The sequence below is a fragment of the Lytechinus pictus genome, chromosome 18 (genome assembly GCF_037042905.1).
Source record: "Lytechinus pictus isolate F3 Inbred chromosome 18, Lp3.0, whole genome shotgun sequence".
NCBI classification, from domain to species: domain Eukaryota; kingdom Metazoa; phylum Echinodermata; class Echinoidea; order Temnopleuroida; family Toxopneustidae; genus Lytechinus; species Lytechinus pictus.
Window position 1 is genome coordinate 5,093,843 of NC_087262.1, and position 144,179 is coordinate 5,238,021.

The 144,179-nt window shown below is 36.7% G+C and overlaps 4 protein-coding genes and 1 non-coding gene across 7 annotated transcripts; 3 read left to right on the plus strand and 2 right to left on the minus strand.

The window, feature by feature from the left end:
• Nucleotides 1-6,128: 6,128 nt before the first annotated feature.
• Nucleotides 6,129-20,690, plus strand: LOC129281639 (blastula protease 10-like). The gene is made up of 6 exons (XM_064113550.1): nt 6,129-6,317; nt 11,090-11,257; nt 14,728-14,998; nt 16,549-16,757; nt 17,487-17,690; nt 19,768-20,690. The coding sequence occupies exons 1-6, from the start codon at nt 6,132-6,134 to the stop codon at nt 19,912-19,914; spliced, it is 1,185 nt and encodes a 394-aa protein (XP_063969620.1). The 5' UTR covers nt 6,129-6,131; the 3' UTR covers nt 19,915-20,690.
• Nucleotides 20,691-31,597: 10,907 nt separating this feature from the next.
• Nucleotides 31,598-40,603, minus strand: LOC129282213 (uncharacterized). 2 transcript variants are annotated; one of them, XM_064112745.1, is made up of 3 exons: nt 40,229-40,603; nt 34,646-35,079; nt 31,598-32,516 (listed from the first exon to the last, which is right to left on the minus strand). In XM_064112745.1, exons 2-3 carry the CDS (start codon nt 35,055-35,057, stop codon nt 31,915-31,917), a joined length of 1,014 nt encoding a protein of 337 aa, XP_063968815.1. In that variant the 5' UTR covers nt 35,058-35,079; nt 40,229-40,603; the 3' UTR covers nt 31,598-31,914. The 2 variants fall into 2 exon arrangements, with proteins under 2 accessions (XP_063968815.1, XP_063968814.1); XM_064112744.1 differs by having other exon boundaries at nt 40,164-40,598.
• A 245-nt stretch (nt 40,604-40,848) lies between these two features.
• Nucleotides 40,849-56,722, plus strand: LOC129282212 (uncharacterized). 2 transcript variants are annotated; one of them, XM_064112747.1, is made up of 10 exons: nt 40,849-41,004; nt 42,520-42,594; nt 43,742-43,874; nt 44,375-44,544; nt 45,176-45,281; nt 46,953-47,123; nt 47,467-47,502; nt 48,366-48,477; nt 50,332-50,418; nt 51,794-56,722. In XM_064112747.1, the coding sequence occupies exons 1-10, from the start codon at nt 40,988-40,990 to the stop codon at nt 51,916-51,918; spliced, it is 1,032 nt and encodes a 343-aa protein (XP_063968817.1). In that variant the 5' UTR covers nt 40,849-40,987; the 3' UTR covers nt 51,919-56,722. The 2 variants fall into 2 exon arrangements, with proteins under 2 accessions (XP_063968817.1, XP_063968818.1); XM_064112748.1 differs by having other exon boundaries at nt 40,873-41,004; nt 43,742-43,842.
• Nucleotides 56,723-59,142: 2,420 nt separating this feature from the next.
• Nucleotides 59,143-102,135, minus strand: LOC129282279 (uncharacterized). The gene is made up of 21 exons (XM_064113316.1): nt 102,055-102,135; nt 96,467-96,768; nt 95,240-95,368; nt 94,221-94,384; nt 93,366-93,665; nt 92,467-92,675; nt 88,399-88,738; nt 79,803-79,949; nt 75,485-75,701; nt 74,088-74,455; nt 73,251-73,491; nt 72,048-72,221; nt 71,086-71,387; nt 70,414-70,588; nt 67,708-68,963; nt 66,762-67,268; nt 65,991-66,147; nt 64,946-65,682; nt 63,235-64,102; nt 61,389-61,613; nt 59,143-60,646 (listed from the first exon to the last, which is right to left on the minus strand). Exons 2-21 carry the CDS (start codon nt 96,738-96,740, stop codon nt 60,510-60,512), a joined length of 6,927 nt encoding a protein of 2,308 aa, XP_063969386.1. The 5' UTR covers nt 96,741-96,768; nt 102,055-102,135; the 3' UTR covers nt 59,143-60,509.
• A 12,349-nt stretch (nt 102,136-114,484) lies between these two features.
• On the plus strand, nt 114,485-114,557 carry TRNAK-UUU (transfer RNA lysine (anticodon UUU)). The gene has a single exon. It is a non-coding gene; the product is annotated as a tRNA-Lys (tRNA).
• The last annotated feature ends 29,622 nt before the right edge of the window (nt 114,558-144,179 follow it).

Genomic DNA, 144,179 nt, shown 5'->3' on the forward strand with positions numbered 1-144,179 from the left:
ATAATTTCGACTATGAATAGTGTCAATTTCATCCAAATGTGAGGTCATTTAAATACCATAATATAAGAGAAAGGACCAAGCAGGAAAGTGACAAGGGAAAAGGGGAATGGGGAGTGCAGAGGGGTGCAGGACGAAGGAAAACATCTTTCGAAAAAAATATGCTAACTTTTCCATTAACATTACGTACGTACAATGTGGTCTCAATTATACATGAACATTTCCTATACATGGGACATAAAATATATTTCAACTTAAGTAATTTAGCAGCTATGCATAACTTTTTGTTTTTCATTTGTAACAAAAACTATTCACCTTATTCGAATCTATGGTGACAAATATAATAAACTTGATATGACTTTACTAGTTATCAATTCACTTCTATTATAAGCAAATATATAAAATAAGCAGGGTATACCCGTTAATATGGCATAAGAAAACATTGGTGTACATGTTTGACTATAATGTACACAATAGCAATAATTAAGTGTCTTAGATTTTTATGATAAACAAAGATAATAATCATGCAAATTCATAGTAAGAAACTGATGATGGTTATTACATTGTGTAAATGTAAGGTTGAAAACAAAGAAAGAATTATCTTTAAAAAAATAAAACGGGGGAAAATGGAAAATGTAGTCAGATCAGCAATAATTCTCCAACTACTGCAAACACCAAGTTACATCTGTGAAAATACATAATGATTGAGTATGACATCACATACGAAGGTAGAATGAGACACTGTAAAATGTTTTCATTGGAAAGCATTCAGATCAAGCGTGGGAAAAGATAATAAGTAATAGTGAAATGCACCGATCATGCCGATCTGTATGAACGTCTAGTCATAAGTTCTTTCTGCTGCACAGAATAATTACATCTGTAAAGTTTTGATGTGAGGTTCATAGAATGTGCATGGTACACTTTTTTCTAACTAGTACACTTATGCAAAAAAAAAAAAAGGTTGAGGTATGAACAAATGCATTGAGAATGTACATACAGCAGTGCATAGTAAAGGTTCATTCCGGGTACACCTTATTACATAATCCACGATAGGTGTGTCTGAATCACATCCGTGTTTGGCCGACCATGGCCATACACAGAGCATAAGAATTTTCTTTAGATCCGGTTCTCTACTTTGATAACAAACCAATGGAGTGTAGGCCTACTTAGAGACGAGAATGCCGCGTGGGTATACTGTACTATACTAAATGTTGTTTGTTCGAAATAAGTGACGTGTACAGCTTCTGCCCAGCGGTACTGTTTGAAATGTATTCAATATTTTTGCGATCACTTACATAAAAAATGTATATATAGCTGAAGAAGACAAATATATAATGTGGCATCGGGAAATGCCAACAGATTACACCGTATACACAACAAAGGTGTTTTTAATGATAAGCTCATATCTGTGAGAGAATGAAATGTTTAATTAATATGTTTTTAGGCAGACTTCATGACGACTGACATTAGCAGAATGTACATAAAACTAAAGATCTGCGATCTTGTCCTTGATAGGTGGTATCCATACTGATTATATAGTGACTACCACTATGGTACAAGAAAAAGTGTCTACCATAGATGTATTAGTCATGCTATTATGGAACCCTAACTGAGACGATCTGATTTACAGGGTATACTTCTTTACTATTTTAAGAGGCTATTTTCATAAATTAAAGATAAGTATTTATAAACATCAGGTAAGTATTCCATCTTACATATATTTATTGTATTTTTTTTATCAATAAAACCAAGGTTTCAAAATTTGTTAATACCCGCCAAAACAAGTCTTCGTTATCAATGTTGGAATATTTAGCGTTAAAATTCGAATGTGCACATTCGAAATGAGGCAGAATAAACTGTTTTGTACAAGTGCTTCTGAAATCAATCGATGTTTTTTTTTTTAAAAGGAAACCTTAATCAGACAAACAAACAAAGCACATATCACATTGAACAGTCTTATACTTTTTCTTATCAGCTATATAAATGCATTTTAGTGACAACGATTCCGACGTCTTTCAAAGTTCAATATGAAAAAAAATCAAGAAAACTAAAGTACATGATACATGTACATATCGTCAAGTGAGATCCTTCAATGAGCGGAATAAGAGAAACATTAATTGAATAGTGACACAGTTTTCGACTGACTTGACATGTAAAGTTGTAGAGCTTGGCATTGTAATATCAAGATCACCAATTTACTGGAGTCGCGATAAAAAGAAGTAGTAGACGGACGTTTAGCACAAAACATTGGTTGTGAATTGAAATATCACTGATGATATAATTGCATTCATCATTGATTGACGTGCTCAAATACAGACTGCCTTTATTGTATCAAAGTTTTACCTTTCTTAAGGAACATAAGTCATTATTTTTCTAGCTATACTTTATTCTTAATACTCTTCTATATATATATTTTTTTTCATGTATGTTTTTTTCAGGTTAAGGGATATGAAAGGTCTAAGGTAATACATAAAGAGTATATAATAATTGAAGATATGACTAGGAAGACCACTTATTTGTAATTAAATGGTGAACAGCAGATCTCGGGAAAATGGACATTTCAAACGAACAATATTACAAAAAGTGAAGACTCAATGAACGGGTATTATGGCATACCGTCATCACTAGCAGAAGTATTATTCAGTTTCAACGTTACAGGCTGACTAATCTTTCCATTTTAAATTTTGTTTCAAGTAATACCATAAAGAGTGACTCAAATTTTTTTTTATACACGTATTGATGCCTTTTCATTTTTGCATGACGTGCAGTTATCATTTTTACTATAGCTGAATTTAGAACTTCTAAGCATTTAGTCTTGAAATTATATTTCAAATGTTTCATTTTCTTTTTGCACGATGTATCACAATACATAAGTTCGCACTGTTTAAGAATGGTGATAATGTATTTGTCATACATGTTTACTGCTAAGCTTATATGAAACACAAAAAATAAATAAAATATTGTCTGTCTTTAACCATTTCATCATCACATCTGACTTTATTCGGTTTGTTACTCACACAAAATTGAAGGGGATGCCACCAGCTTGTCGCCATTTACCAGAGTAGAATCTGAGTTTTGTTCCTTTACTGTACAGTTCTTGAACTTGTTTGATCCATTTCTTTTTCTCTTCCAGATCTGTTGGTGTGAGGTCATCTGTCATGAAATATGTTTCATCTTTCAGGGTCTCGCGGGCACGACGCATGACATCTATTTTCTCTCTGTAGGACAGGAACTTCAAGAGGATGTGTCTTGGACGTCCATCAACCTTCTTACCATCACGATGGGCTCTTTCTAATTTCGTTTTCACCTTAAATTTGGAGTGAAGAATTTCCTCGACCATGGTGACGGGATCTTCGCGTTCCCCTTGAGGTGCTTCTGGGATGCCAATTAATCGAACATTATTTCTCCTAGAGAATCTTTCACTCTTATTTACTGCTACTTTATTGCGCTGGACTTCTAAACGGAGCTCACTTATTTCCTTTTCCATGGTTTCCATTTTGCTCTTCATTCTATTTTGATTTTCCGTCAGGTCATCCACTCGCTTACGCTCAAACTCAAACGATGCTTCCATCTTATCTTCCAATTGCTGCAACTTTCCGACGAAGCTTTCCACTGCATTCTTTATCATCTTCTCGAATCTTGCCGTTGTTTTCGTAAAATAATCATCCAAGGTAGTAGATAATCGAGCGTCGGCATGGGGAGTGTGCAAAGTAGAAGGCTGATCGGTCCCAGAAATGGCGCCACGCGCCATAGTGATGACGTCATCTTCCTGTGATTCTGCGTCACTGTTTTCTGGGGTTGAGGCGGAGGCTGCACCTCTCACCGGGCTTGTAGGCCGTGTGTTAGACATGTTAGAATTTGAAATTGGCGGGCTGTTACGTGTGGAAACGGATTGGCCCTTACGAGTAGATTGTACATACGTTTTTTGCTTTGTAGCAGCTTGTCTTTGAGGCCTTTTACCCTGTGGAGGATCCATATCTGATCTGAAAGTCACGACTGTCACGATGCTGATGAAATGATTTAAACTTGATGGCTGTGAAGTCCCAAAATTTGAAAAATTAGTGACGATTTGAGACCAACATTGAAATAGGTTGTTTCTATTCCATAGCGCCCTCTTATAAATGTTCATGGAGGAAGAAAACTTATTTCACCTTCCAATGAGGAGAAAATTATAATATTTCATATTTCATTTAATAAAATACAAAAGAAATAGTGAGTGAGTGACGTCATAAGTCCCCTCATTTGCATACCGACCAGGATGTGCATATAACTGTTTTGTGAACTTTAGCGAAACTTTAAACTGTCATAACTTTCTTATTTTACATCCGATTTTGATGAAATTTCCAGTGTAATGCTTGTTGGATTTTTCTCTTTTTATTCAAATCAATTTTTGGTTGGGGTGGACTTGTCCTTTAACTTAGTTCCATTGTATTTCTCGTAATCAAAATTTTTCGTAACTATTTGTGCTGCTCTTTTTTGTGTTCTCAACAATTTCTTTTTGTAAACTTCTGGGCAATTACCCCATACAGAACATGCATAATCATAGCATGGTTGAATTGTGGACTTATACAATATGTTCAATAAGTTAGAGTTAACAAATTTACTAAGTTTGGCAAGAATATGGACTTTGTATACGACAGATTTACATAGAATATTAGTGTGAGCATTCCATTTCAACTTATCATCAATCATGAGTCCAAGATATTTCATGTTACTGACTTGCTCAATCTTGTGCTCTTCAATATAAATGTTAAGTTCATTTAATGATTTTGATTTAATAGCATCACCTTAGTTTTATCTGTATTAATTCGAAGTCTGTTATTGGCATACCATTTATTGATTTCAACCATGTTTGCTTGTAATTTTGCATTTTTTGCATCGGTATTATCTTTTCCACTAACATAAACAACCACATCATCGGCGAATATATTACATGAACCATTTGTAACATATTCCGAAATATCATTAATAAAGATAAGGAAAAGGGTGGGGCCAAGGGCACTACCCTGAGGAATACCTACTGTGAGGTTCCTCATCTGTGATCGTTTACCTTGAAGTTGTACAGTTTGCTATACAGACACCACATGGTTTTCCAGTATCATATCAGGGTCTAGCTATGTTATAATACCAGCAAAAAAGTACAAATTACATCTCGCCTGCTGTTGATTCCCAATCACTATGACTGGTAAAAAACATTAGTGATTAAATGATGAAATAAATCAAATAGGTAACGTGCTTGTGGGATAATTTCGGGGGTCATTCTCCTATAGAACTATGTTCATGACTGCGAACATGAAAAATGTAAGGGAACATTGTTAGGGGTGGTTTCTTGTGTCAAAACCGCCAAATTTCGCATAAAATATGTATTTTTATGGAATTGGACTTTTCGTAAGACACGTTTTGTTTTGATCATTCTGCGATCAGGTCATATCCCCCTATCCCAACATTGGTCTTCGGTATTGGGTATATAGCAAGAAGTTTCTTTAAAAGAATAATAATATTTGTCCGTGGGTAATATTTATCAGAAAATCCAGTGAAAATACAAAATGCCAATTAAGCAAAACAATGCAGTCCATGAAATGCTTCTGTCGACATGGTCGAGGCGTCATTATTTGTTCTTATTTTTGTTTCATCACGCACTGAAATGATATTCACATTAACAACAGAGAGAGTGTTATAATTGCAGATCATTTTATACACTCTTAAAAAGGTTGGGAAAGCCCCCCCCCCCCTTTTTTTTTTTTAAACCATCACTGGGCAACATACTGTCCACACAACTATTGGTTAAAATCTGTCTAAATTTGGTAATAAAAACTGATAATTGGGTAATAAATTTGCACAAATTGGATAATAATTGCCCAGAATATATATATTTATTATACATTACCAAACACAGTGGACAGCAGGGTCTATTTTGCCCAACATTTTAAGTGTGCAGGAATACATAGTAGGAACAAAGCACAACAAAAGAAAGAAAGAAAAAACATATGCTTGGCTTGTCTGAATAAAAACAATTATGATTACCAAAAAACGGTGTTCACGAACATTAGCAGCACACCCCCGGGCACCGAGGATATTGCCCTCATTGAGAGGATAAAACCGACTGCATTTCAACATTTTCTTTCACATCGGCTATGTTGTACTCGACTGGCAGAGGGGACAAGACCAACATTATCATGATTATAGCCAAGATGACTCTGAGACGCAGTTTCTTCGGTCTTGCGGTGGTGGTGTTATCCATCGTCATTCCACTGACTCACTCCATCCCTCTCCCCCCTCCGAGTTCCTTCTTCACCAACGAAGCACCGGCTCCAGTGAAGGTACGAACACTTGGGCCCGTATTCTGAACTTGGGTTTAAATTACACCCTGGTTTTAACTATGGAGAGCCAATTGGGGTACAAATCCCTAACAGTAGACATCCAATTTATTAACTCATATGACGCCAAAATTGTCTGGGAATGATAACTGAATTACATGTATGATTATTTTTCTTCAATATGAGAGCAAAAGGAAACATAATAGTAAATACAAGAAAGATACAATATAAGCAGAATTTTCGAGTTTTTTGCTCCCTATAATTTAAGACCAGACTTAGACCATGGTTTAAGTTAAACCTGACTTCAGGGGAGCGTTTCATGAAAGGACTTGTCGGACGTTTTATCCGACAAGTCCTGTTTTATCCGTCAGTTACTATAGTAACAGTGCTTCTCAACCAATCAGAATCCAGGAAAGTTGTCAGATCTGACAACTTGTCGGACGAAAATATTGATGAAACGCCCCCCTGAATACGGGCCTTGAAGTTTATTTGTGGATTTGTAGAATTTAATAGTGAAGGCTTGGTAGCTAAAACGCTGCAGTCAGGAAAGTCGCCGTGTTCTTCCCCGTTTAAGAAATATACAGTGTCCCCACAGTGCATCTCACAGTGTGTTCACGGCTAGTGTGGAAAACCTTTACACTGTAAATTAGACCATTTCAACACCTGATATATCATAGTTTAGCAATTGTACACACTGTTAACACTAACACTCTATAAGTGTCCACACTGTGAAATTATATTTTTCACTGCCAGGTTTGAGTACTTTAATAGTGTGAAACACATATTCACATATTTTTGTAGTATGTGGACACACTGTGAACACTAACCGTAGAGGTATCCACACTGTGAAATTATCTTTTAACTGTTCAGTTTGAACACTTTTAAAGTGTGAAACACATATTTTAATGTGAACACACTGTGAACACTCACCGTAGAGGTGTCCACACTTGTGAATTTGTTTGTTTTTTCAATTTTGAGTTTGAGCACTTGTATATTTTGAAACACATATTCACATAATTTACTATTTGAACACACTATGAACACTCACGTCACCGTAGAGGTATCCACAGTGTGAAATTATCTTCCCTCTGTTAAATTTGAGCATTTGAACAATGTGAAGCACATCAGCACATACGTTACTATGTGAACACTCACCGTAGAGGTGACCACACTGTGGAATTATCTTTTCACTGTCATGATTGAGCGCTTTAATAGTGTGAAACACATATTCGCATAGATTATTATGATTGTGAACACACTGAATGCTCACACTGTATAGGTATCCACAGATTGCAATTATCTTCCCACCGTTAAATTTGACAATTAAAGTGAAGTACATCTGCACATACGTTACTATGTGAATACGCTCACACTTCAGAGTTGTCAACATAATTTTAACTGTTGTGAATCACTGTGTGAATTGTGAAAACTGTTTAACATTACCCCGGCTTTCGGTGCGCTGTCTATAAGTAGGCGCTCAAGTATTCAAGGGATTTCCTTCTACTTCTTCGGGTACCCATTTACTATACCTGGGGGTCGTTTCATAAAGCTTTTCGTAAGTTAATTTTGTCTGAAGGAGAGCAGCAATAGACATTCTACTTTGATCGATGAACAGGTTTACTCCTACAACATCGTTGGAGTAAACTAAACTAAGTTAAGAGTGACTTTAAGAACGACTGGTGATCCTTTCTTGTGGTATAATGATACACACCATTAAATGTTCATTGGTGATTATTTAGCGCGTGAGAAAGATTTACCAGTCGTTCTTAAAGTCGCTCTTTACATACGAACAGATGAAATACCCACCTGGGTGGAGAGTGGCAAATGAAGACAAAGGCCTTGCCAAAGGACGCGAGTGTAGCGGTGGCATATAATATGTAATCACTTCACTCAACACGTTGAACTAATCTATTTGCATCCTTGAAGTTGTATCTGAATGTATACGAGGGAGCAAAGCGAGAGAGGTAATGAGTTCATTTCACTTCTCTCATGCACTTGCCGTATAAAGGCCTAGAAGCGTGGCAAGAGGTTTCACTGATCGCGAAAAAAGAAGCATTTTTAATTTTTTTTATATAAAAATAAAAATAAGAATCAAGGAATGGTCTATTACTTGCAACCAATTATGATAAATATGTTTAATTCCCTAAAGTATCCTATTATCACTATGAATACGATCGAGCACAGTTTACGTACACTCTTAAAAAGGTTGGGCGAAAAAGGCCCAATTTTTAACCATCACTTGGCAACATAGTACTGTCCTCACAATTATTAGTTAAAATCTGTCCAAATTGGGTAATAAAAACTAATAATTGGGTAATAAATTTGCTCACTTGAATAATAATTGCCCAACATGTTGCTCAACGTTTCAAGTGTGTACCCTTTAACGACAAGTATCTTAATAATAATAATAATAATAGCGGTATATTTACCCAGGCAGAGGCGTCGATCCTGGGGGGGGGGGGGGGCAGGGGGGCGATCGCCCCACCAATTAAAATATTGGGGGGGCAAACATATCGTTTTGCCCCCCCAATAATTCTGCATGTGCAAAAATAAAATAATGAGATTATAATGTTACACAGAAATCAGCAAGCGAGATTGAAATACACAACTCGTTCTTTATCTAAAATCGTGCTCAAAATGTCTGCTTTTCAAATTGGAATATAAAATTTTTCAGCTCGCGCTTCGCGCTCGCATAATTTTTGTAGCAAAAACCCATACTTTTCGTTATTAAATAGGTGAAATTGTCCCCTTTTCAGTTTTTAACCTCAAAAGAACTCCTGCTTCGATTTGTAACAATCTTTTGTTGGATATATATCTTGTTCTTTATTAAAAACGTCCATTAACCTGTCATTTTTTTCAGTTAGAAATGTCAAAATTTTCAGCTCGCGCTTCGCGCTCGCATCTATTGTTCATTTAAATACCCATCTTAATTATTGGTACTCAAAACGCTTAGAATATCAAGCTTTCAGGTCAGATTATAAATAAATTTCAGCTCGCTCTCAGCACTCTCATTATCTGTTAGTGAGATACATGTCGTCCTCATGAGTTACTACAAAAAGTCCTAAACAGGTAACTTTTTCCCGTTTCCAGGTCAGTATACTAAAAAATTTCAGCTCGCGCTTCGCGCTCGCATATTAATTTGTCGGTGAGATATGTGTCTCTTTCTCATGAATCATGTACATATATATATGTATATATACATATATATGTAGGCCTATATATATATATATATATATATATAGGCCTATGTGTGTGTGGGGGTGCTTTGTTCATTTTGTGTGATCGAACGCCTTTGGAACGTTGATTTATGATTTTGCCCCCCCAATCTGAAAAATGGATCGACGCCCCTGTACCCAGGGTAGCCGCTTCAGTTCCGAAAACTGTTCTCCCAGCGGGCCCTGCTATTATTACCCCTTCATCTTCATCTGCAGAAAACCTAGCATAATAAATGCGTTTGCTTTCCAAAGCATAGCGTATAGGAATGTATCGAGTGGGAAAAAAACTATTCACTATTATTTCACCTTTCATTCATTCTGCATTCATTTGTTTTTGAAAAAAACTTTACGAAATATACAGCAAAGAGAGCGAGGAAAAATAACATCTCTCCCTTTCCCTGTCTCACCTTCTTCGGTCAAAGGTGCTCTGTTGTAATAGTACAATTTCGTCATCACACGCTCCTAATACGCGAGCCTGCTGCCTAAAAAGACGCGCTTTTTCTAGATCTATCGTGTCTACTGGCAGACCGAATGTGAAAAATATACTGAGTAACTGACTTCCATATAAATCTTGATGGAAAGCATCATACGGGCTGACGTTTAATCAGAAGCGAAATGAAAAGCAATCAATTTGGTTCACGGGTTTTATCCTCTTGATTAATTACCTGTAATTGTATTAGTGAACTTAACAATTTTTAACCTTATACAGTATGTACATGTAGATCTTTATATTCTTTGAAAAATAATACCCGGCATTGCGTGTTTGAGAAAGCATGGATTTAGGAAACCCTAAGAGGCCCTTTCCAACTATTAATTTAAATTCTTGTTGGCGGATTTACCACCGTCTTCACAGAAAAATTTGAAAAAAAATAAAATTGAAGAAAAATATGTCATCCCTTTCTACCTTCTTCTATATTCTCTATTTCCCCTCCCTCTTTATTTTCTTTTTGGACGAATTCGTCGACAGAAATAACATATTTTCAAATCCACTTCGCAGACGCATTCTAGAACGTTGGGAATCTATTGATAGTGTCCATCAAATCACAATGGACAGATTAGAGGTCATTGTCGAAAGCTGGTGGACCGGGGCAGCACATCGTCTTAAGATTCGGACAAGACGAATAAGTGAAAATAATTGTCGTTTGTCCAGAGTCCAGGACGACACTGTTGTTTTGATTCACCGATTTTCGACAAAGGCTGCTTTGTTATGAAGGGCTTTTGACAAAAGATTCTCTGCGTAGTAGAAAGCGTCCGCGAAGTGATTGCTAAAATGCAAAAGTACCCTATAATGGTTAGAGGACGGTGTTTACATGGTCTAAAGAAATATAGCTCGTTGGAGTTGTTGCACCCCATTCACCCCCTCTAGTGACACCCCTGGGGCCCGTTGCAGAAAGAGTTGCAATCAATTGCAACTCTAAAAATCATGCGCAACTTGATTTTCAACCAATCAACAGCGCGCATTTGGGACTTGCGATTGATTTTTTGACTTGCGTTTAAACGCAACTCTTTCTGCAACGGACCCCTGTTCTTGAATTATCATCATCATTCCACTTTTTACAGACGAACATCGGTATTGACTATAACATCAAGAGAGAGAAGGGCAACCATGTTCAAAGTTTCGTCGACAATCACAAAGACGTTTTGCATATGATCGGCGGTGACATGACCATGAAGTCCAAATCGCAGCTCGTCGTCACACCCGGTTCAGACACATACTCTCAAAGAGATGTAAGTATTCTTATTCAAACAACCCTTTTTGTACTCTATATGTAATTAGATCCTCTCCATCAGTAGAAACGTTCAAACTTAGACTGAAAACCTATTTTTTCAACTAATCCCCTTACATTATTTTTTCCCTTTTTCTAAGTTACACTTTTATCTTTTATGTATATATTGTTATTTTATGTGAACAGGACCATGCTGAAAAACAGTCATTCTGAGCTTGTTATCCTGTAAGTAATTCTATATATGTTTTCAGGCATTTCATAAGCTCTAAATTACAGCGCAGTGGAACATATGCACATAGTTTCTGCGCTATACAAATAAGAATATTACTATTATTATTATTACTCTACCGCAGGGTGGGTGGGGTGGGGATGGGCATTAGCGGGGGAGTAGTGTGTCGACAAGGAAAGGAAAGGGACAATGGTCACCCCCACCATACAGTCACTTTTGTCATTGAAATAAAGTGACAGTCTCTTCTCCTTCGAGTCAGCCGTTTTCATGTTTAATGCATTATACCTCTTATGCTTTATCCGAAATTGCATTAACTCTTTAATTGTTTAGCCTTTTAAATGCATTTTACTCCCTTTTTGTTGCGCCAACACAAACTTTTAAACGTAAATTTTCCAGCTCCGCGCTGTTTTTTCATGTGCGATTGTTAAGTTTCATTATCGATAAAGACCATTATTGAAATGAATTGAGGGGGCACGTCCCATCCACCCCAGAATAAAGGGGTACTCCAGGTTAAAAGTAATACACTCTAAATGTTTGCTGGGTAATTGTTTCCCTCAATATTGGGCAAAATACATGTTTGAAGGGTAAATTTCGACGCAACACTACGTAAAATTTACAAAATATTTGGTATCTTTTTACCCAACAAACATGCATGTTCCCATTTTACCCAATATTGGGTAAACCCTTTTTTTTTTTAGAGTGTATGGTTTTAGCAGATGGAGAAAAATCATATAAAAACTTACAAAAAAAAATCTTAAAAATCGGACAAGGAATAACAAAATCATGACATTTTAAATTTTTGCGTTCTGATAATCTGATATTATGTATTTTTGGAAGTGGGGACATGACATTCATCAGCCTATCTAATATTCATGATGGCGTGCATCAACTGTTTTCACGAAATATTATTCAGTTCTAAAATTCAATAACTGTTATTTGTTCTCAGATTTTGGTGAAATATAGAGATACGGAACCTGTTTATGATTACAATATTGGTCTGAATATCAAAATATAATCAGCTGGCACATCGCGCTGTCATTATTTCATATTTTGATTAGTGAGCACTAGCGGATCCAAGAGGGCACAGCCGGCCCGTGGCCCCCTCCCCTTTGAGAAGCAAAATTAAAATTTGTAATGTAAAAATGCCGTTAAAACCGAAGTGTGCCCCCCTTTCGGAAACTTTTTTTTTCTTGAACGAAATATCCTTAATTTTTCGTTAAAAACTCTTTTTTTCTTGTCAAATTTTTCCTCGGAAAAATGTGCCCCCTCCCCCTTTGGAAAATCCTGGATCCGCCCCTGTTAGTGAGGTACACAATCTCTTCATGAATTCATATATAAACTACGTAAAATCCCCCCCCCCTTTCAGGTCAGTACATTTACAAATTTTTTTATATCGATATATTCTTAAAATCTTATATTTTTGTAAAAATAAAACTAACATAACACGAGAAAATAATGGATCCGTCACTGCTTAAAATTTTCCTTTTCCAAGGAGCAGTAGCGTAATGAGTGTAAAATGTTGAGGGGGTTCGATATGACGCATTGTGTAAAAATTAATAAAAAGTTGTGAGCGAGCAAAGTGAGCAAAATTTTTCCACATTTTTATTACAAGAATCCAAGTTTGTTATAAATTTTTACAAAATATTCAGAAAATAATACCACATTTCACCCTCATCCCTTTCCTTTTCCTTCCCTTTCTCATCTTTTTCCTGGTCGTGATTTTTTTTTTTGGGGGGGGGAGGGGGGCAAGAGCCCCCAAGCCCCCCCCCCCCATCTGTACGCCAGTGCCAAGGAGCTTCAAACTTGCCTTTATTGAATATGAATATACACAATTTTCAGGTTGCGCTTCCCACTCGCATGACTTGATTAGCGAGACAATAGTCCCTTAAGGACGTTCCACAGTTAAAGTGAAATCCATGTCATTTTCACCAAACTTTGCACATAGATTCTTTAGAACCTTAATATTCGAAATATGCAAAAATTAACATAGGTCCATGTGCTTGATTTTTTGCTATAGAGCTTCAAAGTTCACCCAAATTGATGTTCTTAAGAATTGCGCATTCAAAAGAATTTTGCATTTTTAGACCTCCCAAGATTACTACAATGAGTTTAAACCTCTATTACTCAGTCAAAATACATGAAAAAGTCATCAGATTTCGCAAGAGAGTTAGTAATTATATCGTTAGAATGGAGAATCTATTTATAGTGCTATTTGTTTGCAATTTTAAGTTTAACAGCACTGTCAGTTCTTTAAAAAGGCGTAAACGATAACAAAATCCCAATCTAAAAAATGTAAAATTTCAGTAACAAACTACAAACGTACAATAAATGCTGCACTTTATTCAAAATCCATGTCATTTTCACAAAAATTTGCAGAGTTGTAGAGGAAGGTATACCTAAGAGGTACAAACATTAAAAAATAGGGGTTCATGTGCTTGTTTTTAAACTATCAGCATTTTTATTAATGCAAATGTGCTTTTTAAAACACCAAAAATGCGCCGAATGCTTTGTATCTATGTGAAGAAAAAATCAAAACCAATCTACCATGTATTCAAACTTGGGGTAATATTCGTGATTCTTGGCAGCAATGCAGAGTAAAGTATTTTGAAATTGTAGAATTTTTGTTTGAATGGTCCATGGAATAATTCAATTTTTTAGCTTCATGAAATGACGCATCGGATCTGCAGTTAAAGTGCAGATGAGAAAAATCAGCTCATACCCGCAGCTAATTAATCTCCTGTTCATTCATTGTGACGTCAGCGCGCACAGTGTAAATTATGCGCAGATCATAATGCGCACAAACATAACTGTGGAACGTCCTTAAACAGCCTTAAGATTTAAGCTCCTTTTTAGATTCAGATATTCATCTCGCATTTCGTGCTCTCATTACTTTGTTTAGTGAGAAGAGTATCCTGGCTATGATTCCGGGATGGACTTAATGACCCGTATTCAGTTCTGCATGAATATCATCAGCTGGTGCTTTGCATGCATCATTACTTCGTCATCACCATCATATTCATCATCATCATCATCATCATTATGATCTTCTTCAAAATGACAATATGAAGGGTACTAATACTGTATGCCCCTACTTTCTTCTCCCCCTCCCTCTTTTACTCTCTCTCTCCCTCCCACCCCCCTCTTCTCTCCCTTCCCCCATCTCTCCCTCTCTTCCCCAATTTCTCTCTCTTCCCCAATTTCTCACCCTCTCTCTTTCCCCCTCTCTCCCATCTCTTTCTCAGAAACACCCCCCTGATGAGAGACCAACCCCAGGCGCGTACCAATCCGATATCATGCTAACAGATGAGCAACGTGAGCTCATTGTGAATTCATTACAAGTCACCCCGGATGCCGTGGAGCCACCCTCGTCCGACAACAATGACAACGACAACAACCATTTCAACGACAACAACTGGCAAGGCAGGAAAAAGAGGAACTTGAGTGCGAAGTCGGCGGCGTTGACGGGCAATTATTGGCCCATGGCAATTGTCCCAGTCACCTTAAACGTAGATTGTAAGAATGAAACGCTATATTATGATAACCTTCATATACCATCTGAAAAATTACTGAAATTCAGGCGCGGATCTAGATTCGGTCTTTTACGGGATACCGGCACCTTACTCCACCCCCCCCCCCCGATCCGCACCTGATGTACGTGGGAACATGGCCGTACGCAGCGGGGGGGGGGGGGGGGGGGGAGTTAACAAAAAAATTGTAAACTTACATTTTTTACTGTAAATTTTCACAAAATTCTCCAAATGAGCACAAAATCCTTCAATTTCACACTGTTAGAAAATGTATCCTTAAAATAAAACAAGTTCCTGCAGCAGAGTCTCGAGAACACCTGTAATCTTACCAGATTGTGTAATCTTACAGGAAATTGGTATATGGAACCTTACAAATTTCCTTTAATAAAACACCCTTTTCCCCTTTTTAAACAGACCTGTTCTGTTAAATTGCAGAAAAATTCCTGTTTTATGAATTTACAAAATGATTCTGTTATTGTTTCCTGCAAAATCTTCTTTTTTTCTGTAAAATCAGGTTTTTTTTTACAGTGCACTTTACAAAATGCAAATGCATCCAAATGTCAAGCCAGGGTGCTTTCGACCTTTTTTTTGAAAAAGTTTACGCGTCCTGCCCCCCCCCCCCCCCGACCAAAAATTTCTGCCTGTATACGGCCATGCGTGGTAAAAACTCTGTTTAAAATTTGTATACAACGGTGTTTACTATTTACTATTATGGACTATACAGGCAATGTTTAAAAGTTTAACCAAGTTGTTCAATTTTTAGTATTAAAGCATGTTTGTTGAAAAAAATTAACAACTTTTGCAAATAGTAACACGCGTTGTATAAATTTTCAAACAGCGTTTTACTATGAAACTATCGTTTTTATTTTAAACATTTACACCCAATTTTCTTTCGCAAACTTTTGTTTTAGTTAAATTATTGTATTGCGTTCATAATTTTCACATTCCTTTGGGTGTGTATGGCCTATTTGGGTTACACGACATTTGCTCCAGTCTTGATATCTCAGAGGGCATAGGGTAATAGGATAAAAATGTAATTTTTGCTTTAGAATAATGTATGAAAAAATAAAGGTTGTGGTTGATTTAGTTTAGGTTAGGTTTTATGATTGGCCAACGTGCGGATTTTCCATTGGAGCAAATGTAATGGAACCGTGATTCGACTTTATCACACCAAATATTACAAAATTATTCACTCAAATGTTTTCTCTTTTTTTGCCTTGTTCGCTTTGCTCACTACCTCACTCGCCAATTAAAAAAATATTGTATTCCAACACCAGCATTAGATTGGAGAAGGGTAATGATAACATATTAAGTTATGCAGGGCCCGCTGGTAGAGCAGTTTCCTAACTGAAGTGGCTACCCTGGGTGAATAAAACGTTATTATTATTATTATTCCTTCCTAATTTTTTGCCTTCTTACGTCATTGATGCCTGATTCTGAATTCAATTGAATGTAATATGACGAAGGATGGGAAAAGCGAATTTACATCTTAACAGAAAATGTTTCTTTTCTCCCTTTCATTGCAATTGATCACAGCGGCTAGAATGGAGAATATCGTAAATGCACTTGTGCACTACAGCGTCAACACTTGCTTATTATTCGTAGAATACAACTGGGACGTGGGAGAATCCTTGGGGCACCACTCCTATCTGGATTTCCGAGACGACCTCCCTGGTTGTTGGTCTTACGTTGGCCGAGTTGCTGGTGAAAATCAGACAGTCTCCATCGCTCCAGAATGTAATCAGGTATGATAACTTTGTGTTTATTGAGAAAAGAGCAAATAATTTATAGTATTAAAAAGATTAAAGATTTAAATTTAACTAGTCTTCATTTGGGTTATCAAACGCCAGGGATTGTTCAGTGTATATCATTTTCGTTCAGGGTGATTTCCTTAAAAAACACCGGTCGATTGTTTTACGAAGAATGAATGACAACAAATTTTTAATTTTCGCCACCCTCTTCAAAGGTATTGGAGAATACAAAAAAATAATGAAACAGAATATTTCCATCGCCGTGAGTAATGATTGATTGCGAATAGCCGAATACACACGTGATTAACTATTGACCAATCCTGAGCAAGATATTTTTAAGTATGTAAAATACAATATGACGTGTATTAATCATTAAAAGCTGTAAACAAGCAGTGACTCGAGTGCATCAAAGAAAGGGAACATGGAATTTGTATCAAAATTATAAGAAGTCAAATTACTCGTTTCTCTGTTACTAATCAGATTGTGTCCGATGTGGAAATCAAAGCAGTTAAAACTCCTCTTGATTTCAAGTAAAGAGGCAAATTAGCATACCCTCGACAAACTGGGTTTAATTGAAATTTGAAATTGATCTCAAATGGAGGATTGTAATGAGTTTATATTGATAACAAAGAAGGGACTGATTTAAATAGTCTTTCTCTCCCATAATTACTCCCCGAATTATTCTGCTCGCCCCCCTCTTACCCCTCCCCTCTCTTCTCATAGTTCGGAACGATTTTACACGAGATCGGGCACGCCATCGGTTTACACCACGAACAGTCTCGGCCAGATCGAGATTTCTACGTCACGGTAGAGTATGACGAAATACCTATGGATATGAGAGGCCAATTTCTGAGATATTCGAAAGAGGTAGTAACGACATTTGGGGCAAACTACGATATGAGTAGCATCATGCATTACGGGGCTTATGTGAGTAAATTCATTGATAGGGAGTTTCACATCGCGAGGCAAAACGCTTTTAAGAAAATAGAAAATGTATTGTCAAATACCCTTCATGACAAAGATCAATCAAGAAGTCTTTGTCGAAAATCGAAATAGCAGTTCCGTGCTCGGACTCTAGACAAACGACGTTTTTGGGGGTATTTTTTTCGCCAGCTCCAAAAGTTAGAACGACACTGTTCTTCCGGTTCACCAATTTTCGACAAAGACCAGCCAGCCAGCTATTCATTGTCATTTGACGGGAACTTTCAATATATTTACTGAGTTCTTAAATTCGTTCTGCTTCGCGGAAGTGAAAACTCCCCAGGGTCCCGTAACACAAAGGTTAATCAATCGTAAAGGTTAATTAATCGTACGCTTGATTTTCACGATTGATTGTACATTGTAGTCGATGGAATCAATAGTAGAAAATTGTTCTACGATCATTGTTAAGGTTTGTGTCAAGGGCCCCTGATCTTCCCTTTGGAGGGCGGGACTGGTCCGCCCACCAAGTGATCTACGCTGTGAGATGGTTAGATGATTCGTTTATTAATGTATCCCCCCCACTTCAGCCGTGGCCGAGTGGTCTAAGGCGCCCGACTATACCATGAAAGTCCGGGGTTCGATTCCCAGTACTGCCCTTGACCAAGGCATTTAAAAAAAATCTACATTGCTCTTTTATATTGCATCAAATAAATTAAAATGCTTTATGCATTGCTGCATTATTGATGTCAAAGTGTGAACGTGTTTAAAGGAAAAACACACACACGCGTAAGAAGAAACAAAAGAAAAGGGTATTTACTCTTAAAGTAAATAAGAGCGACATTTCTATTTATGATCCGTAAAGTACAGTTTTTCACCATTTACAATTTTTTACATTTACCTGTAAGTATATATGAAGATAGATTAACTTCTTATGATTTAAAAGTATGCTATATATTGAAATAATATGTCGTCAGCCCGGGTCGTCAGCAAGTCACTTAGATTTTACCCCAAAAGATCGTTGTCTGTTGACAAGGGGGTAGTTCGGCCATTTTCGAGGGGGCATGCAAATACCTCTTTAGGCAGGCTTGCCCCACCTACGGGGCGAATTCGTCTCCGAGAAGAAGGGTGTCTATAGTGGTGAGAGGGGAGGGAATCGTGGTAGTGCCTTAAAGCAGAAAAAAGTGCATAAAAAAGAAAAAAGAGAAAAGGGGGCATAAGAAAAAGTAGTATATATATATATTTAGACAAGTTTGCGCCCCCTTTGTAAGGTGAATGGATAAAAGAAGTACCTAGAGGCTAGTGGTCAAAATTTTGCAAAACTCGGTCGCTTTGCTTCCTCGCACGATTCCTCTTTGGATAAAAAATTATTGTTTGCCGCTGTCTTAGTTCTGAAAGTATCTTTTTATGGCACGATCGGAGTCTACATTTTGCAGCAATCGTAAAGTGTCGACCTTAATTTGAAAGAAATGTTACAGTAGCGGCAATTTGCAGGGCCTAGAAAACAGAAAAGAAAAAAAAAATAATAAAAGGAGAAAAATCAATAAAAAAATAGGACATTTGTAATACACAAGATAAATGCATCAGCAATCCAGTTTTTGAGGGAATAAAATCCCAATATAATCACCTGGATCTCCCACGCTTCGCTATCTCGCTTGAATATTTTCCAATGGGCTCTGAAAGGCTTAAATCAGTTGTAAAAGTTGAACAACCTGTTACTGCCGCTGATAAAACTATATAGGACTTGACTATTTGTCAATGATTTTGTGACTTACTATCATTCTTTAAAACTGAGAAAACAGAATAAAGAAAAAAAGCGTTCATTAAATTGAATATATTGGACCCTCTCTCCCTTTTGATCTGAGTGTTATTATTTGTGAAAAGATGCGTGCAAAATACTTTTAGCGAAAGTGAATTTTGATTTGAATTTCGACGCTCGGTCGCTTCACCCCTTGCTAATGCCATACTGGAGAGGCGCTCTTGCAGTTTGGGAGGGGAAACGGGTGGTCCTCTATCGGGAAACCAACTGGTGTCCGCTTTCACAACCAAGTGGTTACCATGGTAACGGTGTTTGATTTGATTTCAGGCATTCACTAAAAATGGCGAAGAAACGATCAAGACGCTGGATCCTGCATACCAAGACGTAATCGGCCAACGCGAAGGACTGTCTCAAGGAGATATTGATGGCATAGCGGAAATGTATGACTGCGCGAAGGGCTTCACTTGGTATTGAAGCAAATACGAACCAGTGGAGCGTTTCATGAAAGGTCTTGTCGGACAGTTACCATGGCAACAGTGCGTCTTAGCCAGTTGAAATCAAGTAAAGTTAACAGATTCGACAAGATGAAGATGAAATTTAGGATGAAATAAATCAGAATTGTTTATGTTTAATCATTGATGAATTTATTGGATATCGATTGGTGTATTTACGTTTTAGATTTTATTTTTCTGGAGAAGCTTAATCGTTTAGACTCTTATATCGCTCGTTTAAAAGTTTCTAAGATATTTACTTTGTTCGACTTACTACTGAAAGATATTATTTGTTTAAACTTGAAAGCAGACCCAGTAGATCAAGAGAGATAACGTAGATATATGAATTTATTTTTTCACGAAACTATAGGTTAACACAACTGCATCAACCCCTCAATTTTTATTTTCCGTATATATCATACTTAAATCTAAGCAATTGGGAAGTATTGAATTCAGAAAAGCACATTTTCAAAGTGTCTATATAAGTGGAAATTCCGACTTTGATTCCAGAAAATGCCAATTCAAATATTGTGTTCAGGTTGAATGTGTATCGTTACTCAAAAGGAAATAAAGGATACGTTATGAAGCACCAATGTATTCTTATATTCAACCAATTAAGAAAAATATATTTACATGTAGTTGATTTCGTTATTAATCACGATATATTACTTAGTTTATAGTACACAACGGGTTTTCGCATTGTTTGATTGGTATGTGTTATTGTATTCTTGGTAGACTGGAATAAAACAAATTGACTGAAATTCTCAGCTCTTTACTCTTATCGCAATTTGCAATGCCGAAGTCACGCGAACGAAACCGATTCTAAGCCGAACGTAATAGGTACATTAATTTTAGTTGGTCTGGAGTCTGTTTCGCCGGTGTAAGAGTGGAATAAGAGGAGTGAATTATGTCGTAAATAACGATGGATTTGTGATTTTGAAACTTTGAAATAATGGAAGCGGATACTGTAATATCATTAATAGAAATAGATTCCTTATTTGGCAATTTCCTCTGATTTTCACATTGGGCACCCCCAAAGAGAGAGAGAGAAGAGTAGAAGGCTGAACGTCTCTCACACCAGTTTGCTATTCCCCTTTGATCTTCTGCTTGACACCGCCGTAAAACCATGTACTGCGACGGTAAGATGAATTGAGTGAATGAACTTTCAAGGGTTAGAACGAGGGGCGGTGCCCTTGTCGCAGGGGTGACCACCTCGAGTTGAGGGAGCAGGGTGAGATGAATCTAGAGATGTAAATCTTTTGGGGAAAAAAGGAGTGTGTGAGGGGGAGTGAGGCCGTGTATGTGTGTACGGAAGGTTCCGTGCCGAAATACTTCCCTGGTAGTCTAATAACACTTGAACTTTACCCATTTGATCCAGACTACTCTCAGTTTGGCCTAAATCACATTTGGTCTAATATCCACTAGTCCATTTCTCATTTAGTCTACAATTCCCAGTTGGTCTAATTTCCACTTTATCTCTTTGTTAGCACTCTGTCAAATTGAAATGTGGTTCATGAATATTTCATATAGACTGTATTAGACCAAATGGATATTGCGCAACGGAAACTCGACAAATGAGGTTTGGTTGCAAAAGGGGTTAGGTCCACTTTGGACAATTTCGAGAAAAATCGTGTTTTTAATTCTCACTTATTGCAATATTCTTATGACAAACTATATTGTCATGATGTTCTACCCTATCATGTGAACATAAAATTGGGTATAAAAGACATCTACCCGTCTTCAATTTTTGTCTATATGTAAAAAAATATATATAATTGTGGACCTAACCCCTTTTGCAAGCAAACTGAAATGAATCCAATATATATTGAATACTCTTTTTGAATAAAGAAAAGTGATTTTTCTTTGCCACTTTCATTCACCTTTTGATGTGAATTTCAAATTTTCTTGGTATCGGGTTTTGAGACAGAAAACAAAATTTATTAAAATTTGATCTAACCTCTTATGACACAAGAACTCTTCAGAAGAATTTGGTTGCAAAAGGGGTTAGGTCCATTCCAAGAAAATCATTTTCTTTTAATTCTCCCATATTGCAATATTCTTATGCAATACTAAATTTTCACGATACCCTACCATGTTAAAATTGGGTATAAAAGAAATCTACCTGTCTTCATATTTTTAAAATATTCTTTTCCAAAAAATTCTTTGTGGACCTAACCCCTTTTGAGAAAAAAATGTGATTTTTTTTTGCCATTTTGTTCACCTTTTTAATGGAAAAATTCAACTTTTCTTGAATCACAAAAACCAAATTTGATGAAAAATGGATCTAACCCATTTTGCAACTAAGCTCTTCAAATAGGTAAATGGGCTCAATAGCATTGAGACAAATGCTTAGTGAACGAACGAGAGTCAGATTCTGTGGGATGAAACCAAATGTAAAGTAGACGAAGTCGGTGTAGACCAGTCGGCAATTTAGCCCTTCCATTCCCAACAACAGGATTACGGAGTTATCGCTCCACAACGCACGGCGCGTCACGACGGCTTCAGGAACATAAAAAATGTAGTGTCAAATGCCCTTCATGAAAAACTACGAAGACTTAATTAGTCGAAAAATTATTGATGAATCAGAGTCTAGTCCTAGACTGGACATACGATATAATATTCTGCATTTTTTTCGCCAGATCCGGCCGAACTGAGGACAAACCTGCTGTTCCATTAATTTTCGACAAAGATCTTCCCAGCTGTTCATTGTCATTTGATGGGCTTTTTCAATACATGTTCTACGTTCTTGAAAGCGTTCTGCGTCGCGATGCGAAAACTCTTTATTATTACAGGTCAAGTCCACCCCAGACAAAGAGAAAAATCTAACTAGCATAATGATGAAAATTTCATCAAAATCGGATATAAAATAAGAAAGTGTGACATTTTAAAGTTTCGCTTATTTTTCTCAAAAGTTATATGCACAACTCAGTAATATCCAAATGAGAGAGTCGATGATGTCCATCACTCACCATTTCTTATGTTTTTATTGTTTGAATTATACAATATTTCAAATTTTACAAAATTGACAATAATGTAAAACTTGACTGAATCACATAATGTTAAACAATGTTAATTCCACATGTTAAGAGAGGAATAAAACTCGATTTTACATGACAAGGGGAGAAAATCAGAATATTTCATATTTCATATAGTAGAATACAAAAGAAATAGTGAGTGGGTGACGTCATCGGTCCCCTCATTTGCATACCGACCAGGATGTGCATATAACTGTTTTGTGAAATTTAGCAAAAATTTAAAACGTCATAACTCCAATTTTGATGAAATTTTCAGTGTTATGCTGGTTGGTTTTTTTTTTTTTAAATTCAAATCAACTTTTTCTTGGGGTGGACTTGTCCTTTAACAAGCATATACCACAAGAGGTATGGTGTACTGAATGGACAAATACATTACTTCATTCACACTTTATAATTCATTTTATTTCAATGATTCTTTCTGTTTGCCAATCAAAGCAAGACTCTAATCTGTAACCATTAAATATTCATTCATTTGGAATAAAACAATATAAACTCTTTAGAAAAAAAGTACACATCAAAAATACAGAACGGAATGACGTCGCTTCATAAATATATAAATTGTGGAACTGAGACGAGAATGAAATTAAAAGAAACGTATATCGTCCGTTATCCCCAATGTTACGTTTTGCCCTTTGTATAGAACTGAGCATTGTAACAAATCACTATTATAGTTCTTATCATTTATAATCATCATTAAAATTATTATATAGTATTACTATCCAGGATTGTGAGTGGTCACAAATAAAAAGATCTGAAAAAAGCTGAAGAGTGTTGAAAAAAATCTGAAATAAAAAGAGCTCCAATACTTTTTGTACAGAGGAAAGCCAAAAATAAGCTGAAATTAAGCTGAAAATCAAAACCAAAAAAATCTGATCTCTCACACCCCTGACTATCATTATTATCATTATATTCTTATCATTTTATTATCTGCCTAGAAGACTTTAGAGAGAAACCAAGGAGAATATTGGTTTATTCCATCAACAATGCAAATCTTCATTAGGGGGAATTTCGGATTGGAGATAACAATAGAATTACCCCTTACAATTCATGCATAATTATTTCTTATCACTATCCTTTTATCATCATTGTAATTATCATTATCTATATTATTATTGTTATTGTAATTAAGATAATTATTATCATGATTATAATCATCATTTTCATTGTTTTTACTATCATTACTTTTGATGAAGTTCGACTAAAATTCCGATCCTAAATTACATTTGGAAGAGAATTTTATTCTATATGCAGAAAAAATGTTGTTTATAAGTTAATACAATGCGATTTACTATACAAACCTTAACCATGCTTATTTTATTAAAAAATTAATTTTCTTGTTTAAGATTTAAACAACGTATAAAAATATTATACAGCGTTTTTACTGAGTAAAATTTGGATTTCAATTTTTGCTGATGGAATCAAAATAATTGAAAACCTGATTTGGTAATCAAGAAGAGGTAATCATTCATGCTATTAATTGTACAAATTAATTATGATATTTCATTTACATCACCATATACAATTCAATTATTCCTCTACATTTTGATACTTCATAATGTGACAAACACTTCATGCATTAATGAGCAGGACGAGTTCAAAATTTAATATCAAAATCAGAATGCGCAGAAATATTGGACAAGATTGATTCGTGACACGACAACCGTGCTTATGTGATGATTGACTCATTAACATTTCTTTTGTATTCTTTGTTAAGTTTCTCTTGCTGATCCCTGAAATGAGTGTTTCTGCGCAAATTGTTTCTGACAGGCCTCAATATTTATTGTTTGTTACCTGCAATGCGTGAATAATTTGCTAAGCTTTGGGTCTTAAATAAAAGGTGAGATTAACAAAAGTATCAAATCCATAGTAAAGACATATTTAATAATTGTAAAATCTATCTCTGTGAGACGCACTGTATATTACTGGTATACACACCCCATTGACCCAATACACATTACACACATACACATTTACGATTTCATAATTAAACAGTAATATGTTTTCAACAAAGTGAATAAAATTTCTGACCTAAAACAAATATGTTTTGTAATCACATGAAAAACAAAATTGATTTTCTGCACAAATAATCAAAACATATTAAGTATAAAATTTAAATATTTCAACTAAAATATGAAGGCAAAACCGTTCATTTAGAGATTCATTAGAAATGTATCCAAAGAAAATTGTGCTTTCTAAATAATGGAAGAAGATTAATACTAAAGTACACATTTTGATATTAACAGCTCAATATTCTGAGCTTAAATAGAACATACATGTAAATACAGTTGAGGCCAGACATTTACCCAGGAAATTCAAAGAAAAGTTGACACTTGCCAAACATCATAAAATTTACTGTATCTTAAGAAATATTTATGCTATCATGACGAATCTGATATCGAACAAATGAGTATGTCATGCCCCTTCATCACATTGCTTTTTCATCAGGAGCTGAAAAATATTTAGGTGTCATTTCCCCCAAAAAATCTTCATATTTTAGACAAATTAAAAACAAAAAAATGACAAAAACATTTCATATTTGTGCTAGTTACTTCTCAACAAAAACATTTAAGATCACATTTTTTTTGTTCAATGGTGGCATATGATAGAAAATGTAATATAAATCATAGATTTGACATTGACATATTTCTATAGAACAATGTTTGAAAATATTATAACAATAGAATACATTTGGCATGAATATTACTTTTTTTTTCTTCGAAGAAAATTCCACCTGAAATATACTTTAATCCCAACGGTATCCCAATCATGTGAAAGGGCTTAATACGCTCTTTCATTTGATACCAAATTCGTCATGGAAGTATTTATATTTCTGAAGATATAGTAAATTTTACGATGTTTGGCAAGCAAACAAATTTAACTGTATTACATGGGTGTATGCAAACATTTGGCTTCAACTGTATACTGTTTTAAAAATGTCTGACAAAGCATAAATAATTACTTTACTTAACATATCAGCTTGTAAACTTTTTTTCAGTCTCAGAGTCATCTCTTGAATCATGACTAGAAAGCAAAGGAATATAAACAAATTTATACAATCCACATGTAATCCCATGTAATGATAAAGTGGTAAAGGTAAGTGGCTATTAAGTGAAGCCAATCTCAATTTTTTTTTTTTGTGTGGGGGATGACAATGTCACACTCCTTAGTAAAGAATACATTAAATATTATAACAATGTAGAAAAAGAATGAGTATTTGCATTATCAGCCTTCTAACAAACATTTGTAAAAACCTTACATATATTCACACACATTCATCAGCCTTTAATACAAACCATAACATCATTCAGCATTGGCCTTATGTCACATTTAAAAACTTGAGATTTTTTTAAACTGTGCTGGTCGGTGGAAACCCTGCTCTTCTTGTTTGCAAAGAAATATGACACTGATTATCTTCTACTGAAAAAAATGAATATAAGAATCTCGAAATTTATATTTAAATCATTGTAAAAAAAAAAAAAAAGCAAGTACTGAAATATGGAAGAACATTATAACAAAACAAACAATTATCGCAATAAAACTTTCAATGTCATATAATAATAAATGATAATACATGTAGTTACATGTATATAGCGCTTATTACACTTTGTTTCTAAGCGCTTTACATTGCAATTATTATTACCCGGTTATCGGATCCTGGCATGCCCGCACACAATGTATGCACTTTCTCCACTCCCTGGGGAGCATTCCAACAAGAGTTCCAAGACCGATTGCCAGGCATACTACATGTACATACCCTTTTGCATAAAAACGGGGACCCATTTAACACCTGGGTGGAGAGTGGAAAAGTGTCAAAGGATGCTCGGCCGGTTACACTTCGTAATTCCGAAGGTTTGTAATTCCGATTCACGTAAATTGCCTATACCTCAATGTTCGTTAATCCGAAAACGTAAAAGGGTTCGTTAATCCTATCATTTGTGGCGTTATTCTGAAGGTTCGTTTTTCCGAAGGTTCGATAATCCGAAAATGAAATAAGGTTTGATGTTCCGAAGGTTCGTTAATCCGAAAACGAAATAAGGTTCGTTAATCATTTCTTTTTCGGACTAACGAACCTTCGGAATTACGACCCTCATTTCGTTTTCGGATTGACGAACCTTCGGAATTACGAACCTCATTTCGTTTTCGGACTAACGAACCTTCGGAATTACGAACCTTATTTCGTTTTCGGATTAACGAACCATCGGAATTACGAACCTTCGGAATTACGAACCTTCGGAATAACCGAACCTTCGGAATAACGAAGCTTTGGAATTACGAATGTATGCGGCTAGGCCGTGGTGGGATTCAAACAATATATTCAAATTTCATTAAATGGAGTAGCATCCATCTGAATATTTGAATTTCTATCAAATAAATTATAATTATATTTGTGAAAGAGAAGTATGAAAGTTTTGACCTGATATTGAAATTGAAAAATATGACTTAACCACAGACCGACATAAAAAATGAACAAATTGACCTTGAGAGGGGTGAACAGACTTTTCTTAGAATGAAAGTAGAAAGACTGTTTTGAGAGGTACATGTAGGCCTATGCCAAATCTCTTCCATGTACAAGTATGATGAAAAGTCCCCAGAAACAGGGGAGGGGGGAGGTAGAAGGCACAAAATTTGACGATTTACATGTGCAACAAGTAGAATGCATTAATTGCGCAACCCGTAAACTGAGCGATGACTTTTTGTCAACACTTTCATGGACGAAAATCCACCTATATGTTACTGATGACCCCCCCCCCCCTCCCCCTGTGTGATAACGGAACCGTTTTAACAAGATGGAAGTCATTACTTCTCTAAGGGTGTGTTCAATGTCAATTTTCAAATTCAAACGGCAACATGAAATATGATTGAAAACTCAATTAGAAAACACAGAATACAAGCACGATTAGCATGGAAAATATAGAGATGATTATTTGTCGATTGTCTTTAAATTTCCTGCTTTCGTTAGTGCAGCTTAAGTGCGCAGTTTAACCCATCACAAGAAAGGTCAATTCTGGCACCTGGGGCCCATAACACAAAACTTAGCAATGATTGTTGATTATTTTTCTATGATCGATTCCATTGACTACAATGTGTTACTGGACCCTGCTTGTGTACTGTAGGCTTCTACTGCGAGAGCAAATTTAAAGACGTTTCAAAACTCAGTCGTATTCAATGTCCCATTCGTGATGCTGAAGGTCGTAAAATCTGAGCTGATCGCGATTACAAACGCATCTTTTTCCTCCCAATTGTGATTTGATAGACATTTACTTTTACAACTGGTAATGAAAGACATTGAACACACCCTTTGTTTTCTCATTATATTGCGTTTTGTCATCAAGTTTTCAATCAGGATTCATGTTGCCTTTTAAATTTGGAAACCGACACTGAACACACCCTAAAAAAGGCGACAAATTATCAAGGGTTTGTCATATACAGTGCGTCCCACAAAAAATGAAACCCGTTTTTCCGAGTTTTATGGAGATTTCACAAAATTTTATTAAATATGCTTTTACTATTTGATTCTCATGGGAAGATCGGAATCTCATCTCTAATTTGAAATTAACAGCTTATCAAATCGTTCACGCATGGCAGATAAAAACAATAAATATTGAGACATATCAGTAATGATTTGCGCAGAAACTCATGTGTGAATCTGAATCCACTCTCATTTCAGGGATCAGTGAGAGAATCTTAATAAAGAATACAAAAGAAATGCTAATGAGCCAATCGTCGAATAAGCACTATCGTTGTATCACAAACCAATCTTGTCAAATTTTTCTGCGCAACATGGTATTGAGATTGACATTTCGAACTCGTTTTGCTCATTAATGCGTGAAGTGTTCATCACATCTTAATTAGGTATCAAAATAAAGAATAATTGAATTATATGATTATGTGAATTAGATTTGCCTTTGAAGAAAAAAAGACTTGGGAATCCTGGTTTCCTTTTTTCTGGGACGCACTGTATGATCAAACCAGTGCACTTAATAAAAGAATATATATATAAACATAATTAAATGCTAAGTTCACTGATACAATTACTGGTTCAGAGGATATAATTCATTGGCCTTTAAAGAATAAAGACACGGGAATCCCGGTTTCCTTTTTTCTGGGATGCACTGTATATACGCCTTGTCTAACATATGAGGACTAACCGACTATTCCCCCTGTTACATAATAATTCGGCTTTGAAGCCGGTCCTGGTGTTGGCATTGATAGAAATAAGCAAAATAAAGCATGACATTCCAGCTATCTGTCGGGTCTTTTTCCTAGCAATGAACCATGCCCCACATGTGCTTATCTGTGCTGGCGATCTTCAATGTGATTTTTTTTCAGCTTTAATATATTTTCATGATTTCACAAAGTTCAGTCAATGTACGTGCTGTACTGTACCAAATCTATATCTGGTGACAATCAACATCATTGCTTTCACAGACTTTCTCATGAAATAAGTGTTAACTTCTTTCATCTATCTAAATTAATAAGTAAGTTTTATATTAAATCTTTAACAAAGTAAACAACAAATCAACATCAACACCATTCCTGTTGACATAATAAACAGTTTACAAAATGAATGCACATCTACATACATTTCACATAAAAAAATAAAATCTCGTCATAGTGACCGTTTTCAACCTCAGACAATAAAATATATAAAGGGGAAATTTGCAAATATAGAAGTTTTAAACCTAATTTCATGATATTCGTAGACTTCAGTTTTTCGACCTCTTATACAATAACATGTACAATGCATTGGAAGATAGCAACAATGGAAGCTTAAAACTTCATTTCAAAATATTTAGACCGCAAGAATACAAATATCATACCACAGCAATATTTGAGAAGAAACTGGAAAGCACTAGGATATCAAAGTTATTGCAAACTGTAATAGCAAAGCAAAATATATAAATACAAACATGTATTGTGATTGATGTATATTTGAGATTATAGAATACCTAAGCTGTATTACATGTATTTGAGAATTTCGTTCACGAATTCAAAGATGAGATGGAGCGCGGATCGAGTGCAGAGACCTAATTACAAAGTCATAAGGGTTGCAACGCTACATAGCTGATAAAGGCAACCAATCAATACATGCATAGAAAATACAACTTTGTTTATTGTTTTGCTTAGTGAGATGTTTTGTTAAATACAAGTGTTTATTGTAATTTCGTTGCTAATTTGTTCATGAACAAGTTGCAGAAATCAGTATAAAATTTTAATGAAACCACTGGACTATTCAAATAATGTAGATTATTCTGGTCATCGACCTTTTATGAAATGAAACACATGACATGTGAGCCACATTCGATCCACGTCCAACTCATGAAAGGGGTTATCAGTGACCCAATGGGCATGTCAGCCATTATCTGTATCAAATATTCAAACAATTGAAGAAAAACACAATCAGCAACTAAACCCTTTTAATCTTGAGAAGGAAAATGGCCAATCTAACCCACAACCAGACCTGCCAACCTCTGGGAATGAAAAATTTTATTCTGTGATAAAAAAAACTGTACTTTTCCCCAAAAAAGTGTATTTCATAATAAAATGCGTGGCGCACTCGCTCATCGCAGCGCTCAAGCTGCATGAAAGCTAAAATGCGCACTGCTCTTGCAGATGAAAAAAAAAACAACATTGAAACATGTGTATATCTCACCATGGTTTTAACAAAATGATTGAAAAAAAAAAAGTTACCTGAAATTACATTGATCTAATAACCATATTTGTGTACGCTTTATGAAATAGAGACATATCGAGGTGATTTTTCTCAATAAATTACGATTTTGTAAAAAATAAAATAAAAAATAAAAATATTTTTTTTTACAAAAACATATTTTTTAAAGAAAAAACCTACTGTATTTTGGTTGTAAAAACGTACTAAATTACGCCCAAAACGTACTGGTTGGCAGGTCTGCACAACCATCAGGGATGAAATATTGAGACCGGTACTGGCGAGTCTTTGTACAAGTGACTCGACCCAAGGCTAAGGCCGCCAACTTTTGAAAATGTGGCCTCGAGGATATTACATGTATAGCATACCTCCTATTAATTCTGAATTTCTGTAAAAATTCAAATGTATAATTCAAATTGAAATGTAGAGTAATAATTTATATTTTTATGAAATACTATCCTTTAAATATAGTCACTATTTATGTACACATGCCGGTTTAAGGCAAATAATTCACATTAAAATTTCTTCTCTTGATTTTTTTTAATGAGAGGCAGTTTGATGACTCATGGTGCTCTTTAAACTTTCATAAGAATAATGCTTGCCAAATACACCCTGTTATTAACCTTGATTGCGATTTTTTATTCATACATGATTAGGTCTTTTGTGTAAGGTTCAATGCATGGCTGCATGTAGGTATTAAAGTAGGCATCACAAGTATTGAAGAAAAAAAGGTCCAGTAATGCAAAATGCAAAGAGTGATTTCTAATTCTATTGACCAATTCAGGACAAAATGAACAGATGTTTGGCCTGAATATAATGTACTGTACAAGGCGGATTTGGAATACATGTTGTGAATCCAGGTTGATTTCATAAATAAGTTGAGCCTAATTCAGCGCATTTTTTAAAGAAACTGTACAATAATGATTGCATACATTTACTTCTTTGTTACTCTTTTCCTACAATTAAAGCATTGTGACTTTTATGAGCCGATTGTAATCTGTTAATGAATACTAGCTTAGTACTACAGTGACCTTCCCAAAAGCATGAATTTGGCGTCCTGTAACAGACGGGCGTTTTCATGATTACCATATAGACTTTTACTCAATACATGTATATGTAATGAATGAAGCATAATCAAATTATGAAATTTGTATTATAGATTCAAAACGAGTGACTTGGCCTGATACATGTAACCGTTGATGCCGAGTCACAAATTCTTTTATACTTTGTATGAAAATAAATCTATGTAAAGGCATGAGTTTACGGGAACTGACCGAAGTCATGAAGATGGTGGGTGGCCGTTTGACATCCGATGCATGCGCTTTTGCTCAGTTGCAGTTGTAGGAACCTCGCCCATTTCACTCATAGAGATGGCGGACCCTATTCTCTTGATGTGCTTGATGAGACTCTCCCTGTACTTGGAAAACGTATACCAGAAAGCTCCGATGATATTCATGGATATACCCAGCACCATGTTCGTCGTCAACGTCACTCCCCCGAACGCGAAGATGCCGATGATCGTAGTCACGACACTCTTGACGACACCTACGATGCTGGTCGTCAGCGCGGAGTTCATCGTGGTGCACAGGAATTGAGAGTAATTGAGGACGCAGCCTGCCGTCACGACGAATATGAGGATGAGATAAACTTGAAGGGTTGCCGAGTGAAAGAATAGGATGCACTCCTTGAACTCGGATGTGAGGAGAGAAAAGATGATGAGGAACGGAAGACAGTTGAGACTGTTGATGTAGAGGATGCCGTTGGTCGACATCTCGTCTTTGAGACCGAGTCGTTGGACCAGAGTTAGGTAGATCCCTTGCAGGAATATACTGCAGATCCCAAACAGGTATGCTTTGGGATCAAATGATATATCCCCAAGGCCTGTACATGAAAAATAGTGAAAATAATGATGGTAGTGATGATGATCATAAAAACTTATGTAACATTATTATTTGTTTGGCGTCACCTACATGTACGCCCGGGAGGCGAAAAGCGAACTGAATCATTATGACCCACAGTGACTGATAGGGGGAGTGCAGGTGGACCACTACACCGGGGTTTCCCCCTACTCTTATATGAATAGTGCAGTGGGTTCTTAACGTGCAAAGGTGGTGACTCTCTTTTACACGGGGCCTCCATTTAACGTCCTATCCGAGGGACGGAGTGTTTCCATTGTAACATAGCCTGCATCTATGAAACATGGGAGAGACGTTTACACATAACGCACTGGCTTCAGTCATCAACCAGGGTGGACTCGAACCAACGATCTTTGGTTCGAAGGGCAGACGCGTTACCGACTGAATCAACAACGATAAAAACAGCAACAATGACCATAATCAAACTAATAAACTATCTATGATGATGATGATTATTGAAGAATGATGATAATTGTGATCAATGATGGTGGTATTTCGATATGATAATCAGATGATTATGATAATCATTATCATTATTACTATAATTGTTGTTTTTATCATCATTAATGTCATCATCATTACATGTATCATCATCATCATCATCACCATCATCATAAAACACAAATAAGAAATAACATTAAAATAAAAATTACACTCTGCAAATTTTTCCAGCAATCAAAATGCAGTGCAACTATTAATTGAACTATTATTATGGTATTAAATAAGAAATGATTGAATATCCCTTCTTCAAGATAATTTGCACGGAGCGAAGTCAAGGTTTGAATACTGATTGTGGTAATCTATTTTGTCGTAATCTATTTTGTCAATAGTGAAAGTCTCAATGAAAGTAACGGCACACCAACAAACCTCATGATCACAATCCATTCTTTAAACAGTATGAACAATAGAACAATTGGCAGTTGTTGGCACAGGCAATGCATACACCTTTTTTACAAAGACTCAATATTTAGGTGAAGTTTACGTCCAATGATGAATTATCACTAGGGTCACTGGCGGATCAAGGGGGGGGGGGGCAAAGCTGGCCTGTGCCCCCCCCCCTTTGAGAGGCACAATTACAATTTTTAATGTAAAAATGCTGTTAAAACAGAAGTGTGCCCCCCCCCCCCCGTTGAAAGTGAAGACCTTTTTTTTTCATTCTTCTTTTTTTTTGCTTGTCAAACTTTTCCTCTGGAAAATGTGCCTCCCCCCCCCCCCCCCCCCCGTTGAAAGTGAAGACCTTTTTTTTTCTTCTTTTTTTTTTTTGCTTGTCAAACTTTAACGTGGACGAAATGTCATTTTTGGTTAAAACGGTAACCCCCTTTTTTTTGCTTGTCAAACTTTTCCTCTGGAAAATGTGCCCCCCCTTTGGAAAACCCTGGATCCGCCCCTGATTAGGGTAATTGAACAGACCTCTGAGTGGAACCATGCACATTGTAAAGGTGTCCACTACAATTTAAGAAAAACCTGAATTTTTTTATTTGACAACCCATATTGTCAACTACATAAATTCAAGGTTTACCTAATAAACTAGGGGAACATAAAATTTTCCAACTTCTACTCATTCTAATTATACATTTACTATTTTTTCATAAAGAGAGTGAGAGAGAGAGATTCTCTGTGCAAATCTGTGAAAAATTGATATCTTAAATTTCATATACCTGGTAGTACAATACATCTTTAGAGAATAAAAACAAAATTTAAAGTGCACTTGAAAGCTGACATTATTAGCTCATTCATTGCACATGCATAGAATAATTTCAATATTCATGTTCTAATAGTAGAACTTTTTGGTCTGGAAAACAGATTAAAAAATTGTACACTACAGTCCTGTGAAAAAACCTTGTACTATATATACACACAAAACTCATTTGTGTAGTGCTAGGCTAGTAGTCATATACAAAAGTTTAGTTACGAAGCAATACACGTCAGGAATACTATTGCCTAATAGTTATCATAAGTATATCAAATAATGAAATACATAGAAATTCCATGCCTTTGCTCTTTCTAATCTTATGTCATCGTCTACTCTATATAATTGAATAAAGTTAGACTGAAGTAATCCATAATTCATATTGTGAGGAACATCATACTTACCAGCAACGACACACCCAGCTGATGTCAAACTGACAGCTCCAATGATAGAAGCCGTTGGCCAGCCTTTCTTCAGAATACACACAGCCAAGAAGACGTAAAACAACGGCCCTGTTCTCTTCAAAACATTGTACATCGGAATATTCATCCCGCTGAGTGCACTTAGAGCAAAGGTCGAGTTCAGGACGTAAAAGAGTGAGGGCAAGAAACAAAGACGAGCGTTATCCCGGGTATAGTTCGGTAGATCTGTCTTGCCTAGGAGGTGAATGAGTTTCAAGGCTGCCACGGTAACGCTCATTTGAGCAAGCATGATGATTTCAGGGTAGTTGAACCCATAGGTGTTCATGGCCAATTTGTTGATGAATGACATGGAGCCCGAGCAGAGCCCGTAGAATCCTGCCGCTGCTAAACTCATCTTTGCAGATATTATTCAAGACCTGAAAATAAAGACACAAAAGTGAGCAAAATATTCAAAAGTTTTACCGACTACTGTAAAGGACAAACTTTGATACAGTTAAACTCAAAAGTAGAGTCTTGACTCTACCATCTACATGTCACATTACTTCCATCAGCATCATCAGCATCAGCAATATACGGAAGAGAAGGTAGTCCTGTAAGTCTTCCGGTCGCTTCTTCTTAGGGAAATACAGACGATACAGCTTTGAGGGTACGCTAAAGAGTTGGATCACGTGCTACATAGTGAAGATTGGACCAATGAATGTCCAATGTTCTTTTAAATGTATTTAGACTAGGTGCAGTTACCACTGACTCGGGAAGATTGTTCCAGTCATTGACAACTCTTTGACTGAAAGAGTGCCCTCTGAGGTTGAGTCTGTATTGTTGCTTAAAGATTTTCAACGAGTGACCTCTAGTTTCGCGGGCTTGGTGCATCGTGAAAAACTTATCAACTTGGCAGAAATCAATACCATGAAGAAATTTGTAAACTTGAATCATGTCTCCACGTTTCCTTCTATATACAAGTGAATGTAGTTTCAAATATTTGAGTCTCTCTTCATATGGCTTGTTGGCTAAGATTGGCAGTAATTTAGTGGCACGAAAGTATTTTCCATCTGTTGATTTTATTAAAATGTCAGATTTTGATACCCTCTCTCAACTCGTTTTTTCCATATTCTTAAAAAAAAACATTTGAACAACTATCACCCATATTTTTGATTGGCCACCCAATGCAATTTCAGTAGTTGATGCAAGGCCAAGGAGGAAAAAATTGAACATTTTGATTTTTTTTTTTTTTTTTTTGAATAATATTTTATTTTCTTCCTCTTTCAAATCAATAAGTTTACAATCACAATTCATATAAATAAAGATTCTTTGTATGTATACAATCAATAAACAATCAAACAAATAAATATATCAATATCAATGAGATTACGAATATTTTTAAAATGATTACAAATGAAATTAAACTGCCAAATTTCTCTTCTATAACAATGTGAAAGCAGAGGGGAAAAACCCGTATCAATCGACAAAATAAAAAAAAACGTACTTTGTAAAAAATGACTTTTTCCCTGAATAGAATAGAAATAATCTCTTTTGCACATATTAATTGTACAAGAAATAAAAAAAGGATAAAATATTATTTAAAGGTTGATTAGAGGAAGGTTATCCTAAAACATCCCTACATACTCACCTTACCCCCATACCCCCTCCCCCCTCATCTCTCTCCCCAGACACTCACACAAGCTCACTTCAACTCACCACTACTCACAGCTCCCCCCCCCCCCTCTTCCCTGTCACAAAACTCACACATCCATCTACACACGTACACCCACACACAATGCATCCTGCTCTGGTACAACTATCTGTATTTGAACAAATAAACAAAACAGAAACAAAATGAAGCAACCAATACATCCATAGTATTAAGAAAGGTATGCATTGATTTGTTCCCATTTCCTTAAGTGCACCCCCAGCTTCCCCTTTTTAAACGCTATTTGATATTCCGTATCTCTATACTCTTTAACCAAATGTGTCACTTTCTGTACGGTTGGCAATATTCCCTGTTTTCTTGAACTAAAAATGATATACTTAATTAAGAATATAATACAGTTTATTAAAGCTACTCTTGTAGTATTTCCAGATATCCCCATGAAAATTGTTTTCCAAACGTCACTGCCAAGTTCATTCAGTTGAAATATTTTACTCATCTCTTCCCATAATCGCTTAACTTCAGGACAATAAAAAAATAAATGTTGGTAAGACTCAACTTCTTTTTTACAAAAGGAACAGAAATTATCTGTCTCAAAACCGAATTTAAAAAGTTCCCTTTTTGTGTACACAGCCCCTTGTAATTGTTTGTATTGAAATTCTCTGTGTTTATTGCATAGCATTGCACATTTCAGTCTCAAAAATACTTCTTTCAGTTCCCCCATTCCCAAATCATATTCGGATTGCCCATCTGTAACATGAAATACATAATCAATTTGAAAATTTTCAATGAAGTGGTCATATATTCATCTAGATTTTATATCACATAGTTTCTGAACATGCCCACATATCATCAATTGAATTTCAAAGTTGTCTGTATCCATTTCCATAAAATCATTTTGTATCCACTCTTCTGTTATTACTGAAAATATCTTTTGAATTTTGAGCAAGTTTTCAGATGAAAATTTCAGATTATACCAGTATGAAACTGGTCTTAATTTACCTCCAAATATTATATCCGAGACCTTAACTATACCTTTCTGAAATAATTCAATATCAAAAAAGGTCTTATTATTAAGGCATAGACGCTTGTTATTAAAAATAATGGGATTACTTTTCCCTCCAAAATGTCTACACTTATCCAATTCGTGCCATGCCTTCAGCATATCTATGTAAAATAATGGTATACCTTTTAAATTCATTCTACTCGTATCATAATCACACAGAAATATGATTCGACCACCTAAAGAGCTAAAAAAATATTCGAAGGTTGCTTTCCAACCCGAACTTTTCCCTCCATCTAGCAAACGTTTAATCCACATTATTCGTTGGGTCTTAACAAAGACCTCAAAATTTGGAGCTCTCAGTCCTCCAACAGAATAGTCTTGATATAGAACCTTGCGTTTTATTCTATCTCTTCCTCCCCAAATAAAATTTAAAGAAATTCTTTCTATTTCCTTAAAAACTTCTTTTGGGACTGTCATCAGGGAAGAAACATAATTTAATTTTGAAAATGCATACATTATCAAAAGTTTTATTTTACCAAACATCGTAAGATCTCTCTGCTTCCACCAACCAATAAGTCTTTTAATTTTACTCAAGATTTCCTTATAGTTCAAAGCCTCAATTTAGAAATCTATATAGTCCCTCTACAAATTTGTTTTGACCAGCCCTGACCCCCACATCCCTGGTGTTCTTCTTCTTCTTCCTGTAAAGTACAGACTGCCGTTGGCATATTATCGTACTTGTGCTTGTCAAGTGCCCAGATGAATAGTGCGAGTAAAAATCTCTACAAAACTATGTGCGGCTAAAAACAGAAGAGGCCTTAACGAAGCCTCCTTTGCTGCACCTCCTGCTTGAAAGATGCGAGGGAGGTGCTGTGAACTATCTTTGCTGGGAGTGAGTTCCATATTCTGATAGCATCAGGAAAGAATGTCTTTTGATATATTTGTGTTCTGGCATATGGAATTTGGAACTTATCAGGATTTCCACGTGTACATGGTCCAGTTGATGGAATGAAGTGGTCATCCGGGATGTCAATAAGCTTGTTGATGATGCAGTAGACCATGCTAGCTCGCTGTTGTGCCCTTCTTTCCTGAAGAGTAGCCCACTGGAGTTGCTTTAGCATATCTGATACACTGCTGGTACGTCGAAAGTCTCCTAAAGCAAAGCGGGCGTAACGGCGTTGTACCATTTCCAGTTTTGAGATGTTCCTCTGGGTAAATGGGTCCCACACCACAGCAGCATACTCCAGTACTGGAAGGACAAGTGCTTTGTAGCACAACACTTTCGTCTTGAGAGGACAGTCCCTGATATTTCTCTGCAGGAAGCTGCTGACTGAGTTGGCAGACTTAGTTGTTTTGTCTACATGGTGATTCCACTTAAGGTTTTCCTGGAAGTTTACACCAAGGTATTTTGCTTTATCAGTCTCCACCAGGGGTATTCCATGAATGCAATATGGTGTCGAACTCTTGATAACTACCCTCTTATTGGTAACATGCATAACTTGGCATTTTTGCGGGTGAAATTGCATGAGCCAGTCATCTTCCCATACTTGAAGAGCATCCAGGTCCCTCTGAAGCTGTTTAGTGTCCTCCTCTGTCTTGACCTTTCTGTACAAGATGCAATCATCAGCAAAGAGGCGCACCGTAGACTGTGATGATACATATTCGGGGAGGTCATTAATGAAGAGGAGGAAGAGCAGAGGTCCGACCACGCTACCTTGCGGCACTCCTGAGAGAACGGGGGCTTCATGAGAAGTAACTCCTTCAATAAGAACCCTCTGGGAGCGGTTGCTGAGTAGATGTTCAATCCATGAGTGAATATTTCCTCTGACTCCATAATAGTTGACTTTGTACATCAATCTACCATGGGGAACCTTGTCAAAGGCTTTAGACAAGTCCAGTAGAATCACATCAAGCTGATCGCCATCATCAATACCCTGGGAAAGGTCCTGAACAGCATGTAAGAGCTGAGATGTACAGGAGCGCTTCTTGCGAAAGCCATGCTGGGCGTCACATAAGATGTTATGGCTATCCAAGTGGTCAAGAATGCTACTGCAGACAATGTGTTCCAGGGTCTTGCACACAATAGAGGTCAGCGAGATTGGCCTGTAGTTTTCTGCTCTGTTTCTCTCTCCCTTCTTGAAGACAGGAACTACATTAGCTCTTTTCCAGTCATCCGGAATAATGCCTTGGTCAACAGATGCTTGAAAGAGAATAGTGAGGATAGGCGTGAGTTCTGTCGCAAGTTCCTTCAAAAGTCTTCCTTGCAAGCCGTCTGGACCTGTTGCTTTGTGTATCTGCAGTGTTGATAGCAGCTTGTACACTCCATCAGGACTAATGTTGATTTGTTCCATGTCTGGATACGGGCTTTGTCCCTTGTCTTTGATGGTGGTCATGTTTTCATCCTTGTTGAAGACAGAAGTAAACTGATCATTCAAGATATGAGCCTTCCTCGTGCTGTCTGTAATAGTGTTATTGAGTGTTGCCGTGTTGGTGATTGCTTGTTTTCTTATTCATGAATTAATTCCCCTTGGCCCTTCCCCCTACAAAAGACTGCAAAGAATGTACCGTAAATAAAATGGGAATTCACTGTCATTGGTGACAAATTCATTTCCATAATTAACTTGTTGTTGTTTAACTTTAAGTTTAAGTTGTTTAATTCAGTTTAGAACAAGTCCACTTTTGTTAAAACACTTTTAGTATTTAAATTTTGATGATCATAAAATTAAAAAATAATAATTAATAAAATTACGAATCTAATTCTAAGTCAGACTATGTTCAAACTTCAAATTCAATTGATGCACAACTAGCTACAATTCACATTTATTCTGATAACTGAATCTCCACCATACCAAAGTTTCAGACTCAGTCTCGCCACGTCTCCCAGCTGAAAATGAAATGATCCTCAGTTCCTCACCCTCATTCAATTTCGATATCTCCTCAGCTCACTCAGGTCAAGGCCTTACAGAGAGCGAGCAGAGACGGCGCCGGAGCTGCAGGCGTTGCTGGTGGTGTCGTACGGTACGGTACGTTCCGCTTCACTAGTCGACGACGTGGCAACATGCAGTTTAAAGGCGATTGTATCGAAGGTTCAGAATCTGTGTTTTTGCTCAAAATAGGTCTAGAAGGGTATTAGAATGGTACTATCACACTTGGTTCAGTTATTAAATCTTGACAGCAACAACTAAAGCTTTGAAAAAAAAAATGAAAACGGCTAACGGAGAAGCGTCTACTCTAAGTCTAACGTTACTTGTCCTCGCTCGCGTCGAATACGATCGATCTCGAGTGAAGCAAATTGCAAATGCAAACACACTGCCTTTTCATTCGCATCTTATTATTTATTATATCTAAAAAAAACTCTAAGGAGTTGTATTTGTTCATATAAACTACCGTGGTTGTCATTTTGATAATAAGATTAAAATAAACTTAAGTAATCTTGTTGAAAATCCGAAATTGTGTTGAAAACCTTTTTTTTTACACCAAAACCAAAGAGGTTTTACATTGAAAGTTAAAAAAGCGACTAATCTGGCAAAGGTCACCTGATACAATCCATGGATGATCACATGATTTGAATGCAATATCAACAGAGCTGTGATTGTGAAAGTAGCTAGGCCTAGGCCTAGGGAGTCCGGTAGGGAGTAAGGGACTGGTTATTTCATTTCTTCAATAAAACATCATGTCAAACTTTATTAGGTGAGGATTCCTTGGAATATTTATTTTCATAATGCAGTAGTGCAATCACCAAATCCATGAAAATGGATTCACCAGCTCACTCGGTACAACTACAAGTGAAACAAGTATACCGTATGGCGTAAGGGTACTAGTATTCAACCCGTTTGGAGAGTTTCCTCAAATATATAGAAATATAGAATTTACCTGAATTTCAGACCCGTCTTATTTCCAAGAGCAAATGCTGGTTATTCTTTTTCCGTTATTTTTTTCTTCAACCAGTAGACTGTGTGCGCGGGCGATCGAATTATACGGCGACGGATTTTAGTACTAGTATTCAACCCGTCGGCACTAGTATTCAACCTAGCGATGAAAGATGGCCCTGTCTCTCAATCTGCCCTTGTCCCATCCGACTATGGACTAGACCATTTGAGATGAGACCAAACAGGGAATTAATCAAAGCCAGAGACTTACATAGATCTAGATCTAATTTAGCAATCTAAACCCTTTTGAGATTTGCTATCAATCCTCACTAGGTTGAATACTAGTACCATTCAGTGCAAAAGGCCATCGCCGCATAATTCGATCCTCCGCGCATACAGTCGACAGATTGATAAAGAAAATACCGACAACAGATTACCCTGGACATAACAAAGGTATGAAATTAAGATAAATTCCCTATTTCTAAATATTTTGGGGAATATGTCAAAATCTTTGAATTATGCCGGGTTGAATACTAGTACCCATACGGTACATTGACTTGAGTTATCATTAGTAGTCAGGGCCAGGCAATGGGCACGGGGCGGGCGTACGTTTCATGAAAGTAGTTTCATCAACATTTCTGTCCGACAAATTGTCAGATCTGACAAATTCCCTTGATTTTGATTGGCTGAAAAGCACTGTTGCTATGGTAACTAACGGAAAAAACGTCAGACAATTCCTTTCATGTCAAAATGTTAACTTTTTGTTCATGAAGGCATTTGACAATTCATTCATGGGCAGGAATAACCATCTTTTGGGCAGATTTATTTGAAGATTTTTGATATTTGTCTAAATAGGTAATTGGATTGTTCCTCCTCTTCCTCTTCTGCTTGTTCTTCTGTCTCCCTTTCCTCTTGCTTTTCTCTCTCTCTCCTGTTCTATCTCTTCCCTTTCCTCTTGCTCTTCCTCTTCTGTTTCTTATTCCTCTTCTCTTTTTCTTCTTTTCTCCTTATTCTTCTTCTTTTTCCTCTTCTATCTCTTCCCTTTCCTCTTTCTCTTCTCTCCCCTCCTCTTCTTTCTCTTCTAGTCTTCTAGCTTCTTTAATTTATTCATCTTCTCATAATACATCTTCTCCTCATACTTCTTCCTTTTTTCATCTTAATCATCTTATCTTCTTCATATCCTTCTTCTTCTATCTCTTTCCTCTTGCTCTCCTCTCCCCTCTTCTTTTTCTTCGTAGTCTTCTTCTCATCATACTTCTTTCCCTTTTTGTCATAATCGTCTTACCAAGTGCTGGTAAAATAATTTTTATTGTTATTCAAATTTATTTTCATCCAGACCAGGTAAAATTGCAGGATTTGGGATACCTCTCCTTGATTTCATAGCAGATGTTGATGACAAATTACTTATGAGGTAAGTTTTACTTTTTGTCTTTGATTTTTTTTATTTACGAAATAAACTAATTTGGTTCCAAAAGGAACTGATCAAAATTTAGAGCACTGCACAAATTCTGCTCAAAATGTCAAAATGAACAATATTTTAACACAGGCTAGCTTCAATAATCTTTACTAAAGCACATGTCATTAAAGAGAAATTCCAGTATTTGCAGTAAACACTGATTTCATGAGAAAGTCTGTAAAACAAGGCTTAATTGTCAGTATATCATCGAGGATCTAGATCTGGTACAGTTACATAAACTGAACTTTGTGAAATCTTGAAATCTACGCTGAAAAATGTTCACACTGAAGATCACCAACACAGATAGGCACACGTGGGACAGTGTATTATTATTGCTAAAATAAAGACCCGACGGAAGTGACCGAATCCGCGCTTATTTTGCTTATTTCTCAGCAATCACACAATTTCTTCCAGAATCCTTTGGCACATATTTTTTATTCATACAAACAGACACTTAGGTGTTCATTATATTAGATTCTGTAAAAAGTCATTTTTAGATCGTTACCAAAACTGGAATTTATCTTTAATTAAGAGATTGGTTCAATCGCAGAGAGGCTGTATAGCCACTCGCATCAATTGGTTTCGGAATCCAAAGTCACAAAATTATGAAAAGAAAGACCAATAAAAATGAAATGGGATTAAACAAACTTCCCAGGAGATGCAGTTCCGAATGCTCTAATAATCGCCCAGGTAGGCCTACCTGTGTGTGTTATAGGAGGTTTGTATCATCTTTGTCAAAATTGGTAACTATGGTATAATTGGTAGGCCCTATTTCATATTACCATTAAAGTGCAAATTAATCTATTAAGCTAGTGCCTTTTGATTGAAAACATTTATTTGTAAAATAGCAACCATAGGCACTGTGATGACCGCAGCTGATCCGGGGTGGGCCACCCCCCCCCCCCCCATCCCCCTCAACTGTCCGCAAGAAAAAGGTGAAAATATTAAAACAAACAAATAAAAAAGTGTGTCCAATTTTCTGGCTATGGTTACTCCCCCCCCCCCCCATGCCAAGTAGGAGGGCATGCATTAAGTTTATTGTGATGACATTTTTTTTTGCTTTCAAAAGCAGTGGTGACCATATTTCTTTTTTTTCCCTCAGATATGGACTAGAATGTAACGGTTCTAACCAAGCAACTGAAGATCAGAAAGGAATATATGATGAGTTGTCACATCATCCCGGAGTACAGATCATCCCTGGAGGTGCGGTTCCTAATGCTCTAAGAATCGCCCAGGTAGGCCTAAGTGTCTGTGTTAGAGGAGGTTTGTATGTCATCTCTGTCTGCTTGCAGATGTGCTTATTGTCAGCCCCGAGGGCGGGGGCACTTGCATTGACGAGTGGATACCATGCACGACCAAAAAGACATGTAAAAAGGATGTCTTTTTCAAGATAGGGCACGTTACGTACGTATCTATTTCGCTCATAAGGCTACGTGTTTAGGGTCAAATTTGCGAGGGTATAAAAAAGACTAAAATTGTTTATGATAAAGGATGTACTTTTTGCCCCAACAGTCAACACTACGTGTTTAGAGTCCTATCGACTTGTACGAGGTGTGGGAGGTAGGGCCGTCCTAAACCCAATGATGTAGGTAAAGGTAAAACCGACGACCGAAGTCTGTGACATATAACAAGTAAAACATCGTTCAATCTGTATATAGGCCTAATGTGACCTTACTATAAAACACATGTAGCTGGATTTTTCTGTGACAGAATGTGTAATGATTTCAACACACAGTGGCTTCTGGGCATTCCTAACATTACAATGTCCTTTGGATGTATTGGAAATGATGCTTTTGGTGAGGTGCTGACCAATAAGTCTCGATCAGAGGGAGTTTGTGTGCAGTATCAGGTCCACCCGACACAACCGACAGGAACATGTGCCGTACTGATTACAGGACAGAACAGGTACTGTGTATACACAGGGTCATTAAGAAATCAAATAAAACAAAATCAATCAATCAACCAATCAATCGACCGACCAATCAAATAGCAATCAATGAATCAATAACAAAGAACAATTAGTTAATCAAATAAATAAACCAATATATCAATCAACCAATCAATCAGTCAATAGAAAATAATCAATAAACTAATCTATCAATAAACAAATCGATCAATCAATCAATCAATCAATCAATCAACCAATCAAATCAATAGATCCATCAATTAATTTATCAATCTGTCAACTGATCTATCAATCAACCACAATCAATCAATCAATCATTCAATCAATCAACCAACCAACCAAGTGAGTGTGATAATTTAATATTACCTGAGATTGGTTGCTTGATTTATTGATTGATTAACTGGTTGATTATGTGATTGGGGGTGCATAATTGATTGCTTGATTGGGTGGTGCGTTTGTTAGTTGACTGATTGATTGATGATGAGAAATCATTACATGGATACATGAGCAAGTTCATGTTTGATTTTGGAATGGTAACTGAAGAGAATATTGATGAATTGCTTGGAAAGTGAGCAAGTAGACTTCATGTTCTGTTTATCTTTGCATTTCCCTTTTCCTGTCATATGTTAGATGCCTGGCGGCCAACTTTGCAGCAGCCAGGCACCTGTCGTCAGATTTCATTTTCAAGGATGAGACCTGGAGCAATATCACAAGTGCCTCATACTTCTATCTGGTGGTAAGTTGAACACATTCTTCGAAACCATTTTAATATCATATTGAACAAATTAAAAGAAACCCAAATACTCTTAACTCAGTTCTTTGCATTGTGAAACCCATAGCTGCAGGTTCAAAGGTGGTGTGCCCATGGTGATTTTACTTTGTGAACTTAATGTTTGAAAAGGCAATAAACAAAATATTACAATATTGGAGGGAAAATGTATTCATTGCGATCGATGCACAATTTTTTCATTTAGAGTTTCAACCAGAGTTGACTGAAGCAAGCCAGCATCAGTGACTAGTTGACTGTACGGCGATTTAACCTTAAGAAGAATGTTGGATTTTGCAATTTTTGTCTGGCCCACCCGAGGTGAAGGCGAGACTTAGGGATCCAAATGTCGTCCGTCACAAACATGACACATAAGTTTGTAACCGTAAGTCACTTTTCAACCAAACTTAGATGGTAGATGTACTTAGGGGACCTGCATGTTATGCTGCAGTCAGAGGTCACATGTTACAGTCAAAGGTCATTTTCAGGTCAACGTTAAAGTTTACATGCAAGACTCTCTTATGACACATAACTCTGCATCCATAAGTTGATTTCAAGTCAAACTTGGGTTGTAGCTGTACTTAGGAGACCTGCATGTTATTGTCATTACGTCAAACCCCCGTTTGGAGAAAGACGGCAGTTCAGATTGCAAACTGCGGTTTTATACCCCATTTTACGTTTGGAAATCCCAAAAATCATTTCCAAGCCCTGAACAACCCTGCTTGGCCAGGTAATCCCCGCTGTCTCAATTTCACCTCCACAGGCCAGTATATGAGCATTGAGCCAAGGACGAAATGATAAACAACAGCTGTGCTATTACGTAAGACTTCTCTGCCTGTAGTAGGACCTTCGGAATGAAATTATTGTATTCGATATTTAATCACGTTTTCAAAGGCATATTGCATTCAGAAATCCAACGTTAGTCCATTTTCAATTTCGAACTAAGAAAATCGACCTCGAAATAAGGAAAGTAAGGGAATAAAAATGACGGCATGCTTTGCAGGGACCGCGCTCAGCGCTGCGCATGCATCCCATCGTGTGTGGCCCCCTGCTGTGACTGTATATGCCGGGCTGTTGTGTTATCTTCGGACCGAGGTCAAGAAACAGGTGTTTTGATACTTAAATTGCTTGCTTGGGGGCAGTTAGGGTTTGTCATACTTGGAGAGGAGAATTGATGAAGAGGGAAACAGGGGTATAGTGTTCTCAAATGGAGGTTTTCGTCATGTGTACAGAGGTCACATGGTAAGGTCAAAGGTCATTTGAGGTCAACATTAAAGTTCACATGGCATTGCAAGACACTCTTATGACACATAACTCCGCATCCATAAGTCAATTTCAAATCAAACTTGGGTTGTAGCTGTACTAAGGAGACCTTAAACATTAAAGTTTACATGCAAGCATCTTACGACAAATGTTATTCCATCCCAGTTATTTCACAATGAACTTTTGATACAATTCTGTTGCGTGCCCTTGCAAATTGGATATTCTGGTCATTTTCCCAAGTGGACAAGACACAACATCGCTTATGCCTTGTTTTACATTTGTGTCCTTGCGAAATCTTCGCAAAACATTTGTAAGCCCAGTGAAAACGCCACTTCAGGTTTACAGTATATATTATTCCCTCTTGTTCCTCTATTTCAGGGCTACTTCATCCATACATACCCATCCATTAGCAGAGATATAGCAGACTTCACAAGGAGAGAAAACAAAGTATTAACAGTGAACCTATCCGCTGTCTACGTATGTGAGCAGTCGGCCGATCTCTTAAAGCAGATCATAGAATGTGCTCAGTATGTCTTCGGAAATGAAGCAGTAAGAAACATTTTCTTTCTTCCATTTTATTGCCCAGTTGAAAATCTTGAAAGCAAAAACAGCACTCCGAAACTCCCCCCCCCCCCCCGCCCGTAACACGGCTGCCCTACTCTTTTCTTGACTACCGGTATCCCCCCCCTTAACAATGTATATTGTAGTGCAGTTCGTAAACTTAAAGCTTATAGGGAAAAGAAAATAAGTGAAGGAAATCTAATAAGAAAATTTACTTGTATTTCTTGACTCTTTATATTCTGTTAACCTCGTTTGTTGATCTATTTTTGCAAATGAATTCAACTTTATGAAGAGTTGAAGTCAAAAATATATTTTTTCTCTTTATTCATAGGAACTGCAAGCTTATGCAAAGGCATCGGGTTGGCAGGTGAGAAATATGCTTGTTTGTTTTCTGTTTAATACTGTGCTTTATCTTGCTATATCCTTTTCATGATTAGAACAGATATAATTAAGATTGTTATGAAGGGTGAGAATTTTCAGTACCTCCCACTTTACTGTGAAACAGCCATTATTTTTTGGATAATTTATTTCTACTATACATCTTTGACTTCAAAGGCAAATTAATTATATATTTCATTTACATTATCATACAATTCAATTATTCCTCTACATTTTGATACCTAATATGTGACGAACACTTCACACATAGTGAGCTAGACGAGTTTGAAATTTTAATGTAAAAAATCCTGATACGACGACAGTGCGTATTCGACGATTGGCTCATTAGCATTTCTTTTGTATTCTTTGATAGATTCTCTCACTGATCCCTGAAATGATAAAGAATTCAGATTCACACGTGTCTGCGCAAATCGTTTCTGATATGCCTCAGTATTTATTGTTTGTAATCTGCCATGCGTGAATGATTTGCTTAGCTGTTGGTTTCAAATTAGAGATGAAATTCCACTCTTGACATGAGTATCAAATTTATATTAAAGCATATTTAATAATTGTGAAATCTATCTCTGAAAACAGGTTTCCTTTTTTGTGGGAGGCACTGTATACCAAGAAAATATGAATCAGAAATAAAAATCAGAAGTGAATACCTATGTTCATAATTGTAATGATATGTTCAATATGTTATTTACATGTAGCCGTTTGACTGTGAGTTGCAGATTTTTATATACCATTTCAGACAAAATCGATTAAAAACATTGTAAGCACCATATAAATGTTGCATATTATTATTTTATTATTATAACGATTAATTATGATTCTTTCCATATTTTGTAGGACACCGAGGAATCAGTTATGACGAAGATGAGCAAACTTCCATCAAAATCTTGGACTTCCCCAAGACATGTTATCATCACGCACGGTTCACAGCCAACTCTGTGGTGTCATGGTAAATAAATCAAATGTGTTGAACATTTTGACCCAATTTTTCATAATGGTGCACTAAATAAAGTCATGGTTTAGACCTGAAATTATTGTGAGTCAAATGTGACAATTTTGCATCCAATGTTTATATTTTCCTTCCATGATCTCTTGTTTATTTTTGTACCTGTATTTTTCCATAAAATATGTGCGTCCTACCCCATGTTTGTGGGACCTTCATGAAATTTTCTGTCTCTGATTTCTTGTTCTCTTGACAGTCTGTAATGCTCTCAAATGATCATGACTTCGTCAGTTTTATGAAGTAATTAAAAACTTGAGAAAAATGGGGGTCGGATGTACAAAAAGGTTGATTATTTTACGGAATTGCCCTTTAGTATATTACAGAAAATTTAAATCACCTCTCGACAAGATTTATTTTGAGTTTTAAATTGCAGGCATACATTGGTGTTTTTGTATAATCAAAATAATTATGCAGTCTTCCATAAATGCACTCAACTATAATATAGTGCTTTTTGTGTGACAAGGTTAACTGCACACTCTTCTGCAGTGACAGAGTGACATCACAAAGCTGTTCATTAAGAAATTTTGACTTGATTTATCTGTCAAATGTGAAACACATTCTGCAGTTGATAAAAATACTTAAAGGAGAATGAAACCCTTGAAACCAGCTGAATCCATATCAAAGAGAAAAATCAAACAAACATATTTTGAAAGTTTGAGGAAGATTGAATGAATAATAAGAAAGTTATGAGCATTTGAATATTGAGATCACTAATGCCATGTAGATCCTCTCATTGGCAATGCGACCAAGATCTGTGATGTCACACACGTACAACTCCCTCATTACTTTAGTACTTATTTCACTTATATTCTCACTTTTATACAGTCTATCACCAGGTGAGGTGTTCTCTTTATGAGAGGACAAGTACAGAGGTTTCACAACATTATATCATTGATGAATTGTTTGTCATATGATTAGAATGAGCAAAAAGAGATGTTTTGGGGTATATTTTCAGTGTCCAAAAGGGGAGAGTTGTTCATCTGTGACATCATAGATCTTGGTCGCATTGCCAATGGGAGGATCTCCATAGCATTAGTGATCTCGACATTCAAATGCTCATAACTCTTCTATTGCTAGTCCTATTTTACTCAAACTTTTGTTGATCTTATTCATTGATTTTTTTGCTTTCACAAAAGCTAACTTGCTCCAAGAGTTTCATTCTCCTTTAATTAGTATTTTAGAATTCAATTGAATATGCCCATGGTTTGATGTTTTTGCTGATAAAGGAAATTATTATTCAGGCTATCTCACTTATAATGCCAAACCAATGTCCTGTTTTATAAAGACTTGTTACAAAAATGCTCATCTTACCAAAAATAAGAAAATCAACGAGGGGCACATATAAAGCATATTGCTTTATGTCTCAACATCCAAGTAAGTACATTGTGAGTAAGTAAAGTAAGTAAGTAAACAAGAAAGTGAGTAAGTACATGTAAGTAAGTAATAAATCAAATATGGAAAATTGCCAATGGTTGGCGAATTTAACCTTTTGTAAGCACATACATTTCATCTATTGGCTGCCATATATGTATTTTTGTTTTTGACATGAATAAATCATGAATATAGTAATTGCCTTTCGGATGAAGGTTGAAGTTTGAAGCTGGCTTTGAGATGAAATGGATAATAGATGGGTCCTAATAAATGAATAAATAAAGCTGGATCAATAAAATTGGAGGTATTTCATCTCCTGACAGTTTATAACAATCCCAAAGAACCAAATCTTCTCCACCAGTTGCACAAATCCATTATTGTGAAACACTTCACGATATATTTATTATTAAATTTACAAATACAATGTAGGTAAAACAGTCCAGTCATTTGAAGTTCCAAGGATTTCCGAAGATAAGATTGTTGATACTTGTGGTGCTGGAGATGCATTCGTTGGAGGTAAGTCTTATAGAATCGGTGTGTCCATTTCGAAGGAAATGTCCCAAATTTCGGATCATTTTCAGGTAATTTTCGGGACTACAATTAAATGTAGGAACTTTCAATATTCATGTTATATTCATAATTGTTTGCCTTAAAGTTATATGTAGTTCAAAATTTTCTGCTCGCGCTCTGCGCACGCATTTTGTTATTTTTTTCTTATTTTGAAATTGAAAAAAGTGCATTCAACATAAAAGGTTAAATTCCTTGATTTTAGTCACTTGGACCAAGTTTAGGCTCGCCTTGTTATTATCCAATTTTTGTTTAAAAAAAAAGTCTGAAAATTCCAGGAAATGTCTATGAATTTCAGGAAATTTGTTTTGGATCTGTGAAAGCACTGTTTAGAATTTTATTTCATTTATCATCATTAATAAATTGCACCTCTGTGAAATGTTATATAATTGGTGTTTCCATTGTTACGATTGCCCACATTGAATTTTAGTTCAGGGTAACTTGTGTTCAGTTTGAATGAGACAATTTATTTTTTTTCAGTTAGGTTTTGTGTCAACATCAAAAACCTAAACCAAATATCAAGATTTTGAATTTCAATTTAAACAAAAAGAAGGAAATTTCTGTTTCCATATGAAATGATTTGTTATCTATGAGGAATCAGAAAATATTCATAAATGTTTATATGAATAGAAAATGATAAAATATTAAAGCAACAAAGTCAATGCAGTCAATTCATTGCCAAACATATGCCACAATTGACCAAGAATTGAGATTTACAACCGTGCAGTGCTATTATGATCCGATCATGATCTACCTTTTAAATTGATTTCTTTAACTTACCTACAATGTATACCATGACTGAAACCCAGGTTAATCTAGGTTATGAATTTGATTTTTGACCTAAAGGAGGGGGGGGGGGCCTGGGGGCGGGAGGATGTACCTTGTTTGTGGGGTGACATGACACTTGTTCCTGCGAAAATTGCTCCTAGCTTAATTTCTTCTATTAAAGAGGGAGTGTTAGGGTTAAAAATAGGGACGAGAGACCTGCGGGTCACAGTTCTGTGTGCGCGCCCTTCTAGGCGACCAAGATTGGCTGGCTCCTCCAACGCGCCTTTGAATGTCTTTGACAGACATATGGCGCTATACAAATGCTGTGCATCATCATCATCAGGATTGCATTAGGGTTTTATGTTGGATGTAGGGTTAGGTTAAGGGTAGGGTATAGTGTTAAACCATGGGTTGAAGTTGGTCATTCGATTAATGTGTGGAATTCTGAAAGGAGCAATAGTCGCTGGAGCAAATGTTATGGAATCTGTTTGTGGATTTAATATACGATTTTAGCTATTATGATATATTTTCCCTTTATTTTTTGTTCACTTTGTAGGGTTTCTGTCCCAGCTAGCTCAAGACAAGACGATCGAAGAGGGCATACGATGTGGTCACTATGCGGCTGGACTTTCCATACAACAGAGAGGAATGACCATTAAAGGGTCACCTGACTTTAGATGACCTTTGCATATAATGTGTTTATTGTAAAACAGGGTCATCTAGCTGTCAATGCTCAGAACTCATTTAATGAATATTACATGGTTATTACCATCATGATCCTTGAACTATCAATTTTTTAATTTCTTTTAAGAGTCATAATTTTGCCACTTGAACAACTGCCAGTATTTAAGAGTGTCCTGATTTGTGATACTCACCCTAGGATTAAATAGGTGCACATACAGACTTACATGACCATTACGTCTCATTTAATGACCATGACAAGATTTTAGTGACCATTGACTGTTTTATGAATAACCATCAATATCACATAGGTGATCATTGCTTCTCATTGAATGAATATTACAAGATCACCTATATTTGGGTGACCAGTACTGCTCAATGACTGACCATCAATATCGCCAAGACTCAGATGACCATTAATGCTCCCTATCATATGACCATTACAGGATCACCTATATTTGGGTGACCATTACTGCTCAATGACTGACCATCTATATCGCCAAGACTCAGATGACCATTGATGCTCCCTATCAAATGACCGTTACAGGATCACCTATATTTGGTTGACCATTACTGCTCAATGACTGACGGTGACCATCAATATCGCCAAGACTCAGATGACCATTAATGCTCCTTATCAAATGACCGTTACAGGATCACCTATATTTGGGTGACTATTGCTGCTCAATGACTGACCATCAATATCGCCAAGACTCGGATGACCTTTAATGCTTTCTATCAAATGGCCATTACGGATCACCTATATTTGGGTGACCATTACTGCTCAATGACTGACCATTGGTCTCATCAAGACTCAGATGACCATTAATGCTCCCTATCAAATGACCATTACAGGATCACCTATATTTGGGTGACCATTACTGCTCAATGACTGACCATTGGTCTCATCAAGACTCAGATGACCATTAATGCTCCCTATCAAATGACCGTTACAGGTTCACCTGTATTTGGGTGACCATTACTGCTCACTGACTGACCATCAGTCTCATCAAGACTCAGATGACCATTAATGCTCCCTATCAAATGACCGTTACAGGTTCACCTGTATTTGGGTGACCATTACTGCTCACTGACTGACCATCAGTCTCATCAAGACTCAGATGACCATTAAAGTGATCATTTCACTTTGTTCTGATTTAAAAAATTATCATTTTGGTTCTTGAAAATGGGCTTAACATTAGGCTTATAGTGTAAAAATACCATCCCAAAAGTTTCAAAGTATTATATCCACAGGATCAATTTTAAAACCTTAAAGATGTAAACCAAAGTTTGAAAATAATTGGGAGTTGGTTTCAATGACTATGTGTATACAGTGAACCTGTGCACCACAACACACAAACTCTAGATGAACACAGCATGGCCTACATACAGTGTGTACAAGGTATACACTGAATGTCCAGTGCAGCTAATAGCGTGTGTGTGTAAATAGGAGATACACACAACAGAAGGCAGTCAAAATAGCCAACAGACTTTTTGAATTGGAGTAAACTGGTCATAAGCTTAACCTGTCTACTAGACGGTTCTCATAATCAAGCTAATAAATTGCTACTTGTATCTAAATTAGTTTTTCATTCTATATTGTGGTTTGTTTCAGGGTTTTTGAGGACAAATACATGCACTCATACACATGTTTTGTCTCAGTTTGAGAATTTTTTAAATCAGCTGCTCACAAAGTTAAACGATCCCTTTAATGCTCCCCATCAAATGACCACTACAGGATCACCTATACTTGGGTGACCGTTACTGCTCACTGACTGACCATCAGTATCGAGACTCAGATGACCATTAATGCTCCCTATCAAATGACCGTTACAGGTTCACCTGTATTTGGGTGACCATTACTGCTCAGTGACTGACCATTGGTCTCACCTAGACCTAGTTGACAATTGCTTCTCATCGAATGACCACTACAGAATCACCTAGATTTGGATAACTATTACTGCTCACCGACTGACCATTAATCTCACCTAGGATTAGATGACCATTGCTTCTCATCAAATGACCATTACATCCTCACCTAGACCAGTGGAGTATGCAGGATTTCTGAAAGGGGGGGGGTAGGTTCAAGCTGAAAGAAATGGTGACAACCCAAAAAAAAGGTCTTCAATATATTTTAGTTTTTTTTATTATTAGGGGCAGGGGTTGGGTATCAAAAAAATTTAAGGGGGGGGGGGTGGGTTTGAACACCTATACCCCCCTGTGTATGCCACTGACCTAGACTTAGATGGTCATTACTGCTCCTTGCCTGCAACTGTTGTATCAAAAGCCTTGCCAAGAATTAATAGAAAACTAAAATTGTGCCCATTTGGGATATGAAACGTTCTTTACTGTGACAATAATGTATCTACAGTGTAATTATCTGTTTATTTCATGAGGTGACTCCACGTTGATAAATGACTGTAACTTTTACTATGTACCTCTATGTTTATAATGAATAATAGTAATAAAACATACCATTTCCAAATTATACATTTACTTTATGAGAAGTCTCCATTGAAATGATGACACAGTATATGAAATCCTATTAACATTGTCTATATGGTATGATTTCATTGAAAATTTGGAAATATTTAGCCTTGTGATGTGAGTGCCAGAATGTAGAACACAGTTACCCTACTGAAAATTATTCAGTTAAATTGAACTGGTTTCATATTATGTTTACATTTTGATCTGATTCCATTGACAAAACAATGTAATATTTAGGCGTTTGGAAAACAATATTAATACATACATTGTGTCAGAGATTTATAATATATTAAAAATATTCAATTTTCAAGGTAAATGTTTGTTTTGTGAAGTTATTCCATTTACAATTTAGTTGCATGATTGAATGTAAAATGTAATCAAAATAACCAATTTTCAAATTATGTGTTTATTTTGTGAACTGATTCAATTGACAAATGAATGTACATGTACTTTGTGCCATATGAAACAAACACTGTCAATTATGCGATAAAAATCTCTCATTTTAATCTAAAAAAAAATGTTTATGTAGTGAGGTGACTTCATTGATGACTAAAATCCTTTTCAGAATAAAATTTTACTTTGTGTGATAACACCATTTAGAGAATAACTCTAATTGAGCCATATGGAAAACTGAATTACACAAGCATTAGAATAAACCACATTTACGTCGACTGATTCATTAAAGGTAAATGCTAGTTTTGGTAACGATATCAAAATGAGTTCGTATAGAATCCATTGAAATGACCACCAAAGTGTCTGTTTGTATAAACAAGTGGAATGCCTCTGGCCGTCTCACCTGCATCACGCGATTCAATATAGCAGCAGTGCTGATTTTGAAAACTACTATAACTCGCACAAGATGTTCAGTGATACTTGGTTACTCTTATTTCCACGTTTTATGAACTAGACCAATACACTTATAGAGATATGATGGCAATTCAACAAATACCCCCAACGTGGCCAAAGTTCTTTGACCTTACATGACCTTTGACCTTGATCATGTGACCTGAAACTCGCACAGGATGTTCAGTGATACTTGATTACTATTATGTCCAAGTTTTATGAACTAGACCAACACACTTTCAAATTTATGGCTGTAATTCAACAAATACCCCAATTTGGCCAAAGTTCATTGACCCTAAATGACCTTTGACCTTGATCATGTGACCTGAAACTTGCACAGGATGTTCAGTAATACTTGATTACTATTATGTCCAAGTTTCATGAATCAGATCCATAAACTTTCAAAGTTATGATGGTAATTCAACAGATACCCCCAATTCGGCCAAAGTTCATTGACCCTAAATGACCTTTGACCTTGGTCATGTGATGTGAAACTCATGCAGGATGTTCAGTGATACTTGATTAACCTTATGTATAAGTTTCATGAACTAGGTCCATATACTTTCTAAGTTATGATGACATTTCAAAAACTTAACCTTAGGTTAAGATTTTGATGTTGATTCCCCCAACATGGTCTAAGTTCATTTACCCTAAATGACCTTTGACCTTGGTCATGTGACATGAAACTCAGGCAGGATGTTCAGTAATACTTGATTAACCTTATGGCCAAGTTTCATGAACTAGGTCCATATACTTTCTAAGTTATGCTGTCATTTCAAAAACTTAACCTCAGGCTAAGATTTGGTGTTGACGCCGCCGCCGCCGCCGCCGCCGTCGCCGCCGCCGTCGCCGTCGGAAAAGCGTAGCCTATAGTCTCACTCTGCTATGCAGGTGAGACAATAAAACGCATGTGCCAAAGGATTCTGGAAGAAATTGTGTAATTGTTGAGAAATCAGCAAATAAGCACAGGATTCGGGTAGAGCGTCGGGCCCGACGCTCAAAGCAATAATTATACACTGTCCCACGTGCGCTTATCTGTGTTGGGGAAGTTCAGTCTGAACATTTTTCAGCGTAGATTTCAAGATTTCACAAAGTTCAGTTTATGTAACTGTACCAGATCTAGATCCTCGATGATATACTGACAATTAAGCCTGGTTTTACAGATCGACTTTCTCATGAAATCAGTGTTTACTGCAACTACTGGAATTTCTCTTTAACCAAAATGCAATTTGCAAGTTATCGTAACAGCTTATGTACACATTCCTTATTCTGACTTTTTGAAATACAATGTCTGTGTATTTATGGTTAGATTTTATAAATCAAATTTTATTACTGAGATTTTCGTATATTTTGATAATTTTGTGCAGATTTGTATTTTTGCAAGATAAGGCCAGTTTTGACATTGCAGGAAGTGACTTCCAATCATCTTACCTACCTCAAAATTTCTACAGATTAAAATTCAAAGAATATGAAACATATAGTTTGTACTGCGTTCATATTTTCAAGGTATTCGAAGTATGTTTTTATTGATGATGTGGAAGAGGTTCATCGTGGTGAAGGATTGAGTAGAAGAGATAACCAGTTGTCTCACGATGTATCAAATGTCGCTCTCCAACTACGGTTGATAAATCGTGAGACAACTGGTTAATTTCCTTGTATCTATTATATCCTATCATGGACCTAAGAAGAGATGGACGATTAATGCGAGCCTTTCTTAGATGCAATAATCGTCGCCATCGCCTGATTCTTATGTGCATAGTAATTAGGAAATACAGATGTTTTGACAATTGCGAATGCCATGACTACTACGGCATATCTGATTATTAGCACAAGAACAGTTTTCTTGGTCTTTTTTTTGGGGGGCTGGTGCCCTGATTGAGAATATGCCTTTAATTTAATATGCTTCAGATTTGGAGCAGGAAATTGAGAAGCAGACGATTTTGGTGATATAAAATGAGTTATTATTCAATCTGCAAACTTCCGCATACACATGAGGACCCCAATAAACGTCGAGATTGGGTGATCCTTTTCAGGACCTACACTTGCCCAAGAAAGATACATGGTGTACCATGAAACCTACTACACGACCCCAATAACATTAAGAGGCATGTTCTCTCCATGCTATGTGCCATTAATATCTGGAATATGCTGAGGGAGAAAATTGAAAAATGGATTATAAACACAATATTGCCTCTATCTTAAAATATGCTTCCTTTTTCCCAAATAATACACATGGAACTCAAACTGCACATGGATTTTACAGAATTTAAAGGGGAATCCAGCCTTGGCCATTAAATGTTGTATTGGGAAGGAGAAAAATAAATTAAACAGAATGGTGAAAGTTTGAAAGAAATCGGAGAAGCAATAAGAAAGTTATAGCTGCTTTAAAATTGAGATCACTCATAGTATGTAGATTTCAAATTGGCAACTGGGTAAGTAAATTATGACAAGGGGCAAGGACAACTTTATTATCAGGGATTTGTGGTTTTCTCCTAAGTACCCATTCCCCTGGGGCAGTAATCTAAATATAACCCAGGTAGTAAATTGTTTTATGTCCTCATGAAAGAAAAATATAATTTGATATGAAACTTTTGGGAAAAATGACATTTTAGCCATAATATGTATTGGAGTACATGGAAGAGTAGTCCTTGCCTTACATCACTATGACATCACATATGCGGCCAATTTGAAGTCTCCATGGGTATAGTGATTACCAATTTTTACATCTTTTAAAAATTCATAACTTTCTTGTTGTTTGTCCAATATTGTTCAAACTTTCACCTATCAACTTGTCTGATTTTTCTTTTTCTTATAAAAACAAGTTTTTATTTGGGTAGGATTCCCCTTTAAGTGATTTATTATCTTCTGCGCATACAGTTTTTGAAATATCAACGTCTGATCACTCACTGCTTCAGGCCTTATTCACAGCGACGATCATAGAATCAAAGTAGACAAATATATGAAGAGAATGTTATTCAGATGACAATGGCAGTCACCTGTTAGTGAATTAATTATCTATCGTGTCAATTTTTCATCTGCCAAATGCATGTAAAAGAAACTTCAGTTTTGGGGAAAGTCAATTTTTATTTTTACCCTTCTCAGTCTTTCAATGTATACAGAAAAAATATCATTGTGGGAAAAAAATCTTTGGGAGTAAAGCCACCCAAAGTCTGCAATAGATTAAAAAAGGTACTATTGGACTTGTATAGTACACATATCCACTTTGTTAGGGGCTGAAGGTGCTCCTATATCACAGCGGCTAAGCTAGTCTACTGATTCTGGTGCTCACAGCTTTTTGAGGAATCACTTCCTGCCAGTACCCATTTACCTCAGCCTATGTGGTCTAAGGCACCTGACTATACATATAAAGTCCTGGGTTCGATCCCAGGCCACGGCACCTATGCCCGTGAGCAAGGCATGTTATCAACAATGCTCTTTTATCCTGCATTCAAATAAATGAAAATGCTATATGCATTCTTGGTAACTAGGTGTGCACTTGTTTAAAAAAAAAATTACCTCACCTGGATTGAGTGCAGCACAATGTGGCTAAATTTCTTGCTGAAGGAAAACACGCCATGGCTGGGAATCAAACCCACGTCCCTCAGATCGAGAGACGAGAGTCTTAACCACTAGATCACGACGCCCCCCCCCCCCCCACATATGATTTGGTAAAACTGAAAAGTTTAGCAAAAACCATTCATGGGGGTAGATGTTTGAACATAAGAAAAGTCCCTTCTACTTGTTTCTTTGTGTAGGAAAACGACCTAATGGGCCAAGATAATTCATTAAATTTTATTGCGAATTACAAATTATTTCTTAAGATTATATCAATGTTTAAGACATAAAAACATCTTAGTGAGAGACAATACAGAGAATACATGAAAATACATCATATTTGATAGGATCGACAGGATGTCTTTAATATTTAATTGAGTTGTCCATATAAATGTAAGAAAATTACACCGATTATTTCAACTTAGGCTTAGTACTGTTGAATCTCTACACAAAATATGAAAAATACAATATTTTCTTCTATACTGGCACAGTAATACTAAATGATAATAATAATAATATAAAGATAATGACGATGATGATGATAAAAAATAGACTTCTATTTCAGTAGATAACTATGTAAATCAACACTATTTTCTAACTGGATTAAAAAATATATATATATTACTTCTACATTTATACATAATTTTTATAAACTGAACATTTGAAAAAAAAACACACAAATAACTTCAAATGTGACATCAATAATAGATGTACGACACACATTGTTAAGGCCTATTTCTTCTACCAAAGTCTGGAAATATGAATAACACTTTTCAAATTTCCTGGAATTTCTTAAATTATAAATATTGTAAGGTTGTGGGGGGTAGCTAGCCCACTTCTTTCAATATTCATTTATTTCAACAAAAATATGTTTATGAAGATATACCCTGCTATGAAATATTGTACAGCAGGAATATACTTATAATAAAAACATATATTACAAGATAAAATGACCCTGAATTTCCATGAAGAATGCCCTAGCTCACTTTTTCTGAGTACTATACATTCAGTTACAAAGATCAACGGTTAGAAAATAAGCAATGTTTGTTAAGATGATGGTAAAAACTATCCCTTTTTGGATGGATATATCTTCCCCAGGTTAGCAACATTGAGAGAAGATAGCACATAACATTCATATCACCTCAGAAGAAATTAACTCGTTTGGTGAATTAGGCGAAAAATGATTATTTACTTTACATTCTAAATCTGAAAACAAAGAATGTATATCTGCAAGAAAAAAAGGCTCAATTTCACGTAGCAGAAAACTCTCCTTGCATTTATGAGTAACCCTGTGAATAACATGGAATAATTTTTATAAAAGTGTTTAAGATTGGTAGATCTCAGCTTTAAGCATGAGCATTGGTATATATTGATACATGGAAAAAAATCCATTCTCAAAAAGTATTGAAAAAAACTTGAATAGTAATATATATTTCAGATATTCAGGATAATAGAAATATACATTTTGATCATGTGTCTTTGATGTTGTAATAAAAAAACATCAGAATACATACATTTGAAAAGGAAGGAAGGACGAAAGAAAGAAAGGAAGAAAGAAAGATCAGTTATCAATTGCAAATGTATCTGTTCCCAAAGTCTATCATATCTTTTGCAAATTAATTGGATATATGGGATTGATTACTGATCTCATCTATTGTAAAGTTGCAACATATATCTTGTGAATAATTTCATGCATATCACCCCCCTCAGAGACGAGCGAGGTCCATGGATTTATCCGGAAGAGTGCTTTCGAACGCTGGGTTGTCATGCATGTTATTAACAGGAACCTCGTATTCATTGTCGACGCTGGCCGCAGAGGGGTAATTCTCAATCCCATCAAAATCTGCAAAGAAAGCAACAATATATCGAAATCAATTTTTGGAATATTGAACAGATGTAAGATTTTTTTTTTTTACTCAATTGTAATATTGTTCGCGCGAGTGTTTCATAAAACAAAAGGTCTGTGAGATTTGTTGACGAATTTGCTCTGAGCCAATCAGATGCAAGGATTTCAGTAGCTTAAAACAACAGACAGTGATAATCACTGGCCATTTGTTCCATGAAAAGCTCCCAAGATGAGGCTGTATTATCCTTGTTCAAAGAAACATTTATATCAGTGGCTGCAAAGCACAATCATATATCTTTTTTTTTTCAAATCGTGTAATTTATCGTTCCAAAAGCAGTTTACTGGTTACAAAGATCAATATAACGACAAAACTATAGGCTTCAATATTCATAGAGCGGAATAAACATGAACATGGAATGAACATGGAGTGCCACATATAATGTGAATCAGTATGTACTATAATAGCCCAAACACAATGAACATTTTAAAATAAGCATCAAGAAAAAGCATCATACAAAAAGATGGATTCTGAACTATTTATGCACTGTCGGAAATTATGCCTTTGCTATGGTCATATCTGGCAACTTGTTAATAATCCTGGGGGGTGTTTCACAAAGATCTAAGTATGTAATTGGTTTTGTGCAGAAAATGTGTGCGGTCTCAGGAACATGTTAACAGAGGAAGTGCGGGTGATTGACAGGATTAAAAAATAAAAATAAATAAATAAACAAATGATTACCTCCCGATTGTCTATGATTTCCACCGTACTCGCTGGACGTGACGCTGGCCGATTCCCAGAACTCGTCGTGTTTCCCTGTACACAGGAGCTTGGCTTTGGGAAGGACCAGGATGAATAGGAGAACGAAGGCCTGGACGATGGCGTTGATGCTGGACACCAGAGAGCCGTAGATGGGATCGACCATGACGGCAGCGATGATCCATGCAACCATCACGCACAGGCAAACTTGATCAAGAACAAAAAGCAATTCAGGGTTGATATTGCTGCCTTCTGGATGATAGCAACTTTATCATTATTTTCATTATTTGTTTGGCGTCACCTGTGCCTGGGAGGCGAAAAGCGAACTGAATCACTATGACCCGCAGTGACCCGCAGGTCTCTCCTCCCGATATAACTGGTAGTATTGACCATTAGTGTCATTAAATATACAGAAAAAATTTAACATTTATGATTACTTATATAAAAACAAATGAAAGTACAAAATACAAAATGCCTTGAAAAAGCCTTGAAATTTCAAGGCTCAACATCCTCAAGGCCAAGGCTTGAATATTCAAGGCCAAGGCTTTGAAAAAGTAGGCCTTAAGACCAAGGTCAAGCATCTAGGCACTACTACACTGCTGACCTGCAGGTCTCTCCTCCTGATATAACTGATTAGGGGAGTGCAGGTGGACCACTACACCGGGGTTTCCCCCTACTCTCATACGAATAGTTCAGTGGGTTCTTGACGTGCAAAGGTGGTGACTCTCCTCGACACGGGGCCTCCATTTAACGTCCCATCCGAAGGACGGAGTGTTTTCCATCGTAACATAACCTGCATCTATGAAAACATGGGAGAGACGTTTACACACAACGCACTGGCTTCAGTCATCCGCCCGGGGTGGACTCGAACCCACGATCTTTGCTTCGACGGGAAGACGCGTTACCGACTGAGCCAACAACGCTCTCGCAAATTTTCGCTTGGCGACTTACAAAGGTTGAAGAACAGAGTGAATGCAAATGAGAAAGAACAATTGTAAAAAATTGGTGAGGTGGAACAGCAGTATAATCCTTCTTTCAGAGCTGATGAAAAATTGCAAATGTATCTTTTGTCAAGAATCACAGACTAAACTGCCGCTTTGATTCACCAAATTTCGACAAAGACCTCTTAGATGTTCTTTGTCATGACAATTATTTGACAATACATTTTATACTCTCTTCCTGAATCCTCTGTACATTGCTGAGCAAAAAGTCCCTGCTAATTGTGCTATAGTAATTTCCTTCACATTCTCCTTGACTTTGGAGCAATTTGACTTTAGAAGAGGTACGTACATGTTTTGCATGATCCGGTGGGTGTTTCATAAAGCTGTTCGTAAGATAAGAGCGACTTTAAGAACGACTGGTGATCCTTTCTTTTGGTAAATGGTATAGACCATTGGCGATGGTTTAGTGCGTAAGAAAGGTTCACCAATCGTTCTTAAAGTCGCTCTTAACTTACGAACAGCTTTATGAAACGGCCCCCTGGTCTGTATAGAGCAGAGTACAGTGTAAGAGTTATTAGTGGCAACATTGCCAATTAAGCTATTGTACCACAGTAACAAAATTTGTGGATTAGTCTCATGTTTTAACAGGTTATCCAATTCTCCCTGGGGAGTGGAAGATGTGCATAAATGTGTGCAGGATTGAATCTCATGACAAGGGTAATAATAGATCTGTAAGAGCTTAAGATGCATACAATACGTACGTCTAAGTGCCAAATAAATAACCAGTTTATTATTGTCTTTTTAAAAGTCTACTAATTCTGCTACACAATGCTCAAGATTCCTTAATAGTAACATTTACACAAGACTAGATTGGTACTTATACTCACGTGCAATGGTCGCGATGAAAACAGAAAACTCTTTGGTGAAGATGACCTTGATGGAGCACCAGGCCTGTACAGCGATGACCAGGGATACAACCATCAAGAGATAGATATACAGAAGACTCAGAGCAGTATCCTTTGACGTGTGTCCACAGTAGGCTGCAACGGTCTCTCCACCTGCCATTGTAGAGTAGACGAACTCCATAGGCGGTTGCTGAACCAACCACTGCACCAGGAATACCACCTCGATTGAGATGAAAACAAGGAAAATCATCGCCTGGCTCCCGTTGTTTATGAAAGAGGCCCTATTGCCGGCGATGCGCCGCTCTCGGACGCCGATCCGGTAGAGCCTGACGATCAGCAGGAAGATGGAGACGTGGCAGAAGCCGAAGGCCACACCGGTGATGACCCGCTGGAGGGCGCAGACGGAAGCGGATACGGGGGAGGAGTTGATCGGGACCAAGATGAAGAGGAGGAGGATACCAAGAAGGAGTGTGAGATGAAGGAAGGAGGAGATACCGCAAGCCACAGGGTTGCTCCATCTTGATATCACAACAACGATCATGACAGCAGCAATGAACGCTCCTACGGCTGCAATGGCAACCAGGATATAGAACTGAACACTACCGATCATCGAGAAGGGTATAGCATTGGTGCGGTTGGGTGTTGTCGGGGATTGGGTCGGTCCCGGTCGTATAGGAGGAAGCGGTCCACGTGTGATTGGGGGCGGTGTTGTGGGTGGAACCGAGCAGGTGTCTTCACAAGACAAACCAGGACTACACTCGGATTGTGCGGGACCAGGAGCTGAGTTGGCGTCAAAGAGCTGCACATCATTCGTGTTCATCATCAACCCAACTCGATTCCAGCTACCAACCTGAAAGATGATTTAGAAGAAGAAGTGTTAGTAATTTAAAGAGATCAAAGTATTCATCATAAAAATAATTATCACAAATTAAGAATATAATCAATGTTACTGCTTCTGGTGAACGTTTAAAATGGTTAAAAGGCAAAACCATTTTTGGAATGTTCACGTTCCCTGTATGGAGTAAAACTATACATGTGCTGGAGAACTTAACAGTAACTAGAAAGACTGTATATGATGGCCAAGTTCCCTGTTTCTATTTTATTATTTTAAGCAAATTTATTGCTTACATGTAGTAGATCAAAATGTCAACATATTAATACAGTGAATAAACTTAGGATACCTCCAGTGTTACCAGATAGGTACAAGGTGTACAGAAAACACAGAATATAAAAGGTACAAGATTGATGCATAGAAGAATGATTTCTTAAGGGATTTTTTTAAAAAAAGGTAAGTAATGGAAGAAAGAGGGTAAAACACAGAGATAAAAATCAAGGAAAAATTTAGATGACTGTGATGATCATAAACCCTTTACTTTTAAAGAACACTCAAAGAATTACATACAATCCTGGTACAGGTTTGTAGCAATTATTCAAAAGTACCTTAATTTTCTTGCATATTAGCACAGACAAAACCCTATGAATCAATATTTTTGTCATAATAAAAAATGTTGATTACTAAAAGAAAAAAAAAATGGTCATCAACATGCAACAAAAACGTCAGAGACTAAATCAGAATTAAAATGAAGCTACAGATCATTCTAGACCCCTTTGAATCTAATTTTCTTGTCAAGGAAAACTTATTTGGCAGTACACACCTAAATATAAAAAATGTACAATATAGCAATAAACTGACCTTACTGAAACTGGTAGTTTGACCATTCTGCTGACCGTTCCAGACATCAAACTGACCGGCTCTCACTCCTCCATTCAGAGTGACCAGTTGACCATCGACTCCAGTGAAAGACACATTGGCAATAGCATCCTGCAAGGTGCGAGGGTTTGCAATTGCCTCAAGGAAGCTGACACATAAACCATTGTAGTCATCACCGCAGAACTGCCTCAGGAGATTATGCGTCCCTTGCGCTACTGCCCTGACAGCATCAATGACATCCGATGAAGTACTTCCGTACTCTAAGACATCGTCAGGAGACGCGCTGATGGTTCCAGGGCATGGGTTGATGTAATTCCCATTGTCATCGATATCACACTTGTACTTGTCCTCCAGGTATTCTACAAACCAAGGACTGATGCCCTCATCACTCGCATCAAGGGAGGTGAAGTACTGCTGGAACGCTGCAGGAGGTGACGGTGTAAACAGGGCCAAGGAACCCGCAAAGCTCTCGGTGATATCCTCAGCCGGGTATTCTTGTGGGAACGCCAGGACGAAGGTGAGCCGTCTTCCACCTAGAGTTTTCTTTATGTCAAGAAGAGCTTTAGCTTGAACAGCACTTGCAAAGACCACTATAGCATTGAGGTTTGCGTTAGCTTCAATCTCTTGAAGAATAGACAGTTGGTTGTTAGCAGTCATTGCTGCAGAATGGCCTATGCAGATGTCAGCACCATAAGACACTTCAAGGAATGTATTAAACACTGCAAGAACAAAAACACAAAACAAAAATACACCATGAAGCAGTACTAGTCACACTGACTGATGATAACTATAATATCCAAATCTTCCAGTGTATACCTTTATCTTTATCAGTAACACCATATTTTTCTGTAATAAGCTAGAACACCTCTCTACTTTTCTTAAGGAGTTTGGACGACCTAAAGCTCTACAGTTCCAGTGTTATTATTACAGTATATTTTTTGACAATTTTGCATCTAAGTCTAGACAACATTTAAGAAAAGTGTCTTATTGAAAGACAACAGTACAGCAGCGAGGCCCGACGACTTACGTGCACGCTGTTGCCTGTCCTGGCCGTCAAAGAGGGCACCAACGTAGCTCCATGAGTGGTACGTTAGAAGACTGACAAGAGCATTTGCTTTGTCATTGTAGCTTGGTGTTATACTAATCAGATTGGAAGACGGGGTGTTCACAGAGGAAAATGATATCTGTAAAATGAAGGGGTGGAAAATTTATTGAAGAGATGTTCCAGAAAGTTTTTATTCTTAACATTTCATGTCAGTGGGGTAAATAGGGTGGAAACTTATTTATAACTTATTTCGCACAAGTTCAAGGATCAAGAATTTATCTATGATTGTTTCTCAAATAATGTTAAATCAATATGAAAAGACAAAATAAAGTGAAAATTAACACAAAACATCCTGTTTGTTCCTTTGCACTGGTAGAACATTGATTATTTTGGAGCACAGTTTATTTCATTTGATTTGCATACCAACAATTAATCTGTTGACTACTGAATTCTGTGGTTCCAATCGGCTTGGACATGGACCACTTGATTTCAGTGGGGCAAGGAGTTAATCAAGTGATTATTATGTTGTTCCTGTAATCATCCAGTTATCCATCGTGGACGTAATATTAAAAAATGTTTCACTCAAGGTTGTTATAATGTTAAGAAGATGGTCATAATTTCTCATTCTGAATGAAAAGTATTTTGGCTTATCACATGCAAAATCACATTCAAAGAATGGCCAAAAGTTGTACATTTGGCTCTTGGAAATGTCTATTTTCATTGGCCATTCCTGCTAGCAAAGTTATCTCATACCTGAGTATATTGATATTCCCCTGAGACCATTGCTGTATTGGAAACCAGGTCAGGTCTACCTCCACTCACTACTGCAGCAATCTGGAACCATGGCTGATGAGACTCAGTCAACGCACCACTCAAGAACGAGGAGAGTTCACTAACACTGCGGCTGGCACTTTGGCATGTGTCCAACGTGGTTGTACCGAGGGTGACACCAGGTAGAATACTGTCATCCGAATTAATCTCGTTGATGGCATACAGCATGGCTTCGGCATCGACGACACCGTCGATGCGCAGAGACCCACACTCCGTACTGATATCCTGCGGCTGATTGTGCGCAGCGAACAGAGCTGCGATCTGGAGCTCGCCGCCTCGCTGGATGACCGTCGGTCGAGGAGCTGTGGCTTGGGAGCATTCCGCACAACGACCGGTGCAGTTGCTCTGGACACTGTCAAGTACGGCTGCATCATTGTAGAACTGAACATCCTGCGATATCACAAGGTTACCGGATTCCCACATTCCAACCTGGAATTGAAAAAAGGAAAGTAAACAACATTATTAAGTCTTTCACTCAAATCACTCTTTTTATTGTAGGATTTCATATGTTTTTTCATCCTTTATTAAACTTTACATGACCTTTCGTAGAAACTTCTTAGACATCTTTAATTTGTTGATATTGCTAACAGAAAAAAGGAAGACTAAAGACAATGAGAACAGATTTGGTAAATGCAGAAACATTGGTCTTAATCAGGAGGATTCTCAAGACAGAAAGAAGTAGGAGAAAGTGTCATTTTGGTTCATGAGTCAGGAACCATTCATGAAAGAAAAAAAAAATGCTGACTGAAATAAATGATGATGAAAGTCTAAATCAATTGAACAGATACAGTATGGTGAAGAATGAAAGCAGAGATTGGTCTGAATGAGGACACTCTAGAGAAATACATACAATATGTAGAATTCATACCATATTGAAGCTGAGACTGTCATCAAGATTGATGATATCATAGCGAGGTTGACCATCTCCTTGTTCTGTAAACATGAACTGGCTCCCATCTGCACCTATGAAGCTGGCCCTTCTAATATGATCATGAATGAGCTGAGGATTGCTGAAGATGTCATCGCAAGTTTCATACTCTTCCAAATCAGGACAAAGGTTCTTGATGGCCTCATCCAGTCCGACTGCAAAAGCCAAGACAGCGTTGATGATATATTCCACTTCCGGTGCCTGTGTAAACTTGTCACTGAAATCCAGCTGGACCGGACAGGGGGTATCAAATTGGTATGGTTTCCCGCTGATCTGACATTGGAAGGTTTCCATCACATAGTCCTGCCACCAAGGGTTGCGGTGGTTGCTGTAACTGGAGTGCCGATCAAAGTACGTTTCGAATGCCGGTACTGCAGTATCTTGCAGGTCCACAATAAGCGTTCCTCGAGCAACCCTGTTGGCATTTGCAGTGATATCCTGGCGATTGCCCCAGGTGTCACCACCAATCCACTGCAAGTCAAAGGCTTCCGCAGCTTCTGCAGCTTCCAAAACACCTTTGGTATGGCCAGCTGAAGTCAAAAGGACAACCACCTTCGACTGAGGATTAGACATCAAGGACGAGACGATGCTGGGGTAGTTCACCACCCCCGTTGCAGGAACACCAAGAGCCATGGCAACACAGATTCCCCCACTCCTCGCATGCTCTCTGAATTCCGAATAAATGTCATTCCCATAAGCGTTATCAGAATACACCACGGACACGTAAAACCAGCCAAACCTTGAAATCAGATCCACCAGGGCACTTGCTAGATAGGTGTCGGAAGCTAGCGTGCGTAGGAAATACGGATATTCTTCATCGTTGCTCAATTCCGTGGAGGAGGCTCCGTAGCTTATCTGGTTGACCATCAGACTATTCAGCACCTCTGCAATCGCCAATGACGTATCGCTAGTCTGCCCACCTATTATCCCAGCAACGCTAGCTTTGGTTGGGAAGTATCCATTCCTGTACTCAACGGTTCCACCCACATAGTTGGACACCTCTCTTCGTGCTTTCTCGTCACTTCCACAGGTATCGAATCCAACCGCACCCAGCCGGAAGTTTGGAAGAATGGTGTTATCATCGTTGATCAAATCCACGGTGTACAGGAAAGCCTCTAGAAGTTGCATGTTGTACGTATCAACACGGCCTGTGCAAGTATACTGGTCATCGGCGACCTCAGAAATACCAAAGAAACCTGAAAACAATAATAATAAAAATGGCAGACAATAAATGATAACAAACTTCACTTTCTTCTTATCTTTCATTATGGGGGCTTATCCCCTTCTTAACTCAAGATGCATAATGGCAAAAATAATGTTACAAGTAGTATTTGTACATACATTACATACAAGATATTAATTTAAGAAAAATAATTGCACTATTGAAGCAATATTGTCCACAGAAGTCCGCAGGTTAACCCATTGCCCATTGGAGGTTGGTGATCCTTGTACAAAGCCCTTGGGAAACTAAAAATTCAGTAGTTATCAGGTTAACTACTTGTCCATGGAAGAATTGGGTGACCACATTACAAAGCCTAAAGACATTCAGTATTCAGGTTAACCCATTGCCTGTTGGAACCAGGTGACCACTGTAAAATGCCTATGGGAATCAAGAATTCAGAAGTCATCAGATTAATCCATTGCCTACTGGAACCTGGGCACCTGATTTAATTATCATGTACAAAGCCTATGGAAATCTTGGAATTCAGAAGTTACCGGGTTAAACCCATTGCCTACTGGAACCAGATGGTCCCTGTACAATTTTTTTTTTGTTTTGAATAATACAAATCAAAGCAGATACTAACCAATAGCGCCATCTCGAGTCCTCTACTACTCATACCTGGCCAGTTTCCTGACCCATAATGCTAGTGTAGTCTCGTAATATAGACCCACTTGAACATGCTAATTATACTAAATACATTTATACCGCAATAATTATGTTACCAAGTAGCAAAACAATTACTTTTCCTCTCAACACATTTTAGTGTTTCTACATACAAATGCAATTATAGGTCAATTTATTCTCTGTAGTATTAGTAGATGTCTGAAAACGTATATTTTAAGACTATGTATTCATAACACATAGTCAATGAGAGACCACACACAGTTCCCTCCCCCTTTAAGCCTGCGGGAATTACAGGATACTCGGGTTGACCCATTGTCCAACTGGCCCTCTAGAATCGGGTGATTCAAGTAAAAAGCCATGTACAGTTTTAGCTGTTTTTCAATTATTTTGGACCACTCTTTTAAAACTCATTACCTAATTCTGTTAAATTATCTAAATCTCTTAATCAGTCTAAACGTACATGTCTCCGGGACAAAACACTTCTGAACACGGCTTTCCTTTTATTGTAATGATTTGTTTTCACCCTCTCTCTCTCTTTCTTGGACTTATTTTTAATTATGTTATGATTATGATTGTATTGTTATTGTTCATTCGACATGGATTAATATGATTTATTGTTATCAGTATGGGGCCAAGGCAAGCAGTTGTGCTTTCTTTGACCCCTCCACATGTTAAATATCTTTTAATGTCAAAGATTTGAATATATATGTATTTTAACTGTGGAAATGAATTTGAATTGAATTGATTTGAATGGGAATCAGAGAATCCAGTAGTCAACGTTTAGGTGTGTCTAGTCTTACCTCCTATCCAGATATCTCCTTGTATATAAGCCGTCAGACCTCTATCAATCCTGTTACATTCATCACATACCCCCGTACACTGTGTCGTTGGGTCCGTGATAGGCTGCCCATTCTCATTATACACGATGAAACTCTCTTCTGTACTGGTGAAGGCATAGGAAAGATATGTGGCAATCTGAAAGAAGACGGAAAAACAAGAGAATTGATTTTATGGCATACTCAAGAGCAGTTTTCTCAGACTTTGATCCTTTTCAGAAGTGATGTGAAATAATGACTATTTTACAACAAATTGTCATATGCTTGATTTCTTTCAAGAAGTGATTTGAATTCATTACATATTCAATATCAATTTTCATAGCCTTAATTCCTCCCATAAAGGATTTGAGTTTGATATATTCATGAATTATTTTCATATCATTTTTTTTTTCTAGAAGTGATCTAAGTTTATGATATATTCAGGACAAATTCATTGCTTTATAGAAGTGATTTGAGTTTATGACATATTCAAGACAAATTTTCATATCCTTCTTTGTTAAAGTGGTTAAAGTTTATCACATATCAAGACCAATTTTCATATCCAACTTTTTAAAAAGTGGGTAGAGTTTATGACAGGTTCAAGACCGAATTTCATATGATCTAAAACAGATTCAAGATCAATTTTCATATCCTTACTTGGACAGGATCCAGAGTCGACCCTGACACCTGGTAGTTGTAGATATAGAAGTTGGTCACCACGTCTCCGATGGAATTGAAACGAATAAGCTCTTGGCCGAACGGACTTGTAAACGTCTGCCGGGTGATTTTCCGGAACAGCTCGCTGCCCTCACTGGCGACAAGATCCGCACAGATCTGGTTGGAGGAGGGGCACTTCTCTTGCTGGAGGTCGTGAAGAGATCTCGCCATGGTGTACGTTGCGTCCACCACGTCAGCGACTGTTGCATCGTAGAGGTCCTCAATGGAGAGCGCTTCATTACCTATGATTATGAGAGTGAATTCAAGGGTATATTTTTCACAAAGATTGAAGTTGGACTAGAGTCAGGATTAAAAGCTGTTACTGGATAGGACTCCACTATCTTTGATTTAATACAAAAACAACATCAAGGGGAAGTTTCACAAAGAATTATTAAGTAGGACTAAAGATGCACTAAGTCCTCATGGGATAGGACCTCAATGCCTCTGATTACAATGAGTTAAGTGGACTTTTAAGTCAAATTGGACTTAAAGTGCCACTTTCAGATCTAGCAGCAGCGGCCTTGTCAACATAAATCTTAACAAAGTTTAAGTTTTTGAAATGTAATCAAAACTTTCAATGTAAACAAACCTAATCCATAAAACTTGGACATAATGGTAATCAGCTAACATTGATCATTTGGAATGAGTTTCAGGTCACAGGACCAAAGTCAAAGGTCATTTAGGGTCCCTGAACTTTGACAATGTTTAAATATCAACATTAAAAAATAGAATTTGAATTGTCATATTTTTTTTTTCAAACTCAACTCTGCTGCTAAATTGGTATGTGTAATGCAGGCAAGACTACCAGAGGCATTCCACTTGTTACTAATCATTATCAATAACATGAACAGAGTTCCTGATCGGGAGTTTCCCCAAATTGGAAATCAGCCATGCTCACTGACCTGTACATGGTGTAGGATATGCAGCAGTAGATGATCCGAGTCTACACTGGAAATGCTCCATCCAGAATTCGGCAAACCACGGGTTCCTAGTGTTGGTCTCTGGCCGCAGGCTCATCAGGTAGGTCTCAAAGGCCGGCGGGTAAGTCGGCCTTTTCCTGCCAACTTGGGTAAGGCCTATGGATGTTATGGTATGAATGCAAGCTTTAGTACTCAACTTTATACAAGGAGAATCTACTGATATCATTCCTAACGCTTTATTTTTATTGGTCTAAAAGGAGATGGTCTAACGCCATTGTGTCTAAACTCACTTGATCTACTATCAATTTGGTCCAATTGATATTTGGCCCAATGATCACTTAGACTACATCACTTAGACTGTGTAAATGCTGTTCAGTGTCATTCCCAGATGGTCCTATTTCTATTTCTTCTTCCCCACTCTTTGGCACTTTGTCATATGAAAATTTGGTTCATAAACAGATCTTCTAATCATATGGACTAAATGGTGTGATACCAAGTGGCTATCAAATGAAATGGGCAGAGCCTAACTGAAAACGAAAAAAAAATGGTAAATGGGCTGAACGGAAATTAGACTAAATGAGTAGTAGATGAACTGGTTGTAGAAAAACAATGATTAGATTATGTAGGATAAGAACAATAGAAGGTAGACGAATTGGGTATAGACCAAGAGACAATTTATCTTCTCAATGTCAAAAGATATGATGGAAATCATTCAATGGAGAGATTTAAAAAATCAGGAATTTTTCAGGCTAAAATTTGGTTGCCAGAGAGTCTCCTTGATGAATACACACAAATGCCATTTGTGGTAAGAATCTCAAAATGAGTTTGAACAGAATCCAATAAAAATGACTTCTCAGGGAGTTTGTTTGTACTGTATAGACAGAAAATTACTTGTCAAATGATTCTTATAGAAAATGTATAATTTCTGAGATATGAACAAAATAAGCACTGCATTTCAGCAAGATGAAGGGTCTTCTTCAAAGCAATATGATACACTCTCACATGTACTTATCTGTGTTGATAATCTTCAGCATGATCAACTTAGATTTAATGTTCTTACAAAGTTAGGTGTATCTAAACGTACCAGATCGAGATCCACGGTGATAAGAGGACCTTGATTGTACAGACTCATGAAATCACTGTTTTCTATAACTACACCAGTTTAGAAAAAACTTCACAACTCACCCCTTATTATATTTACATCATTCTGAAGATACTCGTCCAAGGGAAACATGACCTCACCCACCAGGTAATACTGTCCCACGAGGTTCCTGGATGACAGCTCAGATAGGAAGGTCCGGATCAGAGATGGTTCCGCTAAAAGTACAATGAACTTTGCCTCTGATTTAGCTGCTAGTTTATTGAATGTATCTTCCCAATTGGTGCTAGTGCTGATGGATATGGATTGTGCTACACAGAGAGAGTTCTATAGAAAAGAGAAATAAACATTGACAAAGTTTTCTTCAACACGGGGGGGGGGGGGTGAGATAACAAGAGAAGTTAGCTTATGACATCATCTTGCACCACTATGCGTAAAGATTTGTTCCCTGTTCCTCAAATCAATACAAACTGACAATGTTTAAAGTGGCGTATGTTTGAAGCTTAAGTTGATCAAATGTTTTTTAATCAACTTGCTTGTTTCATTTCATTCTATTCACTATTCAAATTCTCTTAAAATGTAAATAGATTTGGCCTTTATTCGTCCTATTCCTTTGAAAGGGAATTTCAAAAACATGCAATTAAATCCAAATTCATATAAATGATTGGTGGTCTGTGTACATTACTTTTTTTGCAAGAATATGTATAAGTTGATAATACTAAGTCGTTCTTCATCGGTTCTAAATTTGCGATTGCATACACTAACTCTCTATCACCAAGTGGGAATCAACCCATGAGATCACAAGAATCAGAACCTCAGCTCAACTGAAAGAGCTTTAAAGCCTGCCTTCTCCTTCTAATGTTTGGTGCCGTGAGAATTTAAAAATCGGCCTGACACCAACACCCCAGATCAAAATCACCTACCTGTCTACCTACGCTGGTGAAGACAGACCTGGCAGAAGAGAAGGCGTTGGTGTAGAGCACCTGGACATACTGGACACCTCTCACACCAAGAGCCCTAGCCAACGGCACGGTGCCCGCGTAGGAGTTGGGGGTCATGCGCGCAAAGTTTGGGAAATTCTGGCCATTGGAGAGCTGACTGCTAAAGGAATTGTACGCTATGAGGGGGAGCCCGTAGAAGGACAGGATGCGATTGACAGTTGCGACTTCCTCGTCGCTCTCCGGACCGATGACGCCGTAGACCAGCTCGTCGTACCCCTCTTGGCTTGTTCTCTTACCCGACCCGCTGGCTCCAAAATCGGCTTCTACGATGAACTGCTGGGCTGCTTCTCCTGTCACAATCAACAAAACACCAACTTGTAGTTTCGCTTTGGTATGGTTGTAATAACAATTTTTACAGAGTGCCTGTTTAACCTGTTTTTTTTCTGCAATTAAGAGTGTGCTAACATATTAAGTTTGCCTCAAGATAAGAAGAACACAATAATATTAGTATTAAGTGCATTTCATTTGAGACTTTGGTGAATTCGATGCTCTGCTTTGAAACATTTGTATCGAACAGTGTAGATATTTCATATTTGGGTGAATCCACCAAAGACCACTAAAGGGAGATAAGAAATACTCTTAATGAACAGGTGGTCTTAATAGAAACACCTGTCTTTCTATGGATGCTACTAATGCAGCTTGTGTTAACATTATCATTATTTTCATAATCATTATTACTGAATCATCTTTTCCATGAACACTATACAAATAGCGATAGGCATGAGTGCGATGGTGCGAGATTTCGCATGAGGTGAAAGAAAGATGCTCTATTCAACGAGGTGTTAGCCGACTTGAATAGAGTGTTTAGTTTTTTCCCCGAGTGCGAAATCTTGCACCATTGCACGAATAAGAATATTCGCTATTTGTGTTGTACAACGCCTCAGAGTTTAGCGAAAATATAAAAAAGGAAAACTTTTTCCCTGCATTTATCTATGAAAAAGGAGCGAAAATATTGAAAGCGAACAGCAAAATCCCTCAAGCATACATGATCTTGGGCAGCATTTGCGCATGCGGCCAGCAAGCTATACGCTTATTTCACTTTCATTTTTTACTGAGCGCAATGGATTGAATCGTATTGTGATGTCACCTCCTAAAGCCGTGCAACGGTACATTTTGGATGGTACGTCGTGTGTGCAGCGGTACGAATGTTTGACATTTAGCCTCCCATTTGCTCGCGTACAACAAGCTAAGTAGGCGTTGTATGATAATAGCTAAAGGTATGTACCATTCTCTAGGGTTGTGGACTAAAATTATTTCTTGTTTAGTCTAGATTTAGTCCTGACTTAACCTATGATGACAGAACCACCCAACGTACGTACCTGCTACTCTGTTATTAGAGCAAGTATCAAAGCCATCCATTCCAAGAGAAATGGCAGGTAGAAGATTTCCGCCAGCATTAATTTGATCCAGAGCGTACAGCATGGCTTCAAGACGAAGGACGCCCTCGCGGCGAACTCTCCCGCACGACCGAGTAGTTTCGTTCCAGGAATGGACAGAGAAGAGTCCGCCTAAGATGATATCGCCTCCCACATACACCTGAGTAATACAAGGGGATATCAAATTAAAAGCCATGTTCAGTTATAACTCGGAAAATGATATACTTATTGTTCCTCATTTCAAAGGGGAAGAAAAATGTCTCTTCGAGAAAGGTGCCACTTCACGTATAAACATGTATCCTCTGTAGAAATTTTGGCCGAGGGGGGGGGGGGCTCCCCATCTTGATTAGCACCTGCATCCGCAGGTTAGTATCCACCTGGGGAACAAAATGTCATGAAGCTTGTTAGAAAACAAATTTTGCAAGTTAAAAGCTACCAATCTGATTGGTCGATGGTAAATTTGCTATAGATATTGTGAATCTGTTATTATAACAAGTCTTCATGAAACGGGACCCTGGTTTGGTCTAATAACTGTTCATTCCAACCACCACTTGTTCTACTTGAAATATGCCCATATGATTTATTCCCACTTTGTCTAATTATCATTTGACATTTTTGATAAATAATGAAAATTTGGTTCATTCATCTCATCATATAGACTATGTGGTGTTCGATCAAGTGGATATTACAAAAGAAAAGAATAGCCTTCCTGGATATTAGAAAAAGTGCATGGGTATAGAGTACCGAAGTGTGACATCATCAATTTTCCCTTTTTGCATGTCAGCGTTTTTGATACCATATTTTGGTAGAGCATATGATGAAATACCTCCACTACCAAAGCATGGTGCGAATCGGTCCATGGGGGCCTGAGATATAACCTCATGAATACATAATTAGCCCCATTGAAGTCAATGTACATGTATTTTTGGCCTGGTTCCTAAATTTTTGTATATCAAGCCTCAATTGACTGATTCGCACCAAATTTTGGTAGCGGAGGTATTTTATCATGCTCTACCAAAATATGGCATTAAAAATTCTGAAATGCAAAAATTGTGACATCATCACTTCGGTACTCGATAGCAATTAGACAAAATGTTTGGTAGACAAACCTGGTGGCAGATGTAGTTGGATTAGACCATGTTGGATGAGACCAAATGGAAAATAGGCAAAATGGCAGTAGACCAAGTGGCAATTAATTTAAATATCATACCCTTGGGCCCAAATTCACAAAGGTGGTTTTGAATAACCATGGTTGAGTCAATGGTTTATGCAGATTTCCTGTATGAATTATGCTTATTTTACCGCGTATATTAAAAAATTCCAATTCTGATGCGCGCTTTTGTCACAGTGCGCCAAATTGACGCCTGCTGCCTTGGTTATCCATGCTTTTTTATTCATGAGTCCACTCTTCAAACAGTGGACTCGTGAATAAAATAGCGCATCTTACCACGGCAACATAGGCATCTATTTGGCAGACTGTGACAAAAGCGCGCATCAGCATTGGAATTTTTATACACGCACCCAATACGCGGTAAAATAAACGTAATTTATACAGGAAATCTGCATAGCCCATGATGGATTCAACCGTGGTTTTCCTTTGTGAATTCGGGCCATAGAGTTCATAAAATTTATTTTCAAAATTCTTTAAAAAAAAAAAATGTCAATTTACCCCGGGGGGGGGGGGGCCACTTACATTGACGAGTGGATACCATGCGCGACCAAAAAAACACGTAAAAAGGATGTCTTTTTCAAGATCGGGCACGTTACGTACGTACGTAACGTGATAAGGGTGTCAAAAACACAAAAATAATGCAAAAAGGGTATCTATTTCGCTAGGAAAGCTACGTGTTTAGGGTCAAATTTGCGGGGATGATAAAACAAAAATTAAAATGTTTTATAAAGGATGTCCTTTTTGCCCCCACACTACGTGTTTAGAGTCTGATTAGCGCGAGGTGTGGAAGCTGGGGCCGTACTAAACCAAATGGTGTGTAAACTAAAGGTAAAACCGACGACCGACGGAACAAACAATAAAATATCGCTGTTTAGGGGTTCATTTCAGGGAATACTTGCCAAGAGTATTGTTTTGTTTCCAATACTTGTTAAGGGTAGGGTTTCAGACGCCAATACTTGTTAAGGGGTGCATTTTCAGAATATGGAAAATACGTGTTTAGGGTGCTTTTCGAGACCACATGGTCGCGCATGGTATACACTTGTCAATGGAAGTGCCCCCCCCCCCCCCCCCCGGGCAATTTACCCACCCAAACACCTTGTCCAATGGCTTGACTTCCAAGATAAGTATATTAAGATGAGTCAGACGAGTTTCCACAAATAAACATAATAGAGGAATTATACTTCCTTCCCTTCAACTTCCTTCCTTTCTTCCTTCCTCTATGTAATCATTTTTCAATCTTGGCAATGCAACATGCAGTTTGCTTGTTTCTATTAAATATAAATATGTCTTTCTAAAGTCTACAGCACTTTGGAAGCAAATGAACTCATTCAGTCTGTACTCTAAAAACTTCTTTTATCCCAATTTAAAAGCATAGAACCTTTACTTCAGGATAGATGATATGGTTCCTTTTATCGGCATCTATATTTAGGTTCAAATTACTTACTAAAAGTGCCCCTTGAATATTGAAAATTTGTTTTTTAGAGAGAAAAAAGGGATAGAGAGTTAGGGAAGGGGAAAGAAAGAAAACGGAAAGATAGATAGATAGATAGATAGATAGATAGATAGATAGATAGATAGATAGATAGATAGATAGATAGATAGATAGATAGATAGATAGATAGATAGATAGATAGATAGGCAGGCAGAGACAGACAGATAGATAGATAGATAGATAGATAGATAGATAGACAGACAGACAGATGATAGATGGATGGATGGATGGATGGATAGATAGATAGATAGACAGACAGACAGACAGACAGACAGATGATAGATGGATGGATGCATGGATGGATAGATAGATAGGTGGATGGATGGATAGATAGATAGAAGGGGACAGATAGAGGGTGTTAAGAGGGAAAGAAGGGGTGGAAATAAGAAAGGGAAGGGATTGACAAACGGAGTGGGGAAATGGAAAGAGAGAGAGGGGGAGGTGAAAGGAATGAAAAGAGAGTCAGACAGAAATAGAGGGGAGGAAGGGGAAGTGGGAGGGTGAGAGAATGCAGTGAAAATCAAACAAAATAGAAGAGAGAGCTAAGAGAGCAAAGGTGGTTTCAAACCGCCTCGATCATAAGAATCCCTGTTAAATTACAAGAACTTTTTAGGCTAAAAAATACCCATCAATTATTCCTGCATTCACACCGCCGCGAAACATACCCTTCGGGATAAATTCCTGAAGTTAGGAGCATGCGCAGTATGGTCTGATAAGCAGGCAAGGCGCAAGATTCAAAACCACTAGCTCAGCAGCCACCCTCGGCGCCCACGCCCAACTACACGCTTGGGCTAAAAGTTCCCGTAAATTGCTTTCACATTGCCAAAATACCTGCGACCTTGGAAAAATCCCCGCGAAAGTTCTCGTAATTTTGCCAAGTACTAATAGTGGGTGTTTTCTTTCGGGGATATTACGCACAATTTGCTTTCACATTGCCAATATTACCTGGTATTTTCTGATCGGGTAAATTTCCCAATCAGAAAATACCTGGAACTGACGAACTTCGAGGCGGTCTGAAACCACCTAATGAGAGAACTATTTGGAGGGGAATAACAGCCGATAATATGGACTGAGGGAATGACCACAATAAATAGGCCTTAAAATTTGTTTGTTAGACATATACAGGAAAAACATTAGGGTCAATTGGTCTGTATTTTGTGAAGGTATGATTATAAAAGAGCTCCTATATCTATGTCATGTGAAGATCTAGTATTGTTAACACACAAGTATTCTATGATTATGATACGGAAGCCATTTGTCAATTTTTATCAACTCTACTTGTTAAACACAAAAGGAAACTGTATGAATATTAGGGTCAGTCAGTTATTTTTATTTTCCATTTTGAAATTTTCATTCAATTTTCATTCATTTATTTTATTTTTTATTTATTTTAATTTGTTTCATTTTATTGATTTATGTATGTTTTTTAACATTTTTTTATTATTATTATTATTTTTTTTTTGGGGGGGGGTCAAATGGCAACAGATTTTCACTATCAGGTTACTGCAAAAAAAATTGTTTCGGGGCGGGGGCAGGTGGGTGCCTGAGCTAGATATTATGTTAAACTAGATAAATCAACATAATTCTAAAATTCTCACCTTCTTTGCTTCTGTGGATACCGAACTGCAGGCTTCATCGAGGCACGGTACCTCACACGCTGACGTCACAGGCGGGTCGGCAACCCCTGACCACAAATCGGAAGAGCCCGGTGCATAGGTCAGTACATCATCCTCCCACGAACCAACCTGCGGTTTAAACAAAAAACGTATATCATCATTTTTATTTACCTACATTGCTTTTCCTAGAACGACCCTGAGCACTAACAACAAGAAAATGAACAGTCTAACCTGCTCTAGCAACCACCAAGGCCCCGTCTTACAAAGAGTTACGATTGATCCAATCAATCCTAACTCTATGGAAATCTATAGAAAATAGAAATGCTTAAAGCCTCTGTTTGAAGAGAGCGTCAGTGATGACCACATAATATTTGGAAGGAGTTATAGTCCTATCTCGAGCCACGGAGCCAGTTTTAGGACCGTGATAGTACCCCACAAGCAGGCCCCGTCTTACAAGGAATTGCGATTGATCCGATCAACCACAACTATTGACGACCAGCAACATCAACATCTAAAACGTATGTTTGTTCAAAATATTTTCTAGATATGACATGTATTCATCATTCTTTTCAAATTCAGTGCAATTCTCTTTGTTTAGTAAGGAGATTGCACACATTTCATGTAGAAAAATTACGGTATGGCTGGAGTTCCATAAAGATGAGATTGATTGGATCACTTAGTAACTCTTTGTAAGACGGGGCCCAGGTTTCACTGTTCTGCAATTTTTTATAAACTAGATGGATACTGGGTTTGTTCCAATAATAAACCGGGGCCCCCATCTTACAAAGAGTTATAGAATTGATCCGATCAACAAAAATTATGGAAAGCCAGCAATTTCAACATCTAAAATGCATGTTTATTCATAATACTTTCTAGATATGTACATAGGCTATTCATACATTCATAATTTTCTTGAAACTCAGTATGCTTCTCTCCGTTTGCAAATGACATAGTGCAAATTTCCTGTAGAAAAATATGACAATGATGGATTTCCATACAGTTGGGATTGATTGGATCAATCGCAACTTTGTAAGCTAAGCTAATGCTAATTAATGAAAAATGATGATGAAAATCCATAATTTATTGTTCGAAATAGACATCAAATGAAATACTCCGAAAATTTGCTTTGCCCAATCGATCGTGGGCCCGGCAGCCGCTGTGCAGCGCCAGATCAACGAGGCTCTATCCCTTTAATCGTTGAAAGGCCAAACTGGGTAGCAGCAACTCCCATCTTTTAACGTCTTTTGGTCTGACGCGGCCGGGGTTTGAACCCCCGACCTCCCGGTTGTGAGACGGACGCTCTACCAACTGAGCCAACACACCGGTATGATGGGACCCTTATGTCACATGCGGATTAACAATACAATATCAAAATCAGAAGAATACAATAATACGGTACCATTTTAAAACAATTAAAATATTACACATATGGACAGTGGTCCATGTGAAAGCCGATATCGTTAAAAAAGTGACCTCAGCAAACTTGTGCATCTGTATTTTATGTTGGTATCTGTGTACAGGTATATGGTGAAAGTTTGATGAACTTTGAGAAAATGTTTTATTCTGATATGATTGAAATTATGAAAAGTGTCTGGTATCAGCATACACCTCCAAAAAATCATAATATTTCAGAGTCTGACCAAATCAGAGCACTCTTGACCTCTAACGTAACTTGAGTGATCTACATCATACTTTTTTACTGCCTTTATTCAATTATTTGGATGTCCCTGACTCCCTGTATCTGAAATCTTCTTTTGTTCGAGCCTGTATTGTATTGATTGTGAGGATAAGGCAGTGCTTCCACTTTTCAAAACGGAACTTCCTGGAATTTACTCTGAAAGCTCTTGGAATTTTACAAAATATCCTGGAATTTTCTCGCAAAAAGTGTTCACCCAGGACCTGGGTGTTGGTATAAATAGGCTACATTGTCAGATAATTTTCGTCACTTGATAAAGATTTGCAGCGGCACTCGAAAGCTCATGAACTTGTAAACTAGTGAACACTTTTTGCGAGAGTGGTCACGAATTTCCTAGAAAGCTAGTGAACACTTTTTGCGAGAGTGATCACGAATTTCCTTGTTGACCATAGTAGATTGCGAGACAAATGAATACCCTCTCGCGATTATTTCAGTCCGCAATAATGAACCTATTTAGTAACACTATTCAACTTTGTAATAATCAGAAAAATAGGCATTTATGTAGCTTTGAAAATCTATTTTTTCTGAGGCACACTATTATCATCATTATTATTATTATTATTATTATTATTGTTATTATTATTATATTCCAGCTTTAGCTTGAACAGTCACTTCCAACACTCAGTGCATATTCAAGGAATTGATCCTGCCAGGTACCCATTCACCTCAACTGGGACCATTGCCCCACCCTATTTTATTTTCAAAGTGATTAATATTGAAGGTGAAAATAAGCAACAACAGAGGACTGAAAAACAAGGGCATAATTTGTTTTCTTTTAAATAAGAATGTAAAGCAATTTATCTTTGATTTATCCCCCTCCCAATCCCCCCATCCCCCCCCCCCCAAAAAAAAAAAAAAAAGGAAAAATTAACACAAATATTTTTTTACCAATAATAATGTTCACAGTTGGTGAACATCACAGGAATATAGTTAGAATCTTACATTTTCTTCATCAATCATCAGAAAATTATTTGTGGGGGTTTTATCAAAAATATTTTTGGACCAATAACATTTTTACAGATAAAGAATAACAAAGGATATTTGAAAGTTTAGGATCTTCTCCATCATTCAAAGAAATGTGTGAAAATAAGTAGGACCTCTGTCATGTTCCAAAATAGATTTCTGTTTTCAAATACCTGTTCTTGAACTCCACAAAAAAAACATAAACCACAAAAATAAACTTTATTGAATATGAACCACACAATACTATCAAACAAATAGACACTGACTGGGTGCAGGACAACAAGACACAACAAAAAATATATATATATTTGTTGTAAGTTTTTACACTTAATCATATTCAGGTCAAATTACTTTGAGTTCAAAATCTTAGAAAGATTCTGATTGGAAAAAAGAAGAACCTTAGTGGGTTTAAAGGTCATAATAGAAGTTATAAGTCACCATATACATCTAATAAAAAGAGACCTCAAAAGAACCTACATGTACATGTAATTGGATGTTAAATGAATTAATATGAAAATTAGAATATCTGACTCAAAATGCTCTTTTTTAAGGTCTCAAGTGTCAAATTTTGAATGATAAATCATTTTAAAGTGCTATTTGATTCTTTCTGGCAATTTTATCTATTTACACCAGGTTTCCACTAAATCTCAGTCTAACCCATCTTTATTATGTTTATATTTAATTCAATTCTTTACAGTGCCATGATGGAAATCGGCACTTTAATATTTAAAAAGTCTTCATAAAATTATTATCAATATCATCACTATTATTCAAATTGTTAACATCATAATTCATATTTTGTTTCTGCAGTTTTTCCCCTTTTTTGTATTTAAAATATTGAATATTTGAAGATTCACAGAGATTAGAGAATGACTACTCTCCAGTTTATACGAATAATGGGTTTGTCCTAAAGATCATTTAAGAAACAAAATTTTATTCTGGAAAGATATTTTAATAAGAAATAATAATACCAAAAAAATTTTGGTATGGATTTCATCAAACAAAACACTAAATTGCAAAATCTTTTTCTTTTCTGAAGTGGAGATATAGAATTTGAGACAATCATTTTTTATGTAACAGGTGCGGGAAGGAGGGGGGGGGAGTGGATGGTACATGTATAATTCCTAAGCTTTAATATGCTATAGTTGTTCTGTTTCTTAGAAACGTAGAATAAAAATTATTGAATACCATTAATTCGACAGAACTGCCATTGTATTGATATTTTGTTTGGTCTGGCTTATGGCAAATATGACCTCCGTGTTCACTGAACTGCTGAATAGCTGTTCTTTATTGGTAAAATGAGGCATACAATTTTTTGAATTCACAACTACATCAAATCATCTACTGCTCATTACCAATATAGTATGGAACCTTGTTAATATAGGGGCCCACTTTCACAGCGAGTTGTGATTGATCCAATTGATATCAACTACAAAGCCTTCAAAACAATAACCTAAAATCATTCAAACAGAATATCTTAAGAGTACTCTTAAAGGAGAATGAAACTCTTGGAGCAAGTTAGCTTTTGTGAAAGCAGAAATATCAAAGAATAAGATCAACAAAAGTTTGAGTGAAATAGGACCAGCAATAGAAGAGTTATGAGCATTTGAATGTCGAGATCACTAATGCTATGGAGATCCTCCCATTGGCAATGCGACCAAGATCTGTGATGTCACAGATGAACAACTCTCCCCTTTTGGACACTGAAAATATACCCCAAAACATCTCTTTTTGCTCAGTCTAATCATATGACAAACGATTCATCAATGATATAATGTTGTGAAACCTCTGTACTTGTCCTCTCATAAAGAGAACACCTCACCTTGTGATAGACTCTATAAAAGTGAGAATATAAGTGAAATAAGTACTAAAGTAATGAGGGAGTTGTACGTGTGTGACATCACAGATCTTGGTCGCACTGCCAATGGGAGGATCTACATGGCATTAGTGATCTCGTCTTTCAAATGCTCATAACTTTCTTATTATTCATTCAATCTTCCTCAAACTTTCAACAATATGTTTCTTTGATTTTTCTCTTTGATATGGATACAGCTGGTTTCTAGGGTTTCATTCTCCTTTAATAATTGAGGAGCAAGATAATGTCTTTGATTTTATTCAAGATGCAAACGATGTTTGTTTTTCTATCTTACTATGCTATAGGGGCATTGTTTTATTTTTTTTGTTTCAGCTTAATAGCTTTGTTTCTGTTTCTGTGAATGCTTCATTTTTTTAGCCATGTTTTACTTCAACAAAGTACTTAAGGGACTCTGCACTTCAAACATATTGGCCCGAATTCACAAAGGTGGTTTTTAAAACCATCGGTTGAACCCATGGTTTATGCAGATTTCCTTAATAAATAACGTTTATTTTATACTGCATATATTAAAAAATGTCCAATGCTGATGCGCGCTTTTGTCACAGTGCGCCAAATTGAGGCCTGTTACCATGGTTAGATATGCTATTTTAATCATGAGTCCAAAGTTTGAAGAGTGGACTCATTAATTAACAAGTGGAACGCCACTGGCAGTCTCGCCTGCATTACGCAATTTAATATAGCAGCAGTGCTAACTTTGAAAACTACTATAAAATAATCATTCACAAAAACATCATTCATATAATTACATAATACCACATTCATTGACCATAAATGACATTTGAACGGAGACTTAAGACTGTCAACTACACCCATGTCCACATTTCATTCACTCTATCCATAAACTTTCAAAGTTATGATGGCACTTCAACAATTACCCCAACATGGCCTAAGTTTATTGACCTTAACTGACCTTTGACTTGGTTTTGTGACCTGAAACTCACAGGGGATGTTCAGTGATGCTTGATTACTCTTATATCCCAAGTTTTATGAACTAGATCCATAAACTTTCAGAGTTAGGATGGTAATTCAACAAATACCCCCAACCTGGCCAAAGTTCATTGACCTTTAATGACCTTTGACCATGGTCATGTGACCTGAAACTCGTACAGGATGTTCAGTGATACTTGATTACTCTTATGTCCAAGTTTTATGAACTAGATCCATAAACTTTCAGAGTTAGGATGGTAATTCAACAAATACCCCCAACCTGGCCAAAGTTCATTGACCTTAAATGCCCATTGACCATGGTCATGTGACCTGAAACTCGCACAGGATATTCAGTGGTACTTGATTAACCTAATGTCCAAGTTTCATAAACTAGATTCATAAATTTTCAAAGTTATGATGGTAATTCAACAAATACCCCCAACTTGGCCAAAGTTCATTGACCCTAATGACCTTTGACCTTGGTCATGTGATCTGAAACTCAAGCAGGATGTTCACTAATACTTGATTAACCTTATGTCCAAGTTTCATGGACTAGATCCATATATTTTCAAAGTTATGATAGTAATTCAACAAATACCCCCAACTTGACCAAAGTTCATTGACCCTAAATGACCTTTAACCTTGGTCACGTGACATGAAACTCGAGCAGGATGTTCACTAATACTTGATTAATCTTATGCCCAAGTTTCATGAACTAGGTCCATATACTTTCTAAGTTATGATGTCATTTCAAAAACTTAACCTTCGGTTAAGATTTTGAAAACAATTTTCCCAACATTGTCTAAGTTCATTGACCCTAAATGACCTTTGACCTTGGTCATGTGACCTGAAACTCAGGCAGGATGTTCAGTAATACTTGATTAACCTTATGTCCAAGTTTCATGAACTAGGTCCATATACTTTCTAAGTTATGATGTCATTTCAAAAACTTAACCTTCGGTTAAGATTTTGAAAACAATTTTCCCAACATTGTCTAAGTTCATTGACCCTAAATGACCTTTGACCTTGGTCATATGACCTGAAACTCAGGCAGGATGTTCAGTAATACTTGATTAACCTTATGTCCAAGTTTCATGAACTAGGTCCATATACTTTCTAAGTTATGATGTCATTTCAAAAACTTAACCTTAGGTTAAGATTTGATGTTGACGCCGCCGCCGCCGCCGTCGGAAAAGCGGCGCCTATAGTCTCGCTCTGCTATGCAGGCGAGACAAAAACACTGGACTCATGAATCAAATAGCGTGGATAACCACGGCAACAGGCGTCAATTTGGCGCACTGTGACAAAAGCGCGCATCAACATAGGACATTTTTTAATATATGCAGTATAAAATAAACGTTATATTTATTAAGGAAATCTGCATAAACGCAGTAAAATAAGCGTAATTTATACAGAAAATCTGCAAAAACCATGAACTCAACCATGGGTTTTCAAAACCACCTTTGTGAATTCGGGCCATTTTGTTTATGCTTCATCCTATAATGTACTACAACTGTAACAACATTTATCGTGTTTAATGTAAATACTGTTTTGCATGGTGAAAAATAAAACAACTAAAATACTCGTGTAACCAACATTTGATACGAATAGGACAATATCTACATTAAATAAAACCTCTGTGTTAAATATAGAACAGAAAAATGTTGGTGCGAGGTCTCTTCTTACAATTAGTTGAGACTGATTTATATCAAGGTCATCAACTACGGAAGGTCAGCGTCGACATCAATAAGTTCACTCACAGTGTTAGCAAGTAATAAAATACATTCTGCATGCATCCTCGTTTCGAATAACCATTATACTTCTTTTTGTTTCCAGACCTCCTTGATGGCAAATTATGACATTGATGGCTGTTCATACTTGTGAAACTATTTGCAGGTCGTAAAGCAATTAAACAACCCAGAATGCAGCTGCAAGTCTATTCATTTTCATAAAGACTTTTTCACTGATGACAAATTGACTAGCACCAATGTCTTCATCCATTCCCAATACAAAGTTTCATTTTTGTTCCTTGTATGTCACTTGGCAAGCACATGGTTCACTGAACATTCTTGAAATACTTCTAGCTTGTACTTTTTAAATGACATATCAAATACCACACCCCTTCATATTTGGTCTATTAAAGTTCACAGAAAGTTTAATCGTACATATGAAAAAAAAGAACAGACCATATCCCCAATCACAATCTTAGATGAGCATAGCATGATTTTCGCCTTTGTCTTATTTTTATTTAGATTTTAATGTTATCCTTTACCTTTCTTGTTCTTTCTCTCCCTATACTCATCCACTTCATTTCATTATTTTCATACTTCTTCATTGTTCTCTCTTTTTCAATATTTGCTCTTTCTATTCTCAACTCTATTTATATTCTATCTCCTTCCCCTTCTCTCTATGCCCATTCTGCTCTTAATTTACTTCTTTAAATTATCCTCTCCTCCCGCCCTCCCTCTCCTCCTCCATTTTTCTCCTCCCCCTCCTCCTCTTTTTCTTCTTCTTCTTCTTCTCCTCCTCTTCTTCTTCTTCTCCTCCTCTTCTTCTTCTTCTCCTTTCTTCTTCTTCTTCTTCTTCTTCTTCTTCTTCTTCTTCTTCTTCTTCTTCTTCTTCTCCAGCTTCTTCTTCTTCTTCTCTGGCGTCTTCTCCGGCCCGTTATCATTCTCCTCATCTGGTGTACATGTAGTCTGCTTCCTTACAGACATTGTTTTTATTTTGTGCCATCTCAAGTCTCTTTTAGTGATTCTTTAAAATCAAGCTTTAGTCAAGAAAGTGAAAAATACTTCCAAAGTGAAAAAGTAGAATTTTCTGTTCACCATGTTCTTCTTCTTCCTCTTCTCCTCATTTTTCTTCTTCTTCTTCCTCTTCTTTCTCTTCTTTTCCTCGCCATTTTCTTCCTCTTTTTCTCAGCTTCTTAACCTCCCTCTCCCCCCCCCCCTCCTTCTTCCGTTTTCTTTTTCTTCTATTCCTCTACCTTTTTGTTCCTATTATTCTCATTCTCTATTTTTTTTTGTCTTTACTCATCCAAAGTCTGATTGACTCACAGATTTTCATCATTCTCCACACGCTAAACATTCTCATGTCATGCCGTAGAGCCCGATACTTACATTTTGCAGCGAGTACCCGGCACCGGACATTTCCATGTGATAGATATTAATCACGGTGTTAGCTGCGCTCCCGTCCTGTCTGAAAACCTGCTCGCCGCCCACGCTGACCAGTCTAAGCGTCTCCAGCCATTCCTGGGGCGTCGCAGCCAATAGCTGTCCGCAGACGCCCATCATTCCCGGGCACTTTGAAGTCTGCATCTGACGAACTGCCGATGTCGCTGTCTCAACGGCTTCTTTGACGCCCTGATAGTAGGGGTTTCTGGTGTAGCTGTCGACAAACTGCTGGGCTTGTGTGGGTCCGCACTGTGGCCTGCCGCCACTTGGTGAACCTATATTACAGCTGGTGAGAAATAAAGACAAATGATATGATTTTTTTCAATCCGTGTGGAGTTAAAGAGAAATGCCAGTAGTTGCAGTAAACACTGATTTTATGAGAAAGTCCGTAAAACCAGGCTTAATTGTCAGTATATCATCGAGGATCTAGATCTGGTACAGTTACATAAACTGACCTTTGTGAAATCTTGAAATCTACGCTGAAAAATGTTCACATTGAAGATCACCAACACAGATAGGCACACGTGGGACAGTGTATTATTATTGCTGAAATAAAGACCCGACGGAAGTGACCGAATCCGCGCTTATTTTGCTTATTTCTCAGCAATTACACAATTTCTTCCAGAATCCTTTGGCACATATTTTTTATTCATACAAACAGACACTTGGGTGGTCATTATATTAGATTCTGTAAAAAGTCATTTTGAGATCGTTACCAAAACTGGAATTTATCTTTAACCCATTGCCTACTGGAACCGAGAAGTCCCTATTCAAAGCACATTGGAGTGACAGAAGTTGGTTGTCAACAGGTTATTTTTATTTGGAGAATGCAATAAAATACTAAAGAAATTGTATTGAACATTCATTCATGCATGACTTGAAAACGAATAAAATCTTAAATAGAAAAAGAAACATACATGTAAATTCATTAAAGAAAACTAGAAATGAAGTGTCTGTCAAGCATAGATGATTTTCAGACTCTGACTCTGATCTTGACCTATAATATATTAAATGTATATCAGTGAGAAGTACCTCTGCAATAAAATCTTGAGAATCTGTCCAACATTATTCAACCAACTGAGGACAAAAGGATGGGGAGGTGCAATGCTTTAAGCACATTTTAAATTATGGTAAATGGCCCAAATGTCTCTAATTTATTCAATTTCTTTATTTAAATGTGTATGCCTTGAAACAGGTATGATGTGGAGGATAAAGAATAAAATATTTTTTTATATTCTTTTTATTGGATAATTTTTGCATTTACCCCCTAAAAATGAATTCATTTTAGTCAGGGACCCTCTGTATTTTTGTCCTTTTTTTTTATTTTATAAAAACCATATAAGTGATATAAGTTTATTCAAACCAATCAAGTGATATAATACAAATATTTAGACAAAGGTTGGCAAAGAGAATATAACATGAAAGGTTTGGGACCCCATAGAAGCAGAGCTTGTGAAAAGGGCCCCTTGATGAAATTAACATAAGAACATAAAGAACAAAGGAAGATATATAAAACATTATAGCAAAATATTGAAGATAAAACAAACATACAAACAAAACAAAAATAATATAAGATAAGATATAAAATAATAAAACATTGTAGCAAAAATATTGATGATAAAAACAAACATACAAAAAAAGAGAATAATACAAATATATTTACAATGATAAACTCGAAAGTAAACAAAATATTAATTTCAGACATTCTGCAATCTCCAAATAAGAATTTTCGACATGCTTTTTTTAATATTTGACTGGATCTTATGCTTTGCGGTAATCTATTCCATATCTCAAGCATGGAATGGGTTGAAAATGTCTGGACTAAACTTTGTATGTAGCTTTGTGATATCGACAGGCCTGCAAACATTTGAAAATGAAAAAAGGAGTCCTAATCACGCGGCACCGGTTTTTCTGCTAGATGTCAGGTGTGTCTCCCTCACTTTTTTTTAATTAACGTGTTTAGCATTCTTATATTTAAACATTGAGAAATCACAAGTGTTGAAAAACTATATTACTCTTATGCCCACCACACAAATACGTATATGGGCTGATAATTCTTTTTCCATACGTAACGCTATTTGATTTTTATGACTGTGTTGATTTTTCTCAACTATTATTTTGAAAGTTATGAATGAGATCCATATTCACATGCTATATATTGTTAAGAAATGTCTATTTTGATACCACTTATCTGTTTATTTTATGTTAGGTGCCTGATTTTGAGACTTATTTGGTCTTCTTTGGCTCCCCCACAATAATGTACATTTCTTAGTATTATTTTTTAATAACTCGGTTCACTTTCCTTTCCTTTTCAATTATGTTTGTTTCCTATTTTGTACATATTTGTAATTTTTTTAAATGATTTGATTTGAATAAGCACATGTGGGACAGAGTAACATTATTGCTTTGGAAAAGACTGGACAATTTTTTGAAATGCTATGCTTTAATATTTTGCTTACTTCTCAGTGATTAGACCAGATCTTCCAGGATATATGTTTTCTTCATACAGACAACTGAGGTGTCTTATTTTATTGGATTCTGTATGAACTCATTTTAAAATCGTTTACACAACTGGCATACATTTTTAAGTAGGTTGGACCTGAATCAATCCTCTTTCATTGGAACTCTCTTAAGATTGTCTAAGGCTATTTCAGATTTGATTACAATCATCTAAAGTTTTTTAAATCAAATTTCCTGATTTTTCCCAGACTGGAAAAAAGAAAAATAATTTCCCCTGATTTCCCTGATGGGCTGGGAACCTTGTAGTAGCATATTTTCAAACTTAGTTGCAGAGCCTATCTAGCATTCACCTGAAAATACTAGGTATTGTTTCATAAAATGTGCACACCAATTAATTCTACAACAAACTTGATTTCATCCAATCACATGTCGATTTTTCAATGGCTTTTAACACAGTAATTAAAACTTGCTATGATTTTTTCAAAAGCAAATTTCATGAAACATGGCAGAGAATCAGGGCAGTGTTTTATGAATCATTTTGCCCCTTGACTTTCCCTGACAAATTTTAATCATAGTTTCAATCGTAATTGACAATATTTTGTCTTCCTCTATGTTCTTCATGTCATTCTCCTCTTCCTCATCACTTTCTCTTTTTCCTTCTTCCTCACTCGAATTTCTCTTTCTATTTTGAAGTCCTATCCCCCTCTCTCCCCCTCCCTCTTACTCTCTCTTCCCCTGTGCTTATCCCTCTCTTCCTCAATCTTCCATTTATGAGATTATTATATCTCTTAAGTATATTTAAGTTTTTGTCCATTTGCCTCGCTATATTGTACTTCATAAATTTGTGTAAATTAACCCTTTCAGCATGTGCTGCTGGTCAATTTTCATGTGTATGATATACAAATAGATAAACATATAAATAAATAAATAAATGAATAAATAAATAAAATAAATAAATAAATGGATGGATAAATGAATAAATAAATAAATAAATTTGGCCTGAGCCAGTCAAATGTGATGATTTCAGTAGCTTATAACAGCTATCATGAAACACTCTCCAAAAGCAAAAGACCAATTCGGTATGAAGGTGCTGCTTTTTACATAATTTCTAACTGGAGGGGGTGTTCAAGTAAGCCTAACAAAATATAGATCATGCACTAACATAGCAACAGACCTGGTCATTGCACTACGCATTGAAAGTCCTTACGTTTGTTTTTAGGTCCAAGTTATGGCTGACGTAATGTAACAGTGCTATGGGTCCCATCTTACAGACAGTTACGATTGATCCGATCAATCTCAACTGTATGGAAATCCATCAATGTCATAATTTTTTGTTCAGAAAATTTGCATGAAGCCCTTTGCAAACAAAGAGCAGCATGCTAAATTTTCAAGAAAACAATGAATGTATGAATATACAGCATATCTAGGAGATATTTTGAACAAACACGCATCTTAGATGTTGACGTTGCTGGCTTTCCATAGATGTGGTTGATCGGATCAATCGCAAATCTTTGTTAGACTGGGCCCTGGTATCATTAAAAAAAACATCCTTACCCTAGAGATTCCTGATAAACTTCAGCAAACCAAGGATCTGCAGTGGCGTTGACAGTGTCTGGCGAGAGAGCCCTGAAGTAATTATCAAAGTTCGAGTTGAAGACGGTCATAGGGGAGTAACTCTCCGGAAGGACACCGAAGGCCCCTCTGGTGACCATCGGGAACTGGTCAAGGCTGGAGGGATCTAGGAGAGCCCTATGTCCAAGAACCTAAAAGGGCATAATAAACAAATATTCTTGTTCAGTAGATAAGAGGGAGAGCTGTTTCTTTGGATATATCTAAATGCTGTGTCAGCTTGAATGTAATGACAGTAGATCCTAATTCTCAAACACATGTGACATTTGTTTGAGCAATGTTTGATTGATTATTAGAAATGGCCGAAATATCGAAACTTGGTTTTGATCTTCTGCCATAGGTATACTAACAATCCCTTCCTCTTTCCTTCATTCTTATTTCCAAATATTGTTCTTATTATATCTTCTTCTCTCTCTCTGATCTCTTCTTCTTTGAGGAGAAATTGTCTTTCCTCTTTTTGTCTTCTTTCTCCCTTGTACGCTTCCCCATTCTTTCACCTTCCTTCTCTCATCCTTCAGTGTCTTGCCCTCTCTCTCTATTCTCTTTTCACTCTGTATACCGCTGCCATTGTCCGTATACTTTTTATCCCTCCGATCTCTTCTTTTTCTTTAGGAAAAATTGTCTTTCCTCTTCTTGTATACTTTCTCTCTTGTACGCTTCCGCCTTCTCTCTCTTCAGCCCTCTCTCCCTTTCCTCTATTTGCATTTGTCTATTTTTCTCCCTTCTCTTATACTTTCTCTGTCTCTTTTCTCTATCCCATCCCCCCTATCTCTTCCTCTCTACAAACCTTGGTTAGACACTTCATCTTTGAGAACGTAACTCACCCACTGAAACTGTGCCGTATTCGCTCCATCAGCAGCAGCATAGAGTCCTTGCGCAAGGTCCGACGATGTGAACAGAACCACAACCTTGACATTAGGTTTGGCCCCTATGTCACTCAAGATCTGACTGAATACGTTCGCATCGGTGGTTCCCTCAGGTATCGTGCTCTGAACAGCCACGCAGATACCATTGGATTCTGCCACGTCCAGAAACGTCTCACCGGCTGACCTCTCTCCTGCATTATCTGACATCACCATGGCAATGTAAGACCAACCCCTTCGCTTTAAAATGTCCACCAATACCTATTGAAAGTTGTGAAAGAAATATATCAAAATCATCATCTTTTCGGATTTATCAATTTGGGGCTTCATGGTGCATCATTTATTTATTCTTTTGTAGGCATTTGATTCAGGACCAACCAAACTCATTGTTTCAGCAAATATGTTCTTGCTGTTATCAGAAAAATGTGGGATTAAGAATGAATAATAAAGCTTTTTAAATTGAAAGAAATCCATTCATTGATAATCAGCAAACAGTAACCTACAGACTATATAATACTGTATGGCTCTCATACATGGAATATATAAATCCTTGGTAAATATTTTCTTGGTTCATCAAATTTTATACCTTTTTTTTGCTAACCATGTCAGAAAGGTGTTAGTTTGGGTGCATGTAGAGCATGTGAGCTATTTATTTTCATTTGTCATGTTCAAGTTAACACCCTTTTGTCAAAAAAAATATTTATCAGGTTAAGGCAATATTGATTCAGTGCCATAATATTTCAACATCAATAAGATATGTATCCGTAGAGCCTAGATATGGTTTTTTAGAAGAAATCTTCAGTAATCTAGTCATACCCTTGCAATATCATCGTCCGAAGGGATGTTCCGAGAGAAGAAGGAATACTCAGGATCAAAGGTCAGTGAAGCTTGAGTAGCAGTGTAACTGATGGAAGGGACCCTAGCATCGGTCAGCAGAGAGCCAACGGCTGGACCTTCGTTGACCAGATGCCCAATTACGACTGAAAATTAAAATATGGACAGATATTAATGGATTGACATATTCTAATTGAGTTTTATTGGTAAAAATCATCCTCCATCAATATATCAATTATCCGTTCACAGCTAATGTATGTTTGACCTTAAATGCAATACTTTCATTATGACATCGTGTGTTTGTCTCTGGTAAGGAGGGGGGGGGGGGGTTCATGCAAATTTTAAATACAGCATCGTTATATTACTGTGTGGTAGTTGCTAGGGGCAATGAATAGAAGAATTATTATTTGTGACAGTTTTCACGGAGAACTATAAAGTTTTTTTACTGAATGTAAATGCTGCATTATCATTCTGCTTTGTGATGATTCTCTGGGGGAACTGGGAAGGGGTAGAGGGTCCTTCTCCAGGTCCTTGGTTTGAATTAAACATCATCACATACCGTAACTGTATCCTTTTTAAAAGTTTTTTTCTTAGTAGATCATGAGTGGGTGGGGGTACGGGAGAAAAAGGCATATCTTAACTCTTTACCCGCTTTGTTCGACTACAGTCACATACAGCAGGCTGCCAAGTTCGACTCAAGTCACATTCTATTCACAATACAGACAATACAGACAGAGTGCATTAAGTCTATTGTTCATACACACATACACACAATAGCGATGCGTGCATCGCATTGTACTGTGTACACACAAAGCTTTTCTCTACAATAAACCAATCTGAGCTGGATTAACGTAGTCCATGCAAAACCCTTCTTAAGGTTGCACCTTGAAATAAATGTGGCAAAGGAGTGATTCTGTCCGTGGCGGGCAAAAAGTTAATTGGGTTACATAGAGAAAATCATTATCGTATTTAATAGTTTCTGAAGAGAAGGGACACCTTACTTGGTTTGAATGCAGCATTATCACATTGTTGCGTGTTTGTTTGTCTGGTAGGTGTTCTATCACCAAGGTATTCCATCGTTCTCTCCACAGCAACCTGTCTAGAATTGCAGGTATCCCAAGCCTCCAAACCTGTCAATGTAATCATCAAATTTTACTCATACAGTACCGGTAATGAAAACTTTCATTAAAAACATTCATTCATCGTAGAAAATTGATGTTGATTCAAATTAAAAAAAGAATAATCAAAATGAAGATGATGAACAAACATAATAAAATAAGAAAATGTCAATGGTGTGAATTACTACATGGTACTAACTTAGCTTAGTTCATTTTTTATTATTATTTTTTTTTATATGTTTTATTAATTTTCAAAGGTTTACAATTATCGAATCAATAGTTCATTTTTTATTTTGAAACCACCAAGTTTTTTTATGAGAGAAAGCCATTTGAGTTACATTTGTAAGTAATGCAGAAATATCATAAGATATGATAACAATAATTTGAAGAGATGAAATAATAAAAACAAAAAGAATGATTAAATGTATACCCCCCCCCACCAAAAAAAAAAGGAAGATACACAAAATTGGGGTTGCAGTTATACATGCAGCAGTGAGAGAACTAAGAGTTGCAAACAGACAGAAGAAAACAATTATGGGTCACTAAAATTCAAGCACAACAAATGAAGAATCCAATTGGACCTAGCTAGATTTTACTCAATTTTTATTTTAGTTACGTACACTAGCGTACCTACGGAGGGGGGGGGGGGCAGACTGCCCCCCCCCTGACGAGTCACCCATGCAAGGGACATATCCCTGCCCCCCTGACTAGTCTTGCAGACCTTTTTTTTCTTCTTCTTTTTTTTGCTTGTCAAATTTTTTTGGCGGACGAGATCCTTTATTTGCCCCCCCTGTGGAAAATCCTAGGTACACCACTGACTACATAATTTATTAAAACAAAAGGTTTGAAATTATTAATTAATATTATCGTGTGAAAGTTTTAATGAAATATAGATCCAAGTGAGTCTGAAAATGGTTTTCTGGCACTGGATTTCTCATGCATTTCTTGATTTCACGCAACTCGGCAATGGCTTTGTTTGGCTCAAAAGGCAGAACTTTCAGCAAATCACGATGAGTGGATAGACCACGCCCTCTTCGCAAATCCCAACCTCCAATCCCTACAAATGGCAGACACAAAACATATAACATGGGACTGTAGTAGACGTTTTACCAATTTTGATTCCATTTGTGGCTGATGAAGCATCATTGTTGATTGTATGAATGGCAGCTTCCAGTAACTGAATGTTCTGATAGTCTGAGATGCCAGTTCCACATGAAAATCCGTTTGCACTCGCAGAATAGAATGGAAAGAGAAACCCTAGCGTAATATCTCCAGGAATAAGGCCCCTGCAATCTGTTTCACACTGCGGATGGGCGAAAGGGAGCGATGCAGCAAATATCAAAAGAACCGCCCCTTCGAGTTCGAATATTCGTCGAGTGACCATGGTGCCAGCTACGAGCTACGTCAATTACCTGCAAATAAAGAAAAATATTTGATGCATTATTTGAGAGGAAATTAAAGTGCAGAATTAATATTCTTGTATCCTTCTACCTTCAAACAGCAATATGGATTTTTTTTTTAATGAAACGGACACCACGGCCTCTAAAATTACCGGTATATCTTGAATGTGATGGATTACATCGGTAGAAGAAAATTATATGAATAAAAATCATCGGCAATTCTTCATGGCTGGAAAATTGGGTGGTATTCCTATAGAAATGTTTTAATGTTTATATTGTACCCCCCCCCCCTCATGAAACGGTGAAATCCCACTGCCTACTGTAATTCTACCATATTATCCTAATTCTATATGTCGAGGACCCCACTGGAAATAAGCTTTCGAGCTTTCGTGGGTCATCCTGTGCAAGCCTGTTGTTTTTAATGCTACTGTATATATGTTATGGTGACTTGCCAAATAAAATCAATCAATCAACCGCATGGCCCCTGCAAAAATCCTGTGGGAATTGCAAGATTTAGTAGTCAGGAACAAGACATTGTGACTTGGCTTCATTCCCAGAGATGAGTTTTGTACCATTCAATTGGTAAAGAGACATTTTTGGAATATAAAAATACCTTAATATTTCATTTTTTTTAATTAAAATAATTTACCTCGAAGAAATACGTACTTAAAGGTCAAGTCCACCCCAAAAAAAGGTTGATTTGAATAGATAGAGAAAAATTAAACATGAATAACGCTGAAAACTTCATCAAAATCGGATGTAAAATAAGAAAGTTATGATATTTTAAAGTTTCGCTTATTTTTCACAAAACAGTTCTATGCTCAACTCAGTGATATGCAAATGAAAGAGTCGATGATGTCACTCACTCACTATTTCTTTTGTTTTTTATTGTTTGAATAATACAATATTTCAATTTTTATGAAGTCGACAATTAGGACCCCCTTGCTTGAACCACAAAATGTTAAAACAATGGAATCCCACATGTTCAGGGAGGATGAAACTTTGTATCACATGACAATGACGAGAAAATCAAAATATTTCATATTTCATATAATAAAATACAAAAGAAATAGTGAGTGGAGGATGTCATCGGTCCCCTCATTTGCATGCCGACCAGGATGTGCATATAAATGTTTTGAAAAATTAAGCAAAACTTTAAAATGTTATAACTTTCTTATTTTACATCCGATTTTGATGAAATTTTCAGTGTTATGTTTGTTTGATTTTTCTCTTTCTATTCAAAGCAGCTATTTGTTGGGGTGGACTTGTCCTTTAACAATCATACACAATACACCATATACAATGAGTGCTATCGTGAATCCACATTCATGTTTCATTTGAGACAAACCATGTTTTACATCATGGGAGAAAAATTAAATACTTCTGTTCCATATATTAAATACCGAATACTGATTTTGTGATTCCCTCGGTTCTCCACCTCCCATATCTTGTTAGCCTATAAAAATAATTTTCTTTGGAGAATTCATTGAAACTTTAAAATGTGATAACTATAGACTTAAACCATTCTACATCCGAAGTTTGATGACTTTTTCAGTGATATGATTTTGTGATTATCTTTCGTATAATTAGGCAATCAATTAGTGCATGGTTTGGTATAATTAACCCTCAGACTTCAATCCCCCTATTGGCTTCCTCATTTGCATATGTCTATTCATGATGTACATATCACTGGTATTTGACAATTACCGAAAGTTTGAAATCTCAAATTCTTAATGTCTTATCCCGAAATTATCAAAATTGTGCTTGTTTGATAAACCATCACTTATTTGAAATCAACTACTTCTTGGGAATGTTAGGGCTGCCCTTGACCTTAAAAGTTTAAATACTCGGGTCAATAACCAGGGGTCAATATCATCATCGTCTCACATCATTCAGTGCACACTATTTTAGCACAAATGTAAATAGAGCCACCATGGTCATTCTTGGTCAAACCACGGACCTATTATTTCGTAATATAGGTCCATGGTCAAACGCGCTCAGGAGAAACAATGGACTCTCGATGGGGTACGTCACATTTCAATCACTCGTAAAGTGCCGAATTACCCTATATATAAAACGGTCTACTTTGTCTTCAAACAGCTTGTTCTACTTATCTGATAATATACCACCACATGGGTTAAGCACAATTGGTCTACTGTTAAGTTGGTCTAATTGCCGTTTAGCCTAGACTATACTTGGTCTATTGGTCGAACACCTATTTAGTCTAATTCTTGCTAATGCTCAGTTGGTTTAATTTGCCTTTCTTCTACGTATGTCACTTTGTAGAATTAAAATTTGTTCCATAAATAGCCTATTCGCCCACAGACCGTTGAATATTGAATACTTCAGACGAAATGGTTACAGCCTTTAACTTGAAAATTGTGGGTGTAGACAAATCGGCAATTTCCCATCAAATTATGAACTACCCCTTCATTTTTTGTATTTTTGTTCTTATTTTGGGTCATTCGAATCTTGTATACATATGCAATTTTGAGCTATATATTATAATTATTATCAATATTGATTTTGATATGCTTTAATGAGATGTACAAAGAAAAACGAATGATATCTAATCAAACTGGATCACACTGATACAGTCGCCCCATTAACGTACGTGGGGGTTCCCTCCGAACTCATGCAGGGGCCCGTTTCATGAAGGACTTGCAACTATTGTAACTTTGCCATTATGGCAACTACCATGGTAACAGGGCACAGCAGCCAATCAGAATCAAGGCTGCCATGATTGTTGCCATCATGGCAAAGTTACAACAGTTGTAACTCGTTATGAAACGAGCCCCAGATGAATTGTTACACTCCGTGACAGCTATTGTTTGGTCTGAGGGACAGGGTGGATACAATTATTCATGGAGAATTCGGTGAGGTTGGGTTTCTATTCAGTCTATGTTTATATTAGAGGTGAAGGTGCTGTTCCCAAAAGTAGCTGAAGAGCATGGGCACGAAAATGTTCCCATGGATGAGATCTTGACCCCATCTAGCGCCCCACCCCACCCCTCCTCAACTTTATTTTGCGAAATATTTTCTAATAGATGTTATTTTCAAAGCGCGTAATCATTATTTGTCTTATAAATATACTAGTTATGAATTGGACCTAATAGGTCCAATTCATAACTAGTATATTTATAAGACAAATAATGATTAAGTCTTCACATAGTATGTGAAGACTGTATTATGTAAATGAAACGCATATTTACAAATTACTTTTATTACAATCACAACAAATCATTCTTCACTTGTTCTTTCCAAAGGTCCAATTTAAAATAGAATAATTTAAAAATGAGCAAAAGGTAAACTCTTCATTCAAATAAATATTGAAAGGAAAGGTGGAAAAAAGTAAATAAGATTAAAGTTTACTTTGTCTTATCGGTAAACGAAGCGCTGGCCCGATGCATTATCAAAGGTCGACTTTTCTATTGTATTTTATAACATGATATTACAACTAAATTCAACATTATGCTTAATTGGTATCGAAAGCACGGTATTTTTGTCTCCATGGAATACGTATTTTTTTTATTCATTGCACATCATGCAAATTGTTTTGATAACAAACAAAAAACATAAATACTGAATATGTCAAGATCCAAGATTCATTGAAATACTTAAGAAAAGTGTTCATATTTGATCGCTTATCACTGTTTCACTCAATATTAAAAAGTAATAAATCAAGTAACCGTTATTTTCTAAATGTTTGATTTTTTCCCAGCTTCGCTTGATTATCTTTTCTTTTATTCATTCACAATTCAGCTAAAATAAAGATAAGTAGGCCTATATCCAATTAGCAGAATTCCTGAAACTTCCAACTGTTCGGGTCTCTCTCTCTCTCTCTCTCCCCCTCTCTCCCACTCTGTTTTGTTTCCCGCTCTTTCTCCCCCTCCACTGATATATCTATCTATCTATCTATCTATCTACCTATCTATCTATCTATCTATCTATCTATCTATCTATCTATCTATCTATCTATCTATCTATCTATCTATCTATCTATCTATCTGTCTATCTATCTATCTATCTATCTATCTATCTATCTATCTATCTATCTATCTATCTATCTATCTATCTATCTATCTATCTATCTATCTATATATCTATCTATCTATCTATCTATCTATCTATCTATCTATCTATCTATCAATCTATCTATCTATCTATCATTATCTCTCCATCACTCCCTTCATCTTTCTCCCTATTTCCCTTTCTATTTCGTTATTACTTTCTCTTCTTTCCAATTACCCTCTCTCATTGATATTTGTTCACCTTTTCCTTCCGCTTGTTCCTATGCACCGGTATAAGCCGAAAAGAGTCATATCATGATTAAAATATAAGAGGTTTGTTGTTTTCGCTTCAATCTGCAGTTAAAACACGTTAATGTTCAATGTGAAGCTCGCACAGACATGAATCAAAATAAAGTTCAGGCCTACATCACAAAGGCATAGAGTTGTATTACATGTAATTAATCTTTCAGCATAATCTTATGTCCAAACCCAAATCTTTCAAGATGTTGTTATGGTAGTCACTACAATAACTGGATTAACTATACATTCAACTGGATTCATGCTCAAATTTCTACCATGTTGTATTTGTGTTTTGTTTATATAATTTATACAAATATTTAATAGGAGGCGCATTCTACAAGCTTCGCTTTTTTGCAGCTTCCTCCGTTTCCGACATGATACATGGTTATCTTGATTATTATGCATATAAAGTTTCTTTGTTTTATTGATTATATATCAAGATGTATGTAACAAAACTTATTGTAAATGATTGTTGGAAATGAAAAATAAATGAAATGAATGAAATGAAATAATTGTTTTGAAATCTTTATGTATGCATGATGAAATTATTGGTTACCTCTAGCAAATTGTCATTTGATTAATAGCTTATTATCATTATTATTATTATTTGTTTGGCGTCACCTGGGAGACGAAAAGCGAACTGAATCATTATGACCCGCAGGTCTCTCCTCCCGATTAAACAGTAAAAGCTCTTTAACATTGTTTTTGTTAAGAAATCAACAAAACTAAATGTTAGGAAATTGTTCACGTGCCCCTACACATCTCTTTGATCCGAGCATGCATAACTTATTATCACACTTTTAACAGTATTCTTTTTTTCTTCTGGATGACCAGGGAATTGTTAGTCTCACTAAAAATTCCCAGGAATAACTGTACAAGCAGTCGATTCAATTTTCAATCCTAATTTACAAAAACTACTTTCATTCTTTTACTAACCCAATGCGAGGTTACGGGTATACAAAAACTCAGAGAGAGAAATTTGACTTACCGATTTTACGAGAAATGGTATAGGTCTACACAGCCAGCCCCATATACAATATCACGAGCAACAATGTGTGAGCAAATAGAAAGCGAGCGGTGTTATGAATTCACAGAAATTAGTTCATAACCTTCGGCAGCGGACGAAGAAATGAACTCTCAAAAAGTATTGTTCATGAGAACGATCCTATATAATGAGCAAGTTCAGATTGAAGCGCACCCCCAATAATGGGTATCTCAGCCAAACAAAGTGCAAATAGCATTGAAGCTGTATGTACGATTGCATTAATGATTATGAAGAAATGCAACTTTTTCACACGAGGAGAAGACAAACTTCCAAATTTAGGCATTATATTTATATGACCCATTTAGCAAGACATTTCAAAATCGACACCTTTTATTACTCATCGATCGATTGTTCATCTCCATTGAAGTTTTATCCTGTTATAGAGCTCGAAGAGATGCTCTATTGTTACAGCAATGTTCATATATTCATTTCAAAATGTTTCTTTCCTCTTTTGAATGCTTTTTCCGCAGACCTTGGGGGAAACAATTGGCGATCAAAATAGAAAATTCTTCGGGTGACTCTTCCCTTGGCAACGCCAGGTACAAACCGTGACAATGGGAATCGTCATTATATTTAGAACAATAAAGATGCCAATACAATACATTTTCGGTGTGATGGATGCCCTCCTCTGATTTCTTATGGGTAAAAACAACAATTGTTCATACGTTACAAGGTCGTTCTTATATAGAAGTCTTTTTGTGTCACTTTTGTATATTAAATTGGAGGTGCATGACTGACGCCAAACACGTTCTATTTCTTGACCTAATATTACATGACCTTTAATATCATGTTATTATATTAATACCAGTGGAAAAACAAAGGCAAAAATATGCCCCAAGTCTGCCCCCATCAGCAGTGGCGTAGTGAGCCAAAAAATTTGAGGGGACTTTATATGAAAAGCTGCGAGCGAACAAAAAACATCCCAAATCCGACCTTTGCATTACCAAAATCAAAATTTGTGATAGATTTTGACACGATTTTCAGAAAATAATATCGTATTTCCCCTACTCTCTTTCTTTTCTTTCTTTCCTCTTTTTTTTTTTTTTTTTTTTTGGGGGGGGGGTGGCAATTCGAAGAGCATTATGCGCTGTCAACAACATAATTTCAAAGAGGTGAGAAGAAGTACTTACTCATTACCCCTTTTACCCATTTTTTCGTCTCCCTCTCCCCCCTATTTAACTTATCCCACATTCCACCTTCATGCACTCGCCCGCTTCCCCCTCTCGCTTTCTTCCCCCCTGTCTCTCTCCCACATACGCACACACACCCATTTACCATTTCACCACACACCTCTCCTTCTTTATCGACTGCTCATTGAATAAAACGTTATAAAGTCTTTACCAAACCAGAAAGATATGGAAAGGAACAGTAGGGGAAGGCGGGGTAAGTTGAGCATAGGGGCAAGTTGAGCCACCACCCCCAGGCCATGAGTCAGACATTGTGGTGGTGTCATGTATTGATGACCCATACATAGCCCTTAACCCCACCACATTGTTTTCAACTTTGAAACAAAAGTACTTTTTAGAGGGAAAAATACAAATTTCAGCCAAAAAAGTAAATAAAAAAAAGGTGTGAAATAGATTAGTGCTTTTTACCCACACACGTCTTTAAATATAATACAGAAATAAGAACAATATTGTTAGTCCAGGTATGGATTCTCATTCTTGTCATAGTCTTTTACATGATGGATGCATAAGAAAAATTAATGTGTGAATGTGAAAATATCGCATTATCATGATTAAGTTCGGACTGGGGTAATTTGAGCCAGCAAACATGGGGCAAGTTGAGCCATGGAATTCTTATGGTAGTGTATAATAAACAAACGTTAAAAGGCCATCGATATGCAGGCAGAAAGGAGCAAATTCACATGACAGTTCTCTTACTTTTGTTAATATTTATAGAAAATTAGCAAGTGAAAAGACTTTAAATAAAAAAAATGACATGCTGGTTCTTCCCGCATACATTTTGTACATAGTTTTTGTAGCTCAACTTACCCCAGAAGGTGGCACAACTTACCCCACAGATGGGACAAGTTGAGCCATTAGACATCGTTTTTTTCAAAGGTCACAAGGCCTTTCAGTGAGGGGGTAGAAAGTTATATTAGGTGGAAAATATTTCCAAAGAATCAAATTAAAAGGCAAGGTACTTAATACTACAATGTTATTAGCCACATCAATTCTAACATGCAAAATGCAAAAAGTGTCAGAACTTACCCCCTCTTTCCCATACATTCCCGATTTATACAATGTTTTACAAATACGATAACCTGATGGTGTCCTCATCCGAGCATGATTCCGTGATATAACGAAACAGAAAGTTTTTTTTTACACTATTTTTTCCTCTCAATGTTTTCGTTTTTTTCCTCGGGGCGGGGATGAGAAGGAGAGACATGGAAATAAGGGAATACAACTAGTGAGTGAAAGAAACTAAAAGGCAAGATGAGTTTAAAGGTCAAGTCCACCCCAGAAAAATGTTGATTTTAATAAATAGAAAAAAATCAAACTAGCACAACGCTGAATATTTCATCAAAGTCGGATAATGAGGAAAAAATTAGAATATTTCATATTTCATATAATAAAATACAAAAGCAATAGTGATTGGATGTTTTTATCAGTCTCTTCAATTGTATACCGACCAGGATGATAACTGACACTGTTAAGCGAAACTTTAAAAATTCATAACTTTCTTATTTTACATCCAATTTTGATGAAATTTTCACTGTTATGCTTGTTGGATTTTTTTCTTTTCATTCTAATAAACTTTTGTGGGATTTGTCCTTTAATGAGACGTCTTCTTCCACTAAAATCAGTTTTCACTAACTAATCGAAATTTGAAAAGGAATCAAGATTGTTTCAGCGTTTGCCTACATCCTACATGTATCCTTCCCTTTGAGCCCGGAGGGTCAGTCAAATATATTGCTGTACACATGCGTGAACAAATTATTTCCAAACACCCCCTAAACGAGTTTTTTCTCGGTGTGCAAAATAATCCCCTAAACAAGTTTTTCGCGGGCTTTATTTACACAATTTGGCCCCTAAACAACTTGTCGCCAGAATATGACCTCGGAGAAAAAGCTTGGGGATAAAACATACCCTAAACACGTTTGGCTATAGTCTTAAAAAAAAGCTTTAGAAAAAAAAATACATACCCTAAATACGTTTGACCCCGCGATTGACCAATCTTTCAAAACCACCCTTTTTCTTGAAAATCGGTGTTTTTGATACCCTTAACGAGTGCACGCGCGGCCCGCGTCCTAAAACTGAAAAAAAAAAACCCACCCTTTTCAACGCGTTTTTTTTTTGGTCACGAGTGTTTACATCAATATATTTGACTGCCGCCCCCCCTCCCCAGGCGTTTGAGCCCTCACTGCAAGACGAACATTTCCATCGCAAACTTCTTCTTCTTCTGTGTTGAATTCCTCCGTTCACTGGAGAACTGCAAGCCTTTAGTTGCAGTACAGCATGGTAAAAATAATGAGCTATTAGTCACTGTTTGCAGCCGCTTGATCAACAAGGCGCTGTCTTGAGAAATGTATATCAAACACAAATTGAAGAGTATCAGGATGAAAGTCAGGAAACATGCCACTTCATTCTGCGAATACAGGCCTGTATTCTTTCCTATCACATTCCTTTACCATAATAGTCAGCCATTTAGGGTTCCACGCCGGTGGGTGGGGGCTTAATCACAAACAAATAACAATCAATCGTTTTCATATTTAATATTCCTAATTTCCTTGCTAAAAATTCACATCTGACTCCTATTTTATCAAGGCGATGATGAATATCCTGGGTAACAAGGTGTCTAATACCCCTTCCATAAACCCAATTATGCGGCTAATAGCAGCATAATTTGGTCGTAAAATCGGAGGAGGACCAGAGTTATCCGCATTATTTTGATGCTGCAATTATCCGCATAATAGCGGCATCGGGACCAGATTATGACTTTATGAACGCATTTTCAAATAATGCGGATAATTGCCATGGTGCGGTCACAAGGTCACCCTTTTCCAACACAACCTCATCGGAGGGGGCGTGTGCAGTTGTCATGACGATTATCCGCCTTTTTCAGGACGGGCGCTCGTAAAAATAGTGCGGATTATTTTGGAGTTTGTGAACGCAATTTTTATTGAATTATCCGCATTACTCTTAGGCGGCTAATTGGAGGATGGGTTTATGAAAGGGGTATAACTATCACACAAACCTTCAAAGGAATACGATGTACATTATGATCATATTAAAATCAATTTAGTTTATTGTTACAAATCCTCGAATCATAATATACCTTTCGTCATTCGTCCACATCGCTCGCTGGTACTAGAAACAACAATATTTTCGGTGGTAAGGAAATTTGTCACTCTAAATGCAAAAAAAGAAGCTAATACCCCTTTCATAAACCTATCATCCAATTAGCCGCCTAATAGTAATGCGGATAATTCAATAAAAATTGCGTTCACAAACTCCGAAAATTATCCGCATTATTTTTACGAGCGCCCGTCCTGAAAAAGGCGGATAATCGTCATGACAACTGGACACGCCCCCTCCGATGAGGTTGTGTTGGAAAAGGGTGACCTTGTGACCGCACCATGGCAATTATCCGCATTATTTGGAAATACGTTCATAAACTCAAAATCTTGTCCCGATGCTGCTATTATGCGGATAATTGCAGCATCAAAATAATGCGCATAACTCTGGTCCTCCTCCGATTTTACGACCAAATTATGCTGCTATTAGCCGCATAATTGGGTTTATGAAAGGGGTATAATTAGCTCTTTTGCATTCAGAGTATATATAAAGATACACATCTAGAGAGTGTTCCATCAATATCTTTAATTTAGATTGGGCCGGGAAGGACAGGTGACTGAATGTTACCATGGTAACCGTCGGATAATACATATACTTCGTAGGATAAAAGTGGCTATTATGGAAGCTTACCACCCAGATGTTCAGATGATCATGTCGTCATGTCTACATCTCTTCGGGAAAAAAAGATGAATTGACGAGGTCTTGGATCTCGTCATGTCTACATCCTGAGGGAGAGGTAATGACGTGACATGCTTTTAGATAATATCGCCATGTCTACATCCCGTGGGAGACGATCAGAAATTGGATCGCGTCGAAAAGATGATCGGAATAATGACAAGATCTTGGATCTCGTCATGTCTACATCTTGTGGGAGAGACGATGAGATGGCAAGATCTTGTATCCAAGATCTTATCATCTGATCATCTCTTCCACTGGATGTAGAAATGACGAGATCCTAGATCTCGTTATCTCATAGGGTATTATCATTGGCTTGTTAATCGTCAGTTGGCCTACCCTTTTCATTTTCACGTGTCAATTTTTTATTTTCTGCACGATTAATTCTCCAGAAGCCACATACTATTTTTTATCAAAAATTCTTTATTCTTTCGGAGTTAATGATAGTTCTAACGCTTCACCCGGAGGACGATACAAACCCACTCATTTTCTCCGTCACTCTGGAGCATGCCTCAAAAACGTTTCCCCAATCAAATTCCCCCGGCAAATTCCTTCACGGACCCTACTAACCAAGCATCCCAGTAAATAATGAAAACAGAGTTATTGAATATATCAAGCTTCGATGAAGTTATTGTGATAAACATCAAAACCAAAATTTGTTACGAAAGATGACGTTACAGTCATCGACTAAGTTGGGAGAATGTTTCGTTGGCATGTTATGATCCGATAACTAAAGATGGCGCTCTTCACTTACATGTTACATATCACTTGAGCACAGATCACTATTGAGGTGTATGACTCTGTGACCTGCAGCATGAAATATAAAAAATGCCGTGCATATTAATTGGTGTTTTCATTTTCTTTCTCTTTGTATAATATTAGTCAAAATTGAAAAGAAAGTGAAAAATAGTTAGGCTTTAATTCAATAAAAGGGTTTAGCCAAATCTATACTCTAAAATTTTGAATCAATGCAATATAAGCCATAGAACACTAACGAAATTTCAGCATCTTGCTCTGTGAATTTTACTCTTTTGATTTAGATATAGATATTTTCAGCCCGGAGTACGCCTTTGACCTTTGACATAAATTTCAAAATCTAAAGCAGAAGAAAATCGAAAGAATAACAAGAAGGGGGAAAGCCATCAGGGTCCCGTAACACAAAGGTTGGCGATAGAACGCTTATTTAAAAGAACAATTCTGATTGGTTCATAGTCAGTCTACTTAGCAAAATGCGCATGCAACGAGAATCTTTATTGGTCATTTAATTTAGCGATTAATCACTAATCTTTGTTGTACGACGCCTTCAGGGGCCCGTAACACAAATGTTAGCAATGTTCGTAGAATTTTTTTATTTTTATTTTTATTTTACAATTGATTGCATTGACTACAATGTATATTCATTCGTAAAAATCAAGCGTACGATTTATCACAAACTTTTGTGTCAAGGGACCCAGCAGAGCCTTTCATCAACATTTTGTTATCCGACAAGTAGCATAAAAATATAACAACTTTCCTTGATTGATTGGCTGAGAAGTGCCGCATGGTGCCTGACAGTTCTTATGGTAACTGTCAGTAGCGCAATGAGCCAAAAAAGATTTGAGGGGGCCAGACGAGGCTTTGAAGAAAAATTGAACTTTTAGATTAATCAATCGATATAAATTTATGATAAATTTTGACATTCATAATTCATATAAAAATAATATTATATTTCATCCCTTTCCTTTCGTTTGCTTTCCCTTTCTGCCTTTATTCTTGGTTGTGATTGTTTTTTTTTAGTCAAGACACGCTCCTACCCCCATTTTTTTCGCCAGTGGTAACTTTGTGGTAAAACCACTGATCTGAATACTACAGATTTATTTTGGGATAAAACATCCGACAAATCCTTCGAGAAAATGTCCCTGATGTTGTTCTGTCTGTAATCAAAGAGGGCGCTATACTACTTCAGAGTAAGGATCTTGTCGAGTTCGTTGCTCTCTGAGCCATTCGATTTATGAGTCCGTATAAAGAGTACTGGAATAACCAGGTACACCTTATGCGTAGCATCATAGGGGGGGGGGGGGGATTGCAGGGGCGACAGCCATTATGATTCTTAGGTGATAAAAAAAAGAGGGGAAATAATAAAAGGAAAGTGAAGAGAGGCACAGACCCTTGGTTTTCGCAATTCCCGTAGTGCATATTAATGCAGAGTCTGAAGTAGTGAGACTAGATTCACTATTGAGTTTGGCATCTAGTCTTCACTCTAGACCTGTTATTGGTTAAAGTATCAAATATGAGTCTGTGCGTGGAGACTACCTCAATGTAATCCTATACATACTATAAAAGAAAAATGCTATTTATTATTTTTTTCTCTTTTTTTTTGTTAAAAAAAATAGTCACATTGATGCAATAGTTAAGACCTTGTAGACCCTAATATTCACCCCAGTATAAAAAAAAATAGATGAAAGAAGAGATAAGATCAGTGTGATGTCAAGAGACTCGGGGTACCTCTACAGCCAAACAACTAGTCATCATTATTATCTAAGCCAATCTCGAATGGCCAGAATAAAGGAGGATAAATCATTTGTTATGTCGCGTGAGAAAGAGACGTTGTCCCCTCCCCGGTATAATTCATGGCGTTTGGCATTTTATTACGAATGCAAGGGTAATTTAAACGTAAAGAAACTCATATCCCCTTAATCTGTTGTGGTATCGTTAAATACATAACAACTTATTAACAGATTTTCGTACATGCGCACACATCACGGCTTTGCCCATCACAGGCACGTCAAAGACGCACTCTACCCGACTCTACCCCTCCCGCCTGCACCCTTTCCTCTGCTTTGTTTACATGCCACGCCCCCTTCATGGGAATATCCAAGGGGACTTTCCCCGGCGAGTGTCAACGCGTAATGGCGATTAATAATAAGCACCTTGACTGATCATCGCAGCTATCAGAATCATAACGTGTTTTGTTTACAGAGGTGAATGGCTCAAAATAACCAGGAAAGCAATACTGGACATTGAACACACAAACACACACCATTCGCTCATATTCATTTCGTAATTGGGGCTTTGGAGTGTATGCTACTAATGCATGCATAGTTAGTTGCGGGTGGCGGGAAAGAGAGCGGGAGAGAGGGAAATAGGAGAAAGCGTGCGTGTGTGGAGAACGATGCATTTCTGTACTAGATTTCGTTTGATCCCACGTTTTGCTCTCATCCACCGCATTTCTGTGAGTGTCACATCTCCTGTATATACCGCGTAATATACAGGTCCAGTGAATTGAAGATTTCCACCGACCGAGAAAACACTTGTCGACAACATAGACGGCACAGCATTAGGATAGCGTGTGGCATAGTACTGAAAGATGTGATGATTATCGGTCTATTTTCGCCTTGGAAAATAACGGGTTTGTTTTTCAGCGCCGAGGGGAGTCCATGGTAGACGCCTCCCCCTTTACTCTGGGGAGTGAATCATTGAAGGATTCGCTGGCGATCCGAGAGTGTTTTGATTTCGCGATAGCGACTCGGTGTTTTGGGAGTCAGGAGAGAGCGAATGCTCATCACTCCAATGTTTCTTCGCGCACAACCTGTGGATTTGTCGCTGTTTTGAGTTTGCAACATTATAAGCCGGGTTATTAGCACTCCTGCTTATTTACTGGGATGCTTGGTTAGTAGGGTCCGTGCTTATACACCGGCTGTAGCTTACCGTACCAGATGTGCTATGGGAATATGTTAATCCGTGATCATTTCTAATCGTGTTTTAATTGTATATTGCGAGTGTTAGCGGGGGATCGCATCTGCATCTCCCCTAGCAGACATTTGCATCATCATCGTCGCCCTCGTCGTCGTCGTGATCGTCCAACATGGGAAGTTTAATAGAGATGCAGAAGGTGCTTCGTCAGAAGGAGGAGAGGATAGCGGAATTGGAGGACCTTCTGAAGTTCAGGGATGAGGAGCTGGCGGAGATGAGGACCAAGCTCGACAAGTTCATGTCGGTCTTGCCCACCTCGCCATCCCTGGTCAACATTTGCCGCCAGCCCAGGCTGAAGAGGGCCCTTGGAATATCCGCCGAGCCCCAGGTCCAGAAGTCGGTCCAGGAGCTCTCGGAGCAGGTCTTCAAGAAGTACCCCAAATCAAAAAGGTAAGGGAGAAAGAGACAGAGAGATGGAGAGAGGGGGAGGGAGAGACAGGGACCGTGGGCAGACAGATCAGGGACGTGAGGTGTTAAACTTGTGTTGGTTCAACACCCATGAGTGTTATTGTAACGCCTTTGGTTGTTTCTTTAACACCCTTTGGTGTCATGGTCAATTCTTTATAGCGTGTATAATAACACCCCAGGATATACGGCCCTCTGGTGTTGGTAATGGTATTAACACTGGTTTTTACAGTTAAAGGGATGGTCCAGGCTGGAAATATTTATATCTCAATAGATAGAGTATTATAAAATTCACAGAGGAAAATGCTGAAAATTTGATCGAAATCGGATTACAAATAACAAAGTTATTGACTTTTAAAGTTTATCAATATTTTGTGAAAACAGTTCTAGGCGTGTCTTTATGAGTATTCATTAGACATGTTAGATGGGCTGATGATGTCTTATCCCCACTTGTTCTTTTGTATTTTATTATATGAAATTATGTTTATTCAAAAATTTTCTACCAAGAACCAAAACAATTGGTTTGACAACTGATTAAGTGCATTAGTTATTTATTGCTGCAACTTATTTCATCATAATGGAGACACATCATTTACAAAACTATGAAAAATGAATCATTTAGGATTTCATGTAATAACATAAGAAAAAAGAAAGTGGGGATGTGACATCATCAGCCCACCTAATGAATATTCATGACGATGTGCATATAACTGTTTAAAAAAAAATATTGTTAAACTTTAAAATTCAATAACTTCGTTATTTGTTATCCGATTTTGATGACATTTTCAGCATTTTGCTCTGTGAATTTTACTCTATTTATGTAGATATAAATATTTTCAGCCCGGACCATCCCTTTAACAGGGAGTGAATGCATAAGTGTTGCTAACTTGAATTCAATAATAACGGTGACATGATATATCTTCTTGACCAAGATTACATTCTTTGTTGAAATGATATAGATGTGACCGGTGTGTATGGTGATTATGTGATAAACTTGTGCATCGTTGTACGATTAATGATTGATATTTTCATCAAATTGACAGTATAAGATGAGGTAGTCATAGTTATGGGTTAGCATTGTGGTATATTTTCTCTTGTCACTATGACGTCAGAATACACACTTTTATTCTTCAAAATAGTTAAATTTACACAAAAACAAGTGATCGTGTGAATATTTAATGTTTCTACATTGATAAGCATGCATGAATGTAATCATGATCTGAACACATTTAATGTGCTTATTGATTGATTGTACTTAATCTTTTTATTTTCTACTTCATCAAAATTTACAATGAAAAGGGAAATGAAAATGAAATAAATCGTATTAACCAAGGACTGTGCATTTGATTAAGATAATTTCGATTTAGCCTTTCTTTCTGTTTCAAAGCAAAGATAAAACAAAGAAGATATGAAAGCTACATGTACTAGTATACGTTTCATGAGAAATGCTTTTCATAATTCAAACACCATGCTTTTTTACTATATGCTATATGAATGTATGGTTCTATTTCATTTTCTTTAATTATCTTAGATTAAATCTGCAAGTAATTCTATTTGCATAATCCCAACTTTATAATAATCCCCATCTTTATATATCATGTCAAATACATCCGAGTTCCCTTATAAGCCTGGAGAAAGAAAATGTCAATCGTGTGAATATGTGTACTTTAGACCTTCAAACGATCGTCCAAATTCACAGTGGAAAAAAACAAATAAATGGAATGTTTACGATTTGAGTTCATAACCTCTAATGGAAATGCCCATTTATTAAATCTGCGGTAGCCGACAAATTATCCATGCCATATTGTGGTGTGTTTATTGTTTTCAGGTGTTTTCAACTCTTTTTTTTTCAATCCATTGACAAATTCCTGCGGTTTTATTTAGAGTAGACGTTGATATGGATTATTCTGTTGAGCTGGAAATAGAATTTGTGGAAATCTAGAAGTTATCCTCTTATGTGGTAGGAGATTATATAAACTTGGTTGCTCATGTGAAGATGAATACCAAACGAATTTTAAGTTGATTTTATTTTTTTTAAACGAATACGAGCATGCGAAAGAAGATATGTTTTTTAAGGGTAAGTTCACCTGACGAAATCTTTGTTGAAAAAATAGCAGGAAAAAATATAAAATATATTGTTGAAGGTTTGAGGAAAATCCATTAAATATTTAGAATGTTATTAGAATTTCAAGTTCTTGATTTGTGACGTCATAAACAAGCAGCTGCCCCATATGTTATGTGATATAAAATGAATAAATTTAATTTGTTTTAAATTGTTCGTGATGACTTATTTTTTATTTTCTTTTTAGGAGCGGGTGTGAAATCATTTGTATATTGATATATACTGAAGGTACAATAAAACCATTTTCTATTTTCCGATAAAATGACATTTTACTGATTTTTTTTACCATACGGTATGTAGGAAAGCTGCTCGCATATGACGCCACATATCGAATGATTAAAATTCTTATAAATATTTTATTCTTTGATGGAATTCCCCCAAACCTTCGCCAATATTTGCTAATGATTTTTGCCTGCTACTTTTACAATAAACGGTTTGTCAGGGTGAATCTCATGTTTGGATTGAGCTCTCTCCTGCTTGTGCATAAATCTTATTTTGATCTGGACCACCTCCATTCCAAAGTAGCACTCTTACATTACACCAACACTCTTTAAATGAAAATATTTAAATCAACATTAAGGAGAAGTGGCATGCATGTAAATAAAAAAACTAGGTTTTAGGGATACAAACTTTGAGCATCACATTTTCGTAGGATCATAACATGGGATGTATATCTTCTGGAAACAGTGAAAACATTAAATGATCATGATCTGATGCAAAACAATGAATGCAGAACAATCTCGAACCTAAGGAGAATCCCTGGGGAACGCCATTATCAGTACATTGTATGGAGTTAACTAAGTTTATGCTTGTATTCTTAAGACTGCCTCTGCAAAAATGCTATGAATAATACTTTTTATGTCACTGCAGTCATCAGAATACAATGGAAATGTTTGGCCAAATAAAATAGCTGAAAAGAGCAAATTCTTTCAATGGGTCAATAGGCCATACTATTAATATAAATGATTATGACATTTTGTATGTCGCAATTACACGCGGCTCTTATACCGCGACTTTCGATTTATCATTGCAAATTTAGTTGCAATATTAACTTTATAAGACTCAGTTGATAAAAATAATGCACAGCATTTGTACTTTGTGGTACTTAAGTGTTAAGTACCCTTAGAAGCTCGCCCAAGCCCGGTTAGCTCAGTCGGTAGAGCATCAGACTTTTAATCTGAGGGTCGCGGGTTCGAGTCCCTCATCGGGCGGGAGCAATTTTTTTTTTTTTTTTTTTGGAGGGGGGAATTGTGGTCCAGTGATTCTAACTCTTTTGCCTTTGAATCAAAGGGACGTCCACTCATGTTATTAGTGTGTTTTCGCCCAGCGTCGTACGACGCTATCAACGACGTAGAACGATCTCTTGGTTCGTGCGTCCGTCGCGCTCAACTCTCGCTTGTAAGCAGTTTCGCAAATCGCTGATCGCGGCCGGATCGTTTTGAAGCTTTCAGCTATCAGTGCAGTGTAGTCAGAGTAGAGTACAACATGTGCATATGCACGCGATGGGCGAATGTTTACATCGGCTCAGCTTGCTCACTCTACAAGCGATCTGATTGGCTGTTGACGGCTGTTGACAAATCCTACGTTCTAATGCGGACGCCCGCTAATTTGCGGAAGAACCGTCCGTGATTTGAGCTCAAGATCGCTTGGGCCTCTGTTTCCATGGAAGTTGGCAATTTTTGCACACGACCCTTACGTTCTACGTCGTACGACGCTGGGCGAAAACACACTATTAATTTCATTCAGTACGGGCTCACACTACACAAGTGAGGTAATTGGTCACCCAAAGCCGGACACAATGACGGGGATGTCATAGTATAGTGATATGCGCTACTTACAAAGACTGTATTTTTTTTCTTTACTGATGAAAATGTGTCACATTATGTAATATTGATGCATCAACAACAAACGCATTAACTCTTTCAACAGTAAGCATTTTCTCTTTCAAAGCATAAAGTAAGCATAAATTCTTTCAACATGTTATGCCTGAAAACGTGAATATTAATGTGATTATATTACTTTCGTCCTATTTTTCGTGGCGTATTTTATTGGCTATTCATTAATTTAGAGTATATGTTATTCATGCGGAAGGATGTCTATTTGTGTGAGCATTGTTTAGCATGAAACCCACAAGCAGATTTGATTCCAGTTCTCGTATGGTAATAAGTAGTAACTGATTTCTTGGACATAAATGAATAACACTCTGCTTGAATGTGTTATTAATTTTCTTTAAAAAATGGTAAATGGTGATGATTAAGAATGACGAAAAGCTTGGGAGAGTACGCTAACTTGAGAATGTGCTCATTAGGCACACTGGCTCATTACATGGTTTGTGGATAAGCAGGGATCGTGGGTCGTCTTATTAGCATCAGGATAAACAATATGGCTCCTTAAAGTAAAACGGGCTTCTCGAGAGAAGAAGAGCATCGAGATAGATAAACAGGAGCGCGGTTCGCTTTACACGAACACAGAAGAACAAAAGAAAGGGTGCTTCGCGTTACAGGATCCGCATGTGTATTCCTCACACTGTCACAGGAGAGTTCCATTATTCCTGGGGCGCATTCACGAATAGTACCCCCGTGATTTCGATGTTTAAACAGTTTAACAAGTATTTAAGATCTTAAACAACAAAGTTAATTTTACATTTAATATTCGATAAAAAGCATGGTTGTTTTGATTCAACTATTAAACAACTTAAACACTGTTAAACAACTGAAAAAATAAATGTGTAGTTCATAACATCGTAAACAGCTAGCGTTGTATGCAATTTTAGCGTTTTTACCCAAGCGGGAAGAAATATGTCCGAACGATACGTTGGCCTCATTCCGTAAAGTTCAAGTGTGTGTCAGGAATTGAACGATAATTTCACGGATGGTGGAGTGTGAATAAAAACTTTTTCATTGTCAACAGTGAATGTTACCAGCATATCGACTTATTTGAGCATGAAATCGGATAGAGTGTGAGTGAACCTTATTTTACAAAAAAAAAAAGAGATCCAACTCGATCAAATGGATAATAGTCGAAACAGAGTTTTGGGTAAATCAATAAATATATCGAAGTTTAGGTGGTAATAATTGGCCCGACTTTTTTCTCTACATGTAGCTTGAAATATTGAAACGTGACAAGCCTTCAAGGTGAACAAAATTACGATGCCGCCTGTGTACATTTTCGTCGACTGCCATGAAAAGAATGAAGTTGGCGAGTTCATGATTTCAGATCATATTGTCTCACCGTTTTAGAATATAAATATACAGTGTGTTGGTCGTATTCATTGATTTGTAAATGTTTACCCATGTTATGTCACCTGCATGCTGGTTGTATGTACTTACAGCAAACATTTTATTTGCGAATGTGCGCGACGAATTACATTTATACTTGATTTGATTTGATGTGATTGATTGCAGGGGCGGATTCAGGATTTTCCAAGGTGGGGGGGGGGGGGGGGGCACATTTTCCCAAGGAAAATTTGACAAGCCCCTCCTACCCCCCCCCCCAAAAAAAAAAGGGTTTTCACAAAAAATAAACGTCATTTTGTCCCGCGTTCGACAAGCAAAAAAAAAAAAATAATAATAAACCACCCATAGTATTCCCAATAAAAATATTTAAATATTTGGTGTGACTCTCAAAAGGGGACACTCCTGTGTATGAACAACATATTTACATTTAAATAATATTGACTGTTACTGTAAAAAGGGTAGGGGTACGGGCCGGAAATGCCCCCACCCTGGATCCGCCACTGAATTGATGGATTCTCTACTTTGATAGAGGTAGGAAGAAGAACCAAAATATATTCAAGGAGAGCAAAAGGGATAAATAGATTGTTTTTGTAATACCTAACCTATCCTTTTCTCAATTAATGATTGATGGATGAGCATGATGATTTATTTTGAAAAAAAAAGCATGCGCATAAAAGACCATCACACGACGTTTTGGTATATGGTTCACAGAATGAATAAGAAAGGAACGAAAAGGCTTCCTTGTTTAACTCCACAGTTGTAGAAGAGGCAAAGGCAACAACTTCAACATTTTTATCTGGTCATAATTAATGTAAATGAATTTTTAAAAAATTAAGTCTGATATTATACAAAAAAACGTTGGAAAAGGGAGAGAAAGACTGGGATAGAGAAAGAGAGAGATAGAGAGAGAGAGATGGGGAGAGAATGAAGGAAAGAATGTGCGCAACTATATGGCAGTAAGACAGTGGTTGACTTGAGATTGAATTTAGACAAAGTTAAACCATTTTCAAATTGAACATTCAAACCAGTTTATGTAAAATATGATGTCGAGTACACAACTGTCTGCTTGAAAACAGGGTTTGAAGTGGATTTGTTTTAATTCACTTTCAGATTCTTTGTGGTTCTTTTACCTAGATATCTTGTATAGTCTTCCTTCTTTCTTGTTTCATTTTTATCGCTTTAGAACTTCTGTGTAAAACGCTGTATAAGTGTTGTATATTATTGTTATTAGAGTTTTAGACTATTTTGCTTCATGGTAAGAATAAAAATGGAGCTACAGTTTTCATTGTCTAACACCCCTTTGAAGAAGACAAGCAACTTTTTTATGAATGGGGGGTGTTGCCCGGGGGTGTTGTTTGCTGGAAATATGTTTGTCAAGTGGCACAGTCGCCGAATGCAGCTTCAGATGCAGGAATTCATGTAGAGAATGATTTTATAGACAGAACATTGTCAAAGATACATCTTTTAATCCCAGACCTCCCGTCGAGTGCAAGGCCATGACTGGAGGATGCAAACTACACTGTAAAAACTGTGGTGTTAAAACTAACACCAGTTGGTGTTAATAGAGGACCACACCCTGAGGTGTTAAAATTACACCCTATAGATTGAACATGACACCAAAGAGTGTAAATGTAACAACCCAAGGTGTTGTAATAACACCTATGGGTGTTAAAATAACACCGTCAATTTAACACCGGTGTAAAATAACTGGTGTGGTCCTCTATGTACACCGGTTAACACCACAGTTTTTGCTGTGTACAAGGCCGTGACTGGAGGATGCAAACTACTTCATGGCAGAGCCATCCATCTTTGCCCCATCCTCGTGCGGGACGTTTCTTACTCACTTCAGGAGTTTCGTCGAGGGCTTTCTATATCATAGAGGAGGATGCTCTCAGATGCACGTTTCAGTATGAAATTAATTTTCCATTCTCGGTTGATTCAAGCCCCCTTAATTTCAATGCCAATTAATTTCCATTGGAAGGCCGTATCGTATACAGCATCCCGTGCACACAATCGGGCATGGCCTCTTCTTTCTTATATATGCTAACGCTCGAGTTACACCGACCGTACAGACTTGTAATCAACCGATGATACGTCATTGGTATAGGACGTAAAGGCGTTGGTCGGTCTGGAGTCGGTCTCACCGGTGTAACTGTGACACAGAGAGGACGTTGGCTGCTTTCAAGTTAGCAATACAATACAGTACAAGAAATTTTGGATGTGAGCGGCAGAACGAAGGCACTTTGAAGGATGTCGATCCTCTGCTTTTTGAATTGAACCGAATCATGTGAAGTTCGATATTGAAGCAATGATTAGCATTCTATCTCATTACACGCAGACATTAAAACAATTATTTCGATGAGATAATCTACGCGGACAGGGTTTCCGTTTTCATTGAAGAAATTAGGAATCATATTGCGAAAAATGTTTTATATAAGGGGTTCCGATAAGTCTGCTTGGGAATTCCCCATTTTCTTGACACTCATTCGAGAATGAGTATATTCTAAAGTGTTTGCGAAAAAACAAAATTCTTCACCCAGTCACGAAAGTCTCAAGTGATCATATCATTTATGCAAACAAAGTTATCGTTCATCGAAACCACATTTAAGATGGAGGTTTATGTAGCATGTAGGTATGTGTGTGAGCATTATGTATATTATATACATGCATTAATGTTTACAATCGTACATGCATGGCGTCAATAAGAGAGACACTAACCAATGCAAATATAATTAAGAAAAATATTTATCATTATGTCAATATAAAATCAACAAATTTAGAATCTTGGTTATGTTGAGCACAGTACAGTTCTTTATAGTAGATAGAGAAGGATGGGGTAGGGGAGGGATTGGGGGAAATAGAGAGAAAGAAAGACGGAGAGAGAGGGAGAGGGGGTATTCTGTTTCGGTATAATCGTGCCTGCAAACTCATCAGGTTTTTACATGGAGAATATCCTATTCCGTCATGTTATATCATGGTAGCTGATAACTAATCAACACGATTAATTTGAATAGTGGAATAGTGTATGGTAGTATTTTTTTTCAAAAAAATGTTTTTAACTCAATATTCCTCACGCTCATTACCATAGTCACCTTATCAGGTACTATCTAGCTGGAACCACAGTTCCATGCACGTTGTCAGGCACCAAATCATCTCCTGGGTCGGGTGCGGCAAGCTCAGAAAAATGACATGGCATTCAGCACCAGCGATTGACCTGTCCATCGCATCTCTCTAACTTCGAAGATGGGCACATCACGTGATTAATGAGATGGATCCGCGAAGGTGGGCGCTTAAATACCCCCTAAAGGTCACTCTTAACCTATCGACCACTTTGTGTGTCAGTAGTGACAGGGAATGGTCCGTTGTACGTGATCTGGAATATGTCTGTAGTTAAGATGGCGACCAGGACTCTCGTTGGCATTGATCTCCACTGTCCATTCAAGCCCCCTGACGCTTCCACCCCCTCACACCTCCACCCCTCCAGACCAACCTCTTAATCGAAAGGTACATGTATACATGTTTGTAGTTTATTTCATGTGGAAGAGTGGTACCTCAGTCATACCAACGAAACTGACTCCAAACCGACCGATGGTATGTCATTAAAAATAACATAAATTATGTAATCGCTTTGATCGGTCTTGGGTCCGTTTCGCTGGTGCGACTGTAGTGAAGCATCAAGGCTCCATAACACAAAATATTAGCAAAAGATCAATCGCTAAATGAACTGAGTACCAACCAAGATCAACATTACACGCGCATTTGGCGCAAAATACTGACCAGGAACCAATCAGAAGTGTTGTCTCATATTTTCTATTCATCACTAATCTTTGTGTTACGGAGCCCTGGTTGATTTTTAGAGAATATGAGTATAAATAAATATATTGTTAGCTGGATGACTTATATAATAATTACTATCACATAGTAATTACCTGCCGTGTTCTAAATCAAAGATAACACTAGTAGACGTCTCATTTTTTCGTTATGAATTCCCATAACGCAGGTTAGATACAACCAAAACGGTGATGGATACAAAATGAGTTTCTACTCTCTAATATTTTGTTAGCTTGAGAAGTGATCGATCGGAATGATCGAGTAGAGACGCACTGAACATAATATTCGGCAAATCTGTGTTTGGAAAATAAGCAGGATTACGATAGCGCTATATGAACAGCTCGCAGCTTAGAGGAGGAGGAGTGAAGGAGGAGATGCATGTTCATTGGATGTGTTTCTTCATCTTGTCTTAAAAGTGTTGTTTTCCGTTTCGAGGTTAACCCAACATCTCCCGATCAATACACCGTGTTGGCTATGTATTCTTAGCTATATGGAGAGCACGGAGGGAAGATAAAGATTGCTCATCGTCTTGTCTCAACCTTCCAGACCCCCAGTTTAGCGGTTCATGAGATCGAAGAGTTTAAAAATATCTTTGTATGGATGGATTACAATTTGGGAAGTGAAGAAGGTGAGGTTTTGATAGATGTTGCCTGTGTCCGCAAAATTGGCAAAAGGCAGGGGCGGATCCTGGAATTTTTTAAGGGGGGTGGGCAAAGTCCCCATAACTAGCACCGAAGATGCGTCCTGACGGGGGGGGGGGGGGGGGTCTGCGTATACATGTGAACCGACAAAATGCGATGCCACTATTGGATGTGTTTCTTCATCTTGTCTTAAAAGTGTTGTTTTCCGTTTGTCTTAAAAGTGTTGTTTTCCAACATCTCCCGATCAATACACCGTGTTGGCTATGTATTCTTAGCTATATGGAGAGCACGGAGGGAAGATAAAGATTGCTCATCGTCTTGTCTCATTCCTCCAGACCCCCAGTTTAGCGGTTCATGAGATCGAAGAGTTTAAAAATATCTTTGTATGGATGGATTACAATTTGGGAAGTGAAGAAGGTGAAATTTTGATAGATGTTGCCTGTGTCCGCAAAATTGGCAAAAGGCAGGGGCGGATCCTGGAATTTTTTAAGGGGGGTGGGCAAAGTCCCCATAACTAGCACCGAAGATGCGTCCTGACGGGGGGGGGGGGGGTCTGCGTATACATGTGAACCAACAAAATGCGATGCCACTACTGCGGCTACTGCTGATGCTACTACTACTACACCACCAAAAGGGGCGGATCCAGGATTTAGATATATAATGCCGAGCAAATGAATTAATAAATAAATAAAAAAAAAATAAAAAAAAAATGTAGTCTGGCAGGGGAGGATCCTGGAATTTTTTAAGGGGGGTGGGCAAAGTCCCCATAACTAGCACCGAAGATGCGTCCTGATGGGGGGGGGGGGGGGTCTGCGTATACATGTGAACCAACAAAATGCGATGCCACTACTGCGGCTACTACTGATGCTACTACTACTACACCACCAAAAGGGGCGGATCCAGTATTTAGATATATAATGCCGAGCAAATGAATTAATAGATAAATAAAATATAATAAATAAAAAAGAAAAAAAAAATAGCAAGAAAGATCAAAGGTCGCTATACTATAAAAGAAATAGTCCATAGGAAAATGGCAATGAAAGCACAAAAAACATTCAAAAAATGAAAAGGAATAAAGTGGGTCTGGGGCAGGGATACACTGCAAAAACTCCGTGTTGATTTAACACCAGCCCGAAATCTATATATGTCCACACCAGAGAAGTGTTAAACAACACCAGTTTCGTTTTGGTCTAACACCAGAAAGGTGTTTATACAACACCAATTAGTTTTAAAACAGCATCGTTTTGATTCCAAATTGGTGTTGTTTCAATCAATACTTCTCTGGTGTGGACATATATAGATTTCGGGCTGGTGTTAAATCAACACCGGAATTTTTGCAGTGTAAGGCCCGCTTTGCCCCTGGACCCATCCCTGACCACTAGACCACTATTATACTACTGCTACTATAATACTGTTACCACTGGCACCATCACCACCACCACCACCACTAACTGTTATTGCTACTACACCAACAACACATACTTCTCTACCATACAGCCTGTGTAGAATTATTCTTCTTTCTGGTAGTAGATTATTCCAGATCTGACCCGTTTTTGCTTTACCGAAATAAGGTCAAGCGATGTGTTCCCGTGCCCTATCAGATTCCACCACTTCTGTTTTTAGTCTGATAAATGATCCGCAGTAGATCCTTAGTCTGAAATGTGATATATCCCCATAATAATCCCTTCTTCATGCTGGTATGCGAAAGTATGTCGAACGCCCATTGCGGAAACGCTCTCTCGGTTAAATAGATTTAAACACGTTTAAAATATTTTCTTGTTATCGATTTGTACTTGCATATTTTATCATGTCATGCCTGTCTTCCGCGTTTAGGGCGTTTACATTGGCTTTGGAAATTATTTCATTTACTAGATATTGTTTGAGTATCTTCATTTATTTATTTTAATAAACGTACATGATTGTATATACATGATAATAAGGAAGCATATATAGACCTATCAGTCGTTGCTTTCCCAATCCCATTTTGCAGTATGTAAATGTTGCTGAATCAGTTGATTGTCTCAATATCATGTTTGTTGATTTTGTTGTTAGCCTGCCACAAAAACTTCAACTCTTGATGAAACCCTGTATACAGTTGTACTTAAACTCTAAAGGCTTACGAATGAATAGAAGAATGGATAGAATAATGAATAAACGAAATCACGAAAGACGTGATTAATATTAAGCTCATGAATTGATATGAGTAAATTAATCAATCAATCCATGAATAAAGACTATAAATAGAACAATAGGGAGTGAAATGAAAATGAAATGTAGATGAATATGATAAAAGAATAAAGCGATGGGCAAGGAAATTGATCTCTATTTTTTTAACGAAAGAATACATTTCTTATTATAGTTTGTTTATTATAACACAGAGTTAAAATCGTGTTTGGATTGAAATTAACCGAAATATCCTAACATTTTCTCATTTTTTTACTGGAATATACTTCCGTCACTCACCTGGTTCTGTCATTGACTCGATTGTGGCAAAATTAAGAATTTTAAGGCTGATATCTCCCTCTAAAATAAAAGGCGCGAAACCTCATAAAGAAGCGGTCTCACATCCGGGTTCCTTAAGTTGTAAACGGAATATAGCTATGCACCGCACACCCCTTGATTCGGTTATTGATTCATCTCCATTCCCAAATTCATCGGAAAGGGTTTGAAGCCGTCTGTCCCTTGCTGCCTATTATATTTATAGTATAAGACATTAATCCAAAGGTTTGCTGTTTCGGGCAAGTTATTTTTTTTTTATGTAGTCTATTTTTTGGTTTAGCGATTTTGACAATCTTTTCAGAATATCATCATTGGTAAAAGCAGGGGTGGACCCAGTTTTGACCAGTGGGGTGGGGGTGGGGGGCGGGGGGAAGTGGCCTAAATTTTCTGCCAAGAAAAAGGCTCTAGAGGAGGTAGGGGGCAGGCCCCTTCGCCCCGTGGATTCCTTCATGCATGTGTACACTGCATGATAGGCGTATAACATAACCATGGAGCTATTACAGCTCCATGATAGAACAGTATGGCCTATACGAATCGGCCAAGATAATTTTTGCTCTACATGTATACTGCGGTGTATACATTTAAATATAAGGAAGTACAAAATATATACTTTAAGGATATATTTTAAGATTGTATTACTCAATAGTATATAATCTTACCTCTGAATATAATTATGCTTATTTGATTAACATATATCTGTCTGTGTATATCTTCGACATTATCGTTTAATTTGATACTAACCTTTACCAGACAGAAAAACGAAAGAAATATTGAGACTGATGGTATTAACATGATTAATGAACAATATACAGCAGTCATTACACATGAGTCATGTTCAGTTCACAATGATGGTTGCAAAGTAGTAAGCCTGTTTCATCGCGAATTCAATACCGTATATACTTCACAGTGTGGAAGGAAGGAAATAAGACATGTATTGCAAATATGTTAATGCAGAAATAAAATGCAAGTATAAATTCATCTTGCGTCCAGTGGTTGAGGAAATGTTGATATCCCGTTACACCGGATCTAGTGCTCCATATACAGCTTACTATCAAATTAAAGGGGAAGTGATATATGTTAAGATGAAATTATATATACATGTACAAGAATATTCATGTCCTTATGAACTCCATATAGCTGTACATTTCACAATGAGGCCTATCTCTTTTTTTGTTGTTGCATATAATGATGTTTTGTAGTTAACACTTGGATATGTCACACATAAATGATTTTTTTGTTATAATTATGATTATAGATGAAACTCTGATATGTGTACATCATGCGTGTGATTGATTTTTTTTATAGACGCGTATCAGACATGATTATTTACGCCTGGGACCGACCTTTAACGTCACCACCCAAAAGATGTGACAAAGGCTCGAACCTCGAACCTCTGCATCAATTCGTAAAATTCCCCAATAGAGCTTGGATTACAGGTACACGCCACAAAGCCCAGTTTGATTATAAACGATGTTCACTTTAAAAGTTGTCTTCTTTTAACGACAGGGCCATTTCGAAGGGACCTGCTGGAGCATTAGTCTGAGAAATTTGGGTACATATACATTTTGCTAAGACAAGAGAAATATAGATTCATTTTTTTTTAACAAGTGCACACCTAGTTACCAAGAATTCGTATAGAATTTTCATTTATTTGAATGCAGGATAAAAGAGCATTGTTGATCAAATGCCTTGCTCACGGGCATATAGGTGCCGCGGCCGGGGATCGAACCCCGGACTCTCCATGAATAGTCAGGCGCCTTAGACCACTCGGCCACGGTAAAATAATTTCAATGGCCATTATTGGAAGTGTACTACAGTCACTCTTTTCTTCGACAATTATATTTTAGGTGTAAATGTGAGTATGATTTTTTTTATGATTCCTTCTATGGGGCATGATACAAGACTTCATGTTCATATTTAAAAAAAATGCATTCAGTATGTTCTGGGTGTGTGCTTTGAGGAGAGTGCGCCCAGTGCGAGAACGGAATCGATGTTATACATTGTTCAAGATTGTTTGCAATTCTAGATGTTGACAAACCTATATTAGGTCCTTGTCATAAAATTTGAATTTATTTTGCCCAATTGAGTCATTACCAAAATCGATTTATGTGTGTGATAGTTGACTCGCTAATCATGATTCGGATTGTGCGATTAAGTCTGTGATTGAATTCCCTTTTCTAATGTTCTTAAATTTGAGTTTTAAGGATCCTTCGTTGCGTCATCGGGCAGTTGATATCAATCTTGATAAAACTATCGTCATCCATTGTCTGTGTTCCATGTTGATAATCAACGAAAGACGGGCTCGAGTAACAGGTTCGCCAAAGAAAAATGGTTCCCAAAGGATTGAGATCGTCTCCGACGTGGATCCATTAATGGCTCCAATTTGCCATCACCATCCTCTCTCGTGGTAATTTATCTTCTTGGACTTGGATGTTGCCATTTTCCATTTCAACCCCCACAGTTTACAATATATATGGGACTATTGCAGAAGAAAGATGTAATACCCTATTACTGTGGCGTCGAGTAAGATTCTGCTGAAAACACGAAGAGATTGCTTGGGATTTCCAGCCTAAGTGAAACTTTCCTCTCCCTAAAAAAGATTAAGTGCTGAATTAAGCACTTTTAGTTTTAGGAGCTTGAATGTGTAGTGGCTCCTCTTCAGGTGCAGCACTTCGGGTGCTAAAATCAGTAGTGTATAGCACTTGTAATATCATGTGCTATTATAGCGCTCGAATTGCTAAAAAAAATCAGCACAAGAAATGCACTATGTGCATAACACGTCACAAGCTATTAAAGAGGCTGAATTTAGCACTTTATATTCAAAGGACATCTCCACCCGAACAAAAAGTTAAATTGAGTAAAAGGAGAAAAACCCAACCAGCATAATGCTGAAAATTTCATCAAAATCCATTGTAAAATAAGAAAGTTATGACATTTTAAAATTTTTGCCTAATTTTACAAAACAGTTATGCACCTCCCGGTTGGTATGCAAATGAGGGGACTGATGACATCGCACTCATTGTTTATTTTGTATGTCATTACATGAAATATTAAAATTTTCTCATTGTCAGATGAAAAAAGTTTCATTCCTAACTGAACATGTGGAACTACAAATTTTTTTTTATATTAGTTCAGTTAATTTGGTCATTATTGTCAAATCTGTAGAAATAGGAATATTGTATAATTCAAACAATAAAAAACAAACAAAATAAATAGTGATTGAGGGACATCGTGGACCATCTCATTTGCATATCACAGAGTTGTGCATATAACTGTTGTGTGAAAAATAAGCGAAACTTTAAAATGTCATAACTTTCTTATTTTATATCCGATTTCGAAGAAATTTTCATCGATATTCTTGTTTAATTTTTCTCTATTGATTCAAATCATTTTTCTGGGGTGGACTTGACCTTCAAGGGTGCACATGGCCACCCATAAGCAGCAATTTGAAAGTTTAAATCGGCTCTAAACTGACTTCTAACATACTGAAGGCAATATGCATTCTGAATCAATATCTCTCCTTTTATGCAGTCATGACAAATAGTTTGTATAATATATATCGAAAATGATATTTTGTGAAAATAGAAGAAAAAAATGTTAATTTGAATAAAAAAAACCGACCATATTTAAAACGTCATTTCCGATGGCGTATCGGTCGGTTATGCTTCATACGAGGGCCCGTAACACAAAGCTTAGAAATTGATGAAAGATTGATCTTAGTAATTGATTGTAAAAAATTATCATTGCAAATGAGAATCAGTCCTACCTACGGTCGATTGCTAGGTTGTATGTGTAAGTAGGACCCAACTCTTCCCCTCTTTCCCCAGAACGGAACATTCCCTAAGAAAAAAAAAATCGCGCGCAATATATTATTGTAACATTTTTTTTATCGTGGAACTTATTTACTTTGTAACATTTCCGCCGGGGAATATTTATTTGTAATAAAGCGAACACGATGTGAATACTACGTGAGAATGTTCACATTCTCCAAATGGATTATAATCTATCACTATCATAAATGTAGTTTGACAGTGCCTTTGTTGCGTTTAGTTTTCTCCATGCCATTCAAGAAATATTTTTCAAACACGCATACATATGTTAGCAGACAGACAGGCACAATCAGTACTAAAGCATCCTTTTTTGTTGCATTCTGTCAATGTCATGATTGAAAACAGGAAATTGTTCAATTTAAACATCATTTTGACATGCATCTGTGATTTATTTGAATTAGTTGATTTAAACTGATATTCTTGAAGTTTTCAAACGTGTGGAGCGTCAGACCTATTAATCTACATACTTTCATGAAGATGTTTACAAATATATGTGTGCATCTGTGATGTTAAAGGGATGTACAGTATTGGAATCTTTCACTAAACTTACCTTTGAACGGTTAAGCGGGATTCGATTAATTAGCTCACAAAAAGAATTCTATTGAGCAGAAATGAATAATTGTTGGGAGAGATGTTTTGGACGATAGGGATGATGAAGGTGGTGGTGGTGGTGGCGATGATGATTATGATGATGATGATGATGAAGAATAAGAAGCTAATGAAGAAGATGATGAATAAGAAGACTGATGAAGAAAAAGAAGAAGAAGGAAAAGAAGAAGAAGGAGAAGGAGAAGAAGGAGAAGAAGAAGAAGAAGAAGAAGAAGAAGAAGAAGAAGAGGAAGAAGAAGAAGACAAAGATGGCGATGATGATGATGATGATAAAGTTGATGATGATGATGAAGAAGAAGATGATGATAGTGATGATGAATTACAGATGTTTCAGGATAGTGTTGGTGATGACGATAAAGAGCAGGAGGGGAGGAATAAAGGTGTAAATAGTATAGACAAGAAGGATAATAGTGGAGATGGTGCTGATGACACAGCGACGAAGATGATGATGTTGACGGTGACGATGATGGCAACCAGGGGCGGAAATCTCTCCCAAAAGGTAGGGGGGACAAGGGGCTCGAAAATTTGACAAGCAAAAAAAAAAAAAAAAGGTTATCACCCCAAATTTAAGGTAATTTCGACGAAAATAAAATTGACAAGCAAAAAAAAAGAGAGAGGGTATGATCCCAAAAGTAAGGTCATTTCGTCCCAAAATACATGTTTTATTTCGATTTTGAATGTCCCCCCTACTATTTGTGGTCTTTTATGATGGTAAGAAATACATCAGATGTATTTGTTACCATCATAAAAGACCACAAATAGTAGGGGGACATTTTATATTGTGTCCCCCCATACTATTTTGAGTAGGGGGACACGCCCCCCTGTCCCCCCTGGGATTTCCGCCCATGATGGTAACGATGATGACGATAATGGTAATTATGATGATGATATTGCTTAAAATGATTCAATGAAACAAGGATGAATGCCTGAACAATTCTCTGTTTGAATCACGAATCGCCTGCATGGTAGTAAGGGAAAAAAAGTCACGAAAATCTAAACCTAAACCTGAATCTATAGATGAGAAAGTGGAAAGTGTTCTTCGCATGAAAAGCCGAACTGCCGAACATGGCCGAAGTGAGACAAAATAACCTTGTCTACAGCTGAGTGGTTGCCCCTCTCTCATATCAATCACTAACAGACAATTAATCATCAAACATCAAAACATTTTTCAATCAACCGTCAAACTCTATTTTCAATTAACGCCCAAGGATGAATCGTGTACATTCATGTATGGTTCAGTATTTCTCCCTATAAAAATAGGTACACTAACGTGAGGCTTGAAGCGTATGAAATAATATACGAATATTTCATTAAGGAATGAACATCCCTATTCAGAAGTCGTGTTGGATGGATTAACGCTGTTCGTTTCCATATTTAAGAGCAATCTTATTTAACCACAATTGAAATTATACATCAGGGATGCCGGGGGGGGGGGGTATTTCAGCCACTTTTCTGTCACGTGTGTAGGGCAAATTCCGAAAGCACAAATTTAACCAATGGTCGTATCTAAATTTCTAAAAAACTATACTTTATTTATCAATCTGAATTATTAGTAGACCTATGCCAAAAGCATTCATAATTTTTTTCAAGCTCTCACAATTACCCATTTAGGATATGGAATAAGCATTTATGTTGTTTTGATATATGATACATCTAAAATGATGCAAATCTCATTTAGCATTATGAATGATGTTTCGTTGGCTGCATACATTTGTCAAATATGTGTTCAATGTATTGTCATGCTTTTGAAGTGTAAAATAAGAAAGGTTGATAAGAAAAAGTATGGGGTGTACATGGACTTCTCGAATCCCTTTTGTCTTGACAATCGACATTTTACAACTCTACACCAAAATACGGGACCCTATCTGTGGCTTTGATCTAGGATTTTTAGCAACTTTGGCTATGCCCATAATACTGCCAGATTTCAAATTTTAACGGCGGTTAAACGACTGTCCTATCACGAGGCATTTTATTATTATATTCTTTAAAAAATGATTTTGAAAAAGATTGTGATAGTTCAAAATTATTTTCTCCGAAATTATAGCCCACGATACCCTCTTGACTTCGAACATCATGCACATAACACCGATTATTATAGAGGGGTAAAATGATTGTTTGAACAAGAAGTTGATGTAAATATAAGCAACCTGTACCTTATCTGTCTGTCTGTTTGCTTAAACCTTTTAATGTTAATATTTGTTCACCCCGTTGGGTTAAGCAGGTATAGCGTGCAAATAACAAGATCTGACATGACTTTTTTTTCTATTGAAATTAGCATGCCTCAATTCAGTCTATTATTGTTAACATTTCCCTGACACCAAACAGATAGTTCCCAAAACAGGAAACGACAACTAAGCATTTTTAATATTTCGTCCAAATATGTTTTTTTATGAAGATGTTGAGTGTGTATATATCTTGATGAACCACGAAGGATAACGAGAAACGAATATGTGAAAGATTTTATACTTTTCAAAATACGTTTCCTATTTTAATGTGTTCGAGTGTATTTCATCCTGACAAATATTAGCAGATTTTTGGGAACAAACACATATCAATATTACCGACAACAGCAGCAGCAACAACAACAACAACGACAAAGCTGTATGTAACGATTACGACAGTGATAGTAATGAAGATGCAAATTCAAGTGTTTGGTAAATAAAAAAAAAGCTATACAGGCAGAATAAACTAAATTCCAAAGCTTTAAAATGCGTGGCATTTTTTTATCACCAGGAATTAAACATGCTTTTCATTATTATTTTTCTACTGCAAATCTGTAAGATTATCTTTGAAGTATAGATGTTTGTGGCAAATGAAGAAAGAATTGCATTTCCTCTGGTATATTGTCGAGACAATGAATCAGAAGGCTTTGTTAAATGAAGCTGATATTACATGCACAATAGGGCTAAAATAGCAAGAGTCTGATTTTTGGGATAAATCAGCCAGGACAATAAAATAAACTCGAGGTCCGAATGCTTGGTCATCCATGAGATAGCTTTTATTGTAGATGGTTGTTTGGGTACAAAAAAGGTCAAGAAAAATAGGAAATACAAAGAAATGTGGCTGAAACGGGAATTCGTATTGATGATAGACCCCTGCATATGAAACTAACTGCTCAAAGAAGGTAAACTTTCTGACGTGTAAATTTCCCCATCCCTCATTAATAAAAAAAACTCAACAGGATGAATATTATATTGAAAAAATATAGATTTGTATAAAAAAAATTACTGACTGTTTGGGTGGGTGTTTCTTTAATTGTGTTTTTACTGACGTGTGTTGATCTAATATGATTATTTACGTCTGGGGACGACCTGTAACGTTGTTACGTCACCATCCAAAAGACGTGACAGGGGCTCAAACCTCGAACCTCTGCATCAATTACTTGTAAAATCCCGAGGTGATTGGTCAGGAATTCCAATTTTTACGAAATCGCCACATCAAAATTAATCTTGGCGTGACATACGTTGACCACAACCTAGATAAGAATCGCACGTTGTATAACAGCCATTTGATCGAAGCGTCACTAATTGCCATAAGTGTCTTGTTGATGTATCTATTTTTAATAACCCTTAACTCATTATCCACCGAATGCTAATTAGTTTAGCCAATTAAATCCTACCGAAAGGCAAATTGGTTTAGGCCTACTACTATACTAGGGCAGACCCACGTGGACATGAAGTGCTGCGTTTGTCGACGCCGAGTTGTCAAAGAGCGTTCGAAGGATTTTCCTATTTTTTCTTTACTATTTCGCCCATTTCTGTTCCGACCGAACATATATCCATTTCCATTTATTTTTCTTCAATTGTTGTTTAATCCTCTGTGTTAATGCTTAGGCTCGCACCGGTCGAGTGTGTATACAAAAGCAAATGCACTCAACCTCAAGGCGAACATACACGGGGGTCGTATTGTCATGCTTATTTTAACAAGAATCGTCGCTTTTTATCGTGGGGCTATTTGTATTTTCTGTAGACATGCTTTGATGCGAGCTCTTGATTTAAGTGAACGACGCATACTCGTCTAAGATTAGCTGCATTAATGGCCGGTAAGATTGCACAGGTGAAAGCAAACTCGTCTGTGATAAGTCATCGAATGGTTTAGGGGCATGGAGAAAATAGTTTTCTGAAAAGGCTATCTCCTGTAATGAGAGCAAGTTGCGAACAGAAAGTGAAAAAAAAGGTTAGGCTTGAATAAAAAAACTTAATTATATAATGTTACATTTTTTCAGATGTGAGAGCAATGAATAAGGTTAAAATAATCATTTTCGAGGAATGGTTCACTTTGTATTTTACGCATGAAGGAATTGTAAACAAGGTGTCATGTTCATGATAACGATGCTGTGATACATTTCGTCAATGTGATGACAAAGATGTGATGCTTTTGTGTTAGTGTTACATTAATGAAGTGAATGATAACAAGCATCACATTGTAAATTAAAGTCATTGAGGCTGTTTTGAAAAGTGGAAATATTAGTAGTAAAGCCTAAATGGTTTAGCGCAGCAGTATGCCAAATGGGCGGGGAAAGACAGTTGCCCCCACCTCGCCCGAAATTGTCAAATTCTTATTTTTTCCCCACCGAATTATCACAGAAATCGCCTTAAAGTCACAACAAGATCATGAAATTTAACGATATGTTTTTTTAAGCACCCTGCTTAGTTCAGTCGCTTTGCTTTCTCACTAACATGTATGTAATTCATTAACAACAATTTCATTTCATAAATATAATATGATCTGGGGGCCCGGTTTCGATTCCCGGCAGAGACATTTTTTTCGGCATCACCACTTTTTCCAAAGGGCAGAAAGCTCTGGGGAACCTGGATTTAAGCTACGCCTACCATTGTTCTCTTCATCCATTTCTTTCACAAAATATTTAAATAAAAGAGTTGCAAAGCTCGGTTGTACATGTACATAATTTATCATATATTTATCATTTATCATACATATATATATATATATATATATATATATATATATATATATATATATATATATATATATATATATATATAATGAGATGAGGCAAGGCCAACTCAACAGATGACGCAGGACACCATTATTTGCTTTAGCTTTCGTCTTTTAATTGAGACTTCGTCAGAAGCGTCTGAAAAATATAAGGAGATACAACATCCAAGTTTGTTTTGCACATCAATGAATTATCACCAAGTTGAATATATTCCATAATGACAAATTAATGAATGAACAGATAAATAAAGTAATGAATAATAAATAATTAATTCAATTAAAATAATAATGATATAAATGAAAAAGACATACCTGTAATTACAGACTATTGTGATAGTTAAGTATGACCGTATCCTATCTCGTTCTTTAGGAAAGTGGCAAAAATTGCAAAAGAAAACATTGGTTGCTAGGTGATGCAACCAATGTTTTCTTTTGCAACCAATGCAACCAATGCAACCAATGTTTTCTTTTGCAACCAATGTTTTCTTTTGCAATTTTTGCCACTTTCCTAAAGAACGAGATAGGATACGGTCATACTTAACTATCACAATAGTCTGTAATTACAGGTATGTCTTTTTCATTTATATCATTATTATTTTAATTGAATTAATTATTTATTATTCATTAATTTATTTATCTGTTCATTCATTAATTTGTCATTATGGAATATATTCAACTTGGTTATAATTCATTGATGTGCATGGTCACATTTGTTACATCAGTGTCACTAATTAAATGATTTTTTTAATACTTATTGTTATGTATTTGTTAGGTGCTTTCTAGATGACCCAAGCTTGAGAAGTGAGACTTTTGGTCATTACGCGAATTATCAACAATTTTATTTATAATCTTTACTCGATTTGATTTCAAAAATTTATATCGTTTCATAGAGATTTGATTACTATGCTTGTAAGAAACAATGTTTTCGTCATCATCCTCCAGCTTACGATATCTAATATCATGAATATTCATACTCATTGTGACATAAATTTTATGCGCATTACCAATGCGCTTTGCGCTTTCACCACCTAGCAACCAATGTTTTCTTTTTGCAATTTTTGCCACTTTCCTAAAGAACGAGATAGGATACGGTCATACTTAACTATTACAATAGTCTGTAATTACAGGTATGTCTTTTTCATTTATATCATTATTATTTTAATTGAATTAATTATTTATTATTCATTACTTTATTTATCTGTTCATTCATTAATTTGTCATTATGGAATATATTCAACTTGGTGATAATTCATTGATGTGCAAAACAAACTTGGATGTTGTATCTCCTTATATTTTTCAGACGCTTCTGACGAAGTCTCAATTAAAAGACGAAAGCTAAAGCAAATAATGGTGTCCTGCGTCATCTGTTGAGTTGGCCTTGCCTCATCTCATTATGTTTAATATTCACAACTCAACAGCGATTGGTAGAAGTAAACTTATCATCACACTATATATATATATATATATATATATATATATATATATATATATATATATATATATATATATATATATATATATATATATATATATACGTATTGAATTACCGATAAATGGCAAAAAATAGAGAAATGTTTATTTATGCTTACATCAGTGTTGTTTTAACCTAAAATATGCGAAAGAAAAACCTGAATTTCTATACTCGTTCCTGCTAAACATATATCGTTGTTGTGATCCATATAGGAAGCGCATTGCAAAAGACTGACGGGCTTAGCTTACAAAAGGATCAATGTTTCCCATTTTTCCCATGAGTGCGATTTGAACTTCACCTTGTCAGCATTATTTGTCGTCCTGGGGGCCCTTTTCACGAGACGTTCATAAGTCTAGATGTGCATGTTTACATTGCACAGTTTTGGGGCGCCGATCAGGAAGTTGTGGTGTTGGCGAATTAGAGAAACTGACATTCGCTGTTGTCACGCGTTTATATACGACACCAGAATTACATTGACCGCTAACCTCGGCCAAGCAAGTATAGTCTGTCATCCCCTTGTAACAGTGGTTTCGTATGTAGTCCCATATGTAAGGTAATATGTGTACTTATCGACTTCTTACTGGTAGGTCTACCTTGGGTGGGTCCCTCTACTTTATCAAAACTGGAAATAAGAGTTCAAAATAATAGCGTGTTTATATCTCAAAGAGTTCACATTTCCTTCAGAGTGCAACCGAAAATGTGTAAAGCTTACCATCAGATTCGTCGCTTTAAATATACTGCCTACTGCAAAAACGGATTTGTCATTTATTTGGTCACTTTAATTATACTGCATATTGCAAATGAAGGCTACCCTATCCCCGCCCCCAAGGAAAAGGAGAAATAAAATAAAAACGAGAAATTGATACTCGCTTAATCATGTTAATGACACCAGCGGTTGATATTTTACAGAGAGAAAGGGGGCGGGGGAGAAGGGGGGGGGGGGGTACATCAGACCTATACTGGAATATAATGACATTCATTAGCTTTATCCATTAGCACACTGAATCTTAACGTGCTTAATGCGTGTTTGATTAACCCAAGTTTGAGAGCCTACACTAATAAGCCCGTCTACCTGTCCAACGTAAAAGAGCATCACTGTTTGCTTGTTTACTTAATAACCATAATAATGGAGGCTACTTGATTTCACACACTAACACCAAGGAAGTAGAAAAGATTGTTTTTACACAATACAGACACGTATATTTTTGGTGAATGTATGTGATTTTAATTTCGTCTGTCAGTGATTTTACTTGTAATATTCATATTAAAGATAATTACTAGTTGTGGTAACGATCTCAAAATGAGTTCGAACAGAATCCAATGAAATTATCACCAAAGTGTTTGTATGTATAAATAAAAACAATGTGCCAAATAGCTCTTAAGGGACAAGTCCACCCCAAAAAAAATTGATTTGAATAAAAAAAGAAAAATCCAACAAGCATATAACACTGAAAATTTCATCAAAATCGGATGTAAAATAAGAAAGTTATGATATTTTAAACTTTTGTTTCATTTTACAAAACAGTTATATGCACATCCTGGTGGATATGCAAATGAGAAGACTGATGACGTTATCCACTCACTATTTCTTTTGTATTTTATTATATAAAATAGGGAATATTCTATTTTTCTCCTCATTGTCAAGTGAAACAACGATTAATTCCTCCCTGAACATGTGAAATTAGTATTGTTTATTACTTCTATGATTCAGTCAAGTTGGTCCTTATTGTCAAGTCTATAAAAAAAAAAAAAAATAGTGAGTGAGGGACATCATCGACTGTCTCATTTGAGTTGTGCATATCACTGTTTTTGTAAAAAATAAGCAAAACTGTAAAATGTCATAACTTTCTTAGTTTGCATCCGATTTTGATGAAATCTTCAGCGTTTTGCTAGTTTCATTTTTCTCTATTTATTCAAATCAAAATTTTTCTGGGGTGGACTTGACCTTTAAAAGAAAATGTGTAATTGCTGAGAAATGAGCAAAATAAGCACAGAATATCATCAACATAATGTCGGGTATATTTCGCAGCAATATTAATACATTGTTCCACATATGCTTTTCCATGTTAGTGATCATCAGAATTATCGATTTTTTCAAAGCTAAGAATTCATGATTTTACAAAGATAAGTTTACATTAATGTACCAGATCTAGATGCAGATAATATTTTGACAATTAACCTAGATTTAAAAGACTTTCTCAAGAAATATTTCTTTGCTGCAAAACCTGCAATTACTGTCTTTTACCTTTAATTATTTCACGTGCTGTAACATAAAATAAAACAAATAAATGTTTGTACGGGTTGTGCTCGTACACCACACCCTGAGGTGTTAAGATTACACCCTAGACATTGAACATAACTTTAGAAAGTGTAAAAGTCACTACAAAGGTGTTGTAATTCCACCCATACATTCTAAAAAAATATTGGGTAAAAGTGATCCATGAGGGTAATTAGGTGTCCAACCGACATTGGGCATTTCTTTTGGACATTTTTATTTATCCAGTGTGATTAAAATTTTGCCCATTCTAAAGTAACTGCTGCTTATTTTTTAACCTTATACTGACAATATGCTTCCCGCATTGGGTAAAATACTGCCCCAAACTGGTAGGACACATAATTACCCTCGTGGTGATAAAAATTTTACCCAATAATTTTTACCAGTTTACAGTGTAGTTTTGCGGTGTATTATGATGTACACATGGGAATATTCAAGTATAACACATTTCAGTTTTAAGAGAGGCCCTATCAAATGTAGGCTTAAAAAGAAAGCAGTTCCAGCAAACATTTCATGAAAAAGTCTTTTAAATCAAGTTTAATTGTCACCATATTATCATAGATCTAGAACTGGTATACATTAATGTAAATTTATCTTTGTGTAATCATGAAATATTAGCTCTGAACCGATAATTATGGTTATCACTAACACATAAAAGCATATGTGGGACAGTAATATTGCTTGGAAAAAAATAACCGACATTTAATGTAATTCCTTGTTTATTTTGCTAATTTCTCAGCAATTACGCATTTTCTTCCAGAGCCATTTGGCACTTTTTAAACTTATACATACAAACGCTTGGGTGGGTAATTTTATTGGATTCTGTTAGAACTCATTTTGAGATCGTTGCCACAATTGGTATTTTATATATATCATTAAACTGTAGAGATCGGGGGGGGGGGGTGGAATGTGCTAATTTAAACGATAATTCCCGAGTCTCTACAAATCATTTCATACTGTTGTGAGAAAATAAAATATCGCTTCGGAATTCCTTTGCTATAAAAGGGAAATGTCGTTTTAATTACGAATGGAACAATTCAAGCATGATTATACAATGTAGCCCTTGAAAGTTGTTGGAAAGGATTGGTAAAAAAAAATGATGAAAAATATAACAATGGGCACCCTTCGTCTCTGTGAACTTCTTTTCAAGTGCAAACAATACTACATTATGTTTCCTTTTTACAATGCGTGCTCATATTTGAAAATAAATAATTGAATAGTGTTTTTATCGAATAGAAAGCACAAAGATCCGGTTGCTAAGTTTAACATCTAAGACTAGAAATATGAATGAAATAATGAAATAAGCATAAGTAAAGTTTTTGTATATAGGTTTTTGTGCAGATATTCAATTTATCCATTATATAATAACATGAGTACTAAGCAACCATCCTCCAAAGGAATAATGTCATTACTTAAAAATGAGGAGGTACTCTTCATACAATAAGAGACATTGATATTTTGCAAGGAGGCATGTGCACCCCTCCCTGTTCACCCCCGGACGCGTGCTGTTGAGTAGTGTTTTAAGGGGAAGTTCACCCTAATGAAATGTTTATTATAAAAATAGCAGAAAAATAATAAAAATATTGTCCAATGTTTGAGAGAAATCCATCAAAGAATAAAAAAGTTATTAGAATTCTAATTATTTGACTTATGACGTCATATGCGAGCAGCTTTCCTTTATATCGTATGGTAAAAAAAATCAATGAAATGTCATTTCCCCAGAAAATTGAAAATGGTTTTTACTGTACCTTCAGTATATCAATAAACAAATCATTTCACACCCGCTCCTAAACAGAAAACAAAAATAAGTCATCACGAACCATTAAAATATTGAAATTTATGCATTTTATATTACATAATAAATGGGGAAGCTGCTCGTTTATGACGTCTCAAATCTTGAAATCTTTAAATTCCAATAACTTTCTTAATCTTTAATGGATTTTCCTCAACCTTCACCAATATTTATTATTTTTTCTTTTATTTTAGCAAATGAAGCAACTTTTCTTCAGGGTGAACTTCCCCTTTGAGTGAGAATTCTCTTTATAAATAGAAATTAGTTTCGATGTCACTGAAGTGACCCGTCATATCGAAAGATATGGTTTAGCATTTCGCTTTTTATTGCTACCCTGTTTGCTGTACTATAGTTCATATAGTTTATTACGCGTATAATATATTAACCTTCATACATTTTCTTTTCCATTTCCTTCTCAAATAATACACTTAGCGTGGTATCAATATACTCGTATGATAAGTATAGGGCGTACGTGACATACGACTGCATCGTAAACTATATTATGTGAGTATGTGGGATTGTGTAGATATACATGTACTTCCTTCTGTTTCTGGATGTGTAGGATTTGATAAAGAATCTGAATAAAACATCTTTAAACGAACCGTGAGATGAAGAGGACTGGACGAGACCCTTGATATGAACCACTGGACAACCACACTCTAGCTTTAAATCATAGGTGTTTCGTTCTCCTCAACCATGCCCATGATGTCGTACATGGTCTATGACTCTATGTCCATTTGAAAACCTAAGAGCCCATGATGAACAAAGGTGTGAGCCTACTTTTCCACCCTATGTTTACATCTGGGTCCCGTCTTACAAAGAGCTACGATTGATCTGATCAACCTCAAGTACTTTTGAAATCCATATTTCTTTCCTCAGGAAATTTGCACATTGTCCTTGGTAAACAAAGCTCATAAACACGGTTCAAGGAAAAGTATGAATTTATGAATGGACATCATAATCTGGAAATATTTTGAACAAACATGCTTTTTACTAGATGATGACGTTGCTGGCTGTCCATAGATGTGGTTGATTGGATTAGTTGTAACTCCTTGCAAGACGGGGGGGGGGGGGTGATCAACGAATTCTTTGGGGGTGATACATCAATGGTCATATACAGCCACGGACGCAAAAATCCCTGATGGAAATGTGTGTACACTGTGTTCACACTGTGGAATTTATGAAGATGTGATCCACACTGTTTAAAGATAAATGCCATTTGTAGTAACGATCTAAAAATGACTTTTTACAGAATCCAATATAATGACCACCCAAGTGTCTGTTTGTATGAATAAAAAATATATGCCAAAGGATTCTGGAAGAAATTGTGTAATTGCTGAGAAATAAATCAAAATAAGCGCGGATTCGGTAACTGTACCAGATCTAGATCCACGATGATATAGTAATACTTAACCTTGGTTTTACAGACTTTCTCACGAAATCAGTGTATTACTGCAACTACTTTCATTAAGCTTTAAATTTTAAAATATAACAGTGTGCAGATGAATCCACAGTGTGGACACCTCTACAGTGCTTATCAATATTCACAGTGTGTCCAATAGTGTACTGTATGAAGATCTGGGCCCCGTCTTACAAAGAATTACGATTGATCCAATCAACCTCAATTATTATAAAAATCCATCAATATCATAAAAAAATTCTACAGGAAACTTGCACAATGTCCTCTGGAAACAAATAGAAGCGCATTAATAATAAATGTATGAATATGTATCATAGTTAGAAAATATTTTGAACAAACATGCATACACTGTCAAAAATATTGGGTAAAATTTTTACAACTCGAGGGTAATTATGAATCCAACCAATTCGGGGCAGTATTTTACCCAATGCGGGAAGCATATTGTCCAGTAAGGTTAAAAATAAGCAGCAATTACTTTAGAATGGGCAAAATTTTCATCAAGCTGGATAAATAAAAATGCCCAAAATTAGTATCCGGACACATAATTACCCTCATGGAGCACTTTTACCCAATATTTTTTGGAGTGTAATAGATGTTGACGTTGCTGGCTTTCCATAGTTGTGATTGATCGGATCAATCGCAACTCTTAGAAGGACGGGGTCCTGATTGGTTAAAATGGTCATATCTAACAGTGTGCATAATAATTTCAGACATTAAGACTGTGGACAACATAAAACAGTGTGAAGCTTCACAGTGTGTTCACATCCACAGTGTACTGAAAATGTTATGTTGAGATGCTCAAATCTGACACTGTGCAGATAATTTCACACTGTGAACAGCCGTACATCGACAGTGTGAATCAGGAATCAGCGTGTTCTTACAATTGACTATATATTGTGAATATATGATCCACAATTTTAAAAAGTCTAACAGTGAACTAATTTATTTCAGACTGTGGACCTGATATCTACATTGCGAATCTTCACACAGTGTACCATGGAAAATGTGATTCATGAATATTAAGATTTTAAAATGGAAGTTCACCCTGAAGAAAAGTTTGTTTTAAAATTAGCAAAAAAATGGTAAAAAGTATTGGTGAAGGTTTGTTGAAAATCCATTAGAGATTAAGAAAGTTATTAGAATTTAAAGTTTTGGATTTGTGACTTCCTAAACGAGTAGCAGTCCCATGTGTAATGCAATATGACTATGCATAAATTTCAATTTCTTAATGATTCGTGCTGACTTATTTTTGTTTTCTTTTTAGAAACGGATGTGAAATGATTTATCTATTGATATACTGAAGGTACAGTAAAAACCATTTTCAATTTTGATTGGTTTTGTTAACCATACGATATGTAGGCAAGCTGTTGGCATATGACGTCACAAATAAAAAAATGAAATTCTTATAACTTTTTTATTTTTTAATAGATTTTTCTCAAATCTTCGGCAATATTTTTTTGTCATTTTTCTGCTATTTTTACAATAATATTTTTTCAGGGTGAACTTCCCCTTTAAAAAGTGGTTTAAGATTCAAAATGCAGAGTGTGAATGAGATTAATTACCGTGTCCCACACTGTGAGTGTGAGCACACTGTGGGACCTTTTTTCGCTTCTTTCTTTTTTTTCTTTGTGTCGGTATAGAATCTAGGTTTATTTCCAATTGGTCTAATGCCAATTTGTCTAATTACCAACTCGTCTACTAACATTTAGTCTATTATCAATTCGTCCACCATCCATTTGGTTTAATTGATATTTCGTCCACTCACCATTTCGTCTAATAACCAGTTGGTCCAATAGCCATTTAGTCCATAAATCATTTGCTCTAATTGGATAAGTGTCAATTTGGCGAAACGAATGAAAAAAATGGATATTAGACCAATTGGTTATTAGACGAAATAGTAATATACGAACGGGTGATTAGACGAAGTGATTATTGGACCGAATGGTTGTTAGACGAAATGTTGATGGACGGAATGGCATTAGACCAAATGAAGGTAGACCATGTGAGGAGTGCACGAGTTGGCATTATAGACGAATCGGGAGTTTACCGACTATATTGACACTTTCGTCCTTCTCATTCGATCCCGTTCTGAGTACAAATCACAAGAATGGCGATCGGTAGGCAATGTTGACCCGGTGAATAAGCCGTTCCTGCAAGAATAATCTTGGTTCTATATCTTGTATGTAATGTTTATCTGGGTGTGTCCATCGTCTCTTTATAGTTTGTTTTACCAGTAAAGGCTCAATTGATTTTCCCTCCCGACTACCAGTCACGCCCCAAATCAACATCTTTAAAGGTCAAGCCATCTGATTCTCAGCTTAGCTTTTATATATACACTGGTGTATAAATGGGAGGGGAGGCATGGGGGCATATCCACGACCGAGAAACGAAACCGAGAGAAAGGGAATACAAAGAAAGGGTGAAAACGTATTTGTTTTCTGAATATTATGCAGAAATCTATCACAAAATTATATTTTACTTTATGATGGTCGAAATTCTCTTTCGATCGATCCACTCATCTGCGATTATACAGGAATTTCCCCCAAAACGCCGTGTTGTGCCCCTCAGTTTGTTTGTTTGGTTTCTTTGTTTTGTTTTGTTTTCTCTTTTTTTTTGCCCATTGCGCCAGTATATCAAATCGACATTTTGGTGGAATATCTCATGCAGAAGTATTTCAATTTACTTAAATAATGTAAACATGCACGAAAAACTCCAAATATCACCCCCCTCTCCTCCTCATGGAAATGAAAATCAGTGTTCCTCTGAATGGAGACGTAAAAGTGGTTCATTGGTATAGGGGACAGAATTTCCACTTTAAAGGAAATTCCCCAAATTCGGAGAAAAACGAGAATTAGAATGTACACATAGTTCAATAGTTCAATATTCACGATATCATAAAATTATGCGCCTCATCTGTTTAGTTCATACTCTTTCTACACGCGCTTCGCGCTTGTATAATAAAAAGTGTGTAAACAAAAGAGGTCTCAATCTCAGACTTGTTGTTTCATTGTCCGGAGTTTGTTTTTCAAGAGTAGAGATTCCAGAAAATACCACAAATTTCTGGAAATTTAGGATTCAGTTTCGATTTTTTTTAAATATACACACGTAGCTGCAGAAACATTGATGGCGTGGTATAGGGGAGATGGAATGAAGACCTTTTTGGAATTGTACGTGCATAATCGCATGCCATTTGGACCCCACATCATTGCTGTAATCATCAATATGCGGGAAGTGTTCCAAAAACATATTTTCATTAAAAAATTGTGATAAACCTGCTCCAAGCCAATCAGATTCACTTATTTCAGTAGCTTTTAACAATTCTTTTGCAATATAATTCTGAGAAATCGCTGCGAAAACAACAATTCGCCCGGTCTCGCAAGGAACGTGCACAGACGCTGTCCCAGATTTCCAGATGTTCTTTCTGGATAATTCACTGTTGATGATAGAAGAGTGTTATTCTTTTTTAATAAAAATATTAATTTCTCTCTACAGGACCTACGTCTTCTTTTTTTTAAATAACTTTTATCCTTCAAATTTACAATTTAGTGTGTAGTTTTAAAAATCGCGAGGAGTTTGTGCATGGAAAACTTTCTACTGAATGAAAATTAACGTCGCTTGATGTACATGTACTGTAAAAACTGTGGTGTTAAAACTGACACCAGTTGGTGTTAATAGAGGACCACACCCCGAGGTGTTAAAATTACACCCTAGAGATTGAACATAACACCAAAGAGTGTAAATGTAACAACCAAAGGTATTGTAATAACACCTACAGGTGTTAAACTAACACCATCAATTTACACCGGAGTAAAATAACTGGTGTGGTCCTCTATGTACACCGGTTAACACCACAGTTTTTGCTGTGTGTGAATAAAACAAATCTTGTTTATATTTCCCTCACCCTTAAAGATGTAATGAAATTAAATTTTGTTTACCAGCCATTCAGCCATTATTTTGTCATCTGTTGATGGTAAATTGAGCAAAATTTCATGTCGAAATAGCCTACACCTCGGGTATATGCTTGTAGTCGCAGATTCCCATTGTTTGTGATGAAAAGGGACATCTTTGGACCAGAAGATATGAATCTTTCAGCTCCATTTCTGTTCAACTTTGAATTTCAGATTTTTTATCTTCTCATCCTTCCGATAAGTTGACCTTTTTTGAAAGTACATGACGGTAATATAATCCATCACAAAAGCGCGATACTTACAGGAAAATAGATTTTTATAGACTGGTTTTTTTTTCTTCAATAAATCACAAAGAAAAACGA

Excerpts from the sequence above, each read along its gene's own strand:
- LOC129281639 (XM_064113550.1), top strand. The coding sequence starts at position 6,132 with ATGTTGTACTCGACTGGCAGAGGGGACAAGACCAACATTATCATGATT. Across the intron at positions 11,258-14,727 it reads ACACATACTCTCAAAGAGAT|AAACACCCCCCTGATGAGAG; the intron begins GTAAGTATTCTT and ends TCTCTTTCTCAG. Across the intron at positions 14,999-16,548 it reads AGTCACCTTAAACGTAGATT|CGGCTAGAATGGAGAATATC; the intron begins GTAAGAATGAAA and ends AATTGATCACAG.
- LOC129282213 (XM_064112745.1), bottom strand. The coding sequence starts at position 35,057 with ATGAGTTTAGCAGCGGCAGGATTCTACGGGCTCTGCTCGGGCTCCATG. Across the intron at positions 32,517-34,645 it reads AGCTGGGTGTGTCGTTGCTG|GCCTTGGGGATATATCATTT; the intron begins GTAAGTATGATG and ends TTTCATGTACAG.
- LOC129282212 (XM_064112747.1), top strand. Across the intron at positions 43,875-44,374 it reads ATGCTCTAAGAATCGCCCAG|TGGCTTCTGGGCATTCCTAA; the intron begins GTAGGCCTAAGT and ends TTCAACACACAG. Across the intron at positions 47,124-47,466 it reads ATGTCTTCGGAAATGAAGCA|GAACTGCAAGCTTATGCAAA; the intron begins GTAAGAAACATT and ends CTTTATTCATAG.
- LOC129282279 (XM_064113316.1), bottom strand. The coding sequence starts at position 96,740 with ATGGTCACTCGACGAATATTCGAACTCGAAGGGGCGGTTCTTTTGATA. Across the intron at positions 95,369-96,466 it reads CACAAATGGAATCAAAATTG|GTTTGGAGGCTTGGGATACC; the intron begins GTAAAACGTCTA and ends TTACATTGACAG. Across the intron at positions 65,683-65,990 it reads GGACAGGCAACAGCGTGCAC|TGTTTAATACATTCCTTGAA; the intron begins GTAAGTCGTCGG and ends TTGTTCTTGCAG.